Source organism: Melopsittacus undulatus, chromosome 3, assembly GCF_012275295.1.
Source record: "Melopsittacus undulatus isolate bMelUnd1 chromosome 3, bMelUnd1.mat.Z, whole genome shotgun sequence".
Taxonomy (NCBI): domain Eukaryota; kingdom Metazoa; phylum Chordata; class Aves; order Psittaciformes; family Psittaculidae; genus Melopsittacus; species Melopsittacus undulatus.
The window spans coordinates 106,373,023-106,488,288 of NC_047529.1; the positions used below are offsets into that span (position 1 = coordinate 106,373,023).

A 115,266-nucleotide genomic window follows, 5' to 3' on the forward strand; every position below is an offset into this window, starting at 1 on the left:
ATTATATGTTATATTGTATTTTGTTAGCATTTACTGAGAAAGGATAGCTGCTACGTTCCCTTCTGGAGAAACCCAGAACCTGAATTTTCCTTTGGTGTTTTTAGTTACAGTTTTTAGTTTACATTAGTTTACATTAGTTTACATTAGTTTACATTAAAAATCATTTAGAAGACAGGAGACAGTAGCAGGTAGTTCTTGCCAGTGCTGCAGGCAAACTGTGGCAATGCCCCTTGTGCTGGAAACCAACAGGCAGACCTGTGCCTGTGCAGTGAACCTGCATTTTAAAACTGAATTTGGAAGGCAGAAAATCCTCTCTAAAACCTGTCTGTGTTAACAGATAGAAGTAATTTCCTCCCATGTTAGATATTCTGGAGCAGGCAGATATTTAATTTACATCTGCTGTCTCCTGGTGACATAAAATATTGTTTGGTGACACAATCTCAATGAAGAAACTGAAGGTCAGGGAGCAATTAATCAGCTTCTCACTCATAATTTAATAGTAAGATATCCAGCCATGTTTAGGATACTCAGGCATCCAAAGATGAAGACAGCACTGTGCTGGATTTAGAAAGTGCCTGACAGAGCAACCATCTTGCTTTCACTTGCTTGGCAATGGCCAGAGGAGCCACTCTGTCCATTGATGACTTGTGTTGCGAAGGCTTAAATGAATGCAGAATACCACAGTGCACCCAGTCCAGTCAGCCTCAATTCACTGCAAAGACTGTAATACAAGTAAAGTCAGAGAGCTGGGTGGCGTTTCCAGGGTCCAGTTTTGCTCTAAAGGAGTATCATGCTAACCCCCACCTTTCCTTTGATGGCAGCACATGGCCTTTCTTCTGCTTCTGGGTATCAGGAGATGGGGACTCCCAAAGCATGGTCAGAGGGAGCTTGTTGCTGAAAGTGGTCCCAGTTTCCATCCATTTGGCTGCAAACTGAGCACAGTGCATATATCCCAAGCCTTCTGTCTGTACCAGCTCCTAGAGTCAAAATTTCAGGAAACAGAAGACAGCCAGACCAGAGAAAACTGACTGGAGAGGCATCATCAGTTTTAATGCTGCTTCTTGGCAAATTTTTCCTCACTTTTTCCATAAACCAGACAGACCATTATCATCCAAGTCAGTCTTCAGGAAGATGTATCTGTGACAGATCACACCAGCACCGTTAGCCTACTTGTACTGCTGGACTCTTCACAGCTGCCATGATGTCCGTTTTAATGCTGAGCTTCAGCACTTCTGTAGCTTCTCCTATGCTGCACACTGCTGCAAAGATACAGAATTGAACCTAGTAAGTTAATGCGGCAGTTCTCCTCCCAGTTGTTGCCCAGAATCCAATGGAAACCCAAGTGGTATGTGTACAAGCAGGCAGCTGACTTGCCAGTTGGACTAACCCTTATTTTTGCTGCAGTAAAAGCCAATTACACTGAGCTCCAGTAACATCTGTATCAGTGACAGACTGCAGACATTTAGAGTCTTCATCAGCAAACAGGCTAAGCAAAGCTAAATTGCTCTGCTAAACTTTTTAGTGAGTAATTAACCCTGAATTATCAACAACAGGCAGCAATGGTAATGGTTATGAAAGAAAATAACAACCGGTTGCACGGTTATTAACACGAGAGCACTGAACAAGGCAAACGAACAGCATGTGCTGCCATGGAATTAATAGCAGGGACAACAGTAGCAAGTGCAATCTCCCGCAGGGTGGTACAGTTCCAGGGGGGCTGAGATAGCTGCTGAAAGACACTTGCTTTGGCAAGAGCAGCATGTACTCAGCAGTAGATGGATGGAAGTCAGAAGTGGATGGTAACAAGGAGCGTTAAAAATGAATCTGGCCTAATTAGGCTGAAAAAAAAGAGATGTGGACCTGACAGCTTAGAAACTGCAACTGTTTGGTTTGAGCAGTTATCCCAGGGACAAGAGGCTCATACTGGAGTACCAGGAAGCGGGTGAAGCAGCCTGCTGTGCACCCTTGTGTTCCCTAACTGGACCAAGCCAGTGCCCATTTTCTGAAGCTGCAAGCTCACCCGTTTCAGGAATGAGGGTCTCTTTAAAAACTCTTACCTTGAAGCACCCTGAAATATTAGCTGATTCCTCAATATCTGTGTTTATATAGGAGCATCTGTGTGCAGCAGTGAATATGGACCAATGGAAGATCATGAGCTGCCAGGCTTGGGACCAGGGCATGTAGCAATGTGGGCTCCCCTCAGTGTCCCTCTCTAACCGTTTTCATGGACCATTTGACCGCAGAGTGAGGAACAACATGTCCCTTCTTGTCCTCTCCCCTGAGACCGTAAATGAGGAAGGCAAATAAGAGCAACCTCTTATGAGAGAGGGGACATGTCCTGCTGAGTGCAGCACTGCAATTAAGCAACTTGTTTCACTTCCCAGCATGACTGAGAGGGCAGGATGAAACTGGAACAATAGTATTAGTTACAATAAAAACGAGGAGAAACAGTAGAAGGATAAACAGAGGGGAAACAGAAGGAAAACACAGTAAACTGGAAAATGTGGATCCAAATCAAAACCAAGGCCCTTATTGCAAGCAGAACCAGTCTGACCATTGAAATGCAGAGGTGATGGGAAAGAGCTTTTCTTCCTTCCCTGCCTCTTGACTTCCTTTTGAGCCAGTTCTATTAAGGAAACAGCTACTCCTGTTCTTACTGGAGAACAATGGGGAACTTATCCATGTCCCCTGGACTTTACTAAAATGTCTTTTCTTCCTTCTCCAAGTTTCTGTTTAATGTATTTTATTATACCAGGAAAACCCAGTTTTTCTGGGTTACAAACCCTCACATAGCAGCTCCCCCTGCCCTGCAGCACAGTCCCTTTGCCTCAAGAATCCCAGTCAGCCTAATGTCCAGTTTCTGTGGTAGGGTCTATGTGAACTATGTGTCTGCTCTGACACCTGGACAGCAAATAATTTAATCTCAAGTGAATGCCCTCTGTTACTGTTAAATAACATATCTGTATGTTATTTATGTTATGTTTATCTTACCTGGAAAAGGTAGGGCTGCAAGAATGGGCTGTATGCTTCTATGTAGTGGTAGTGACAAGAGATATTTGTAATGCATGAAGGAAGATATATACATTATTTTGGAGAAGAAGGATTTGTCTGTCTATTCTGGCCCAGGAGAGCAATAGGCAAAGCAGGGTCTACCACCCCTCTGCCTTACTGCCTCCCCTCTGCTGTAGTGCAGTTCCTTTGGGAACTATGTTGAAGGGACTGGACTTGCCCTCGACAGTGGGAGATGCTCCTGGGTTTGGGGCAGATGTTTATTTGCTTTGTAGTTCTCCCTGCTCCCATGTCCTTTCTGGGAATCCATGGGAGACCAAGAGCAGGAGCCTGAGACATGCTTGTCTCATCTGTGGAACTCCTCCTCTGGCAGCTGATGTTGTAAGCTGTGCTTACAGCTTTTGAGGCACAGGAAACAAGTTTTGCATCAACAGGACAATGGGCTCTGTGCTCCAGCGCCTGAGCTGCTGTTTTCCCTTGAGCTCAATAGGTGTCTTCAGATAACTGCTGAGAGAGGATTTACTTCACCTAATGCACACAGAGTATTAGAAGGGCTGCATTGATTTCACTGCCTAAGACAGACACGAAGACCAGAAAATCCCAAATTTGGATTTGTCACACAACAGACTTCTGAAATTAATGTCACTTTAATGCAACAAGGTTTAATTCACAGGATTTTACTGGAGCTCAGCCCATGCAACACTGAAAGCTTCTACTGGTGGAACAGGCTGTATTTCTGGCTGTCATTTTGATGACTGCTGGCCAGTTTGCCCAGTACCATCAGTTTGGAATTAGTCTATATGGAAATAACCCATACAGACTAATCCCAATAGTGTGTCAGCCAAATTTAGTTCTCGGGTGTTGGGAATGGAACAAGAAGAAGGCCCAAAGCTCATGTAGTTCATCTCACTTCAATGTTTTCCTGGTTTATTGAAAATCTCTCATAACAAGAGCTTTTTGACACTCTCCCTGCTTGTCTCATGCTTGCCTCATGCCTGTGGCTAGAGTGTTTTTCCTAATATCTAACCTAATTCTCTCAAGCTGCAATTAAGCCTATTATTCTTGTCCTACTTCTATGGATAAACTTCTTCTTCTATGCAAGATATGCTTCTTAGAGCAAACTACATTTCTCTGTCCCTTTTGGTCTTCTGTTGTTCACACTGAACACTCCCTCTTAATCTGTCTTAAATAATCTCTGTCATAAGCTGTGAGGACAGGCTCTTTCAGGCTTCTAATAACTCTTTATTCTCTCTGCTTGGCTTCCATCCAGCTGCTTCACATCTCCCTTGAAGAGGAGAAGAATCTGCTCAACGTTAGACACAGCCGAGGCCTCACTAGGGCTGAGTGGAGCTGAAGAGTTGCTTCATGCATTTTGGAACTTACAGTTCCACGTAAACACCCTCGTACTGACATTTAGCATTTCCACATCAGCCAGGTCCTGTTGACTCATGCTCAGGTTGTGATTCACTCCCTGCAGTGCTGCTGTGAGGCCTTGAATCCCCATCCTTCCCAGCACTCTGCAGGTCAAGCCCTTGTTCATAAGTCAGTGTTGAAGGCTGACACATTGCTCATTTCTCCTCCTCCTTTTTCATTTGCAGAGATATTGGCAGGGTGAATCCAGCTCTTGTTTGTCTTTCCTGGAGTTCTCACTATTATGCACTCTTTCCTCCCTCTGCTGAAGGCACGTGGGTTGTCTTTGCTAACATTCTCCCTTCACGAATGAGGGTTTCCTGGGCTTGTTTTTTGATTCACATCTAGCTATCTCAAGTGGAAACAGCTTATGATCTGCATAAGACAAGCTCATCCTCCCATCTGGTTTCATTTGCAGGGCAAACACACTGACATGATCTTACCGGCTCTCTGGTCTCTCGAGGTGCTAAGAGCATCCGCCCTCCTCAAGGTCTGGCTGCCTTCAGGGTTTGTGCAATGTTGATCTGAGCTCCTAGGCCAGGGAGCTGTGGGGTTCTCGAGGCTGGGAGAACACTGAGGTTGATCTGAGGTGGCCAGGGAGCTGGGCAGGCTGTGGGGCATCAGCTTGTGGGTCCATACACAGGTGCGGATCTGAGGGGCAGGCAGACCACTCATGAGAATTCAAGTTCTCCCCTTCCCCCCCTAATCCAAGCATGCAAAACCCCCAAACTCAACCACACAAGTAATCCCCCCATAAAACCCTTTCAGAAAGCCTTATGCATCATGAGAAAAAATGCTAAGAATCTCTCTTTTGCCTTTGCAAGTTGTATTTAGTATGGTGCTATCAAAGGACTATCAAGCACTATTAATACATCAATGTTCTCTAGTGTATTTGCAGTTCTGCACTTTCTAAAATAAAAGTGGTCTAATAAGCCATAAATTTACATTTCTTAAGTTACCCTGTCTGGCTCCCTTAGCAAAACGACTGCAATACAATACACACAGCAGTATAAACCTGTAAAACTGCAGGGCTCCCAGTATTAATCAAAATCCTTCATAACAGAAATTAATAAATGGAAGTCTAGAAATTTAATAAGGAATGAAATTTCACAAGCTGTTAAAAACCCAGCCAAGACAGATTTCATAATATTTTATAGTGCATCTCAAATAAATTCAATACTTTTCAATGACATTGTGAAACAAAAATCACTTAACTGACTGTAGGCTTGAGATGTGCTTCAATTAAAGGTGGTATTACAGCACTCTTGTCTTGTTCTGAAACAAGTTCTGATTTTTGGTTAGCAGTGCAATAACCTCTGGAAAGCATGGAACCTGAAAAGGAATGGGTAGAAAATAAAGTACTAGTGCCCAATAGATATGGCTCTGGGATAAACCCAAAGTTATGATTGCAATTGAGACACTTCCAAAATGCAAATCTTATGTAAGCGAGAATGGAGGAAATGTGGAATATGTTTTATCTTTCAATACCAGTCACTACATTCTCACCAACGATACCATAGAATAACTGAGATTATTGTAATAATTGCTTCTCCATCACGCAGTTCTGGTCCCCATTTCCATCTTGCTGTCATATACAGTTGCTGACAGGATGCTAATAAAACACTTTCTTGAATGGGTGCAGCACATCCATCATGCTACTAGCCTGACTCATGAGTGGGGCCACTGGATGCTACCACTCTACCAATAAATAATAAAACAATCATGAAAACATAACAGAGCAACTTGCAGCAATCCTCTGTTTAGGGCAATAGAAATACTATTGGCTTACTCTGTACGTAAAATCAGAACACAGTCTCATCCTTTCGTTTGGATTGGCCCACATGATGACAATCCTTATCATTAACATACGGCGAGTACTTCCTTCAAACACTGCCAGTTTAACATATGTTTCCTTTGCGCAATACCCAAAATAAGTCAAGGAAATGTGCTTGGCTTTCAGAAAGTGTATGAAGCAGCCAGGAATTTTTCCTGGCTAATAATGAATAGCCTGTAACACCACAAAGGTCAACTGTTCACACAATGCTCTGACGTTGCATGCAGGGGAGAGAAAAGCCATGTGGCATCTACAGAAGCTGCACTACTGCTGCATCCATTTCATGTGCTCTGCTTAACCAAAAGCACTCTCTCCATTTCTAGCAGGGTAATAAACACAAAGCTGAAAAGGTGAGGAAGGAAAGAAAGGCCAACTACACACAGTCAGGTAAGTCAAAAGAACTGAAACTGAACTTTATTGTTTCTTTAAAAAGTATTCTACAATAATGGCTCAGAATACTACCACAATGTACAGGGACAAGGCAGTGCTCTGGGCTATGACTGTAGATTACTCTGGTATATATATGTATATTTTGTAAGAGCTTAAGAAAGGCTGAAGCAGGGCAGTTCAGCATTTCTTAAGCACGTATTTTAGTGAGTTTGACATTTTCTAGATCTCTCATATTATAGCAGGATTTATCAAATGCAATGTAGTCACAGAAGTCTTGCATAAATACAAATACCAATACTTTACCTTGAATATTGTATAGGTTATAAATTCTGCCTTGCCTTTAAAAAAATCTCCAGATCATTATGTGACCTTGGAGTCTTTCCTTTTCTTTCTCTGTAAGAGTTTTTAAATATATATATATATTTATATATATTTGCTATCATACATCAAAGTATATATGAATCCCATCTTCTCTGTTATATTTTCTGCAGACATGGTCTGAAACAAAATCACCAACAGCTAAATCAAAAGCTTCCTGGTCACGGTAGGAAAGCCAAAGAGGATCTTTCCTCTTTTTGTGTGTTTCAGTACTAGTATTTTTCTAAACGTGTAAGGATTCTTCATAAACTAGAGGTCCATAGATCATTTAAAGCAGTCTTTATAAGCAAATTTACATACTTTGACATGCTGAGGCAGTTAGTATCAAAACCCAATAGCATTTCTTACAGAACCATATGACTTTCTGCGATGCAGAGATATGTTTCATTTCTAAAAAGCCACAGTTCTTTTTCTACATCTGCTCACATCAAATCCCCAGGATTCATTCATAAAGCTGCGGCTGTTCCAAATGCTGATGCTCTTATCCCTGTTGTGGATTAAGATGTACACCTAACCTGGTGACATCATCCCGTGGAAGATTGATATGTAGGAAAAACCCCTCCCCAAATCCACAGATAGTCTTTTCTATCTCTAGATCCTCATGATTCACATCACCCAACAGTGCAATTTGATGAAGACCGGTGTCTGTGCAGGCTAAGGGTCTTCTTCCATCAAAGGAATCTCTAGGGAAAAAAAAGAAATAGCATTGATTGCTGACTGTAACTTGCCTTTATACTGTTGCAGGACATTCGTATTAGCAATGCTACAAATGGACATTGCAAAAGTCTGAACAAAACATATAGTGTCAATAATTCTAGACCCGCCCTAACACTTAGATGAAAATTAACCTTCTAAAACTATCTAGATTTAACAAAACAAACCAGGCCTACAAACAGCATTCAGAGCAGGCAAGGATTTTTACTGGCATCATTGTCATTTCTCCCCCCTCCTCCTAGTAGTCCTCTTCCCCTTGTCATATCAGTAAAAGTTAGCCCTGACCCTATGAAGAAGGACTTCCTCCACCCAGACCTTTACCCACACTGAATTTAAGACACTGGGCTTCAGTTTTTTGCCTAGTAACTGTGGGGAGCAGGATCAGAGCAACTCCTTCAAAATGTCTCCAAGGAAAGCAATCTAGTTTCCTTAGCACCCTGAGCAGCACACCATACAGCTCCATTGGAGCTCAGTGAACTGGCATCAGTGCATGCTCATGTTCAGTTTAATTGCAGACAATAGTAGATGGCAATCTCCCTTGTCATACATGGTCCTGTGGGTACCTTATGCTGTGACTCCTATGGCCATTGATCAACATGTACATGCCTCAGATGAACAGTTGCTGTACACATGGGCATGAGAAGTTTGTTAATAAAAAAGCTAATTTTGGCTGAATATGAAAACATGATTTGCTTTCCTTTTTAAGGAGAAAATGCTATTTTTTTGCTGTGAAAGCTAAGGCATGTGAGGAAGTTGTGAGCATAGGAGTTGAGGAGCAGATGAATAGACCAAAACAGGCAATATGATGGTTGCCTTTGTTGCTGTACACAGGTGCCTGCTGATATCCCTGTTGATAAGACTGCTGTTTTGGGGGTCTAGGACAGGAAGCTTCTGGTCTAGGATTCAAATCCTTGCACAACAGCTAGAAAGGATATCACATATATGAATCTATATGACCATGGAGTAGTATGGTTTAGAAACCATCTAAATTTAGATGTATATGAGAGAAAGTATGAGCAATGTATAAGAAAGTATGAGCAAGTCAGCTGGGTTTATTCCTGCTCTGACCATACAAATGAATGATGGCTCCTGTTTATGGACTCACCTACTCCACCTATGCAAGACTCACCATCTGCAATATCAATCCGTGGACTCGTGGATGCAGCCTCCCCAGCAGAGCCATGGGATACATCAGTTCTGTCTGAACCAGGAAGTGCTGCTGCTTGGCATGCCGGGGATGGGTACAAGCTTTGGAGCAGTTCAGAGGAGTCTGACCTGTTGTCACAGGTTTCAGATTCACTAGGCAGCGTGTCTGTAATCCTGGGGCCGGGGTAAGCAGGAGGGTTCTGGTCTTCTGTCTGCAAAACATGCCCCTGGTCTGCGGTAGCTGTGTATCCAGGTGCCAGAGCATTCAAGCCGCTGCTCACAGCTTCATCATAGGAAGGCAGCATGACAGGAACACCATCCACCACCACAAAGTCGGGATCACCCATGGAGCCCTCCTGGTTGCCTCTATGTCAAACACAGATGAGTTATCACAGAGAGCAGGAGCATGTCAGAAGCACCTCGGAACAACTGCTGAACTTAAGTAAACACAGCACTTTCTAATCATGCAAAATGAAGCTACAAGGTCGTTAACATTCACAGAAATGGTCGCTTCACAGGGCTGCAAAGCTCTGCTCGGGTTGCCAGTCAGGTGGAATCTGTTACAACTGGAGAAATGAAACCAGTAATGTGAAGAACAACTCCAAGAAGGGAAGGAAAAAGGGTGTTTGGAAGAGATAAGAAACACCGTTTGCTTTGCTGTGCACAGTAGGTGTCGTGGATGTAAGATCACAGATGTAGTTCACCAGTCAGAAGTGTCTGAACCCCTGGAAAGATGTGTGCTATAGCAACCCGTGTAAACAGACACTGACATGACTGCTACTGGATGACAGGGCTTTGGTGGCCAGATCTGTGGCCTCCTTCAGGTCTTACTTTAAAAGGATGAAGGCTTCCTTAACTAGTAATAAGCTGGTTTCTTTTTTAACAAAACATTTCTATTAATTGGGAAGGTCTGTTAAACCCTAAAGTATCTGTTCATAACTAGCCAGTTAAATCATGGGAGGAAATTGGTCCCAGGTCCCTTTGTGACATGAAAATGTCTGAAAAGGAGAGAACAGAAAACCATTTTGGTAAGCTAGAAAGTGCAGGCTATAAAGCTCTCTGTAGTGCAACCCACTACCCCAAAGAGCTTCATATATGGATATGCATATATATATGTATAGGTGTATGCTTATGTATATGTATATGCATATGTATACTACTCTCCATATAGTGTACATATGCACACATATATGTAAGCATTTACGCATTACTTATATAATCTGTATACTTTCATGTACACATGCTTATTTGGCATTAAGATGGTGAAGTCCTTTCTGCTGCATTGGCATGTAGGCATGTTTACTGACATTCCACTTTTTCTACCTCTCCTTTCTGCACATGGTAGAATAAAGACATGACAAAAAGCAAGCGCAGGAGACAGGTCACACAGTCGAAGTCCACAGCAAACTGAGCAGACTGAAAACTAGAAATGGGTCTAAACCCCAATAGAGTACTAGCTTTGCCTAAAACTCAGCATGCCTGCCTTTGGTTTTCCAGTTGTAAGGTGATAATACCCACCTACCTGTCTTATGAGGACTGCTGTGAGAATCAGTGACAAATGCTCATAGCTGCATGGTGTTTGATAGGAATAAAGGAAGATGTAGGAGATGTTTATGAATCATGATGAAAGTAATACTCATGAAGAGAAAGCAAACTTTTAATATAAATTTGTCCATAGAGAAAAAAGAAATTCTTTCTTAAAACTCACATTCCTAAGTCTACAGTAGTTAAAACATTAATTCCCCCAGCACCTGAAAATGAGTATTTAAAAATATTGTCAGCTATTTCTACTATGCAGAAGCAGCAATTCTCAACAGCAGAGCTGTAATTATTCCCAAAGTGAATCTGACAAACTCTGCCTTTTATCTCAGTTGCAGTGAGCACCACTGCAGGCTTTTTAGGGGTGCCTGTCCACACCAGTGGTTCAGAGGCTTCTGCTCAGAGCAGAAGCAGGAGGTATCTGCCAGGCTCATGAGCTGCTCCATCTCCTCAGCAAGGAGTGCTGAATGTGCAAACTGAATCAAGGCCCTCAATCTTCAAAAGGTAATAGAAAACAGTACAAACCGTGGAAGGAAATGGGTCTTAAATTTGGTCTGGAACATCCTGGCTAAAATAACCAGTAGCAGTACTAGTAAAACGCTGGTAGCAGTAAACGCCACTATTTTCCATGTAGTCAGGAGGGTCTCCTGTGTATTTGGCCAGGTTTGTTCTGTAACAAAAAGGCAATACAAAAGTGGTGCTTTGTTATTACCATTGTGATTTTTGTATTAATACTTCAATGATACTCAGAAGTGCCAGTTAGGCGAAGACATCTTTTAAACATCTGTTGTAAAAACACATGAACCCAGTGCCATATACCAAACCCAACCTTAACATTAAGCTGCCACAGGGGCTGGACCTTGTTTTTTCCCCGACTTTTTTTTATACATGCAGTCATGATTTTAACTTATTTACATATAAAAATATCCAGAAAATGTTAAAAAATACATTCGAAGAGCTAACAAATGAAATGATTTCGTATCACTCAGGATCATGGAAATGTACTGAATTTAATATCATCTTAAAATCAATGTCCATCACTTAACCATGGAACAGATGGAGTTCACCAGACCAACAGATTTGCTCTAAAAAAGAGGGACTGTAAGAGGACAGGAGCAATGCTATTGCTGCTTCCTTACCTGTTTTGACACAGTAGACTTGGTAGGAGGGGAACCACTCTCCATACTGGCAGGTGATGTACTTGTAGTCGTTGGTGAGGGTGTAACCAGGATCACAGTAAAACTCCACCACCGTCCCGTGGTTGTAGCGCTCACAAGGCCGCGGGTGGCAGATGTAGTCTCCATGACTCACCATTGGAGGTAGTGGACAAACTTGGGCAAATGAACAAAGAGAAAAGAAGAAAGACATTAATTCCAGCAACCCACCACTGTGTCAAAACGCACAGAGCACACACTTCAGGATCCCTTTCAGGCTCTCTGTAGTGTTGGGTTTGCCTGGGGTACCAGACCACCAGCGGATGGATGCACACACCTCCAACATGGCAACATGTGCCAGGAGGTCAGTTTTGTCTCTCAGTGAGCTCTGCTGTCACCAGCTTGTTTAAAGGCCTGAGAGATGGGATCTGGGAAGCTTCCTGTCCTCTGGGGGAAGGGGAGGGAGAAAGTAAGACAAAAGGGGACACATACACCTATAAGATGGCTATATGGGGATGGAGAGGGACAGTCAAAGCAAGAGAGAGAGAGAATTGCTTTCCTTATGAAACATATCAAATTCAGCTATAACATCCTATTTTTTGTTTCATTAATGTTATTAAAGTGTTCATATGCTCTCATTCCTAAATATTTGCTTTAAAAAACAAGTTTGCCATGAACTGTGCTGCATGAAATGCACAGCACCCAGTGTTCCTTAAGCACTTACAGTCTGTAATATTATTAAGCTTAAACTCTACTGGTGTTATTTGTGTTTTGCAATCTATGAATAGCCCGACTGATCTCAGAGGGGCTGCTGGTGGAGCGAGGTCTTAAATATAGCAGAGGCTGAGCCTGTGTTAATTAAGTACAGTGGTTTACATAAGGTTAAACAAATAAGAAAGAAATGCAATATAAACATGTGCAACTTTTACTGTAGGCCCTGAAACGAGAAGAAATGTCTCACATGGCTGGGCAGATGAACTCAACAGAGAACCGAGGGAGCACTCTCCAGAAAACAGCAGCAGAAAGGCAGCTCGCAAGCAGTATTTTTATGAGAGAGGAAACTTTTCCACTGAGTAAGTGTTCGCTGATTGCTATTTTCTTAAGTGCTTCTGCACAGACTTAAAAAAACCCCATGTGAAAGTGTAATGATGTCTCCAATGGCTACATACTGACCCAAAGGGGCGTGGAGTACTGGATGGCTTGTTTTACGTCCCTTCAGCGGCAGTAACTAACTGGCTCGGTGCCCATCTACAGGCTGTTCCCTCCACTTCATGCCTCCCTCACTCAGGCAGGACCTACTGCATCACTTTAAACAACGAAAATGCCATCTCTCAGAAGAAGAATCTTCCCAGAAATTACAATTCAGCTGCTTCTCTCTGTGCATCTTCTTCTATGAATAATGCATTTCATAAAAAAAATAAGATACACAAGATATTAAATGAATCTTCAAGAGAGGCTGATTACAATGTACAGCAGTGTCTGCTCCCCATCCCCTGGAGACATGGCTTTGTTTGCATTTTCACTGGAAAAGCTTAATAATAACTTGAAATCAGAGCAAGTAATTCACATAAAAATTCACAGCCTTAATCCTCTGCATACTTCCCAAAGTCTCTGGGCCCACAAGAAGGAAGAATGCTTTACTGGGAAGTCAACTCTAGATTGAAAACAACCTAGGCAAAGGTGTCAGACTGACATAGTAGGAAAGCACTTTTTGTCCATATCAGGGATCATTCTTCTATTAAAAAGAAAACAATCAGTGAAAGCAATGACTCTGGCCTGCCATAAGGAATCTTGATGTATTTATATTACCTACACTCACAGCATGATCACAAAGGAAGACAGCAATTTAAGCTTCTTTGCACCCGAGTTTTGCCAAGCTATGGCAGCCTGCAAGAGGTGTGTAGATGCCCAGTACCTTTCTAGCAATGAGCAAGTAAATCACACCTTATCACAAACAGCAACACTCAGAGAAACAGATTTTCCTCTTCAGCAATATAGCTGCTGCTTCATCCCAAACCTCTTAATGGCATTCAGAGCCAAGGCAGGCTGCTGAATAAAAGAAAGCCTCAAAGCTGGTGTCCCAGCAATGTGGATCAGCTCAGGAAGGACACATTTCCAGGCATATTAAAAACGATACTCTGTGGGAACAACCCAGATTTGGAGCTCTCAGTCTGCTTACAAATAGGCTTGTATTTTATAAAACTTGAAAACAAGAGCAGCACTCGGTATAGGGTATGTCCCCAGTGCAACCCCTTCTACTGCCATTCACTTGGGGTATCCCTCACTGCCTCCTCTGAAGGTCATGTTCATCCAGTTCAGGATGCTTCCACATTTCAGCCTGGAAATGTCTGCAAACATTTATTTCATGCACTGCTGAACATTAGTCATGAATTAGGAGTCAAGTTTTAAGCGGTTGTACCTGCCAACAGCTCTCGCATTAAACACTCAGCAGATGCAATGGAGCAGGTTTGAAAATCAAAATCAGGCTGTTTAGCTCAACTGAAACAGTGCTTCATTATTATGTCAGCTGGACTGTCAGAGTCAGGGGTTCTCACTCACCTGGGGTATCCCTCACCACCTTTTCTGAACTTTGTGCTCATCCAGTTTCAGGATCCCTCAACACTTGAATGGGCAAACAGACCCCCATGTGCCATCACTAATGCTCAGGTTCAGAGCCTCCTTACCAAATCAAGTCAAATAAGATACACCACAAACAACCAAAACTGAACTTCCTTTGAGCTCAGTCATACACCCAGTCTCTTTCTCAACTCACCCCATTCCCATGGTCATCCTAGACCAAGGTTCTTTAAAGTCAGTGGAAGGACAGCCATGAAGTGGCCTTAGTTTTGATCGCAGAAATGCAAGATTATGAGAATCTGGAGGGTCGCTGAACACTCCTGACTCCCAAAGACAGATTTTTGGTACAGAGCTACTTGACTTTCAGGGTCAGATCCCTTATTTATGCTAGATACCAGTGTATGAAACTGGTTGCACAGATTAAAGCAATGTGCCAGGTCAAATATGGAGGAAAACTCAGGTGGCAAACCTCAGCCCACTGAAGCTCTCCAACACAGTTAAAATTCTAGCATCCCCAGCAAATTGTATTTGGAAATTACAGGCCAGGGACTTCAGGCAATTGCATCAAACTCACAGAATGAAAATAGCCACAAACTATAAAAGTGTGTCCAACAAGTACATTTCCACTGTCAAAGCTGACAGCAGAATGAATGATAAATAATCATAGGAATGAGTGAACTGCACTTCAGGAAGCTCTTACAGCTTTAAAAAAAACCCATTACATGCTGTTCTTAAATATGACATCAAATCTCTACTACCTGTACCTTTCAGCATCTTCACTTTGTAAGGCCTGTGGGATTTTAATGCACTAATTACAACATTCAGCAGTATCTTCTGACAACCAATATTAAAAAACCATATGCACATGTCCTTAACTTTGGAGCTTGTCAGTGGGATGGGCAGAATTCAGGCAGTGTCTGCTGGTGGTTCTGCAGCACATGATCCTGGGTCTCCAGATCCATCTTTATAGAGCAATTGACCACAGACTGTAAGGGGACTTATAGAAATTTACAGCTCAGCATTCTCAGCTGAAAAGCTGAATTGTTCATCAAGAATCAAAAGCAAGTGTGTTTTATATGGCAAACAAATCCTTTCTGGGATGCTCAAGGCACCTGTTACTCAAGGAAGTTGATGGGAAGAATTCCTGATTTGATGGACTTCCCTGCCTGCTCTTAGGGAGCTGCTGGTGCTGAGAGCTCTCCTCTGAGATCAGCAATGGGCCTTGTGCTCTGACTCATTGTAATGAAAGATTAGCACTCTCTGAAAGGGCTTAAAACCTGAGGAATCAAGCCTTATGTTACACACACTGTCACTTACTGGCTTGGAGCACAGGCAGAAGCAGTTCTGCCTCACTCTGTGCCCCCTTTGTTGCAGCCTCCACAGTGCAACTGCTGCATCCCTTGGACCAGGGGCACATGAGGGTGATGCAGGCTGTGGCACTTGCTGTCCAGAATTACTGGAGGAATAAATGAGATTCACCCAGTAATTTTTCCTACCCACTACAGTCAAGAAGCTTTTTAAACTGCCCAGAGGATGCAGCAGTAATTTTGCACTGTTGACACTGGAACTGTAGGAGGGAGAGAAGATTTTTGGCATTAGCATATTCTCAATTAACATTGATGGCACAGAATAAAGATCTCCCATCACTTTTCTAATAGCTACTGGTAGAGAGATGAAGGAGCTACAGATATTTACAGTGCTCAAAACCTTCTTTATAGTCAATTAGTTCAACAGCTAGTTGGTTTAGTCTTTGGTCAAAGTAGGCAGGAGGTAAATTATTCAGGTTTTGCCCAGATCTTGTACATGAGCCAAAAAATTAAAGCAAAAATGACTTGAAATACAGGGTACTTGCTTATAAAAAAGCTTATTTTCCCCTTCTATTTTATTTTGCATAGTATGTTTTTGTTCTCTAGCTACTACTAGTCTGCCTTTCATGTAAGGCATTAGTTTCTCAGTTAGCTGGGTTAGCAGAAAAACCCACTGTGATGCCAGCCATTTTCTGCTTGACACAGGGATGAACAGGCTTAGCCACATTTGCACCTAATCAAAAGGAAGGGTTCTTCAAAGGCACTGTGAATGCCTGTTCATTAGGAAGGGTGAGAAAAGATTAAGATGAAACTACATGTTGAGAAAGACACAGATAAAAACCTGACAATGTTTTGTGCTGGGAAAATGCTGGTGTGTCTCACTAGATAGTAATTGGAGAGGTGGACACGCTGTCTTGTTTGCTCATGAAGTGGAAGAGAACAAGAGCATTTCCTGACTTGTTGTTCTTGTACATGCCTGGACACTAACACCAGAAATCTGTACGCCTGTCATCTGGCTACTGCATTCCAATCAACTTCAGCCACTATTCACTTCATGTGAGTTGAAGAAGAAATTAAGAGGTTTGTAGAAGGAAGGAAGTAGCAAACCCAGTTGCTTTAAAATAAGTCCTGCCAAAACATTTCAGTCTAGAACAGCTGCTTAATTTGAATGAGTTTCCAATGGCACTATCAGAAATGTAAGCAGAACAAGAAGCATTACTAGAGTAACTTCTCATTTATTGTGAACATCAGCTTAACAATATCCTAATGACACATTCCTATAAGAAATGTTGCTGGCATTTTGAAGGGAGACTTAGTGCATGTTATAGCTGTACTGGAACAAGTGAGAGAAACTTTGCATTTGTGTTTTGAAAGTGAAGACATGCTCTGAGGAACTTCTCTGATTACTCATTGGAAGTGAAGCTGCAAGATGCTCATGCTGAACTCTGAAGTTGACAGCAGATTTATTCTCTTGACAGCCTGCAGGAAGAATTATTAAAAATGTTGTATTTGTAGCCAATATTTTCCAAATTATTTTCAATCTTAACCTTTCTCAATTACTAAACCTTCACTATGTCACTTACACGTTTTCTTCTGAAAAGACACCGAACACTTTGGCAGCTTCTCCACCATTCAGCAAGTCAGCATTCAAGCAGCTAGGAATGTACCCCAGGTCTCATGGCTCCAAGCTGCTTGCTCTGCCCTTAGATAAACAGTCCTGGGTAATTCTGTACCAGCTACAACAGTGAGGTGAGCCTCTCAGTGTGCACACAGTGATAAAACTTTTAACTTTCTGCAAAGTGTGAAGTTAACTGAATAATCAAGTTTTTAACGAAAAGCTGCTTCTCTGGTCTAGCTTTGACAAACATCATTTTGGTGAACCATTGATACCAGCTGTATAAGCCTAAACAAACCAGTATAAAACTAGCTTTAACCCTGTTTTAATAATTGTTTAGCATTAGCTAATTCCCAGATGGTAACAGAAGGTGATTTACAATCACTTATCATACACAGAGCTTCCTTGTTACTGGAGTTACAAATTAGAGCCCGTTTTGCAGTTTCAGTCAACTGAGCAACTACAGGAGCATCATGCCAAATTCACACTCATCCTCAACAGTCCTGCCATTCCAGGCACAGCAACCTGTTAAACATTGATCTTAATGCCAAAGTCATTAGTTTCAAATGGCATTTCACAGCAGATATGGGGTAAAACACACCTCAAGTGATCTTTTGCTTATCAATTTTAAAAGTACAATTTTCATTTAAACTACAAAAAAAATAAATAGGATGCATCTGCAGCAATAAAGAGCTGGAAGTTATTTTAGCAGGAGGCCCATCTTTAAGGAAGTATTTATGCTCATTATTCGGAAGAAAGTGCTTAGACCACTGTGGTCTCACAGCAGATCATTTTAGCATTCTTCTTCACTTGCTTCTAGCTTCATTTCTTCCTTTTCTCATGAGCAGTTTACTTTCTGATCAGTAGTGGTCCTTTAAGGCTTCAAGAAGCAGATGCTGGGGACTGCACAGACACATAACAGGAAGCAGAAAGCTTCAGAATAATTCAAGGCTTGGGTATTTGACAAGTATCACAGGATAACCCCAGACCTGGAAAAGGTCAAAGTGCTTAGAAGTAGAATGGAGGAGGGAGAGAGAGCTGTGGGAAAGCTGGCTGGAAAACCAGACAGATAAAAACCTGACGGGGAGGTCTGAAGAAGCCAGTGCTCACTGTGAGCTGCATATATCGGTGGGTTTATGTCATTTTAGTCCCTCTTTCTTTAATAGCTTTTTCCTCTTTGTTTTTAAGGAATTATCCCTTGAACCTATGTGGTGTTCCTATCATCAGGGATTGACAGAGGGAAGAAATGCTGAAATAGACAAGCAGTATTCCAGGATTTAGCTGAAGGCTGAGGAAATCAAGCTATACCACCTAGGAGAAGAAAAAGCACGAGGTCCCATTCCCAATGGAGTGCTACCAAGAGAAAAAGAGGATGAGGAAAAACAGCAGGTGATCTTAGCACTGTAATACCACAGACCAGCTTACAAGACTGGGAAGATGTGGAAGAGTATCTGTTTCTGTTATTGAAGTTTAGTTATCAAGTGCCTGCCTATTGGTGAAACAGCCACCTTTTAAATAGTGGGGTTTATCCCTGGAAGAGAAAAAACCCTATGCAGTGAATAGAATTCCTCATGCATAAAGTCTGTAGTTACAGTTCCCTCCATTTATGGAAGATGTTTTGTGATTGCACTGTGAAGCCAAATTTAATGAGCACGTCCATAAAGCAGAGAGATATTTGATTTCAAGGTAGATGATGTAGTGTGCTTTTCCTTTCTGAGGAGTCCTGCAAGATAAAGGTGAAGGAGAATATTATAAAGCAGCCCTCAGGGACAGATTTTCTCTGCTTTCCCCCACCTAATCCTCAGCAAATTTAAAGCACTGTGGATAAAACACTACATGCATCTGGCATCTAATGTGGAACTTCAGGGCAGAAATTATGGCTCCATAAAAAAGTTGGGATGTCTGGCTGATTCTGGAAGTACTAAAGTATCTGAAAAGTACACAGGTGATAGAGCAGGTGTAAAACAGTGATTTAATGTGACAGTCCTGTGCATCAAGCAGAAACAGAAGACATAAAAGAAACAGATTACAAACTGTTCTATTGCTTTCCTGAAAAACTAAGAACAGTGGAGAAGGCATCTATTTCAATCACAGCCAAGATCAAAGATTTCTGCAATGTAAAAAGAAGAGCAGTCACTTAGAAATATGTTATTTATCTTCTGCAAACAATGTCTTCAGCTTGGAGTCTGTTCTTTAAATGTGGTCTGGTTTTCTTTCTGTTTCACTCTGTGGCACACCTGCTGGAGTTAAGAGATTGGATGATTAAGCAGCAGGACATCCACAGAAGAACATGATTTGTCTGCCTAGTATTTCATGTCACTGCACTCTTTTCCATGCCTCTTCAGCTGTGGGTAAAGATATACAGATAAACTTCAGCATTCTCCAACAGCACAAAAATCCAGATACTCAAGAGTCACTATGAGCAGCTCCTTTAAAGTGTTCAACTTCTGCACTCGTACAGGGTGGTTGGATGCATATCATTCGTGCACACCTGGGTGATGGAATTAACTGTCTACAGTGCAGAAACACATAAAATTATTTAATTACTTTTAAAAAAGAAAACTATCTTTTTAAACAGCTTCATCACGCTTGCTTTTTACAATTTAATCATCCCCGGGTTGAAACACTATTTCATCCTTTGGCTATCAGGCTAAAGGTGTCCTGGGTGTAAACGTGTTGCCCAAGTTAAGGTGCTTGCAAATGTAATTTGCTGATGCTGTTGGAGCATTTATTGCTGGATGTCATTCCCGGGTTGCAAGTATTGCTGTAGGCAGTGAGCATATTCTGAAACACCATTCTAGTCAGAGCTATTAAAAACATGGCTATCAATGAGTCTTATGTTAACATTAACTCAGTTAACTTGGATGACCTCTTTGGCAGACGAGCAATATTTAGTTTATTCTTTCTCCTGCCTGCGAGCTGAGTAGGTGTAAACACAGAACACAAACCTGGTATCTACCTCTCTTAATTTCTTAATACCAGAGTGTTTCATAACTTGCTTGTATTGTAGCCCTCTGCTCCCTCTATGGGACTTGTATCTTTTAGAAATGTGCTGCATCAACATTATCTTCCCTGAGGATACGCACCAGTCTGTCATGTTGGAATTTATCTAAAGCCTTCTCAATGTCAACAAAGAAACACAGAGAGAAATCTATTTGTACCAATGTACAATATCTCAGGCTGAGGATTGCTTTATTCTGACTCCTGAACATAAACTGATTACAGACTGACTTGAATCTTTTTCTCAGTGTATTGCTGTACGTTCCATTGGGAAGTGAAAATATTCTAAGGGCATAGTGGATTAGGCATACAGCTCAGTGTCAATCACTGTGTATGGATGGCATCAGCAATTGTAAGAATGAAGATGTTTTGAAGCTTTCCTTTGAAGGATCCTGCATGTAGTTGGTCAAAGTGTGAGCTACTTTGTTTTGAATCCTTAGGTGCCTATGGCATTCCACCTGTAATAGCACCCTCCTCCAGTGCTCTTTCACGCTCTTTACTTTCTGAAATGCCTTCAGTTTTCTTCTATTTTCCCCTCTTCTACTCCTTGATTCTCCCCTTCGAGGTCTGTTCCTCGTGATTTTGAATCTACCTACAAAAACTTGATATATTTTCTATTTTAAGTTCTTTCAGGCTTAACCTCAGCTTGAGAATCTGTTGATCCTAGCATGTAGAATCAAGTCTTGATATCGTAATATATCTGATTTCCTGCTTTTCTGTTAAGCTGCAATGATGCTGAAATCAGACATTCAAGGTAATAGGATCATGTCTGTTGTTTGTAAATTCAATCAACCTGTTTTCCCTTTTACTCTTACTTACAAAGCCAGGAATTCCCAATTGCACTGTCCATATAACTGCTTTATATTCTATCATTAGTACTTTAATCAAATTCTTCCAACGGTTCCTCTCTTTGCCTGCTTTCCCCCCAGTTCTGTATCAGAACTATTCCTTACATCTTCTTGGAACTCTTCCAAAGGACATGAAAGATAAAATACAGATTCCAGATGGCAAGGTGTGTAATCGTGTGCACATCACCTTCCCAACGTGCTAATGGACACTTTTTTGGCTTTTTAAGAATTCCTCCAAATTCTGTGCTAATGTCTTTATCCACCTTAAAGTATTGTGTCATATACATTTCCCAGTTCTATCTGGTTTATTTCACAGAGTTCTTTACCAGTATCCTTTCAAGTGTTTGCTCTTCCCCAATGGTTCTGGAAGCCATCTGATTTTACAACTGATGTTCATATATCCCATGTGGCAACCTTCATTTTAAGGGTTTCTCCACCCGTGTTTTGCATCTCTGATTTTATAGAAGGCAATCCCTCACTTAATCGATTTCTACAGATGGATGATTAACCCCAGATTGGTAATTCAAAAGTCATATAAATAGCTATGTATATAAAAATTTCCTTAGATTTTCATATATCCTTGAAGTGTTTGGCAAGTTTCAGTACAAACAAAAAGAAGTTTAGAAAACTTCTGCACAATTGTGGCATTCCACTAGAAAAAGGGATATTAAGAAAGTTAAAGATGTAAATTGAGGACGTGAAGGAGAAGAAAATTCAGCGTTAAGATGCTTCATCTTAACCTCAAAATGCCTGTAAAATTTTCTAGCACTGCTAAAACAACACCATTCCCTCTACTGTCATTCTCAGATATAGCTGAACCATTTCAGCTGAAGCTTCCCAAATGAATCAGCTTGAGGCAGGCACTCAAAAATCAATCTGAATGTTTTAAATCTGGCAAAGGTACAAGCATTTAAGAAGAGGATCTCATACCAGTAAATACTTGGCAATCTGAGCTGGAGGCATCCTTATTTGCCTGAGCTATAACAACTTCCCTGATCAGATGTAGAACAGCTGTTTCTGGGAAGACTCTGCCGTGCTGGCTGTGCTTCAGGTACCAGGTATCACAATTTTCACACACTAAAGCAACCATGATTTTAACTATCAGAAAAATCTTCTTCCCTATCAGCAATAGTCTCTTGCCAGAGTTGGTGGAAGCTCTGCACTTGGCAATAGTGAGAATAAGACTGGAGTGAGCGTTAGAAAGCATGCTGTACCATGGGAGCTGAGTGACCCCTGCTGTAACCATTTCTTTAAATGGAGCTACAAACCCTCTATTGAGAATTTGCACGGCCTGACAGAGGGAAAAAAGTCATGAGAGTGGCATATAGCATTTGTGTGGTTACACACACATTTACATTCTTTCTGTGAAGGCTCCAAGAAGAACATACATCAAAATAAGAAAGCTGTAAGCAGTGTTGTTTATAGCCAAATAAAAGCTCTGCAGTGGTTTACTATAGCTTCCTAACAATCATTTTGCTTTTAATCATCACTGTTAAAATACTGAGCAGGGAATGGCATTAGAATAAATTTCGAATTGATTGTGGAAATAAATAAATGGAATTAACTTGTTATTTGCAAATTTTCTCTGTGAAAAAGATACTGCTTGGAGAGATTACACCTTACGTGTAAAAGGAATGCTGAAAAATGAGCTTGACATTAGTATGCAAGGTACAGAATAAAGTAATATGCAGGGAGAGAGTTCTGTCCACTAATTAAGAGTAGTGGATTGTAAGAGATTCCTGGAGACTGGCACTCCTTGCATAAATCACTTGAACAAACACTTTCAGACAAGGGCTTCTCAAGCTGATTTACCCTATCTGGATATTATTTTGAAGTTCTCTGTGTACCAGTTGAAGCATCCCTACAACAGAGTTCACAAGGGGAGCTGTCAAGAGTGATGCTTTTAGTGATGTTGCTCTCTCTTCTGCTCCAACAGAAGCAAGGACAGCCCCAAAGCCGAGGAGAATCTGCTCTCACAAGCATTGTGCGCTGTTCTTGGGCCTCCTGGGGTTCATTCAACCTATGCTCAGGTGGGCACCAACACGAAATCACCATGGAAAGTTTTAACATTTAGGGAGAGCAATAATAATGCGATTAAAAGAGAGGCAGGATCAAAATCCAAACTCAGGAGGCCTTCCAGATACCCTTGACCCACTGGAGCACACTGATGCCCCCATCACAGATCATCATAGCTGAGTAGGGATGATAACTTCTGACATGTTACTTAAAGCGCTGAACTGTCAGGGCATCAATTCTCATCTCATGTTTTAAATTATCAAGAAGCCTCTCCATGACTTTATAAAGCAAGCAATAAAAATGACACAGGAGTTTTCTTGGGTATTTTGATAGGAGCTGGAATGCTCACCTGTGTTAGGTGACAGCAACACATAACTTCTGCTTCATATTTGACTGCTCTTATTTTCCTAACCTCAGAATTGTCATTTTTATCAAATCAGTTACACTGTTTGGATTATGCCTAACAAGACCCTTCTGTTTTTTTAGTATATTTTTGATATTTACTGTATTTTCCATGCAACATTTTCCAACAACAAACCAACCTTCCAAAAGTGGCTTACACAGAGCAGATTTGGGTTTAATCTTTAATGCTCTGCTAAGTAAACAAACAAACAGGAATCAAGTTATGTCATTCTAAAGCTGCAAAGGCATTTCTGAGTTCTGGAGCTTGCACTGTCAGTTAACAGCAAGGATCATTGTAGTATTTCTGTGCAGTGTATCACTTTGTTGATGCAGTTGACAAATTTTTGCACTTCCAGAATACTTAGCATTTAACTCAGTGACATAAGTATCACATATGAACTCCTGTAATTACTTTTAGCTGAATTCTACATATAGGTAGCTTCCTTACAGGCTTGAAATAGAGTAAAAATGTAATCCTTTTAGGGAAGTGAAATGCAGAGGGTGCATTTGGATTGTGATGGCTCCTGAGGATGTTTCATTAAAGATGCAGTATGAAGATGGAGGAAGGTAGTTCAAAAGGTTTTGACATTTTACGGAGCAATTCACTTGTTATCTTTGTTTTAAATGTATGGGATGCAAATATAAATGCACTGCAATACCCTCCATTCCAGCACTGCAGCTATAGTCACAGATTTTTCCTTTTAGCTTGGTACAGTTTACCTCTGTTTCATGCTGGATGGTTTTTATGTTCCTAATCAATAAATTAGGTCATTCATTTAGTTGAAAATCCTTCCTTAAGGTTAACTATGATGACAGATAGATAACAAATACTCAAGCGTTCAGCACTGTGTAGCACTAAATAATGTTTGCAGCTGACACAGCCCAAATTAAGAGTTCCTACAGAGTATTTTTTAGGTTATCATGGATAACTATCCATAAACTCTGACCATCTACACATGAATGTGAATTCCATAACTTCCTCATTATGTTTATTAGAAAAGCTGTAAAAAATTTGCTTTGTAAGGGCAAAGCACTAGTCATTAAGCTTTTCCTTTTGCACTTTGGACTCTAAGAGAGCAAACATTATGGTTAAGTAACACCACGAGCTAATGGTGCAGTGAGCTACACAGCAAAAACCAGATAGGCTCTGCGTGGCCAGCGTAGACATTGCATATAGTGCATCCATGGTTATAGCCTTGAGTTAAAATCATACAGAGCATGCTGAGTTTGCAAAACTGAAAGATGAACAAACAATAAAACATTTACCTTCCACATCAAGGCACCTAGGTGGGCTATCTGACCAGATAAGGTTATACATGCACTCAAGGAACTCTGCCCCTTCTAGTTTATATCCAGGAAAGCATTGATAATACACCACTGTTCCTACAGGGAAGGAGGACTCGAACTCAGTTATGTTAATGTAACTATGAGGAAGAACCAATGGCCTCAGGCAACCTGTAAATTAAGAAGAGGAAGGTATCCTTTATTATAAGGTGCTTATCTGTTATCTTTACACATCTTGGTTCTAATTCCTAAATTAAGGAGTGCAGTATTTATTTACCATTTTCCCTACTATGAATGGCATGTCTGCATGAGCTCCCTCAAATACATATACCTCCTTATCCTGATTCAAGCCCTTTTTGTTGTTCAGCCCACACACTTTGTTAGTGTGGGATTCACTCTCAGCAAATCCAGGAAAGGTTTACTGAAAATGACAGTATTTTGTTTCACAAACATTCACTGGTTTAGCAGATGGCAATTTCTTTTGGAGGTAGAATCTTTAGTAAATATAGGTTGTCATTTATATAAACCATGAGTTTTATTCCTCCTCTGAAAACTGACAGGCATGTAAACCATCTTTAATATTAAGACTGCTTCTGTCACAAAGTGCACACAACTGTAAGAGGTTCACAGACAGAATGAATGACTTTGAAATTCCAGTTTGAGAAGTTCTAAAGGGACATGACTCCCTCTGAGCAGTCCCATGATAAACACTGAAGGAGGTCTCGGATTAGGTTATCAAAAAGTTAAGGTACCTGTTATCATCAGAAACTGTAAATGTAGTCAGAGGCTATGTTCTGCTTCTGGGTTTACTGCTGAGGGATTTGTACCATGGATGGCGTTGAGCAGTAACAATTAAATGGTCATCAATTGTATTTGGTGCAAGAAAAAGCAGTGAATTTAATAGATGACATGACTTGATAACATGTCATTCACATTCAGAGTCTGGTTTGAGCTGGTATTTAGATACGAGTTTGTACTAGAGAAAAGAATAATTCCTCATGGCCTTAGAAATGACCCTCTTGGTAATACTTAATGCTGTTGATTTTTTAATTTGCAATAATGTGGAGGAAAGATGATTTACTAATCATCAGGAAATGAAAAATAGTATTATAAAGTTATGAGAGTAATAGGAGGTGCATTACGGCAGTCCATCAATGGGTCCCTTGCTGCTGCTAGGAATTTGTGAAGGATGTCCGTAGGATGCTTATAAATTTAAGCCTGAGGGGGAAACTAAAATCAGCCTCAGAACTTCTTGTCAGATACTGGCATCTAAAAGAGAAAGTCTTGACACCACTTCAAGTGGTTATTTGTTGCAATGGTCTTTTGAGAGAGGGACAAAAGCAAAAGAAAACAACAAAAAGAGCTTGAAAGCATTTTTACAGCACACTGGGCTACCAGAGCAATGGTTTGATAGCTGCTTTTACTAGCTGGTTACCTTCCTGCTCAAATAAAACTTCAAGCATCCTATATGCTACCTACTGCTGGTACCCCTGATCAAGAATGCCCCACACGTAACACACTGGCTCCTGCAAACTGAGCAGCCCACTGAGCAGGGCGATATAAGCAGCCTCCAGTGGGACAAAAAGAGCACAGACTGCCTGAGCAAGACCAAGCTCACTCTTCTCTGAACTGTATGAGGGGAAATTTTGTCCTGCTGGCTCAGAATCTTAATGCTTGTTGGGCTCCTTGTACTTGAATTTGTATGAGAGCCAAGTGTTTGTGAAAATCCCTGCGTCTCCAAACATCTCAAGCTGCTTGAAAACTTCATTTTGACTTTTTTTATTGCTAAGTAATCCTCATCATTTCAGATCAGTAATTATCATTATTACCTTGTGGCAAAAATAGTTTAAGGTTGGGTTCTTATACACTCCACAATCCTTTCCCACTGCTCCGGCAGGAAAAAAAGGTATCTAAGTGTCATGAGACTCCCCTGCCTGTTGTAATCAAAGGGCCATGGAAATGGAATTGACAGCCTACCTAGTGCATGTAGACAGGTGGCTTTGGTTTTATTAGTGCTTGACATAGCAAAAGGAAAATTCTGGAGGCAATTTTGGAACAGGTTTGTAGACTTTGGCAAAATATGGCAGGTGCTTTAATCTGAAATGCCTATTCTCTACCCTAATGGTAGTTACAGCACCTGGGTTTTGTGCACTTGACTTCTTAACTTTTATTAGCACTGCTGTATTTTGAAATCAGTTAATATCAAATATTGAGCAGCAGCAATTGATTGTGTTCCATAGAATAAATACAGCAACAGAAGAAAGCAATAAGCCAAAGGGATACTTCAGGTTCCTTTGCTTACCCAGTTAATACTGGCTGACACAAAATTTCCACCTGGATCTCTACATATTAACCTTTGGAGTATTCATCTCACCTAACTTCAAGACTTTTAATTTATCTTAATTTAGTGTGAGGCGTACCCACTTTCAAAAATGAGCTGTATATTTCATACTGCTAATAAGATACCCCAAAATTTGTGTCCACTTTATTACAGGTTTGTGAAAAATTCCCTTTTCTTGTCAGACCTATTCAATTACGTGTGCATCTAAAGCACTGTGGCCTAAGACAAGACTTTGGGGGACAGTTTGATGTGCCCCAGACCAAAGGTCCTAACTGTGGAGACCCATACAGTCTAATCTCCTGTAACTTCTGACTCTGGTGCCCATCAGTCTCAAAACTTTACAGCTGAACTGTCAAGTTCTGACTTTCATCTCTCACCGTGCCACCGTCACTCCTGAGAGGTGTCCCAGCTCCCCTTCCTGCCTGCCCTGACTCTGCAAATTAATGGGATGGTGTAATTAAGTGCCGACAGAAACTGTCACCTTTAGGAGATGATGGATGGGTTTGAGGACAGTTAATACTAACACAGTATTCTCCTTAGCACAGACAAAATTTCTCAGGGCTGTTGAACCCGAGTCAATGGTACTAAGGCATGTGTATTAGAAATGTAGAGGTAGTGGCAGCCCAAAGATATTGAATTTCCAGTCACTAAGGCTGGCTTACCCCCATCCATTTCTCGCAGTCTAAGTGAAGCTGTGATCCCAAGCTACCAATACTACTAGTTCCACAGCTAATGGCTTTTCTGGCCAAAATCATTCTTATGCACATCCTGAATTTTCAGTCAATACCTACGGGTTTAATGGACTGTGAACCTCATCATCAACTCTGCTGAAAAGTGATAGAAGAACAGGTTCCAGCTTTTCCCCTCTCCCCTGCCTGCTGCACAAGGTGAAGGAAGGTAAAAAGCAGTTAGAAGCTTAACTCTTCCCAGAAATTGGGCTAAAATGTCAATTGCTCATCAGATCATTTCTGACTGATTTGGCTCTGATTTTTCTTTAGCTTGAAAAGTATGTGTCAGATATTAGACTAGCAAACAAAAAGCAATATTTAAAGTAGCATTTTAAGTATGGGTGTGTTCAGAAAGTGACATCTTCTTTCCTGCAGTGAGCAGTGGGGAAGTACATAGCAGCAGCACTATTCAAACACTGTATCAGATCACTGACATCCTTACAACTATAGGAAATAACACTGGCAAACTATCACGAGCTATAAAAGAGGATGTGCTGGTGTACTAAACCTTGACAAATGGGCAGATTATCCCATGTTCCATCGTCTTGACATATTGAAACCATGTTGTCTAAGTCAGGGTAACGGATCTGGAATCCTTCATGACAGCTGATTATTAATTTATCGCCAGTCCTGTATGTCTTGTTATGAACCTCTGCATCTTCAACGTGTGGAACAAGGCAATCTGTGACTTCATGAAAGAAACAAAAATAGTAACTTGATTAAAAAAAACATGGGTAGCTATTCAATAATCAAGCTCTTAAGCAAAAGTTATCAGATCATGTAAATGCTCTGCTTAAACTGTTTGAAAAAGACACCCATTTCAGTAATGATGTCCTTTCCTTAATTAAGCATCAGTTACAAAGTCTATAGCACTGCAGAAGATGACTTGCTATGATAATAGCTCATTCCCCCAGGCTTTTTTTAAACAAACAACATTAAAAGCATTTAGGAAGACTGTTTTTAACTTGGTCCTTCCATTCCTCATGAAAGCCATAGTCACCATTACAGTGCATACTCTGACTATCCCAAAGACCCACGTGAAAGCAGACTCCTTGACAGCACTAAGGACAGGACGAAAGAGAAGATAAAATACAGATACGGCATGAGAAACACAGAAAAAGGGCAGCTGCAGCAGGGAGACAGATGAAAATTAGGTACATTTGCAAGGGTTTATCCAGCTCCATTCCACAGAGTTCATTATGGGAATGTCTTCACTTTAATCTCATTGCTTCTGCTTTAAATCAGATCATTTTATGTTCCTGAATTCATGTGCTTATAGGAGTGGGGTTTAAGGCCCTGAGCAGCATCTCAAGTGCTTGTAGAAGACTCTCAGCAAGGAAAATTACTGCAAACCTCTAGTGATATACAGGCATGGCTCAATTACCTCTCTGTGATAGATGTATCAGAAAGTCTCATACCTCACTGCATATACCAGTGCCAAAGACACTAAAATATAAACCCCAGAGGACTGAAAATTGAAAGGTGCTCTGGAAAGTGGAAGGAAAGGGAGAGGCAGGGTAAAAATTCCTCTGCTAATACTGAATAATCAAGAGACAAGCCAAGAGGATGTGAAGGAATAGCTCAGGTGCCTCAAAGTTCATCCTCCTCGTAAATGCAAAGTGAGATTAAACAGAACAGAGGAAAAGATTCAATATTGGGAAAATATAATCAAAATCATCTGCCTGCCAGCAGCCAATCCATGACAGGCATGGTGATAAAAGTTTCCAGGCATCAAAACCCATCAAGTATTTCAAACAAAAGCAAGACAGTAGAAATATTCTAAGCCTGTTTTATGCTGGGATTTTTTCCCACAAGATACAATTATCTTCAGTACTTATTTAAAAAGAAGAAGTTTCAGAAGTCCCTTGAGATTTGCATTAAAGAGAAAGTTTCTGCCATTTTCATGGGTAATTCTCACTGAATAGGAAAAGGCAACTCTAAATTTGTATTTAGCATTTATTTGTGAACAAGCACAAAGTAAAGCAATAGCAAGAGCTTACATGTTTGCTTAGAATCACAACTAGAAGCAAGGTAAACTGTCATTTAGCACAGCACACACAAAACAGCAAATGTGTTTCATGATGCATGTATTTATGTATTTAGGCAAACTAGGGGATCTATTATTCTGAGACTCCATCACTAGATTTTACTAATATGAAGTGGAAGAGTGCTGTTTTCCCAGTTAAACATATTTTTCTTTGCATCTTCCCATTAAAGGTCTGTTTTCTATAATACATTGCACTTAGCTAACTTGCAATATGCTGCCTGGACATATCATTACTTAAAAATTCTCCCATTTCTCTTGTTTCTTGGCTGCTGTTGCAGGTACCTCCTGCTGCCTTGAACAGGAAAGGCTGTCAGTCTTTCAGGCTGAGAAACTGCAGCAAGATGTTTGATTAGGATTTATTCATTTATAAATGCCCAAGCCTGAGAGGTTATAAAATGCACTGTGATGAGGGTGCAGAAACCACCTTCAATGACTGAACAGTTTTCTCTCTCTCTCTGTGGCAAGTTAATCAGCAGAGACAGCAGAGGATGCCCCATGCGAAATGCCTGGCACTAAGCTATGAATGGTGTCACAAAGAGACTGCCCTGGGCGCTCCCAAATGTAGGATGAGATAGATGGGGATCCTGCTCTGCAGCCACACAGGATAAGATCAGAGATGGATGCCAGAAGATAATGTCAATGAAGAGTTCACTCTCTTGGCGTAACAGCTTTCTGTTGCTATACAAATAAAAGAGGTGTGTGTATATACAGTGCAGTAAAACATGAGATTTCATTTTCAACGTGGGGGAAATTGATTCTGTAACAATGATCTATTATAGTGACTTCATCCCCATTATTCCAAGTAACAGCTGTAGATCAAATCATTTTAATCAGCCAGATGCTGGCAGAGAGCAGTGGTAAGTTTCTCACTATCATTCTTTGCCTGTAACATCCTGGCTGTCTTTGATAACAGACCTATTACAAGCCATCGCTAAACATGAGACCAATGGACCACAGTATTACAGCTCTTTTTCCTGACACCTTGAGAGCAAATGCCTTCTCACTGGCTGAATCTGTATTGTTTAGCACTTGTCAGGGATAAATTGCAGTAGCCACCTCTCCACAAACAGCTGGATTAACTGGCACAAATTCTGCTTGGAAAAGCTGAGACTAAGTGATTGAATTTCAAAAGGTCCTGTCCTAGAAAATAAACTGTTTTATTCTAAGTACTTTTCAGCAAATCCATGGAAGCTGCTAAACCATTTAAGGGAATACAAGGTCTTTAACAGCAATGAACAGCAACAGCTATGACTTGCACTCCTTTCCAGCAGTTTTATATGGCCTGCTTTGTATCTACTCTATGAATATTAGAACAGTTCAGCCAAAAGAGTGCCACAGTTAGGAACACATGCCTGAGCTTTGAAGAGGCACAAAGAAGTGTGGTGCAGGCCACACAGTCTGCCAGGTGCAAGGGCTCATCACCTTGATCTAACTTTCATGAATCATAATTTCAGAGTGGTTTGAACTGGAAAAGACCTTAAGGTCATCTAGCTCCAACCCCCTGCCATGAGCAGGGACACCTCACACTAAACCATATCACCCAATGGCTGGCATTGTGGCAAGCAGCAGGGCAACCCACAGGGTCTCTGTGCTGAAGGGCAGTGGCATTCCCAGGGTTGTCCTGATGTGCAGATTGTGTTGTATGAAGGACTCTCCTTTCTGCCTTGGGTGGCATCTTCTAGAGTCATAGGATAGTTAGGGTTGGAAAGGAATTTAAGATCATCTAGTTCCAACCCCTCTGCCATGGGCAGGGACACCTCACACTAAACCGTATCACCCAGGGCTTCATCCAACCTGGTCTTGAACACTGCCAGGGATGGAGCATTCATAATTTCCTTGGGCAACCCATTCCAGTGCCTCACCACCCTAACAGTAAAGAACTTCCTCCTTATATCCAATCTAAACTTCCCTGTTTAAGATTTAACCCATGGTCCCTTGTCCTATCACTACAGTCCCTAATGAAGAGTCCCACCCCAGCATCCTTGTAGGCCTCCTTCAGATACTGGAAGGCTGCTCTGAGGTCTCCATGCAGCCTTCTCTTCTCCAGGCTGAACTTTCTCAGCCTGTCTTCCTACGGGAGGTGCTTCAGACCTCTTATCATCCTTGTAGCCCTCTTCCCAAGTTGCTCCAACAGCTCCATGTCCTTTTTATGAAGATGTACATTGTACATTAGTTCTTGGCTTTAGCAGACCAAATGTGTCCCCCATCATAAGAATACTGGTCCAAAGAGTAAAACTGGTTAAAGACTATAGTTATAGTGCTTTAGTTTATGCATCATCATCTCTCAGAACTGTTTCTTCCAGCCCATGGAGAAGGAGAACCACCTTCCCTCCTCCCAAGAGCACCTTGACCATAAAGGTAACTCAAAAGGAAGGCATGACCTTGCTACTATGAAGATAGCCACATTATCCCCATGGGTGCCAGCTGGCTTAATAAGGCTTGTGTCTATTGCAGGTGAACTCCAAAAATTGTCCCGGGTCTAAGTGAATCCAGAAGTTCCCTGCAGGAACTGCTTGGGGAGTACTACTTGATATTGGCCAAAACCATGTCAGGACTGTAGCAGAGTGTACAACTGAAGAACAATGTCCTGGCCCCTGCTCTGCACTGTTTTGCTTAGTAGTCTGTAAACTCAAATGCAGAGGTGCCTTGTGTGCCTCACAGCAGAGTGATCTCTGAATTAGCCTTGACTACACCTAACGACAGCACTGACAGGCTGGAATGGAGAGGATGAGAGAACAGCATGAAGAATGGGTTGAATACGGGGACAGCTCATCAGGACCCGATGCTCTTAAAAGTACATATTTAGGATTGTTATTGCATCTTGGTTTTTACTAGTGTTAAATCCATAGTACTGTGTTAGCAGGGTATCTCCATGGATGGCAAACAGTACTTCAGTGCATATTGAATAATACTTTCTCTTTATTGTCTTTGCTTGTATTACAAGAGTGCACAGAGATCTGTGGCCATTGTGCTAAGCACAGGCTACAAACATTACGTAGTGCTTGTAACCAGGCTTAAGAAGCTGCAAACACTGAGCAAGACAGATAAGAGATGGAGAAATAAAGGTATTTCAGTCACCTCACAGATCCAGGGATAAAGGCAAAGAGAAATGAGTGCTAAATGTCATACAAGAAACCTGTAGCCACTACTCCACTATTCTCACTGCAGGTTTATCATCCATGTCAGTGGGAGAATGAGGCACTAAGGACATCTTGAAGGTGTTTGCCTGCAAGAGAAGGGCTCTTCGGTTGGTTGCCATCTCCCTGTAGACTGTAAATTTAGATTCAATCTCATAGGAAAGAGGTAGCATTTGTTCCAAGTAGGGCAACAGTCTCAGCAGCCACATTATCACAGTGGGAGAAGATTAGATTAAAGTGTGAACAACATGACATATTGCTCTTAAACAGTAAACACAAAATTCCTACCTCAGAGCTCTGGTGTTTATGTGCATAACTGTATTAGAATTGATGGAAGGTACTGTCACAACATGCTGTAGATCAACATGAGAACATAACTCTAAGCACACCAGTTTTTGACAGGGCATTTATTGGGCACCTGCTCACGCAACTTCATTCTCATACTGACACTTAAAGTCTCCTGTCTCTTAACAAGAAATGACAGACCTATAAAATCAAATTGATTGGATGGAGAGCTCCAGGCAAATGTATTAGTTTTAAAATCAATTACATTCTGAAACAGGTTGCTTTGGTAAATAGCATTCATTTGTGATTAGAGATTGTTCTAGTAAACGCATAACAGTTAAATGTACATAACATAGAGACATAAAACTATATGTAACCATACTTAGTTGGATTCAAATTCCTGAGACGAACTTATAGTCAACTCCAAAGTGTCGAGTATTTTTAGTGTTCAAGCTCAGCTGGTAATATCTGACATTCACATATACTGGGATGAGAGGCGTGTAGAGCATACCACAGCACATATGGCAGTCAGCCCCTGCCTTAAATGGGTAAATGCAATTTAAAGTTTATTTTGCCTTGTGATAGCTAATGATGGATGGTGAAACATGAACTTCTTCTCCAGTAGTTGCTCCAGGTTTCAACTTTCTTTTTATACATCATCACAGAATTTCTGCAATGAGGACTTTTATGTATGGCATTACCAGCTGAGAATTATAAACCCTTTTATAATTCTTCCTTAACTGTTCTCCAGATGCACCATGTTCCTACACTTTCCCCCTCCCTGTCATGCCTGATTCTGCTCCAGTATGTAAAAGGATCACTCTAAAAAGCACTTAAGCGAATGCTTAGGTCTCACGGGTTGCTATTGCTCCTTTGCTTAGTATTTCTTCTGAATCAGTGGCTGTATTGTGTGTTGGAAAGAAGAATAAATTCTGTCATCTATTGCTAAACCCTAGGATCGTTTTAGTATTACCTGAGGCATTATTATACCGTTAATCAGGAAAGTGCTTAAGCACTTCCTTCACTAAATCCCAAATCAGGATCCTACTTTTCAGCCCATATAATAAAAAGCATTTTTTGAGCACAGAACTTTAACAAGACTAATCACATAATTACAGTTATGCTCAAGCTTAAGTGCTTTGCTTGATCAGAGCATTGGCTACCAATCCTTTTTAAGTGCTCTGTGTTGTAAAGTAATGGTTATCTCTTAAGCAACTGTTGCCACATCATCCGTCACATTCTCATCTTCCAATTTCTTTCTGTCTTGAAAACACCTGGATCTGGTGTTGATCACACTGACATCAGTGGCAGTTTTGTTGTTGATAACATTGTGATCAGAAACTTCCTCTACAGATGTCCACTGGACTGGGGGTTCTGGGGACACTGGGAAGAGGTATGAGTACTTAATCAAACATGTTAATGCTTATTTCAACACCTGCAGTGGATGATACAGGTACTATTTCCAAGCTGCACATCAAAATTCCTAGAAGCAACTTGTAGTGGTTCAGAAAACAAATCTCCCAAGCGTTACAGCTTTTTTTGGTAGCTCAGATGCCCAGTTTAGTCATATGCTGCTGTCACTCTACATGTATTTTTTCTTAAATCACCATGTGATGAGAGACAAGGGCATTTATGAAAGGTGCTGTAACAGGAGAGGGCGTGATTTTCACACAAGCATTATTTTGAAAGACATCAGGTTATTTCTGTGAAGCTGACCTATGCCACCATCATGACCTGGCATTACTGGCTGCATTGCCTTTATGTTCTACACATCAGCTGTCGTCTCGGTGTGTACCATGAGACAGCTCACCACTGTGCCCCTCACAGCTCTGTAGCCTGTGGCCTCACACATGTCCAGGAGTCCACATTTTACTGAGACTTGAAAAGCCAACAGGGCAGCAACCTGAAGGACCATGGCCTACTTACCAGCTGCCTCTGGCTACTCTCTCCAATACACACCACTTTCACACAGATCACTGTTCAGGGTTGTTCCCTTCACGAGCATCACCTGAGAGTGGTTCATCTCCCATTGTGGCATGGCCCTTCATGCACCCCTGCCCTGGCACAGGAGTCTCATACCCACCCCCTGCTCAGCACAAACAAGTACCTGCAGTGTTGATACACACTGAGTGATGCATGATCCTAGGCAGTAAGTGTGCTTATGAGCCTCATAAGTCTTTGACTACTTTTTAATAAACTCCTTTTATTCATTGTTACATTATATCTCATTCTAAATGATGGAAGGCATCCTGAAATAGAATTCATCTTGCTCCACCTCGAAGACAAGGAGGCAATGGCTAATGACTTCAGTGGAGAAGTCATAACAGTAAAACATACACACTTGATTTAACTAACACTTTTCATGCCCATTGATTTAACAGCTCTGTTGACTGAAGTTGATCAACAGAAACAACAATTTATATCTTTAATATACTTACTAAAGTAAATCATTTGTGCTGCTTGGATGTATTTTGGCCAAAATTTACACTTATGATATTCAAATTAATCCTGATTCTGTATCTCAAGGCCAGGTTGGATGAAGCTTTGGGTGATATGGTTTAGTGTGAGGTGTCCCTGCCCATGGCAGGGGGGCTGGAACTGGGTGATCTTAAGGTCCTTTCCAGCATTAACTATTCTATGGTTCTATTCTGTAACTCCCAGAAGCAAGAAGCAATATAACATCCTAATTATTTAAAGCCATACACAGTTTCAACACTGCAGTATGATAAAAAGAAATTGGTTTATGCCATAATCATCTGAATTATCTCAAAGTAAACTTGTACTGTCCATGGGTTTTGATTTTCCTACTTGTATCATACACACATCATAAAATATAATTGTTGAAACCTCCTGATTAGCAGGAAGAGCAGCACTGGAAAGCCATTATATTTTCCTAGTAAAATATTGCAGAAAGGAGTGTTAAGTGTGCAACTTTAATAAATGGTTATAAATGGTTTACTTATACTGGAGGTTGTATCTTCTCTCTGCAGCAATTTGTAACTACTTAAGGGGAGAAATATATCACGGTTTTTCTTCAGATTTCTTTATGTCTCTTTGAAGACACGCATGCATACACATACACAGTCTTTCACAGTAAATATTTAACTGACACATGGGGATTATGGATGGGATGGATGGGAAACTGAAGTACGTATCAACTAAGACACAGTGAGATGGACCCCAGCCTTTTGTGTTTTGTGCTGAGACACACAGACATGGTACATGGACAAGTGAGGACTGATGCTGGGGAAGTGCTTTAAGAAGCTGACTTACCTTCTTGTAGGCACACAGGTTTATCACTTGGTTTCCAGCTCAGGGAGCCATTAAAGTGTCTCACACAAAGTTTTTTTGAAGTACCATTAAGCCTGTATCCTTCTTGGCAATGAAACCGGACTACCACGCTTTCAAAGAATACACCTGCGCTGGGTGTCTTGTATCCATGTTCAGGAGCTCCAGGGTCAGCACAAGCATGCAGGTCATCAAACCCTATGCAGACAAAGACACAATCAAACTGCGTACATTTACTCCTCATGCAGCCGTATTCACACTCTTTCTAGTTGTTTCCCTTTGACATTTAATCTTTGTAAGGGCCTCACATCTCCCATTAATGGCCACTAGCAACACTACTGTGGTACTGAGTACTCCAGACTCTGCAGAGGACTAACCTTTACAGCAGAAGCACTCAGGTAACAGAAATAGCCCATCTTGCCATGCAGCTACTGACAAAGCAAAGTCAACCAGACTTCTCTGTAGCTGACCTGGATAAAAACAAAGCACTTGACCCAAGCTGCCAGTGGGGATGGCATAGAAATGTATCTGTAATTACTCTTGGGGACTATGGGATTTTGGAGCAGTGGTCAGTCACTGGAAAGAATAATAATGTGTCAGGAATAGAGAGGAAGAGGAAATAAAGGAAAGGGCATGAAACCTAACTGCCACACAAAGACACAGTAACTAAAACAGAGCTGCTAGGCACAGGGAGATTTTGAGCTGGGAGGGAGCTTGACCATAGGGAAAAGGGACTGATGCTGGATGTGTGTGATCCCCATATCACGTTGGTTTGGTGGCCCTACCTAATTCTTAAAACATTGGTATGGGAGTGCTGTATTACTGCATTGATGGCAGAAGGGAGTTTGTAAAAACCTTCACTTCCACAAAATTAACTGTAAAATAACAAACAAAACCCTAACAGTTGCAATCATAAAACGTGATTGTTTATCACTTTATCAAACTCATTTCAATGTCATTTGCATAAACTGAAGCTTTCTTTTTTACTGCAAAGCAACAAGGGTTTAGTGCAGCACTGAACAAGTACTGCATGCTGAAAGAGCAAATAGCTTTGCAACAGGAGCAGCAGGGGGGCAATTAATGCCAGTGGGAGGGATGCCTGGAAGATTTGAAAATCATTGCACTGCAGCCTAAGAGTAGCATCAGAGAGCCTCAGCTACTTACTTACTGCATGATAGGGATGAAATGCTTCCATGGTACAGAGAGAAGGAGATTATTACAGTAGAAGACTTTTCAATACAAATCTGTTTCCTGAGTGTAAATCATTCCCTCCACTGAAGGGCTCAGTGTGATGCTGTGGTAGCCAGATAGAGAGCCCAATGGTGACCTGATGGTCAGAACCAAGCCTAAATACCTATGTGCCATGTGCACTGGAGACAGCCATCACCTATACCCAGCCTCTGCCCCTCTGCAGTGCTGTGATAACGAGGGTTATTCACTGAAAGAGGTTCACTTGTGTCCCTTCTCTTTGCTGAAACAGCAGAGAATCTGCTCTTATGCAGTTTTATCCCTCCATCCAATGAAGTTTATCACGAGAACTAAAGTTTATCACAAGACTTGGCTCCTGTCAGTGCAGTACCAAGTCAAACTAATCCCTTTGCTTCATGCCTGAGCATCAGCTGCATGGCTCAAGACTTTCAGTGCAAACTGCCAAAGACTCTCTATCATTTACTCACATAACACATGAACAAGGAGAAATACAGTCATTATGTTCATGGGATTACACACTGTAGGAAATACTTAATAATAGAGAATGGCTGTCCATTTTTACTGGAGATTAAAAAGAAGTTCCCTGTGCTTCAGGCAGAAAATCCACATCCTTCAATAAAGTCAGTGATGATCTTAATTGCTTTTCATTAAACAAGGGATAACATGACATTTAGCTCAATTTTGTTACTTTGGTAATCTCAGAATTTGCAGTCGGGCAAGGACTATAATAACCCACCTTGAAATCAGTGTCCTTTCTTACTAGCTGCATCAGGGAAAAATACACAACTGCCTACTGCTATGCCTTTGGAAAAACAGAAAGAAAAAAACTGCTTGGTAAAACAATAAGCCAAGCTCATTTCTCAGTTTTCACTAAGTCAAACATGCAAAGTTACTGATTTCGGGACCCAGCATAGAAGGCAAGGATGTTTTTTTTCCCCTGGTGCAGCCCAATTCTGTGACCTGATTGCCACTTTTCTGGTGGCCTTTCACAAGCAAAGATTGCCTTTCCTCCTAAGGATCATTTTGCAATAAGTTCATCTCCTAGGTTCTTTTTCTCTGAGCACACAAATCTATCTCCAAGGGGAATTTCCAAGAAGGAACTGGAACACAAATGGAAAAATCGAATTATGTACCCTCTAGTTTCTATAAAGCCAGTAGCCAGCTCTTATTCAGCTACTGAGTAAGAGATGACACATGGAATCAGCACAGGATCACTGCTTCCATGCAACATTTCCGTTGGTTGTTCCTGAAAGAAGGAAAACGCCTCAGGGAATGGCCAGTTAGGCAGATTACACATGTAATACAATAACTTTACATGTTAAGATCATAAAGGCAAAGAAAACAAAACCCCAACCCCATCTTCCGTCCATGGATATCAACAATAGGCCCAGGTTTTACTCCTGTTAAAATCAGTGGAAGTCACTTGTATGGCAAGCTTCTATTTTGAAGATAATATATGATCCATTCACAAAGCAGTGAAGCCAGTGCTGTGCCACCTCTCCCTGTGCTTTGGCTAAGGAGGCAGGGACACATGTGAGGGAGGTATAGTGAGGCTGGCTGCTGTGCTGAGGATCTCTCAATGGGCAGAGATGATTTTCACCATGGTTGCTCCTTTCTTGCACAAGCAGTGTGCTGAGTATATCAACAGCTTATTTAGCTGGGAACTTATTCCACCAGTCTTTTCTAATCTAAGTATAAAATTCCTGGTACTACATTCAAGAACAACAATGCTGAAACATCCCTGAGAATTGCCATCTTCCACTTCTCCCTAATGATACCAGACTGGGACCCCTTATATAATAACCTTTTTCACATAATCTCATCTAGTCAAGATCTACCTTACCAAAAATGAGTAAATACATGTCTTCGATGAAATACAGGTTGGCAAATTCCTTGGTAAATTCCCAAAACTTGGTAAGTTTGGGTTTTTTTCCATGATCATTCGTTTCTTTCCTTTTTCAAAGTTACGCCTTTAAAAGCAGCTACTCAAAGCTGTGATGCACATATCTCTAATGGCAGGACTAATTTCACATTACAGATGGGACAGCTTTGGACCCTTCAGAACCTGGTGAAACCAGCCAAAACAGTTTTCAGACACAGCTGCCAGGTAAGTCTTTGGAAAGAATCATAAAACTGATATAAATAGGAAAGCCAATCTTCTGGTTAGAGTAGAAAGGTGTTATCCTGCAGAAGGAGTCTATCAAATAAGATAAAAGATAACTACTATGGATTCTCTTGCTTTATAAACCCTTCAATGAGTCTTTGGGGAAAAGAATGAATTTTTACTTTGACTGTTCTTCTCATGGCTACAAAGAGAGAAGGGGGAATTGTGAACACCAGCTAGTAAAAACTGTGCGGCACACGCGTCAAATAAAGCAGTGAATTTTCATGTTAGCTATATAGTAAAAATTTTGTAAGGTCAGCAGCCATCACCATAACCAACACTGCATCACTAGCAACAACTTTATGGGATGCTATTGTATGGCTTTAAATCCCTAAAGACTGCACAATTACTGCCGGAGTTGACAATTTCCGTTTTCAAAACAGCTTATAAATTGCAGACTTTGTATCATGGCACCTTTAAGGGATGTTGTATAAAATACAGTGAACAATAATACCTTCTGATAAGGCTAATGAGTACATAAGGTCGTCATGACCAGTAAAACATGCAGTTGATACAGAAGATATTCTAGTTGTGGTATATACATATTTCTATGGTTGCAACAACAGGAGGTCATCAGAAAACAGCAGTGCTCTTAACCTGGACAAAACACAAGTTGATTATATGGGTCCCTATTTTACCTAAATTACTTGGAATAGTCATTCAGATAAAAATGACGTCAAATTAATCAGAAGACTGAAAAACAAGCAATGCCCTCTGTGGGGTGTAAAATGAACCATTGCAATCCATTTGAATGGACTGTATTCCTAGAACTCTGTGTTCTGTGTTCTCAAACATACAATGATTCATCTCATCCCTGAAGAAAAGCTTTAAATATTGGAAGCCTTGGGAAAATTACATATTTGTGCTGACAAGAAATGATGATAGCCGTAACTGAACTCCAGACGTGCCTGAAAAAAAGCAGAACCCCTCAGCTCTTCCTGTCATTCTCTATTTATCCTCACCTTTTTCTCAGTCTCCTCTCCTGTTGTCCTTGTTTCCTTCTTCTCTCACCCTCATATCTTACAGCTCCTTGTAAATTCATGGTGCTGGTGAGGTGATTTCTAATCTAGACTTGATGGACTTCTCTGCCTCTAAAACTGCTATATAGCATTTCACTGACACACTGCTGATGCATGTCAGCTCAGAAATGGCTGCATTCATTCTTGAACAGAGACATCACTCTCATTACAGTTTGTTACATACACACAGGTGAAGGAAAAGTGACACATAATGTGTAATAATATTAAGGATATAGAGTATTTTCAGGATTTGTCTTCAGTAGGATGGAGAATGAGCTTCCTGTACAGCAGCACCTGCATTTTGGGTTCATAAAATCAGCAAGTCCTTTCTATCTCAGCTGGAGGTAGGGAAGGCAGAGGTATTGCAGACTGTGGGAGGACCAGACTGCTTGCATACACATTTTAGGAGTCTGTAAACACTGCAGGAGCAGGTCATCTTAGGCCAGCTCTCAGTAAAAAGCCGTATTAAGACTAAAGCAGAAGGACCAAAAGTGCAAACATGCCGAAGGGCTTGCTTGTCTTGTATAAAGGAAAAGTCATTTTCATCCCTTAAAGAGTTTCTGTCCTGTTTCTGTGAAAGCCATGCAGACACAGCATTTTATGCCTTTGGCTGTTTATGCTCCCTTGCTGTTGATGACGTTAATTGAGCTATCCACATAGCCCTGTAACAAGAAAAGGAAGGATGTGCTACGATTACTATCTAGCCATGGAAGTGAAATGAAATTATAAACCTGTGATTTCATTAGTGAAATGCCTGCTAAAATTTAAACTCTCTTTAATCCCTAAAGGGTCACTAATGCTTAAGCTTCCTTGAGACTTCAGCAGCCTTGTAAACCCCTGCCCTGTTTAAGATGTGAATCACAACCTCCCTTACTATCCTTGCAAAGCATACTCCCAGCTCCCAGCACTGTTGGGTATCACTCCTCACTTGGCTGAGCCTTATCCAGGGCAGCCTAACAAGAAAGGAAGAAGTTCAAATTACTGTGTAGGTGAAACAGGAAAACAAATAAGACCTGCAGGGTGTGGATACTCTGCTTAAGCCACAAGGTGATCTATAAAATCAAGAACACCTATTAAGCTTCATTTTCCTCCCTATCACTCAGGAGAGTCATAGCTGAAAGCTAAGAAAATCAGTGTGCAATACAGTTCACCAGCACCAAAAAAATCCATGTGCAGCAAAAAGTTCACATGCAAGCCCTGCACAAAGGGCAACAGGCTCCAAGAGGCAACTGATTATTCAAAAGGCTGAGAGGTTGGTTGCCCCATTTTTCTTATCTTTCCATTTCATGCCCTCTTCTCCCCCAGCTCTGGCCTCCCATCTGTGTTCTTCATCCTCCTTCACCCCAATCTATGCCAAGGCAACTCACCACCTCATCTTGCACCCTCCTGTTAAGTCCTTCATGCTCCCAAGTCTTGCCCACCACCACACTCACCATGTCTCTTTCCCCTCTCCTCAACACGCACTTGGAAAGGAGCATTCACTCAGAGATGCTCCTAAGAGCAAGGGTGAGCTCAACCTTAAAATCCCTACTCAGGCATGACAAGTCCCTGGGCATTTCTGTATTAAATCAAGCTGACATCACCCCGAAAAGCCTCAGGATTGCTGCTCCCTCCCAAGCAGGCACAGGGGAGGGAACGTGAGGAGCCGTATGGAGGAAAAAGCACTCATGGAGGGCAAAAGGGGTCTTCCAGGAGCCATGCTGGAGCTGCTTCTGCCTGGGAACCTTACCAGGGAGGAAGGGGGAAAAGCCTCAGTATCAGCAAGGCAGACACGAGGGCCCTGCATAGATGACTGCAGATGTAATCACAGCATCTTTATTTCAGGGGTCATGCCTCTAATTTGTTACTCCAATTACTGTTCAGCACTCATGGATGACAGCACACTCCAGCTGGTGCTTGACCAGTGTTGTACAGCAGGGAACAAGCTGGATTTTCTACCCATGGAGGTGATCACCATTTTTACTTTTGAATGAGAACCTTGACAGAGGAGTCTTTTATTGCCTTGATATTAGGCTAATGCATGAGGCAAAACCACTTCAAATTGCTGAAAAGGGAACATGGTTTAGATCACAGTCAGCAGAGCACGTCGGTAAACTCACAGCAAACTAAAAACATGCATTTGCTTCTTCTCGAAAATGAGTTTCTTCTAATTAACATCTTAAACAGCACAGGCCTGTTCCTGTAATCATAACTTCTTGCAATTAATATAGCTATGTCATCTTTGTAAATAAGCCATTTCATTCATAATGCAAGAAGCACTTGTTGCTTCCAGCCTTTTGTAATCCAACAAGTCTGACTGCATAATTTATGAACCCTTATGAAATGTCATATGCTACTCTGGGATCCTCTGAACCTCCCATCCTTTAGATAAAGAACAAAAGGCAGAAAGTAGATCTGGTGGTTCTGCTGACAGAGCTCTGTTCTTCTATGTTTTTATTACAGAGACTTACCATGGGTATCCTGAGCTAGGCTTCAGGGCGAAAAAAAGCCAGTTCATCACACAAGAAATCCCACAACCTCCTCCCCAGTTTCTAAACATGTAAACTGGGTATTTAGTTTTCTAAGAAAGCCATTGAACATTATAACACCTGCATGCTGAGGCCTAGACTGAGGCCACTCCAATAAATGACTAAAAACCTGATGCAAGTGTTTGTTCAGCTTTTTGAAAATATAAGGTGAATATTTTCTTCATTTCCATTTATTGAGCTAGTTTGGTTTAATGACTGGTTCTATTCAAGCTGCAAACTCTACCAGCAGTTTAAAAAGCATAAAATGAAGTTTTCTTCTCTGTTCAATGAAAACGAAGCAGGTGAAAATGAATGACTTCTTCATTTCCCATTACAGATAATATTTCATGTTTCTAAGTGAACTTGAAATGTAAAATGTGCTTAAATAAGCTCACCTTTAAGCATATTTATTATATTTATGGTAATTTTAACTGCTTTAAAATGGTAGTTCCCTGCTCCTTATCTGAGCCCCGAGTATCTATGAATTTTAATTTTAGATAAACATGCTTTGAAACAGATGATGAGTTTTGGAAACAATCTAATTAAAAAATAATCAAATGACATCTTTTACAATGATAAAACCAAGGATGCAGTAAATACACATTAAGCTCTATATATGCTTCAATAAATGGGCACATGCCTAACACATCCTCTCATTCCTTGTGCTGGGAGGGAATAACGAAGGTGATATTTGCCAATATGTGCTAGTTGATTGGTGGCCCATAAGAATCATCATAAGGGATTAAATGTGTACAAATCCGAAATATGAGATATTAACATATCACTTATGCCAAGATTTCCTTTTACTGATTTAAATGAATAAGCGAGCTCATTACTTTGATTTAAACCATCCAACCCCACTTATGTTTTCCTCCTCAGATCTAACATTTTACGTACTATATATCTAAGGATTTCATTAGAGTTGCAATATTGTCGATGTGGGAATCCAGCCTTAGGTCACTAACCAGGATTAATAACAACATGGAAAGCTACTAATAAGAAAGTGCCAACTAAAATAAAACTATATTCCCATAATTTCAGGTATGTTATGGGCCTGCTGTGTTTTTAGAAAGCCGTATCCAAGTATTGTTGTTTATCTGTCCCACATTTTTAGCACTCTGAAAAAGAATTCATTACCATGAGTTAGTTTAAATATTTTTAGTCTAGACAGTCATCCCTTGGGAAATATAGAAAAAAACCCACATAAAAAATGAATCATGAGCTAGTTACTATAGTAATATTTCTTCTAGGCCAATAGCATACAATATTATTATTCATCATAACAAATCCAAAGTAATGAAATGTCACGTTGTTCAGCAGAGATCCTTGTTTCTGTAAGATGCAGGAATCAAATAGTCAGAGGCATGAGTTGGGGGGTTGATATTTATGCTTTAATCAACTACAGACTTCCCTAGACAATGCTGTATTTTTATTGCACACAACAGTATGATAATACAACAATTTCTGCTTTTCAGCTGTGCTAAGAAATTGATTTTATACTTCCCCAAGAATGGGCAGAGCTGGATACAAGGACAATCAGGATTAATGTATGAATATCATAATATTAAACTTTTAAATAAAGTGCACACTAGAGAAGCCTGAGACAAGGGATTTTAGAAACCAGTAGATACTTAAAGCAGAAGAGCAGATAGACACTATTTCCAGCTTTTGCACTTATCACAAATCCTCTGATGCTTCTGGATACTCTGACAGCTCTTATGCCCTACAGTGATTTATCTCTAAATGCACCTACCCATGAAGCCGTGACCTTTCCTCTTAGATGGGGACCTCATCGCTGCTACCCATTTTTTATTTGCCTTTCCCTCTGTGTATGTTTTCCTTGCTGGTACTTCTTTGGTTAGCCTTGCAAAGCTGAGACATTATTCACCCCCAGGTCTAGAAGATGTAAAGCAAGACAAGGTGGTTTTGCTGGTTCACCTGTTATTTTCCACATGAGGACTGCCACTGAACCTTTCACGTCTGCTTCAGATCATACCACAAAGCATTTCTACACAAATAAAGCTTTTAGAAAGAAAGCAGATTAATATCCACTGGAAAAAAAACCCACCCTGACTGATTTTGATCCTAATCTGGATGCAAGGAGAACTGATTTCCTTCTACATTGAAAAGTGATTTTATTCTCCTATGTTCTGCTAGTACTCTTTGCATCAAGCACAGGTTTTAGTCTGTTGTTTCCCTTCTGAAGAAAAATGAAACAAAGTTGGCTTGATATTTGCCAAGAATGAGACAAACCCTCAACACTACAAAAGGAAACAGGAATCCAGCTGGGCACTGACAATGAAGTGCTGTCATCACACCGAACGGCTTTTTACTTATATTTCTTATTTAAAATGCTCTGTCCTGTAAGTTAATCTATACTGAGAAGACCGGAAGATCAGTAGTAGCTTAAGATGATGCAGAAGCATATTTTTTCCTTTTAATTCATGATTGTGTTCCACTTCATTCCCCAACACAGGGTAAAACCTTCCCTGAAATTAGTTCTGTTTAAGCAGCTGGTCAGGACCAGGACTATAACAGCAAATACTCCAGTTGTGGGGCTGTCTTCCCTAAAAATCACTGTGGGCCCATTTTCCTGGTGCAGTCCTACCCAAGGACCTTCCCAAAGCTGGAAAGCAATGGCAGATTGCTCACAGCATCAGAACAAGCACCTGAAAGAGCAAAATCACAGAAGAGCTAGAGAGTGAGACTGAAACAATTTGTAATTACAACGTTGTGTCATTACAGAACCATTGTATTTAAACCCCCCAAAAAACCCCAGAAGAATGTCAATGACAAATTTCACTGGCATGCTCTCAATTTTTCTGGCATCCTCCAAAATCATCGATGTGTAAATTCCCTCTGGCCCAGAATTGCCCCTTTCAACACAATCTGCTTCCTCTCTAGCCTGTTTCCTATGAATTCTGCAGTTCTTCTATTAATCCAGATCCTCACATATACTTTCCCTGGCGGAGGCTGACAAAAGTCAATATAGATGGCATCTGCTGCATTTCCCTTCCCTGGGAAACCTGCTGTCGTCTCAGGAGATTAACAGGTTAGTCTGACACAGCCTTTCTTTAATACATCTATGCTTTATTTTATATCATACCTCCAAGACTTTTAATCTCCATACCTTAAAAAATCAGAAACCTTGTGAATTATTGAAGTGAGTCCCTGATTGCCCAGATCATGAGGATCCCTTTCCTTTTTTTCCTTCTTTATTCTGTGGGTAGTACAGACAGTATCTTAAAGCACTACTGGAAGTCACTCCCTTTCACTCATGGATATGGCAGTGCACTTATGCAGAAGAGGAGGGAGCTGGGGACAGAAGAGAAACCAAAGAAACCGTAGCATGAACAGCAGGAGTGACTTGGCAATGGTACAGAGATGAGATGTAGTGACACATAAAAATATGCTAGCCTGGAAGCTGACTGACAGCTGTTTGGATGGTGATACCACTAGAAGATAAGAGAGAGGGAAATGGGAACCCAAGAAGCATCTCAATGGGGTTCTCAGGAGGCTAAAATGGGGAGCTAGAGAGGGACAAGAGGGAAAAGAGGGGGAAGCCCTCAGTCACAGGCAGTAGAGTTGAGGATGGGCAGTGCCTGAAGCAAGAACAGGCCACTAGTTCCAGAAAGACTCCTGGCAGGACGGTTGTGGAGGCTGGCAATACACTGTGAGAGCCTTCCAAAGGTCAATGGTCCATCCTTTTGGACCAGAAGAACCTTATTTTTGTTTTGCTTTATTTTTCTTCTGCTGACACCTCTAAAAACTCGAGGCTTCATAATGTACTCTGCACTGACAACGCTGAAGCTGAGGCTGTCAGATGAAATCTAATACAGTTTATATAATATGTACACATCGTTACGAGGCAGTTGAAAGATTGAGAGTTATGGCATTCATGTGCACAGATAATAGGTAATGATGAGATACCTGATGCTCAAAATATTTTCATAAAAGCCAATCTGAAAATCACACATACTGGTTAAATTTAAAGACTATGGGCTTTTGTTCTTCAGGAGTTATTCACATCCTTACCTATCATGAAAATAGAATCTCATCATTTTGAAGGACTAGAGGAAGAATAAGCTGTTATTAAATTTTTATGGTACTGTAAGTTGATTAACTGGGAGCTAGGAAAGGTCTAGAACTAGCAAAGTGACGGTTCTTTGTTCCTATTGAAGAGACAAGAGTTTTAACCACACAAATAAGCAATTTATTTAAAACTTATTTTTCTTAGTAGATATTAATTTGAGGATTCCTGCAGCTTCTCTTTCCCCAGCATGTTAAATGGTTCTTTTCAGAGCAACAGCTGCAGCAAACCTAGCTAAAATAAAAAGCAGGCAGTACACAGATCCATACATATGCTTTGCAAGAAGCAGGCAGCATATCCAGATTTATACGTGTGCCAGTCCCTTAGGATGTCATAATTGTGTTTGTTCTTTTAATAACTTTAGGCTCCAGTGATCGGAATAAAAATTCTATGCTGAAACTAATGCTTCATCCTTAGTTCACCTCGCTACCCTGAATTATATAGTAAGGAGGCTTAAATAAATGCAGGAGCCTGGCTCCCTCCTTACACCATAGACTCCAGCCATGCACATAATGGGTTGCCTGATTTAATTCAGGGTCTTTCTTTTCAAATCTTACTTTGTTTTTACAAAATATTTGGCTCAGCCATTTCCATTTATAACTGCACAGATTTCCGAGCCTGCTTTCCAGTGTTTAGTGAATTGCAGTCTCCACTGATACAAGCGGCACATCAAGCTTTCTGACTTGAAAGAGCTGCTGGGTTATTTGGACAATTATGTTCTTTCTAATTATCGTATCTACACTTTACATCTACAGCCTCTTTCTTTAAATGTAGCCCAAAATGCTGAGTTACTTAAGCAGCTTATTAAGTAGGCATGGCCTTTCAGTAGCTATTGTGACTACAGCATGCCAGTACTAATCTTAGGATTATAAATGGTTTTATACTCCTAGAACCAGACTACAGATTACTCTATAATGAAGACAGGCATATATGTTACCAGTTCACATGAGGGGTACTGGGACAAACAGAAGTAGGTTATAAACAGCACAGGCTTAATGGCAGGGTACTTCATAGTACCCTGTCTAATATGCCTTACTAAATTAGGTTAAAAATGAGCTGACTACGCTGAAATATATTGCTATTTTCAGTTTCTGACCACCTGAGAAAGACTTCTTTTCTTCATAATCTGATACTGCCATGAACCTCATTTGAGACCAGAAATGAACTGGTTTAGGAAGGTCAGACAATTCTTGCAGGCCTGGCTGGACCAGGCAAGACTAAGAGCCTTGGTTTATTATCCATGAAACTCATGAGTATTCTTGGCCTCTGATAACTCACAACCAGTTTCAAAATAAAACTCTGAGCTTGACTGTTGTTGGTGCTGGTGGAAGAACATTGATATGGTCTCTGCACCAGTTTCCTGACCATTACACTATCCTGCCCCTTTGCTCTTCATCATTGCCAGTTTTACTGTTTTCCTAAGAATAACAACCTTTGCAACAACCCCAGTTCCCTTCACTGCTTTCCTTTCTTGTCTTTGAGAAGTTCAAGCCCCTCATCCTGTTCCTCCTTACTACACATCCTTACTCTTAGTTCTTTCTGTGCCCTACTCTTCTGCATTATCCCCAAGATATATGTTTGGCTGCTTTGTTTTTCTCAGGCTGGAATTTATCTTTTTATGACACCTTCCTATCCTCCCATTTTTCCCCGTTTGTGTCCATTTTCCCATTCCTTTTAAACACATTCTCAAAACCCTACTTATTCCATTTATTCTTCACCAGGCCCAGCTGCTTTCCACTTAAAAGGCCATTCACCTTGAGGCCTTGGAGTCCAGGCTATAAAATCCAAAGAGAAAAAAGCATCTTGCCACACTTGGTTGTCTTTTATGTAGTCTGTCCTAACTATGGCCTGAAATTTTTAATCTTTTAATTAACTTTTCATGTTTCTGGAAAAACCCACAGGTCCCTTCTGGAATTTCTTCACCTGCAATTAATTTTCTGTGAATATCTTAAAGTACCTGGAAACAGAGAGACTTCCATTGATCCGATGTGTCTTATTGTTAAGAAATACTTGTCCCCAGTATGAAAAGAAATATCCCTGCTCCTGATTTCTAACTCGAGCCATTTCATAGCCCACATGCTGCTCACGAAAGATGCATCAATCATCACACATCAGGTGGGAGTGATCTCCTCAAGTGTTGAGTTCCTGTGCTGAGATATTGCTATATGGTGTCAAGTGTATGGCTTGACCGACAGATCTTTCCCACTCACAAAACGTGCCTGTCCTCCCTGCATTTAGACCTACTGCTCTCATAAGATGCAGCATCTTCTGCCCTATCAGTATCATGTTGAAACTAGGAATGATAACTTTATATTGCTTTGATAAAGTTAAGTTTAAGGGAAAGGCTACAGGACATGTATATACAACAGTGTCAAGGGATAAATGCCAACCTGTCTTAACATGAGACAGGCAACTTCCCCTTTCGCCCTGCTATTACTCAGCCATTAAAAGGACCAATATCATTTATTACCCCTTGTCAGAGCAGTCTCCTGGAGGAGCAACCTGAATGTTTTGCTGTGCTAGGATTGGGCTTGACTCAGTAAACACAACTCTGTACCTCAAGAGCAACTCAGAAAGGAGCTGCAGGCAAAGACAGAGCCTACACACCACATGGACACATACACATTCAGGTACATGAGCATACTCTGGGCTTTAGCTACAATCAAAACAGAGGGTTAAAGGATTCTTCTTGGAACTTTGCCCTTCTTCCTGCCTAGCTAATTCATTTATATTGCAAGTTTAAACTTAACTGCTTCAGCTCAATTGAAGAGGGACTTCCTCATACAAAATGCCAACTAGGCAATGTTATCAATTGTGACTGATTCTCTGAGGGGAATACAAAAGCTCATTTCCTCTCCTGTGTCCAGCACTTCATAAAACAATCCACTCTATAGCTTACTGGATGCCTTACTAGATATAATGCCTTATAATGCAGCTATCTTAGTGAAAATAACTGTACATACGAATGCCCTTGCACATCTTAAAACTCAGCATGTTTTCTATGTCATAGATACAATCACGCATACAGCACACACTGTATAGGCCTAATTGGAAATGGAATGAAGATTGGAGTAAAATGACTGTAATCAATGGGAAAATGGAGCAACCTGCTACTTCTCAAAGCCCCAGTGTGCATTTCTGGCTTCCAGCACCTCAGTTTTCTCTTCAGTGGCAAGGGATGCTGTCTCAACTTTACCAGCTGTTCTATATGACATGCAGGAAGTACAAGAACAGATACTCCAAAGTGGGATGAATTCAGCATTTTAAAGAATTCATTTAATCAGCAATCAGGTAAACTTAATCTGATGCCAAAAAACACATCTGTCACACTTACTTTTGAAATACAGCATACCCAAACCAGGGAGGAAATTATGTTGTGATTTATAACTATAATGAAGAATTACATTATTTTGGTAAGTTACACATTGTGCAATATATTTTCTCTTTTGGGAATAAGCTTCTGAAGTATTTTAATCTGTTGTGGTTTAACCCCAGCTGGCAACTAAGTACAACTTGCTAACTCCCTGTCCCCCACTACCCCTATGGGATGAGGAGACCTGGAAAGAGGTAAGACTCATGGGTTGAAATAAGAAAAGTTTAGTAATCAAAATTAAAGTAAAATTATAATAATGATAATACTGATGATGATGGTAAGGGAGATAACAAAAAGAGAGAGAGGAATAATACCCAAGAAAACCAAGTGATGCATAACTGCTCACCACCCGCTGAGTGATACCCAGCCCAATGCAAGTAGTGATCAGTGGCTCCTGGCCTATTCCCCCCAGTCTCTATGCTGGGCATGACGTGCTGTGGTAGGGAATGTCCCTTTGGCTAGTTTGGGTCAGGTGTCCTGTCTCTGCTTCCTCCTGGCTTCTTGTGGCCCTCCTCACATGGCAGAGCATGAGAGACTGAAAAGTCCTTGATCAGGGTAAGGGCTGTTAAGCAAGAGCTAAAACATCAGTGTGTTATCAGCATTCGTCTCATAGTGAAGCCAAAACACAGCACTGCACTCTATCCCAGCTGAAACCAAGACAGTCACCTACTGTTACAGACTTCAGTGAAACTGTGAAATCCTCATGAGAATCAGGGCTGTGTATAAATCCAGTAATAACCCACAATCATCCCTCCCTTTTTGTTGTATTTACATTGTAGACACTAGACTTCTTCAAACATCCACCAGCCAGTGGAAATGTGCCAAATGTATAACCCAGTGGGCCATTTCAAGGGATTTTGCTGTAAATTATGACAGCTATGTGTGGGGGAAGCTTTCAGTACCAGAGAGTGGAAGGGGAAAGCCAGACTGTGAAGAGTGGGGAGTGCAGCTTTCAACCTGAAACCTCTCTAATATTTGTTCATGCCCTCCAGTAAACAGATGAACTGGACAGCATCATCTCTGTGTGTGGAAATGGGTACAACACTAATTAAAACCAGTCCTTGCTTTAGCAACTGGGAGAGATGTCAAACCTGTCTCCTAGGCTGGCAGAGGCTGCCTGGAGCCTTGTTTAAGCTGGTGTCTGTACAATCAAGCTTCTGTGCCTTACCCAGGTAGTGAGTGGCAGCTGAGCTGCGGCAGCAGGCTGTGCACGCTCGTCGACCACAAGATGAAATGCATTAGCTTTAAATTCCTGCATCCAGACTCTTTGCCAGATGGATTCCTAACAAACAGCAGAATTGAACTGCTGAATTATTTTACATATGCTTGGAAAGCCTGGGAAAAAAATAAACACAAAAGAAGTAACTAATGGGAACTGAGCGATGCTTTTTTGAGCACAACAGACTCCATCATTATTTCAAAAAAAAACACTGTACATTGCAATTCTAAATAGAAAAGGTCAAAAAAAGGTCAAAAGTCAAAATAGTTTCCCATGCTGAGATAACAGGTCTAATTTTTTAGATAATCAAAGAGAAAGGATGCATTTTCACTCAGTAAATCTCATGTCCTGTCCCTATCTGTGCATACTGCTCAATAGCAATGGTGTACAAATGTGTTAAATTGACTTATATTGTGCTGCAAATCCTTCAGCCATCCCTCCAAGAAATTGCCTTTTCCCTCTTCAGTATGAGTCTACACTGCTGCTCCTGTACAACAGCTGCATTATTACTACTATTATTATTGTTTCTTTTGATTTGGGCTTTCAATTTTACCAGGTACTGTTTTATTCATCTTTATAGTTAAAAAGCCAAAAGCTAAATGAAGTTAATGTATCCTCCAGAGGGAGCCTCTGACACCTTGCTAGAGAAGAAAAACTATTGAAACAGACACAGAAATTAATGGAAATAATTACAGTTGAGGAATTGAGTTCCAAGCAGCAGCAGCAGCTTTGGTGTAAACCCAAATGCTATTTCAGTGTAAGGCTTTGTGAAAAGATTTAATTTATGGCATAACTGGCCCCTTCCAAAATGGAAAGCGTGCAGAGGAAGGACAAGAACCAGACTGGGATGAGAACAACTTTGACTGACAGTTGCCTCACCTAAAAATGCAGCAACTCTCCAGTCTCAGTGAGTAGCTAGAAGCAATACCCATGACTCAAGAGAGCCTTCTGCAACCAGATATTAATGTATAAATACACAAAGGTAGTAGAATAGACATAAACTTTTAAATGGATTTTGCAAAAGAAAACATACAGCTTGTTCCTTACATACAAAGCTTGTGCATACACAGGTTCTATATGCATCACGGCTGCCTTGCCAGATGGATGAAAGCAGAGCTCTTTAGAGAAGACAACAGAGCTATCTCAGACCTCTCAACATCTTGCTCGACTCTCTCATGTTCCCTAGACAGCTGACCTGCAAAATGGTGTTAGGAATATGAAATATTAAAAATACACTACTACAGACTAGCATCTGTGTCTTCATAGGATGCTTTGAGTTGGAAGAGACCTTAAAGAGCACCCGGTTCCAACCCCCTGGCACGGGCAGGGACACCTGCCACTAGACCAGGTTGCTTTTATATCCTATTTCTTCATGGCTTTTTAGAAGAAATCTGCCTTAAAGCATCTATTGCTTAGAGGATGAAAAGGGATTATAGTATGTTTGTATCTCGTATCTCCAATAGTACTTGAAATATTCATCACTTGTTCTAGTCTCTGAACTACTTCTAAGTTGTTTATGCTGTTTTTGAGAAGATGCTTTCTATATAAGGACTTTGTATGTTGTTATGCTTAACTATCATTCTTCTAACCAAGAAATTTTGCCAGAGGGGCTTTACTTCATGAAGACAAGAACTTGTTTTAGTTTACTTGGGCTGGAACTGGGACATTTCCTTTTCTCTTCCTACTAGTGGAGGAAAATGTTGCCAAGCACATACCAGACTGATTACTAGATTATGTATGGTATTTACCATACTCACCCAAGATGCTTCTCTTGTATGCTAGGGGACTTCAGTTCTGGATTTTTCTTTTTTATAACTGAAGTAAATATCCTACTAGAACCCATACCAGTTACACCCCATATCCATTCTGGAATATCAAACTGGTGCAACCATATCACTGGTAATTTGAAGCTATTTTTCTCCATATATCCAAAAGAACTCTACACAGGCAACCCTGGTTAAAATAAATTATACTCTTGAGAAAGATCACAAATGTCTACAATGGCCTCAGATATAAGACATAAGAATAACTGTTGAGGAAGCTTAACTTCAGCATTTTGTAATGTGAGGGGTTTTGCAGTCCAGTGTCCTTCCAACCTCTTCTTGTATGCCTTTAACTTTTGCAGTCCAGTGTCCTTCCAACCTCTTCTTGTGTGCCTTTAACTTTAATTGAGTATGACTTTGAGAAGGCAACCTGATGCTTTATGTAGCTCTGTTCTGACCAGCACTGTCTGGGCAGAAGGGTAGTTCCTGCCTCAAACTCAAGCCCAGTTACTCCTTCCCTTAGGTTACAAAGATGAGAGCTACACGTCTCTCCTTCGACCCAATGCTCCAAATGTGTGGGGCAGGGTAACATGCCATATAGGAATACTGAGACGCTTTTGTAAGCACCTAAATGCTTTTTTGAGCATTTGCAAATTCTAATAATGAATTAATACCAAAAAAACAGTAACACGTGGGGCACAATTGGGTATTTTAAAAACCTTGTTCTAACATTCCCTGAAATCCAAAACTATGTAGCCAGAGATAAAACAAGAATGGAAAAATTCAGCTGAATGGTTATAAAGTCACAGGGCACTGAAAACAAGGACACCTACTGAAGCAGCTTTAGCTACAGGCATTACTACCAACTCCACCTTCCCCAAGACAGCACAGCTCCTCCTGACTACACAGCTGCTCATCACACCTAATATAATCACAGTTATATAACCAGCTCCAGCACAAAGCACTTGATATAAATGTTGATGTCATGGTGATTTTTAAAAACAACATTTCTATTAACATTCTGTCTCCAGCTTTCCCAGATGGCTGACTGCAGCCCATTTCCCAAGATGTTCCTGCTCCTCCCTGCAGAGCTTTCTCATGTATCTTAATAATAATTCATAACATTTCTATTGCACCTTTTACTTTGACTCCCACTGACATTCAGCTGTGACTTTCAGAGCAGCAGTAACAGTGCTGTAGCTGTGACTGCCTTCAGGATACACCAAGGCAACATTTGCAGGGAAAAGAAATACATTTTGTTAAACCAATTAAGATAATTATAAAAAATGGACCATCTTGCAGTCACGCAAAGCCTTCCTCACAAAGTCTGCTGTATTGTCTCTGCTGCAGTAATGAACTGGAAAATGTCCCTTTAACAGCATGCTGGCCAGAGGGTGCAATTGATTTGGAATATAACCTAACAAGGTTGCAGGAGTTAAAAGTTTGCAAAGATTTAATAGTTAGAACCAGAAGCAAAATCTAGAAATCAAACTGGAAACATGTTTTCCAAAGCACCTTTCCTCTCCCTCTAGTCATTAGTCTCTTCACTGACATCTCTTTCCTCTTTATATATATATATATACAGAACTGTGAGTAAATATTTAAGTTTTACGAAGAAAATTAGGAAACCAAGAAATACACATCAGAACAAAGCAAAGAATGGAGATCAATCTAATGCAAAAATCAATAAAGGAGAAAGTGAGATAAAACCACTTTGCAGATCTGTGCCTATCATTTTTTGCCTCAGGTTTCAGGAAGGAGTTCAGCAAGCAATCATGTGCTGACATAAATTATGTATCTACTATACTATACATCTAGTAGCAAGGCCAAAATACGGCGAGAGAACATGAGTGAATATAGTCTAAAAAGCATAAAAAGGATTTTCTTTTTGGCATGGATGTGAGGTGCTCAAAAGTAAAGTAACAGTACACTGAGGGGGACTGCAGATTTCTCCCATGGCCCAGCAGCACCTCTGCCGCCCCAAGTAGTTAACTTCTACAACCAAGCACAATTCAGCTTCCAAGATCTCATCCAAAACTGGCATCTTTGCAAACAGCCATGAGGAGACCGTATGTGACTGAGACACCTGAGCAACTGAAAAATTGTTTTACATTTGTAAGATCATTTAATATCTATTTAAATAACAGCAATCTTTTGTCACTGTTGAACCGAGCTCACTGAATCAGGACCTTAAAATACAACTGTTTCTTTATGCCTCTGTCCAGATTCGAGGTTTCAAGGCCACAGTGGCTTTTATGTAATCAACTGTGAGGTGCTGCCAACAGAGCAGTCAATTTATTGCTGTACAAAGAGCTATGTCTCTGCATATTCAGAATCAGAGATGGGAAGAAATGCCTCAAAATGCAATTATGTCTACAAAATCAGTCATTTTGCATGTTACTTCTTGAAATCATTCAATTAACTTGTGTACCATATATGCTTCTCACATCTAAGAGACCCTTGATTCTATCAGTGCAATGGAGGGAAAGTACATCTAGGAGTGATTGTTAAACAACACCTAACTGTAATACCCAGCATATTCCAATGAAAGCCAGTTCATATGACCTTCTGCATCTTTGCTTAACCAAGCTGGGAACACTCCTGCTAAGCCATCTGTTCCTATAATGAAAGCTGCAACACAAGGACATTGAAGAATATGAGCAGTTTGGTCCTACTTGCGCCAAGGCAGCATACGGTCATGTTGTGTGTTCATAAAGACACCAACGCAACAAGCTCTTCCTAATTTCAGCTAAGAATAGTACCCAGACTATGTTAAAAACAATGTCAGTCATACGAGCAGTAACAGTGATGATAACAGCAAAAACAGACCGTAACAGCACTGCCATACATAATGTCTTTATAGTTTGTTTTTTTTTAAGAGTTATTCTCTTTACTTACATTGCACTACAAACCTTTAACTCTATTGAAAGGATTGCTAAATTGGTTCATTTTGATCAAGTTCTGCATTCATTCTGGACTAAAGTTAGAAGAGATATGGAAGGACGGGGAGGAAAGGTAGATTTCTTTGGCCATAGTTTCAGGCTGGAATCATTCAGACTCGAACATGAGCAGAAGTGTCCACATGTCTGTGATATACATACAAATCTTGTTGGATACACTTAAAAATTAAAATAGTGTGTCTCAGATCTTCAGCTGCCTCTGCATGGTAGAAACACACCCTAGCCTTGCACCCAGCTTGCGGCAGGTCCACAGTGCTTTGGACATAACCTGTGCATCATACTCATTCCATAACTATGTATTGTCTGTATAAGAAAGTGTCTCGCACACTTCCTGTGTCCTTAGGCAGGACTGATAGACAGGGAGGCTCCCTCCAACATGGCATATCACAGAATAACTGTGGAGGTCGTAAAGGATCTTCTTATCTAGTTCAATGACTCAGCTCAAGCAGGGTCAGCTAGAGCAGGCTGCCCAGGACTGTATCTAGTCAGGTTTTGAATATCTCCACACTGAAAAGAGCCCGGCTCTGTCACCTTTGCCATCCCTCTTCAGGTTATTTTATACATCAGTAAGACCTCTCTGGAACCTTCTCTTCTCCAGCCTGAATAGCCTCAGCTCTTTCAGCCCCTCCTCCCATGAAACATGCCCCAAACTCTCTCTCTTTCTAATGCAGCCCAGGATGCTGTTGACCTTGGTTGCTGCAAAAGCACATTGCTGACTCAGGGTGAGCTTGTTCACCAAGACCCGGAGCTCCTTCTCTACAGAGCTGCTTTCCATCCAGTTGGCCCCAAGCTAACTAATAGGATTCAGAAGTAACTGAAAATGGACTCCATCTTAAAATGTTACCTACATAGCAACAGACTCAGATGTATATGGATAAATAGCAAAAAAAAGGAAATGGGGGGTACTTTGGGCTAGGCAAGGCAGTGCAATTTGTTACAGCTGACTATCAGGTGTTAATGAGTCAAACATGAGACTTAAAGTGGAGAGCTTAGTTTGCACTACCCTGATTTAAACCATTCCCCTCAGACTTTCACATAGGATCAGAACAGGCAGCTGGTCTTCTGCTCTGAAAACATCTCCCTGGTGTAATTTGGTAAGATTCAATTCTCTCCTGTATAACAAGAGAAGATAAATTTCCAGGGAACACCACAAGGTTTTCTGTCTCCTGTGAAATACAACTGAACCTCTGCTTTGTACATCCATCATCTTAAACACACAGATGAAACTTACTGAGCTATCTTGATTCCCAAGTCTGGCCAATGGAGAAATGAATCCTTGGAAAGGAAAATATTTTAATGGATTTGATACACTCGGAAGATTGTTTTCCATCAGAGGCAAGTGGTAGGTAGTTTGTTACAGTCTGGAGTGTATTCTGGATTCTTTACTTGATATCCACATGGCTTCTGTAATTGTAAATACTTCTTCTGTTAAGTCAGTTATGAAGTGAAGTCATGGCCAAAAGCATACTACATCTTTCTCATCTTCTGTCTCAACTACTGTATCACACAGCATGTGATGACAGAAAAGAAAGCCACAGCATTTATAACTAACAGAAAGAAGAACACACTCCCCATAACCCAGCATGCCACATGTGTTTCAGGACTCAAAAGCAAGCTGATCTTCCAAATCTTGACATGAGAAGGTTCTACCCTGGCTTGCAACTGCCCCTTTATGGCCACAGCAGCTGCAGTTTCTCCACAGACAAGACCTGCAACAGCAGCAGATGTGGATGACAATGAGTGTTAGCATTTCACCTCTTCTGCAGAGCTCTCGTGTATGGAATATGATTGCTATCACAAAACTTAATGTTACCAGAATGAAACAGAAGGCTCATATCTCAAACTAGGTTTTCCTATAGGAATTCTCTCAATGAGAACAAATGCATCAAGAAAAAATTTAGCCATATTGCACTCTTGCTTAATGCAGAAGGGGGAATATTCATGGTCAAAGATTGCCTTTTTGAAAGTATCGTGTTTCACAGAAAGCTCTAGTATTGGACATGTCTACAGATTAGACAGATGTACAAGAGCAAACTGAGGTTAAAAAGGTGAAGGCCAAAGTGTATGGTTCACATCTGCAGTTCTCAATGTAAAACACTACTGAAAACCAATCAGAATAATGCTTTTATTGGAAAATGAATATGGGATTGATTGCCAATGACCTCAGTGCATCTCAAAGATCTGTACCCAGTACAAGGATAGACTGGAAGCGACAAGTGATCAGTTCCTCCTTCCTGGAGATTTAGAAGACAGTGACATAGAAAGGTTGGTCTTCAAGAGTTCTGAGGATGTTTCTAAAGTAAAATATGCTTTATTTCAGGTATTTCACAATTTAAATATTTAAATCAATAACTCAATAACTCCAGACCCATTATATAAGGCAGAACTTTCGAAGAGTCAGAAATGGAACAGAAAGAAACCAGATGTGTGAATGGCTCTTTATAAAACCAGAATGTTGACTAAAATACATACAGGGCATTGAGGAAACTGAGGCAGGAGACCAGCTCCATTCATTTCTTCAGCCTACACAGACATATGCTCAAGGATGAAATACCATCTTCTACATGTTATATCTATTCTGTACCATTATCATTTGAAACAGTCAGATCTTTTGCCTAAGGAGCCTTCCCAGATGGCAATGCTAACTCAGATGCAAGATGACATAGGCACTGCCCTTGTAAGCAGGCACTCAGGTCTGTGAACAGTTCTGCAGATGAAGTAAGAGAATCCCAAGTGTGGCTGAAGAGAAGAATAGTCCTCTCATGGGCTTGGCTAATGGGATCAGATTGTAGCTATGGGATCAGACTGTAGCTTTGATGTGTATTTCCAGTTCTTAAAATGTATCCGTTTAGAAACCTTTTTGTCTCTGTTCACTCAACTTATAGCATATACAGCATTATCTATTGACAAATAACCTTTATACCATATAGGCATAGGAGAACAATCACTAGCAAACTGTCAGATTGAATATATTCCTGGTTGTAGCTGACTCATTACACAACTGAACTTTATATTTAAATACAGTCTGTACACAATGTGTGTCTCTTGGTATTTGCATTGAGGTTTTGAGCTATGTTAAGTGAAAAATGTTCTTCTGTACAAAACAAAGATGCTGAACGCAATAAAGTATTGTCAGTCTTAAAAACCATGCTATATTTTCTAAATGCTACATTGCATAAACAGACATTTAGAGTCTGATTAAAAACAGATTATTTATATAACAGTTCATAACACACCCTGTAGCAACAGTACCTTTTTCATGCAAATTTGTGCTGAATTGTCTCTTAAAATTTACTCCTTTTGTCTAATACTCTTCTGCAAAGGTAAAGGTTCAGAAAACAAAGCACTATTTAACTACGTAGTTAACATAAATTCCAACCAACATCAGTTTTGTAAACATGAAGGGCCACATTGGGCTGTATATAAATCCAGGGCTGCCAGAATATCCTGTCATTAATATCTCCTGCCTTTGAAAAACTCTGGGCAGATGGTCGCATTTTAAAGGGATTTCAGTACAGTGGCCAGAAATCATTCCCCACTAATGGTGCCATACTATTAAGGTGTCTTTGGTCAGGATCCAGTTTTGAAAGATGGTAGTAATTAGAGGTAGGCCTCTTCTGAAAATGAAGTCCTTTGATTAAACCAATGGTCTCCAGTGCTTTTTCTCATGTTAGTAACATCTGATCTTAAGATGCCACCTCGTGTGTCATGGCTCTTTTGCACAGGCAGAGACGTTACATTAAATGGGAAACAAAATGCTTAGAGAACAAACTCTGAAACCTAAGAGATATGCAAGCCATTGTTGTCCAAATAAGCTGCAGTTACAATATAGCCTTCAGAGAGACCAAGGGTCTTCCCTAGTAAGTTTTGTAAGCTACAAGATCTGGCAGGGCAGAAAAATCAGTTCAAGAAGGACAGGGAATTGCTTGAAAGAGTCCAGTGCAGAGCCACAGAGATGATGGAGTGGAACACCTCCCTTATGAGGAGAGGCTGAGGGAGCTGGGTCTCTTTAGCTTGGAGGAGAGGAGACTGAGGGGTGACCTCATCAGTGTTTACAAATATGTAAAGGGTGGGTGTCAGGATGATGGAGCTGGGCTTTTTTCAGTGATATCCAGTGATAGGACAAGGGGCAATGGGTGTAAACTGGAGCATAGGAGGTTCCACGTTAACATCAGGAAGAAATTCTTTACTGTAAGAGTGACAGAGCACTGGAGCAGGTTGCCCAGGGGGGTTGTGGAGTCTCCTACGTTGGAGATATTCAAGGCCTGCCTGGACAAGTTCCTGTGTGATGTACTCTAGGTTACCCTGCTCTTGCAGGGGGGTTGGACTAGGTGATCTTTGAGGTCCCTTCCAACCCTCGGGATGCTGTGATTCTGTGCTAACACCTACACAGCAAAAGTCTATTAAACGGAAATACCAATTGGCATTAAGAAAACTGAATACTGAACAAAATCTCGTATTTTAAAACGCTTTCAATGACTATACAGTATCTCTAGGAAAACTTGGAAACTGAATTCCTCTACCTAATTGTGACATCCTACCTCTGGTGCAATCCAAATCATAACTCCTGTAGTCTTCACTGAACCATGTAACATTCAGAAAATGCACAGAAGAGACTGCAGCAGAGGCCTTATGTGACAACTGTAAAACTTTCAGGGACAGGAGAACAATCTTGGCCTCGTCAGTGCTATCTTTTCCTTCAAAACTGCCAATAATTATTAGAAATTAGTGTCGAGTCACCTAGGGCTGTCAGACAGATTGGTATCCCATAAGAGTACAGGAAAAGGTGGCCTTGAGACGAAAGTGACTTCAGATTTGGAGCTAACAAGTGATGACCTATTGAAGGAAGAAGGATCGATAACCAAGTACAAATCCCTGTTGTACTCAGCAGTCTTGAATATGCAACCATTCAATCCTCATTTTTGAGGGTTGTTTTTTTTTATAAGTCAACTTTTCCAACCCCGGCTGCTATTTCTGGCTGCATAACTTTGCATTCTGTATTACACATGTATAAAGAACAGGATTACTGTGTACAAGGATATTTTTTCCTCAAGCAATTTGTAAAGGAGTGGGTGTTCACATATGTGTAAGGCATATGTGTGAGCATTCATCCATATTAACATTTTTGGTTAGTCAGTGGCTAAGTAATCAAAAGACAGGTTGAGACACAACAAGGAAATCTGTCCCATCTGCAAAATTAAATCAATCATGTGCTGTCAACAGAGATTAGCTCACAAAGACCTTGAGTCTTACAACATGTTATTGCCTTAAAGGCCATGCTGTTAAAGAAAATGCTATAAATTAATCCATTTCCCACCACAGTGTTACATACCTAATTCAAATGTTTAACAGAGAAACAAAAAAAACAACTGTCAAAAAAATGTTAGCATCCAGGTCTGTAACTCAATGACCACTGCTAAAACAAAGGTGGCTGGAGCCTTTCTGGAACCAGCCTTGCGTGTGTCAGGGGTACTATCTGCTTCTTTTCCTGCCAGCTCAGGTTTTTGTGTCCAAGCATTGTATTGCAGTTGACACCATTTCTTTTCCCTGACAAGCAGAGAATAGAAATCTTTTGAGTTTTGCTTCTCTGCCTGCTCAGGGGGTCTGAGAAAGCAGGGAGAACAGATGGGCAAAGTAGCATGTGCGAAAGTATCTCTGAACCCAGCAAGTCACTCAGCACAAGAGCTAGAAGGGATGCTTCAGCTGTCACGTTCTCTAACGTACCAAATAACATTTTTGGTGTGGTTTTGTGGTTGTGTTTGGTTTTTGTGTATTTCTTTTAACCGCAAGCATTTAATGTATTAAGCTTATAATATTATTAAGCTTAGAATATCTTTGAAAATTTTGACTTTGACAGCATTCTGTTAGCTCAAGAAAACAAAGGGCTCTGTCCACTGGGTCACAATTTATGACCTTCTGGAAAAGGGCTTGGATTATGGTGTGGTTCCAGAGCTGCCCAATTCCTCTAGTAGAAACCACTACAATTCGTGTTGTGAGGGTACAACCAAGCTCTGTTCCTACCATGGCACTTTATTTCCTGACTCTGAGTGGCTCCTCATGAAAAACGATTTACATCCTAGCAGCACTTAACACCCACGGACCCTGACAGATTTAGCAAGAGGTACAGTGATTCAGTACACAGAGGATGAATTAAAAATAGTGACGTTGTAGCTAAATTGCCACCACTCTATCTCTGAACACTGACAACCTCAAAGCAGCCACTTGTGATACTTGAAGACTCGGTGCACAACTGCAATTGTATGTGCACAAACAAAGGTCATGAAGCATTCCTGGACATGAATGCAACAAGGCCAGGAAAAAGACAAGCTGGCCAAAAGGCTGGTTGTGCAGATCCTTCCCAAAAAAAACAGTATTTCCTATTCTGTGCGTTAAAGCTTTACAAAGAAATGAGTCAAAAAAGACAAGGAGAGAGAGGCATAGAGTAAGCTCAGTGCTTCAGTGTGCCCCAAGATATCATATTATGGATACAGAAGAGCTCAAATACATAAAAAGACTGATTCTGCTTCCCCTATGTACAATCGGTACGTTTGTTCTGGGATAAAACAAACATCCATAATCAATACTGAAGGAATACTGGACTGTGCCTTATACACTGATCAAGAAATAATTCATCCCTGTGCTAAGCTTACCCTTGTAAGTCTGCTAAGGTCAGTGTCACTTTTGGTTTTCAGCTGCTGGAAGTGCTGGCTGAGTTAAAACTGCCTAGAGCAAGCTTTAAACTTACATACCTAACTTCTTTGACACAAAGTCTGCATCTTACTTTATCTGAGTTTGCAATCCCCTATAATGCAAGGCACATTCTTGCCCCATATTCCTTATTCCCTGCCCTTACTTCCCTTTTTTGGCTGAAATGAATCTTCCATATGTAGCAGAACAAGGCTTGATTACAGAGAACATATTAGTACCTCTCGGTTGACATTCACCATCATATGTTCTTCTTACGAAATAATCCAAATTAAATTTAAATACTGGTAAATTGGGTTATTTTTTGTTGGGGTTGAGGTTTTTTTGGTTGCTTGGTGGGTTTTTTTCTCAGGAAAAGGTTTCTGTATGTCTATCTCCCCACTGTGAGCAAAAAAAAATATGAGTAATCTTTTCTTCAACTTAACATGCAAGCAGTAACCTCCTTATGAAATATCCTGCATCACCACTATGAGCTGGGCTACAGTTTAAGACCTAAAAGCCATGCAATCTGAATGCAGGTTTTTGCTTTGGTTATACTCTTAGCAAGTATCCCAAAGGCAGTAGCCCCTCTCTGTCTGCCCTGTACCCTCAGAGTAGCTCAGGGCCTTTGTTTCAGTGAGAGTTTGTGGACTTTCAGTTTCCTTCAGTGCTTAAGCCAATTCTAAAGCAGTTCTTAACCTCTGAAGTCACTTAACTGCTTTTTTAACACGTAAGCATGTTTTTTTATTTCCAAATCTGACAGTATTACCACTCAACTTTACTTAGAAATTCAGTGTTAGAAACTGGAACAGCTTGGGTGCCACAGGGGATTTTAATGACCAGGTAACCCCATCAGGAATGCAGAGGCCATGCGACCTGCCAGGCTTTGCAGCACTCCGCAAGACTAGAAGCAAGAGCTTTCAGAAATCAGTGTAATTTTCCAAACTGAATCAGTTTGGATCAATTATCCCACAGGAAAATATGACTCTTCCTTTATTGTATCAGTACTACCAAATGTTTCACCTCTGAAAAATGTTCTTTAAACATAAAATAGTTAGTGTCCTAAAGGGCAAGGGGGAAAATATTTATGCTTTGACTAGCACAAACCTGATCCAAACACTTCTGTGTTGCTGTTTCAGTTAAATCAGTCACCTTTTCTCGGTTGGCTGTTTCAAGCAACAGTGCAAGTTGCGAAGCCTCTATCCTTACAAATATTAAACAAGGACCTGTGCTGTACAAGACGAGCATAGAGCCACTCTATCAAGAAGCGAGCCTATTATGAAAAGAAACTGAACAGATGCATGACATCTTGTAGAAGTCCGATTAAAAACAGAAACATGAAGGTTAAACCTCTCAGCAACATCAGGTTGTTCAACAAAAGACGAAGCTGGTATGGAAAGATGAACCTTTGCTCCACAGTCTCGCCTTCAGAGCTAAAAATAATAGTGAGTCATGCCAGTAGCAGTGTTGCTATTTAGCTTTACAAATTCAGGTCATTAGGCTTATATGTACAGAATCATTTCCATCATACCACAGATGATGAAATGATAGTAAGGACATGAGCACCAACCAGACCTAGGTTTCAAAACTCAATAGGATTGTTCAGGAATATATCAAATTAATACAGTCAAGTTCAATAAGAGAGTCAAGACTAAAATTAACATTACAAGTAGGAAGAGAAGGGAAGTTATACATAAACCTCCCAATAGTCCATCTCTCGATCCCTTTTATCCCCATGGAGTACATCCCTGTCTTTTCTTTTTCTTCCTGTCTTTTTCTGGCTATTTCAGGTCAATGCAAATGGCTGTAAAGCATTTGTGAAGAATTTTCTTGAAAACTAGCTGATCTAGACAGATAGAGCAGATGACCTGTAGAAGGCTGCACAGGAGCCAAATTACAAAAGAAACATATTAAACATTATCAAAGTGAATGGAGAATCTCCCAGAGAAAGCACCAGTCCACCTATTTTCTTCTATGTTAAGTACTTCTGAAAATAGGTCAGAGGGCTGTCAGGGCTCTGAGCAAGAATGAAGCAAGAATGAGCGGTCTTCACATGCTGAAAGGAGAGGCTGTATATGCAACCAGAAGAACTGGCATCATCTTGTGCTCTAGAAAGGTGAGATTTCCTTCATCCCTATATGTAAACTGAGGTGAGGCACTGCTTTAGAAATGATTCGTAAGACCAAATCTCTTCATCTCATAAAACCTCCACTCACCACTATCTCCTTCATTCCCAAGGTCACGTGTAGGAGATAAAACAGAGGATCCACATTTGCTCTTGTAGGAAATTTGGCAGTGCTGCTGGCAATCAGAGCCCCCACAGCCTTGGAGCAAGAAAGCAAATTCACAGCAGAAATGGAAAGCTGATGAATAGGAAAATCCCTACATCATATTTCCAAAGACATTTGGATCAGGGAAAAAATAGCAAATGGTATTTCCAAGCTAATAAATAGCAGCATTGTGTTAACATTCACAGTAAGCTGCCAGTCTCATTGGCTCCTGAAATGCTGCTGCAGCTCCTTGTATTGCCTTGGCTTTGTACTTCAGAGGAGATTTTTTGATAACAGAATTATTTCACTGAAAAGACAGAAAAAAAATCAGCATATGGAAAATAGGTTTTTCTAACAATATATGTATAGATGCATTATCAAAGGACTTTTTCCTCTCTATCAAAACAACCAAAGAATTAAACTAAGATTAAGTATGGCAAAAAGTGACCACAAACAGCAAATGGTAAGATGACTGAACAATTGCAACTGGGAGCTGTTACACTGCTTCCTTGGGGGAAAAAAAGCCCAACCAAACAATTTGGAATACTGATCAGATTTATAACTATTTCCTGTGAAAATCTGCATTTTTAAACCACAGCTTTAAAGAGGCCAGAAGGGCAAATGTAATGAATCACTTACCTGGGATAGTAATGCAAAATCCCTTTAGCTGACATAATCCTGAGCTACTTTAAATGAGTGCTCCCTTGCATTTTTTATATTCTAATAATGCTAGCATTCTAAAAAACTGTTTTAAATGCTGTTTTTTTCAGTCTGCTTTATCAAGTTATATCCCTGTAAAGTTGGCCTGGCTGAAATACTCGTGTTATGATCAAGTTAATTAGAATGGCATAGACCTCCTTGCTCTAAGTACAAGGTTTCTCAGACAGTCTGCTGGAAGAACCAAGAAAACTCTACCACACGCAGAACCCAGAGTTAAAAAATGCACCCATCAGCAACACCCAGGAAACACAGCTCCTTATTACATCAAGGCCACTGCAAAAAGGCATCTTTCATCTTGGTTTTGACAAAATTTCTCTCCCCACAGTGAATGCAATTTATCTGACGGATTTCTTTGAAATGAGGAACGAAGTCCTTCTCTGTAATGTTACTGCATATGAAATAAAAATGAAATGGAATCTAAATATACCCAACACTGTTCTGCTCTGCATCCCTCGCATGAATCCAATATCATTCTTGCACCCAAAGAGAAGCATTAAAGGCAACACTCATCCATTTTTCAGTGTGAAAAGCAACCTTGCAAATGTTAAGAGCAAGTGTAAGAACCTTGAAATGACTGTCAATGAGAGTAGTATATTTTTTGCAGTTTCATAGCTAGGGTTTTTTCTTAGTATCTTACTCTTATCCCACATACATGCACACCTCTATTTATCTCTTTATCTATCTCCATGTAAGATTAGTAAGGGCATGCTTAAGTGCATTAGCGCATGGGTGCATACAAAGACAGTTATGTCTTTTATCCCTCCTTTATAACCAGCTAGTCCATGTGCCATGTCCTGCAATTTCTTCCACAGCACCTCTTACAGCAGCTGTACAGTGATGTGTCCCATCATGACCCAATTTCAAAGAGATCATAAGTCAGATGGAGTTGGGCTTCATATACACACATTTTGCAATCATTTGTATATTTTGTTTGGTGAGGATTTTTACTGGGATATGCCCTTTGGACTATAATATCCTAGACTCTACAAACTAGACTAGTCTTGACAAAATCAACCCTAGACTGTACCTTTCTTGCACTAAGACAGACACAGTGGATAAGGGCAACAGTGAGAAATGACACACAGGCTATTGGCGGTGAATGGCTCTGCTAGATTTGCAAGATGGATTCTTCTGTCTGGACAACCATTTCTGAGTGCCATTCTTCAAAAAGAGAAAAGCTGCAACAACCACCCCACTCTCTGAGACGTGAATCATATACCAGAGAGAGAGGAAGAGTTTTAGAATGTGGGAGAGGTATCTGAATGCTGTCAAAGGACCAGACTGCAGCAGCATAATTTGCACAGGGGCACAAATAAAAGAGAGTTGCAATCATAATAAGGTGTGGAAATTAAGGATTTTGTGGCTTCTGATAATTCTACACCACTGAAGCTTCTAGACATAGAGCTTATTCATTCTGTTTCTTGCTTGCTGCTGTGACTGAAGGGCTTGTGAGGAGCAAAAAGAGAGGTGGAACACCTGATGACTGCAGCTGGGTTGTGCTGTCACAACCATGTCGTACACTCCAGCTCACCCATATAACTATATGTAGTATTAACCTGCAGTTACATCTAATGAAAAGAAAAGTTGCACCCTCCATATTTCCCTGTCCTCACAGAAGAACCTCAGGTCTCTGCAAAGAGAGCAAAAAAGGAATGCAAAAAGAGGGCAATGTGCTTGGACAAGTCAGCAATGGGAAGAACTGCCATGGAAGAACTGCCATAATTTCCCTCAATCTAAGGAAGGATAGCGCAGGAGTTGGGTTGCAGTCTCAGCAGTGTGGTGCTCCCCCAGAATGGCTGTCACTGTACTTTCTGGGGGTCATGATCCCCCTTCAGAGGAGAGAAGGGTGTTCTGCATTTTACAAGCTCAAGACAAATGCCTGTGTATTCACATTTTCACTCATGGCTCATGATAACGCCATTTTATCCTAATTCTGTCAAGATTATTGCAATGCTGGTAATTGCAATCAAGTTATTTTATAAGTCCAATTTACAGGAGACCAAATTATTTATTATTTATTTTCAGTTCTAAGTGGATCATTTGTGTTTTCTCTGAGTAATATGATGTGTACAAAATGTCCCTAAAAATGTCAACGAAGTGGAGAGACACAGAAAGAATGACTCTGTCTCATAAGTACCCGCAGCTTTCAGAATACAAATCATTATTACACAAACACAAGAATAGCATGGTAGGCTTGCACACAGTATTAGAAATAAATAAAAACCATACTGTATGCCATGAAGTTCTTACAGCTATAAGATTTACGCAGGCAAGTAGTCCTGTTGACTTCAAACCCCACACAATTGTAATCCTCCTCTTGATAATTCATCTCTTTACATTGTTCTATACCTCTCAAATTTCCATTTTAGTCTAAACAAGCAACTCCTCCCCACACACTCTCTTAATACTCCCCACCTCTCCCTGTGCCACTCCAGATTCCTGAACAATACAATCTTTCTGGATACCCACTATCAGCACCCATTTTACTGGAAATGGGAAAGCAGGCACTGGAGGTAACAGGTCTAAGTAGCTGCTTCTAAAATCCCAGTTAAAACTGTTTATTTGCGAACACAATGGAAGCTTTAAGCTAGTGACTGGCTTTTGTATGTTTCTAATCTATTACCATGGGGCTATTCAGTATATACAACTTCACTCAGTCTACAGAAGTAAAATACAAATTCACGTGAGTGCAATTTAGTGTGGCAATAACACACTGTTTACATCATGATCAAGTACAAAGAGCTGGGCTAATACCCCCAAGGAGAACAGATTGCCTAAATAAGCATCTTTCATAAGAGGGCTCTGAGAGTTATTCCCGATTGTTTCCAGTTGTGACTTTGGAAAATACTTGCAAACCCTTCCAAACAGCAAGGCAAAGCTGACCTTTTTTGTAGCTGCTGGTGAGATGACTGATCTCGTGTTAAATACAAACTTAGCTGTGACCTTAACTAAACCAGAAAGTGTCAGTTCCACCATGAAGACTCACGACAGCTCCTTCCATGTGGGTTCAACGTAGGAACATAGGGCAGTTACCGCTAAACCTGAGCTCCCAGACTATTAACTAATAGCTCGTTTTTCAGAGACACCATGCTAGGCTGGAGCAGTCAGGATGCTTCCCTCCTTGACCCAAGGAAATAGTAGGGAGCAGGAGTCAGGATGGCCAAAGACACAGCACTGGTGGATCTGCACTAACAGGCAGCACGGTGGATGAAGTAACACTTTGCAATCCCACACTAGGGATATAAATCCTCAGGGAGCCCCATGTTACAGCAAAGAAGATTCAAATTAGACTTCAGAAAAGCCTTTTTAGTGGTAAAGAGAGTGAAACACTGGGATAGATAAGGAGATTGTGGAGTTTATAACATAAAGTCTTGCATGACAACTGTTCTGGACAGGAGGAAGATTTGTGGGAGCTTATGAGACCTTTTCCAGTCCTATTTCTGTACTGCTTCTCTCAAGTCTATTGTCCCACCTCCAGAAAGATGGAAATGATTTTTTTTATTCCATACCTTTTTTATTGTATGCATTCTATGGTGCTAAAGAGAAAAGTGAGAACAGGACACCACATTTATAAGGCTTTCCCTCATGAGCATCTTCTCCTCCCTCCCAGCACATATGAGAGCTTCTCTCTTGAATTTGTATGGTGCTCTTCAGCCTCCTGCCAGATAAACAAACATATGTGCTGCTGTCTTCCTGCAGTACCAGAAAGAAGATCTGAAGGCTCTGCATTTTCAAAGACAACCTCTTCTTTCTAGTGTATACTCTAGGTCTCCAGAATGGGAGTCCAGTGATATAACGATCCCCCTGATTTATGTGTGTGCTGTATCACGCTTTTTCTTCAGCAGTGTACAAGAAAGTTTATCATTAGAACACTATCTCATTATATCCTTGATAACCCAGCTTCTACATAATCTAACCCTTGGTAACCTCACCTATTTCCTTCTTCAGTCTATTGTAAAGCCCCACCTCCTCTTTTCAGTTTACAAGCAAACTTCCCCCCCCCCCCCCCCAGATTCTATCAATTTTTATTAAGTGCAGAATTAGTCTTTACACAGAAACTCTGCTGCACCCTTAGCCTTAGTATGCTTCTCAGCCCTGAATTTTGCATTGCTTCACCACCTGCATTAAGCAAATGAAACAGCTAGGAACCAGTCACTATTCCTATTCATCCTTTTATGTCCTTTACATTACACCTTATATTTTTACAAGCAACCAGCTGTTGAACTCATTCTTTTACACCCACTGATGTCTGAACTGCAGTGGGCGCTATAAAGCAGTGGCACTCACACCACAGCCTGCACAGAGCTACCTGGTCATGCAATGCTCTTCTCCTCTCTAACTGCTCAAGTATGTCAGAATTAATTAAAAATCACAGTCAGTATTTTGCTAATGTTGCTAAGTTTCATGTAAACTGTGATCAGGAACCGCATGACTGAGCAAGGCAGAAATATCATTCCTATTGATATGTGCTTTGTACGATGAGAAACTGCATGATAGCATTTTGAGGGCTTGACCCTAACATAACATTTTCTTATCTTTTTTATTATTCAGAAGATGATGTTCCAATGTCTGGAAAAATGCTGTGTGCTGTCTCAGACATAAAGGAGTCAGGCAAATAAACCACACTGGAAAAAACTCCCTCTGTGATTTGCTTAAGAAGCAATTTATGTGAATAGGAAATCTGCTGCTCATTTAATTTTGAAGACAGTCACAGCCAAAAAAATCTTATTATAAAGGCCGTAGCATACAAATATGGATTAGGAATTTCCCTAAATTCTATTTACAGAAGAAAGTGCTGGACAAAGATGCAGAGGATCTCTTCCCTGTCTATGGCAACATCTATTTCTTACGTGAAATATGGCTTCAAGCCATTTAATCTTTCTTTCATCATTTCCCCATCTATGGAGGGACATAATAAAATTTATTTTCCTTTATAAAGTTCTTTAAACTCTATGGATGAGAAGGGCTTATGGAAAAAGTCACTTTTTATCACTATTGTTTCTATTAACACAAGCAAGAATATTTGTCACATTATGGGTTTAGTAAGATCTACTTATCAACAGTCAGCAGTGATGACAGCAGAGAAGTCCCATATACTACTTACTAAAGGTGGTCATACTGACAAAAACAAATACAGAATACTGTACAGAAATGCTGAATACAGAAATATTCCTGGTAAATTCTGGAACTTCCCTACAGAGCAAAAACTTTGTATAATCCCGTAATAACAAACCGAACCCAGGATGGACACAAACCAGTTTAAAAGTTGATACGAAGCTGGGGTCACCCATCACAAGCATGAAAACACATCCAACACATTTTCCCTGCAGGAGCTCAGTGAGCACAGATGGCACCAACAACTACTTCCAGTGCTTTTAGTGCATGGCAAAACAAACACCTCAATTTGGATAAATCCCATCAGCAGCCCAGCTGTTCAGGAAACGCTATCGGGAGCCCCCTCTGAAAAACAGGCAGCCAAACAGTCAACAGAAGCAACGGGGTAGGAGAGTCAGAAGCTAAGTGTGGACATGAAAAACTGCTGCTATAAACCGCTCCACAGTGAAACCTAGTAGATGTACATACAGTCTGTAATTGGTTTCAGAACACCTTCCTTGTGCCATGTCAAAGAAAGTAGCTGAGAAGACATGAAACTAAGTGAGAAGATGTTGGTGTCACAGTTAAATTGCTGAATTTGGTATGACGTGTGTACCTTCAGTCCACTTAATATGTTAGCAAAGCAAATTTTTACACTTATGGAATCAAATTGTACACACTATATCACTTACATCCCTCCAGCTCATTTTCTGGCTATGTTTTGTTCGCACTAAGTGTAGCCCAGTTTATTCACATCTTCACTGGCATATAGCAAATATGAATTCAGCCGCACTTTGTTGTCCTTTTCACACCTAAAACCTCATTGAAGCACAAGCACAAGTACAAGGTTTTCTACTTCAGTAATGTGTATTTTGTTTTTAAAATAATTACTCTCAGAGGTAGACAATATTTGGAAAAGAACTGAAATACATAAAGGAAAATGTAGAAAAAATCCTTCAGAATCTGTAAAAGTCAAGAGAGAGAACATCTTCCTAATTCTCGTAAGGATACTTAATTATTAATCCACACAAAAACAGCAACAAAAATCACAAATGTTAGAGGACCTTCTGCTTTGGTGAACTTGGTTAAAATCCCTGTTTCTCACTCCTGTAATATTTTCTCTGGGAGGTTCTCAAACTACTTCATAACATGTCCATGAAATGCATCGCTTGTCTACTTTACAGATGAGGAAATCAAGCAAAGCATAATTAATTCATTCTTCTAAAGTTGTAATCATCCCTAATACAGAGATCAAAGATACTCTGGGAGTAAGGGAGCAAAATTACTTTGGGTAATTCTGGGAGTAAGGGAGCAAAGCAGAGAAGTTAACTTCAGTCTCTGAATCCCATGGCAAATCAGGGATAAGCCTCCCACTTGCAAGGTACTAATTTGAGGTTAATCTATCAAAGATGCCCACCTCTCACAAGACTGCAGGCAGTGGATGTGCCACTAAGATAAATGAGCTGCCACCCTGTGATGCTGCTGGCCTTGCCACTTGTAATCAGAATGGCTACAAAATGGTGCGTAACTGCTAAGATAAGCCTGCAGAGAAAGGAACAGAGGTTGTATGAGGCAGACCTGGGATAGAGAATAAGATCCTGTCACAGTGGGAAAAAATCTGTTCCTTCAGAAATACTGAGCTTCTCCAAGGAGCTGGAGGTTAAAAGCAGTTCTGCAAAATAACTGATGATTTCATCAAATGTACAGAGAACTCAAGGCTGAAATGTCTATTTGGCTTGACAAGTAAAGCAGACGTACTGAGAGGGAGTGAGTAAAATACATTAACTAAAGACTTAGTCAGGAGGTATAAGAAAACATCCTGATTTTTCAGAAAACCTTCATAATCTCAGAAGTGCATGAAAGGCAGTTATGGGGAATCTTTGTCTGGCTTCTTGCACCAAAACCAACTGCAGGCTGACAAAAAGGAAACCTTTTGGTGCTCCTGCATCATCAGCACACACGAAAAATTGTACTACCCCAAAGAAACAAGTCCACCATCCTCAGAAACCCGATGGATATGTTTTTGGTAGCCACTATAGCCAAATGCATGAGATAGATATTATAACCAAGGCATAACAAGGACTTAAATCCAATGCAATAAAATCACAGAGCAGTAAAACATCATCTTTGGTCTCCTTTTTTCAACCCACCACTGTTCCACAGGGTATCACTAACATTGAATGTAATATTTGTTGGCTTTGCAACATGACAGATTTCTTTACTGTCATGCATGACACACAGTAATTCCTATCTTAAAAGCACCCACAGACATGCAGACGTGTTGTCTGCAGGACATGCAACCAGGGGATCCCAGCAAATAGACTGCAATGCCAAAAGAAAAGCAGTAAAATGGGATGGGAACAACTGGGCAGGCAGCAGCCCTGCAGGAACAAGCTCTGCAGGAGCCAGAATGGGAGCTACAGGGAATCAGAAGCCGAATAGAAACCAACAGCATCATATAATGACAGGAAACACACCTGGGATGTCTGAACAGGAGCAAGAGCTCTAAGACATGGACAGCTATCCTTCAGCTCTGCTCTGCACTGGTGAAGCTGCTGGGCAGTATATTCCGTAAGGACATGGCTCCATGGGAGCAAGCTCATGGTCTGAATGACCAGAAATCTAGAAAGTATGATGTAGACTTAGGAAAAGTTTGGAGGAACTGGAGCCATCCCATCTTTAGAGGAAATGGAGTCAGCATTTCTACAGCAGAAGACCAAAGAGAAGGAACAGAACACCAAAGACAGCCAGAAAACAGCAGCTCTGCTGAGCACCTGCTGTGAACAAGATGCAAAATAGCAGGTTTGTACAGCAGCAAGGATGTTTCAGGTTAGACCTTGAGGAAAACTTTTCCGTGTATAGGTTGATGAAGCACTGACAGAGGGTGCTTAAAGATGTGGAAACATTTAAAGGTGATTAAACAAACGCCTTGCAAGTAGACCACAACTACATGTGACCCTGCTTGAGGCCAGGAATCAAGATGAGGTGACAGTCCATAGCCCCGTCCAAGCCTACAGCAATGTGTGTTGCAGCTCTGAGCCTCTCCACAGAAACATGCAGAAGAACAGAGCTCACCCAACTGACCTAGGACAAAAAAGCACACCTGGGAGATGTCCAGATACAATGACAACATTCTGAGGCCACATAAGGAACCTCAAATCCAGAAGCTTACTGAACTGTTTTTCTTCTTTCCCCTTTAGGTTTCTCCAGTCCCCCACAACTTCAATACAGTTCTTAGAGCTACTATCTCCAAACTACATGTTTAACAGTAAACCCTGCACAGTGCCTTGAAACTCCAAAATAACTCGTCATCAGCTCCATTGCTGACTCTGGAGAGACCTTATCACTCTCTACAACTACATGACAGGAGGATGAAGCCAAACAGTGGCTGGTCTCTTCTCCCAAGAAACAAGTGATAGGACAAGAGGAAATGGCCTCAAGCTGTGCCAGGGGAGGTTTAGACTGGATATTAGGAAAAAATTCTTCACCAAAAGGGTTGTCAATCATAGGAACAGGCTTCCCAGGGCAGTGGTGGACTCACCATCCCTGGAGGTACTTTTGCAGTTGTGGCACTTAGGGACATGGCTTAGTGGTGAACTTGGTAGTGCTGGGTTAATGGTTGGACTCGATGACCTTAAAGGACTTTTCCAGCCTAAACAATTCTGTGTTTAGAAAACAAAGATGGTGAGATGAAAACCACAAGCTGAAGTATGAGAGATTTACTTTATCCTCAGTATCATCAGAGTTAAATACATCAGTGAGGCATGAGGTATATTGATAGCTGAAAGGTTTGTTCATTTGAGTTCACTTCTACAGCAAATTTTCTGCTAGATTCACTTTTGAGAAAGTCAGAATGTAATAAACAGAGTTACTCTCTATAGGGTTATTGACAAGAAAAAAAGAGCTATAAGTAGTATTGATTTGGGGTGAAATGGTAGAACGTGACAATCAATAGAGCTTAGTCATATATAAAACAGGAGTCACACAAGTCATGACAGGATTATTACAGGATCCAAATCCTGGTATCAGCTAAGGAAGGGAGCAAGCCACAAATGGGATCCAAAGCATAAGCTGTGGATTGCTTTATAGAAAAAAATTACCCTAAACTATTCATTTTCACTTTTTAATATGTGAGATAGTTTTTATTTCAGCGTTTTGTCACTGCTGTTTTTCAAAAGCTTTTGAAACAAATTCTTTCCACCTCTATAGTATTTTCATTAAATGTCATCAAAGCTCTTTTCAAATCTCAGAGAGAAGTATGATTATCCTTATTTAACAGATAATGAGAAGACAGAGAAAGAGATCGGGGCTACGTTTTCCAAAGCAGTCAGTAATGCCTGGATCTGTCTGCATACGCAAATCCATAAAACGAGAGCCCTACAGAAACCAAATTTGCAAAGGTCCTGAGAAACCACAACTTTGTTTGATGTCAATGACTGCTACAAGTTCTCAGACTCTGGGTCACAGGCTGGGGATCAAGAAGCTGAGCCTTCACAGCAAGCTGTATAAGCACAGTGAGCTTGCTCACAGATACAACAGAGCCTAAAATAGGAGGGTTCCTAATTTACAGTCCTCTGTTCTAATTACAAAGCTCGTTATTTTTGCCGCTTGATGACTCAGGGTGAAAAAAAACACCCCAATGACCCTATATTTTACTACATGAAAGATCTGTACATTTACTGGTATTTATATAGTGCCTAACTTCTGAGCACAACCACGGCTGGAAAATAATAGCAATAATAACTTCAGAACAGCAATGAATATTTTTCCCTGGTTATTTTACCCCTGCACAATCATTCAGTGCATTGCCTTTTCCTAGATTCTGGACCAAGAAAAAATGAAATAAGAATTCTTGAAAGATCCTAAAATGCCTTACAAATGCAATTGGACACAGAATTAGTTACGCTACCAAGGTGAAAGGCAGCAGTGTTGATAATGATCAACATCACACAAGAATTTATTGCAGGCTGTGATGAAAACCACTATATTCAAGGGAAGCATAAACCATATTTTGAAGAACCTCTTGCACTAATCAGCTAAATAAATGCTGACAATCAAACTGCGGGATATACACTGCCTCAGGGAGGAGGGGGCCTTGGAACAGTCTCACTTTTATGAATGGAGCCATAAGAAGGGGGTTAGAGAAGGACAGGAGCTCACACAACTCCAATTGCGAGGAAGGCACAGGACAGGCAGAATGGCATCACCACGTTGAAATGCAAGCTGGCCAGGAAACCAAGGGTAACGCAGTTGGGGGGGAAAGAAAAGCCATTGCTTTCTAAAGAGATACTGCAACAGTTTAAAAGCTTGTTTAGCTGGAATCACATTTGCAGTCACAGGGTTTCTATTGGAAAATGGCATTATTGTCTCCAGATGGGAAATTAGGACTGAATCACATCAGGAGGAGGATGGACAAGACGACCTTTTGAGGTTCTCTTCAGATGATTTTCTGTAAGTCTACGTTTCAGTGACAGAAAACACATCTGGATCAGAGCTGCTTGGGCTTAGGCATTCAAGTTAGAAATTTTTGGCATAAGTCTTTGGCATGAGAAGAAGCCCAGGCAATTTTTATATTGGACTCAGTCTGCCATTAGTGATGCGATTCAATCATAAAATGGCTTATTCCCCCAACACAGATATATAATATCATAGCAGAGTAGAAATGTGGAGCTGCTCTCATTATCACAGCTAAGTTCATTTTACAGCAAAGCAGTTTACTTTAAGACTTTTCCAGCAACCCAAGTCTAATTATGGAATCAATTTAAAGCAATTTTGTAATTAAAAGTACCTGCTGAAAATATCTCACAGGCTCAATAATTTAAAAAGATAGCATTAAAAAAAATGTAATTAAAACAAAAATGCCAAACGAGGTTGGGTCGGTCCTCCACGAGGAGAGTGCTGAAGGACGTAGCATTTTCAGACCCAAATCCCTCACTTCCCCAAATCTCTGCTCTCCCTAGCTGCGTGGGGATACGAGTCAGCTGAGAGATGGCCGTGTGGACCGCGGTGGGGAAAGCTCCTTTTTTTGGCCTTTTTCCCTTTAAATTCAAAGAAAATGGGCTGTTTCAAAATCATGCTGTACTTCCATAGAGCACTGCTCCCTAGCAGGGACCGGGGTGAGGCTCCCTCCTCCCGGGGGTCCCTACGAGGGATGGGGGGATCAGGACAGAGCAGCGCTTCGCTCTCCGCGGAGGGCACCGGGCTGGGGGAGGAAGTTTCCCGGCTCCCCCCTCCCCGGGGCTGTGAAGGCAGAGGAAGGGGAATAGCTCGTCCTGGGGCTCGGGGCCGCTCACTCACCGCCCGCCGCCGGCCCCGGGCCGATGCTCAGCGCCAGCTGCATCCAGAGCGCCGCGGCCAGCGCCCGCCGCCGCGATGCCGGGAGGGCACCGCCGCCACTCGCCTGCTTCCCATGACACATCTTCTGCCCGCCAAAGGCATCCGGTTAGCCGCCGCCTGCAACGAGAGAGCCGCTCCGCCTCGCCGGTGCCCGGGGCTCCGCGGGTCGACCCCGGACCGCCTCCCCCCCGCCCGGCCCCGCCGCTGCTACCTGCCGGGTCCCCCCTCCCAGCCAGCCCCGGAGGGCACCCCCGCGGCTGCTGCCGCCGCTGCCTCCAACGCTGCGGCTCGGGGCCGGGCGCGCACACACACACACACAACACACACATACACACATATACACACACACCGGTACAAGCAGCGCAGCTGAGCTCTACCTGCGGGGGGGGCAGCGCGGAGCCGCAGCGCGCACCTGCCCCGGCCGCCGGTCCTTGGCCGCGGGGAGCCCTGCGCTGCGGGACCGCCGGCGCCCAGCGGCAGCGCGGGCAGCCCCGCCGCCGCGCACACGCATGGCAGCCGCGGGCAGGGCTGCGGCGCCCCTCCGCGCATGGAACGGCACGGCAGGGAATGGGTGTCCCGCCGGGTGGGAAGCGGGGCGGGGGTAGGGCTCTCACTGTCCCGTTCCGAGGGGAGCCCGAGCACTTCCAAGGGCTGAGAAATGTGAAGTTCGTGCTCAAGCCCCTGGTAGTTTCTGTTTGTTTTCGCTTCAGAAATGGGGTTCGTGGTGGGAAGCACTGAGGGAGCATCTTTAAGATGCCCCTATGCTTCATCATGTGTTAGGTATGAGGTAAGGTTTTTCCGTGCAGATGCCGGTGCCGCATCAGTCACAGTTTGCAGAATGAGAAGGTGTATGACAGAACACTCGCCCATCAGCTGCCAGTGGGGAAAGGCTGTATGCCCAGGCCTGCCAGCTGAAGCAATTTGCTGTTAGGAAGCAGCACCCAGCTGGATTTAGACAATCTGTGAAATTCACTGCCACAAATCACTGAATTGGAGACACTGTGGCACAGCTGTGGTATAGCTCCATGTTTCTTGGTGCCATTCACAGTGCACTGGGTTAGGGCTATCACCCCTTCACCCACTGCACAGCTCAGGCCCGGCAGTAGCAGAGGGTGTCTTCTAGCTAAGGAGGCTGCAGAGATGACATTCGTGAAGCAGATTAAGGTGTGCAGCAGACTCCTGGGACATACTGGGGGGAAGAATACTGGGGGCAAGACAAGACCTGTTTGTGATAAAACATACCTGGGCTCCACGCAAACCTGTACCCAAACATACATGGGCTCCTACTAAGAGTATGTGGAAATAGCACATCCTGGTGCTTTGAAGTTAACAGTTGATACTGGTAATGGTATCTGTACAGCTGAAGCTGTACAAGTCTCAGCTACCTGATGAGCTAAAACTCTGAAGGCTATTCAAGAAGGATTTTACCTCGAATCAGTGCATCATGTGTCAGTTCAAAGAGCAATATAAGAAGTGTAGTTCTTCATCTCTTTACTCTCCCTTGGAGAAAATGGGCATCTCACAATGAAATGCAGGTTTTCCATTAAAAAGGAGAAGTACTTGGACAGTTTTCAGCTAAGATGGTGCTTTATCTCTGAGGTATCTTTGCTGCTCCTTTTAAACAGGAAAATTTGGAAACTACAGAACATTTCTGCCCAAGCATCGTTTCCTGACCAGGTGAGCTTTCACCCCCCCAGCCAGCACAGAGAGGGAGTTCAGATCAATAAGAGCTCTCTTAAACTGAGCAAACACAACACAAGCACAATTATATGATACAGATGATTCTTCTGAGGCAATAAGATGCTGGCTACTACAAGTGGCAGGACAGAGCAATAATGCAGCAATCCCTATTATCTGTAACAAGAGAATCTTTATTTTTACATTACAGGTTTGATAGCTTTAATTTTTGTAATCAAAATAGCAAAAGATAATGTCCCCAGTGAGCTAGTGCCATTTCTGTTTTGCACCAATTCAAATGCAAAGAGCTGGATTAAAAATCTGCCTTCAATATGGATGGGGGCATTACAGTCTTCATCCAAGGAGGAAGAGATGAGTGAGTTATCAGTGTTGATAGCTGCTATTTAGCCCCTCTTTCTGCCATTTCTTCTTACCCCCATGTGTTTGTGGCCATGCTTCTAACACCATTCAGCCTAAGGAAGGACCACCAAGTGCTCTGGGCAATTATCCACCACCCCAAGTGAGCAGGAATAACGTTGCTTCAGATAGCACCAGGAAATCAACATCCACTGGTGCTGGAGGAGTTTGGCAGGCATCCCTGTCAGCCCAGGAAAGACCAAAGTGAGTGAGGAGCAGCAAGAGGTGAAGCCTGAGGCAAGCCTGACCGCAGAGAGGCAGAGGGGAAGGAGGTGCTCCGCTTCCACTTGGACTTCATTTCTGGATGAGGTAGATTGCCTGAAGGGCTACAACAGCTCAGTGACCAAAACTGACATCTGTAATCAATTTTAGTGCATCCTCCTGAGCTGAAGTAGGGCCAGAGCTGTGATCAATGGGCTGGACTTAAAGCCCTGAGCTAGTATTACACAGCACAGACTGTAAAATACAGTAGGATTTGTCCCCCGATGATCACCCAGTGTTTCACAGTCACAGGTTTTGCCTCAAACCTGTAGTGACTCACCCAGAATTGCCTCCGCTGGGGATAACCCCTCACCATCACTGGCACAGATGGGCTGGAAACAAGTCAGACAAACGACCTGGTATCTATTTTTCTCTGTAAGCCATCACAGAGCTGCCTCCATCTCCATGCACTGCCATTGCAGCTCTCCTTAGCAGCCACCCCCCAGGACAAAGAAGGAAAACACCATCACTCATCTGTGCCCATCCAAAATGTTAAGTATTGATGCAATTAAGTGCTTGGTTTGTTTAGGGTTATTTACCCCATTGAGGTATTCCTTCTCCATATTTTACCCACTCAAAAACAAGGTCAGAAGGAATTGTCCTAGAGATGTGGCTGTTGGGTAAATAAGTTTAGTCCTTTAGCTAGATTCCAGCAAGGGTGAAAAGGCTGGAACTGTGGTTGGAACTGAGGGTAATAAGAGAATTTATCTGTGGCAGTAAAAAAGACACCAGTGCAGGTTAGTGGCAGTTGAATGGGTATAGGATGGTCAGTCCATGAGGAAAAGAACAGCTTAAGGCAGAAGTTTGCAATTAATTATTTTAACATATAAAATGGCAATCACTAGCATTGAGATTTGGCTGGCAGGACATCATTCCAGGCTGTAAGTACATATTGCAATACATCCTGGACACAAACCAGCTTCCTTTTTCGTTGGCCACAAGGAAGAACTGTTGCTTCCCAGCCCACACGTATCATGTTATTATACACAATTCTGCATGTAAAGTTAAGAAAAATGATTCAAGCATCATCCAACAAAATGCTAAAGGGAGTTCTGAAGGCCTTGTAAAGCACAAAACTGTTAAGGGCTAAGATTTAACAACGACCTTGTTGTGTCCTTATGGCAGATAATAGCCTAAGATATGTGGCATCTCTTGTAACATTAACAGGCTCAAAGTTTCAAGCATTTTCAAATAAACATGTGACTGCTGATTTTACCTATTTGTTAAACCCTATTATACATCAGATAAGACGTTCAGCCAGTGTATCTCTGTTTCTAAGTTAGAAATACTAATGAGCCGAGATTTCACAAAACTAAGGCATATATGGGTGAGCTGGGGAGGCGTACATTATTAAACCATGTGAGAATACACAGATTCAAAGAAAGATTTTATCTTCTTAGGTGTTAACATGGATCTCTTACTGTTAACATTCAGGAGTAAATGAGTTCCTTAATACTTTCTAACCTATTCTCAAGTGTGTTCCGGTCCCTACCTGGAGACCCTCCTCTTCGCCTTTGCTTGACTGTGCAAAAGGCTACCCCCTCCCACCTCTCTAGGTAGATTTGTATTAGATATCTTGATTTCATCACCTCATTTCGTCTCTGTCTAAAAAGGACAGCTTTCTCACATCTGCCTGAAGAAGGTGATCACAGTCCACTCAGTAATTGCAGGAAAGCAATTATTCTAAACAGAATACTTTACGGTGATTGCTTAGGAGAGAGGCTTGCCTCATAAGCGTGCTTTCAAGAACACATGTGCAATTAGGAGGATAATTATTTTGATAAATTCTGAACCACTAACAATTAGGATGGCTCAAGAAAAGCAGCCCTAAAATTGTTGAGCCCTGGTTCTGCAGATGCTAAGTGCTGAACTTTCAACTCCTGCCGGGTTCAAATGAGAGCTGACGGCATTCAGTTTCTCACAAAGTCAGGATGTAAGAGGAGGCTTTCCCTTCCCTAAACATTATCACTCCTTCTGAGTGGGAAGGGGATGAGGGGCAGCCTGAAGAAAATGACAGGAACATGAACAGACAATTCTTCTCCTTCACTCAGCCATTAGCACTGACAGCCATAAGATCACAACTGGGACCAATACACAAACACTACTAACCAGCCAGCAGTGTGGTTTTACCAATTAGTGCTAATTACATTTCATTAGAAAGAAAACTGGCAGCATAGGGAAGGTGGAGCTTGAACTACTTTTTTGTTTCCTACTGGCCTACATAACTAATGAAAAGTTTTAGTTAACAGAAAAGCATGCTTCATTTTTATTTACAGCAACATATGTTAGAGGAGATTATAGAATACAGGCTATCTGGCTAATGGGAGAACTGGGCTGCATGTACTGGGAGGTCCGTTCTTCAGCTGAACACATGGTGGGTTTTGCACTTTTCTGATTATAGCCAAATTGTACTTGCCACTAATTCTGTGACTACATTCCTATGAGACAGTAATTTCCAGCAGAAGAATGTGAAACGAAACTATTCCAGGACCTGAAGCAATTCAAATAGGTTATGAGTGGCTTCCCTTTTCATTCCCCTGTGCAAGAAGAGTCTAGCAAATACAAAATGCAAATGCAGTGTTTGATTTGCAACAATATCCTAAGTGTGAATGGTATTCATCACCCTTCACTGTAAACTCATGATTAATTTTTCTATGCCCACAGCACACTTGACACAATTAACTGTATGATGATACCTGAAGTTCTGCATGAGAGGAGCCAGTGTCTCATCTACTGCTCATTCATTACTCAACGAAGGCTGGTCTCTGTAAAGGAAGGTGCTCAGCCCCATCCATTTTCCAACTGGGAACATTCCCAAATCATACCTTCTAGCCCGTTTCACCAGTGTGGGAGAAACAGCCAAGAGCAGAATGAAGAGGCACACATCTGACTGCCACTGCACCTTTGGGGTAGGCAGCACAGCCCATTGCACAGGGAAACTCTCAAGACTCAAATTCCTTCCTACTGCTACCTGAGCTTACACCTACAAGCATATCCCTTGAACTCAGCTTCCCCAAAGGGAAGTGTGCCTGCAGTCAAACCACAACCTCCAGACCCCAGCTCAGCTGCAGTTTAACTCAAAGGCACTTCACCATTCCTTAGCAAAATCTCCTATGGGTTTGGGGGTTTGTTTCAGGGAGTGGGCTCAGCCTTGGCAGCAGGGATCTTGTGCTTGCCTAGGGAGTAGTGTACCTCCATGTGATGGATTGACAGGAGCATGAAAGCTAGCATGGTGCTTCCAATAAGAAAGATATCTTCCAAACCTGAAAGGATGTGCCTTCCCTTGTGCAAACTGACTACCTGAGCTTTCCACTCAGGTACAGAATAAATCTGCTTCCACAGGCCATGGATTCAGGCCCTTGCATCTCATGTCTCTGCAGGGTTTGTGTGGACACAGTGTGTTTGCCTAGAAGCATTTAATTAACCATGTAGGGAAGTAAAAAAATGTGCACTACCTTTTTCCTTGCATAAAGAGCAGTTTTATATATTCCTTCAGGACACAAGGAAAGAAGAAAGAATTGGAGTAGAGTCCCCATGAGAAAGGAGAATGAAATAGCTGAAGGAAATGCGTTCATGCATATTCTTTGAAAGGCTATGGCATGAATAGAGCTGCTGTTTGAGAATCCTTCCAGTGCAAATACCTGTACCTTTAGAATCCTGGAAGCAGAGTAACAGAAAAAGGTAAAATGTCACAGCCTTACAGACCTAAATAATGGCTTTCTAAGTTGTTGAGATTTTTTTATATTGGGTCCTAACCAAATGCAAAACCTTGACTTCATAACACATGGTCAAATTCGGGAAGAACTGATTTACATGCATCTTACATATTCCATATCTACATGTTTTTATGTTTCTTGATCAATACAGCATTAACTTCATTTTGTAGCAAAGCCATGCAAAAGAATAGTTACGTCATTCTTACACTATAATGTTTGTAACTTGCTTTGTTCTGATGTACATACTGAAAACCACAAAATCTAGCTGCAAAACTGTAATAAAAATGCGTAATGTAAAGCAACAACCATATACTGCAAATTAGTGCAACCAGAAGAAAGGGATCAGATAGAAAAACTTACTAGACAGCAGTTGGCATTAGCAGCCTTTGAAGAGGAAGAGGCTTGGATCTGAGCTTTTATCATCTATAATTTCCATGTTTATTTCTTACTTTTTTTTTCCATGGAGCCACAAAAATAACTCGATTCAGCTATAGCCATCTTACCACCGAGTTGTGTCAATTGTACCAGCTGCTTATATGGTTGTCAGTACAAGCAACAGTTCACGTTTGTTCATGCTTCTCCTTGCATGTGATCCTTTTTTTCCTCCTTGGTGCTGCATTTCTGTAGCTGAATATCTGTTGGCTCTTATCAGGTGTGATGATAACAAATCTAAAGCTGTCTAGAAAAACCATGATCACCATTACTTCATGCTGTTATCACCCTGAAATTCAGAGCAACAACAGGAGTAGCTTGAATTGAAGTCCAAACTAGATTAGGTTAGGTTAGCTATTCTCCTTTTGCAAAAACAAAAACCTCAAACAAACAAAATACTTCTCTCCTCTCTGTAGTCCATGGAGGGGAAACTGTGTGTTGAGAGCCACTGGGTAACTGGAGAGGGTTGGGGAAGTGAGAAGGGGAATGAGAAAAAAAGGGCATGGTTGGAATTGGGGTGAGTTCCCCTGTGACAATCTGGCAGCAAAACAGAGAGAGAAAGCCCTCTATAGCGTGAAGAAGGAGAGGGCAGCATTCTGCTAACACTTTGCATGTGGCATCAGCACGGACTGGAAAAGCCTCTGAAATTCTGTACCTTCCTCTCTTCTTCATATTGCTGCCTTCTCCAAACAAGGGCTACAGCACCCTCCAGGGACAACTGTTCCCCAGAGCAAGGGCTGAAACCCTACTTGGTTACACAGAGGAAGGAGATCTTGTCTTTTTCCTGAGTAAGCTGACTTTCAGATTTTTGGATGCCCATGGGGGTCACATAATTCTTCATGCTTCCTAATGAAAAATTAATCCATCTAGGTCTAGTCTTCCTCAACAGGTTAAATTGCCATAAAATTAATGATTCCATTTTATTAAGTCTAGTGCCGTTTAAAAGCTTCGCCCTTCTTTGTAATTAGGTGTTAAGGTTATATTATTTATATGAGGTGGTTGTTTTCTTTACAGTGTAGAACACAAACTGACACATAAACGGATTTTTCTGGTAGCGGAATGTCAACACATTTGTGGTGCATAAAGCATCAGGTATCATATACAGGGATGGGACTGTGTATGGTAATGATGGCAGAAGCTTTGGATGACACGCTTTCAAAATGTAATACTAATTATATATGATCAGACCTTCTGTGTGTCCCTGATCATTCAATTTCTCTTGTTCGCTTCAGTATATTCTGAATGGTGAAGTGTGTTAGTGTTTGGTTAGATACAAGTTTCTGGAAAGGCATCCAGTTGTCTTATGGCAGTTTGTTCAACCAGTTATTTCCCGTGGGAAAGTAAGATCCTCAGCTATCCAACTTGAATCTGCCAACTTGAGATTCCAAACAACGATTTCTCAGAGCCTTTTTCAGCTGGACTTTAGAGTCCCTTCATAACTGCAGTTTTTCCCCTGCAAATAAATCAATAGCATATCAATAGCTGCCTGAGGTGGTGTTCCATGAGATCTGGACCTGCTCAAGCTACTGCACCCACTGTGCAGGGGTGAAGAAGCTTGCCCTGCGGTGGAAAAGGCTTGGGAGAAAGGGCAGGGAGAAATGGACAGTCCTCCTTTGGAAGGTGTTTCCTTCTCTGGAGCAACAAACTTCAGGCTTGCTTTCTACTGAGAACCTCGTAGCAGGACCTCACTGTCCTGCAGAGCAGTAGCTCCCTACAAAGATCCTAATGAAAAGCCCGAACTGCCTTGTGCCCAGCCAGAAGGAGCTGAAACAATTCATTGTCATGTGGTTTTGTCCCCTCTCCGTTCCCCACACTTCACAAATTCTCATCTATAATTTATTGCTATATGTTCCCCTTTTTCTCATTGATTGTACATTACAGCTTATTCCTAATTGCTGCTTTGATTTTTTTTCATGGAGTGTGGGTGGCCTTTCAGGCAACACTGTCATCTTTCTTGGCACTGGAATCACAGCTTTTTTGGCTATTTAATGAGCTCTTCTTGAAAGAGCTCTCAGTTCTCCATCACATTTGCTCTTTCTGGTTATTTTTTTTTTTCTCACTATCAGTCTCACCTTTTTTGTCATCTTTGGGAAACTTGTCCTTCTGAAACATACAAAAATGTGTAAGAATCTGTTCTCATTTATTCCCAGTTTGAACAGTAGCAAGCAGTGAATAATGGTTCCTGGTTGACCACTTAGCTTTACCTGTCACAGAAAAGTCCAGAGTTGGTTTGGTGTAGGATGGATGTTCTAGGTTAGGAAGTGACACTTGTAGCTTTTAGAAATAATACCTTCAAAATAGTTTTAAAGGTTATTGTAATTCTTTATATACGCAAAAAAGCTTGTGAGAAAAGAGGAATTGCATATGTGAAATTTTATGGCAACCGATTTGAATCCAGGAATTATTGCTCAGTCCATCATGGTCATGTCAGAAATTATTTTGCTAACATTTGAGACTGTTTGGGTAGCAGCTTGTATTTCAGCTGATGATTTATTTATGAATCTGAAGAAAAATGTTATTTATGACTGCAAATATGGGATAAATTGTAAAATTCTACCTAAACCCAAAATTGAATCACAAAACTTCAGCCTCTGTTTTATTCACAAGCTTCCTTCCTAATATATTATTTAGCAAACATAACATTATCTCATTAGATGTGGTCTTTGCCCCAAAGAGTTTGCAGTCTCATTCAGGCACAAAAGATTTTTTAGCAGAGGAAAGCATAATGAAGTAATTAGTTCTGAAATAAACAGACATCATTTCAGATTAGAGAGGATGCGCTTTAATTAAGGCATCATCCAGTAATCTTCCTGTGCAAGGCACACATCCTGCACCAGCAATGGTAAAAGATGCTGTGCAAAGGACTTCACTGAAAGCAGAAACCAGTCATCTTAGATTATGACTGTGAAAGAATTTTACCTATGCTTAGGTCATAGGTCCATCAACAAAGCACAGAGGATAATAAAAAGCCATACGTTATGTTTAAGCCTTCTTCCAGTATACTGAGCTCCCTTTCCTGCAGTTTGATTTTGCTGGAAACTGAAACCATTCAGGTGCACAGTCCTCAGGTAGCATGAGAATTATTCCTCCACAGTTCAGTACAATTTACCACGTCTCATAATGCCTGAACAGAGGCAGTCCATGAATGCAAATGGGAAGAATAATTTCATTAAATTATTTCTAGAACTGCATAATTTTAGTAATTAAAACCTTTACTTATACGGATTCAAGAATGAGCAGAATATTATACTAATGCACTGCACTTATTAAGTTTTTAAGGCTGACTAGTAAATTTGTGGGGGATGTGAGCCACAGTTAAATAGCTTTGAGGGGAAAAAAGGTTGAACAGCATTTTGATTAGTACAAATAGATTTATGGGAATTGTCTCCCCAAATTCAGTTTGGTGGGAACAGATGGGCTCTTTCACATACCTGATTCTGTGGCTATTTTGCTGTGCTTCAGATGTTTCTGAGGCACAGGTGTTTCTAGGCAACATTTACTGAATTCCCCGAGGAAAAACATCAGCACAGGAAGAGCAAAGCTAAAAGCTGCCTGACCCAGGAGCTGCACTGAGTTAACTTGTTGTCTAGTCCTTTAGCTATTCAAGGACAAAGAAATATGCCTATTAATCATTTCTCTGGGCTTTGGGTCAAGGTTTTAGGTTATGATCTGCAAAAACAGTGAGAAACCTAAACTGAGCAAAACCTGAGAGATATGGAAAGGAGCACTGAAAAGTTGCTCATCAAATACTGATAATTATTCAGCATCTCCATAAGCATGTAAAGGACATGGAAAACAAATGCAACAAAGTACATGCATTACATGAAAATCCTGATATTATATTCTTTTTTATCCTGCCAAAAATCCTGAATATCCCACAAAAATTACATATAAAGGAGCAGTGCTCTCTACAGATTTAATCACAGTGTCTGGTCCCAGATTAGCTTAACGGAAAAAGAGAGAAGTCATCCCACCTTCCATAATTCATTAGAAATGTAAGTTAGATGCTACAATTGATGCAGAAGAGTACATGACACTTTTTTCATTGCCTCTCCTCTATTTCTCTGCCAGAAAGCTCTTATATCTCAGCTTCTTACAAGATTGTTAAATTACTAGTCAGAAGAACAAACCTTTCAAAAGATTTAGAGGTTTTACCTTCTGGATTATACACCATGGTGATTTAATGCTAACATGCTGCAGTGCTGACTAGGGCAATTTCATTCATGAGAATGTATGAGCCACGCCGAATATATCCCAAATGATTATTATAATTATCTCACAAGTTGTTCTGTGAGCAGGGCGACCGATGTTGCATCTGTGTCCCTTACCCTAGGTGTCCCATCTCTCTGCCTCCTTCAGCAGCCCTGACTGTGGCTAGATCAGACGTCCCTGCTCTTGCTGCTGGTGCCACACAAAACCTGCAACAGGTTCTACACGTAAATCCAGCATGCACAAAAGAAGAAACAACTGGTTAATTGTCCTGGTATGTTTTCTTTCTCTGATGCCTTCAGAAGTCAGTTTATTCTTACTGCTATCCAAAGGCAGGTTTGCCACACAGCTTTAGGTACCTGCTGGAAACCAAGGTCAGGGGTCCTTTGTAATTCATGGGGATTTGCCTTTGACCTCAGTAGTTAAAGGATCGTTATTGAAATCTCTAGGCTCTGTTTGCTCCTGTTTGTACTCCACAGGTTGTGTAGCTTGATTATGCTTCCTATGACTGATCACATACCAGCATTACAAACCAAAAAGGCCCATCTGAGAATACATAGCTTGCAGTTTCACTATATTTGCACTCTGCTGTGACTATGAGGTAACAAATAGTAAAGAAAAAAGGCACAGCCACGAAAAAGGGAGTACACTGGGGTGAAATTCTCCTTTCCCTCTCTGGAACCACTCTCTGGAGCTATGCATCTGAAGTAAGTGGATTTACACCCAAGCAGATTAGAGCAGATTTAGTTCCTATACTGTCACTCATATCTGCTTCTTATCTCGTCATTGTCATGTTTGTGCTATACTGTTTAAAACCGTTGAGGAATGATACCCCCACTTAACACCGCCCGCAGACCTGGAATTTCAAGTGTACAACAGTGAGGTTTTAGCTGCTGAATCTGGCATCTACTTTGGTCCTTCAAGAAAACAATATGTTCATACCCTTAGCATTTTCCTAAGCAGCATCCATAGTGCTGCTCACTCACATTCATGCTGATTTCACTTAACTCTGGTCAAGCAACGTCTCAAATGGCTTTAAAGAAGGAGAAACACAAAGTTGCTTCTGATCTTCTTATAGCAGAGCAAACCAGGAACCTCCCCGTGAGTGATTAGAGTTACTCCAATGCAAAACAACCATTAAGCCACCTCCTAATATGGGAAACAGTAGCTAATTACACACTACTAATGGGAAAGAGGTTACTTCTAGCAATTGTAGAAAATAGGGCTGGAAAGAACCCCAGTAGGTCCTCTGGGTCATTGAGATGTGATGCTGTGATTTCTCACAGAAGCTCATGCCATTCATGGTGGGAGTCGAAACCAGATTATTCCCACCATCTTTACTGCTGCTCTCTATGTAGTAACTGAAGACTGTTATGATGCCTTATTTCAGTCTCCTCCAGAGTAACATCCCCACATCCCCAGTTCCTTCTGTATTTTCTTATATGTCTTATTTTTTTTCCCTAGATCTTTGAACATTGCCTTCTTCTAAGCTCTCACCAGTCAGTTTAGATTTGTTTGAACTATTCTGGGAGAAGATGGACACAGAAACTTAAAAGTAAAATGCCAGTGTACCCTACTAGGTGTGCCTGCCTTTGTAGGAAGTATGGACCAAGGCATGTGTCTGGAAGACAACATCATAGGCAATAAACTGCTTTCTTTACAGCCTCTGCAGTATCTCTATCATCTCTGGCTCTTAAATCACATATCCACCTCTGATAATCATTCTGCAGTCATCATAAGCTCTTATTTCTTGGTTTTCAGGTGCAATTTTGGTCAATAATTCTAAAATAGAAGAGTTCTTGCACTCTGAGAAGCTAAACTGGTTGAAGTCCTGAGAATGCGTCTCTCCTGGATGAATTCACTAGGTATGTAGACTGGCTCTGCTCTCCACTGGAAAGTTTGCTGCTAACTTGGCTTATCAGAGACTGCAATAATTAATTCCTTGCTACTTTCCTGTGACAATGGATTAACTTATTTAAGGATCTGAGGGAAGACTCTGGCTGTGAAGAGAAAAGCAGCACTGCAGTGGGTATTGCCACTGCATGCACCAAAGAAGTCAGAGAGTCTGCTGCCTGCTTAGAGAATCCATGAGTGGGCATTCCCAAGTAAAGTGCACTTAAAACCCAAGGCTTCAAGTCATGCTCCATTGCCTAGAATTACAGATTGGAAAACTAAAGGTTGTGTATAGTCACCAGTAAAATAAAAGTCTCTATGCATAACAGAAGAAATACTGACCACTGTACAGTACTTGTAGGGGAAACAGTCTGCAATCCTATTGAAACTGCAGGAGGAAATCCATTAAGAACAAATCATGTTATAGTGTTTATGCTTATGTCTTTCATAAATGTCTTGCTCTCTATAAAACTTGACTCTGATGAGAAGGAAAGCTGTGGGAGGAATGATTATGTACTTATTTTCATAGAAATAATCCACCAGTTTCTGAGGAAAACAACACAGAAACGTGTTTGAAAGACACCAGCTCTGACATCCGCTTGCTATACTCATATTCTTCTACAAATACCCAACTCTTGAGATAAAGCTGAAAGTGTTTTGATCTCTTAGGAAAATGAACAAACTCAATTGTGGAATGGCAAGTTTGCTACCGAAAATTCGACAAGCTGCAGAACAGCATTCTTTTGTGGCAATATTTGGGGTTATGTCTTGTTTGGGGTGTAATCACTGAAGATTCTGATCAATCACAGCAAAGTGAATATGTCATCCTCTACAAAGCAGTCTGGCACGCATGCATTGTGAGAGAGAAGCTGTCTGATTCTCTCTCTTCACTCACTCCGACAGTCTAAAACACATAATAGCAGAGAACACAACCTAAGCCCCCAAACCAAACAAAACATGTGTGTAGTTATGCACTTAACTGAAATAAGGATTTGCTTAACAAGCTGTTACGTCCAGCAGCACTAAAAAGCCTAAATCAGTAAGCAGATAAAACAGAAATTGTAACTGACATCCAGGTACAAAAGAATGTCATTATGCATGTGCAGTTTACTAACACTTATTCAAATAACTTCTGAAAAGATTGCCCCACATTCTACTGTGGATCCCAGCAAAAAGAGTAAAAAAGCTACACTATACATATCTCAACAACCTCATCTAGTTGGGCTTGAGGAGAATAAGGTATTTTCTGCATAACTTGGACAAAATATCCAGAATTTAAAACCCTGCAGGGCCATTAGGCATTTTGGAAAATTTTAACTTTTTTTTCTGGCTTTAATATTTTTTTCTACAGTAAATAACGAAGATCTTCTCTTCCCTAGTGCTGAGATGTTGGTCTTCATTATCTCCTAGGTAATGGCCTGCAGATCTGCCGGACTTGGAGGTAAGTCTCCAGCTTCTTATGATGCCTATAATTTTTCCCACTGCTATAAGGATAACTCAGTGTGTGCATGAATCATAGAATCACGGTATCATGGAATTATAGAATCATAGAATGGTTTGTGTTGAAAGGAATCTTAAAGCTCATCCAGTTCCAACCCCCTGCCAGGGGCGGGGACACCTCACACTAGACCAGGTTGCTCCAAGCCCCTGTGTCCAACCTGGCCTTGAACACTGCCAGGGGTGGGGCAGCCACAGGTTCTCTGGGCACCCTGTGCCAGCGCCTCAGCACCCTCACAGGGAAAAATTTCCTAATATCTAGTCTAAATCTACCTTCTTTCATTTTAAAGCCATTCCCCCTTGTCCTGTCACTACATGACCTTGTAAGAAGTCCTTCATGAGAGCACAGTAGAGAGGGAGAATCACCTCTCTCGACCTGCTGGTCAATGCTCCTTTTGATGCAGCCCAACACATGGCTGGTTTCTGGCCTGCAATTACATACTCATGGCTCACATAGAGCTTCTTGTCAATCAACACCCCTAAGTCCTTCTCCCCAGGGCTGCTCTTAATCCATTTTGTGCCCAGTCTGCATTTGTGCTTGGGATTGCCCTGACACAGGTGCATAACCTTACACTGGCCTTGTTGAACATGAGGCTGGCACTGGCTCATGTCTCAAGACTGTCAGGATCCCTCTGGGTCCCATCCCTTCCCTCCAGCAATATGGTGAAATGAATTTGGTTTTGTAACAGGAACAATGTTATAACCATTGCAATAGAAAGATTACTGGATGAGCTTGCATGCTATTAATTCCTTTTCATCATGGAAAAGCTTTGTGTGTCAATTGATAATGTATTTTACTTTGCCTTTATATAATGAGCTTGAGTTTTCATTAGTTGAATCCCTAAACACCAGGGGAACTCAGTTCAGCTGAACTGGTGATGCTGAGTCATAACAATTCAAAAGTTGAGCCATCAGATATCTAATTATCCTCTGGTCCTCACCATAAATCAAGTCCCTCTGGGCAAAGGTTGGTGGGTATAACTAAATAATGGTTGAAATCTTACGTATTCAGATCCTTCTAGCTAGTTACTGCTTAGGGATCAAGTAATAGTCCCAAACTCCAGTTTTCAAATTGCCTTCTGCAACTGCAAGTAACTAGATGTAATCTGAACAGGTATCTTTTTTTACATCATGGTATTGTGCAAATTACATCTGCTTTATCCAAGAAATTGGCAGCCAAGAAGAATCATGTACTGAAAACTGTCATATTAGTATGGCTGCATCTTCAAGGGCAGCATAGCTAACACACAAGGCAAATTACATCAGTGGAGCAGCTCACTGTAAACTAAATACTTCAGAGTCCCCAGTATCTCCTTGTGGGTGTTGAATAGGTGTAATAGGCTCATTTGCAGGAATCTTCTCTCCTCTCTCTTTGACATTTATCACCAGATCTGGCATGCGACCCAGTACTTACAGCAAGACTGATGTACTCTCAATGGCTTCCTTGTGGTCTGGACACTCCTATTAGCAAAACCGTAAGAACCACTGACCTTGAGAAACTTCAGACTCTCTAGTTGACATGTCTGGAAAATGTGGAGTAAAAGACAGAGTCTGGGAATAGAATCAAGAAAAGCACCCTCTGAACTACTCTATTATGTTGGCATACTCAAGAAGACACGTAGCTGTTTCTAAATGTGGGCTTCTTGGGTCACATCACTCAGCACAGCAGTGTGGATGCTTCCTCTGTCACACAAAGAGCAGAGTACAGCACCAGCAACTATGGAGAGTGCCCTCTCCATGGCAGAGATCTGTACAGTACATCTTTGCAGTCCTTACTTAGGCAGGAGGGAACCCACTCTACTCATTCTCCAAGCTAGCATAGAGATATGGTGTTATCTCTCAGCAGAATTTAATAATACAGACCTATTTCATTAACCCAGTCTTCCAGACAGGTCTGAATACCAGACAGTTATCTCATATCCACCCACACAAGAATAAGTACACATCCTCTGGCCATATCAAACAGGAGGAAAATGTCAACTCCCTCAGAACAAGAACCTTGAACCAACGTGCTTATTTACCACAGAAACAAATGGAAGTTTCCTGGGCATCTGGGGATTCACTAGGAGTCTGACTCAAGAAGTAGCCAAGAGCCGCTCATCACCTAAACATGTAATGACAAGGGATCATGACAAAATGACATAAACATCTTTAGGAGAGGAGTTGGAGATGTTGCTTACTAACTTGGGCTGAAAAGTGACTGTGTGCTCAAATCCATATGGCATATGGAAACAATAGAGTATTAGGAAGATCATCATTTAAACCTAATAGCTACATAAAGCTTCATGCAGAAGAGTAAACTTTGTGACTGAAATATAAAATGACACAAAAACAAGAAAACAAAGCATAAGACTAAAACTTTCAGTTAGCTATCCCCTCAGATTCCTTTCTGTTTAATTACGTGATTAACATCTCATGAGTGTCCTGGGACAAATAAGCTAGATGAAAGATTTGGAGACTCTGATCAATCTACATTGGAGGACCATCCAAGCATCCTGGTGTGGTCTGCGGAAGGTTTGAGAAGGTGTCAGGGTCCTTGAAGGAAAAGCAGGTAAACAACATTTGAAATGTGAAATAGGTCACTGAAATCTTATTTAAAAAGGTCCCAACTCAGAAAAAGTTATTTTCCAGCATTCCATCTGTTTTCTAGGTAAAATGTACAATGTCAGACATAGTACATACATATCTATGCCTCACTTCTAAAGGTCAGTGACCATTAATTAATATTTCACTGTACACCCATCTTTTGAGGGATGCCTTCTCATCTTGCCATCTGGAAGGTTAATAGCAGACAGATTTGCAGGCCATGCTGCAACACTCAGATCCAAAGAGGAATTTTAGACTCTTCTGATTGCAGCAGCTGCTTAGATCTGCATTTTGGGATGGTTTGCAGAGAAATGGCCCCTTCTGAAAGTTTGCATTCAGTTGTCAAGTCTTTAACAGGAACTGATTTCAATGCTGGAGTTGCTAATATTGACAATTCTAACTCTGGGCCTGTAAATAATAACTAGTAAATAAACTAAGTTAACCATTCTTTGCATCCAAACCACTGCTTAAAAGGTGCAGATGAGTGCATATAACCCAGGAATGCCAACCATGCTTGGAAAATGATGTTGCACTCTGCACGCATGTACATAACCCATGTAGAGCTGTAGTCTTTGCCACACAAACATCATCAGTTGCTGAAGGGCAAAGACACTTCATCATGCTGAGCTGTCCCATGTGCATGGAGTCCTGCTAACATGTTGTAGCCCATATAATAGGAAAACAGCCTCCATCTGTAGGCAGTATGCCCTGGAGAGAAAAAAACTTGCAGCTACAGAAAAGGTTATTTGGTACAATATTCTGGCACTGCTTAACATTTTGATCTACTTCTGTTTGGGAAGACATCTCTTGGTGGAGGATGTCTCACCCTATCAGGCGTGGACAGCAGCTACTGCCCAGGGTCAGGACGTCTTTAGGTGATCAGCTGCACTGGGAATAATTTGAAGAGATGAGAGTTAATTAGTTCAGGATAAACCAAGAAGGGATCTGATTAGCCAGAGTAAAAGCCTCTTCCAGAACACAGTTAATGGCTTTACAAAGCTAAGAAAAGACAACATCTGACAGCTTTTCCAACATGTGAGCTCCGAGCCCTAAAAAAACTACTTCTTCTTGCCCTCCCCCAAATAATTTAGTCCTGGATGAGGGCAGACATTGGAGAGGTCTTGCTTTCTCTTTTAATAAAGGACTTGTAAGATACCTAGCTACCCATGGGCAGGCTTTAATGCGGAGAAAAGCTGATCACCATGAAGCAAAATTTTTTGAACAACCACTGTTAGAAGCAAACTGATCTTCCTTACAAAGTCAGGTTGTCCCTTCTTCAAGTGGAGCTTGCTCTCAGGCAATCTGGCCACCCTAGGGACAGCATCACATCAGCTTCCCACTAGCTGGTCCTCTCTTCTCCAACAAGAAAGCATCCTGTATATAACTAAGAACCCAATGATTTCCTTCCCTTGGGTTGAGCATTAAAATATCTAAAAACTATGTTTGTGTTTTTAACCCATAGCTGAAACATTAAGGCATTTCTGGACATTCAAACACAATCAATAGCTTGCATAACATTTATGTATAAACAAAAGGATGCATCCACAGCTAAGAATGTGAGAAAGAAGTTGACCATCTGTGGGCTCCTGTGTGCCTGCCTCTGTGGCTGCTAACGCGCAATTCCAGCTGGACCTGTCAGCTCCTTTCTTGTAAGCATGCTGTCAATGCAAATTGACAGGAATCCCCAGGATTTGAGCCTCAGAATGTATTCCCTTATGCAACGCTAATTGTTCACAACAGGACAGATATCGCAGGAGAGGATGTTTGACTAATTGCATATCAAATTGCACCCTAGCCAAAAAGCAGCCACAGAAGAGGCAGTATGTAATTTCAGATAGGGTGAAAAGGGATCATGTGAATGCAAGAACTCAGCCACTTAGATTCTGCTTAAATTCTCTCTGTAAATATTCAGCAGGATTTGCGAGGCCATAAGCCGATGCTCTGTGTGAGTGTGAATTGCATCCGTAACATGTATGGAACTGTGCCTTGTATAATTCATGAGAATAGCCACACGGGGTCATACCAAAGGTTCGTTTAGCTCAGCATCCTGTCTCTGAGTCTGAACAATGAAAGATATGTAGGAAAAAAGCATGAAAAATGGGATAAGCATATGATGCACCTTCCCCTGCCGTACCCTCTATCTACTGACAGCCACCACTTCAGGGGTTTCTGCAGCTTAATGGCCTATGAGAGACCTTTCTACTTTGATTCTGTCTAATTGCTTCTTCAGCCTATTCAGACTTGTGGTATCCAAAATATCCTGTGGCAAGGAGGTGCACAATTTAATTATGTATTGTGTGCAGACCTTCTTCCTTTCATTTATTGTGATTAATTTCATGTGCTGCCTGCTAATTCCTGTGTTATAGGAAAGAGCGAACAATCTTTCCTGACTAATTTGTGCAATTTTCACTTCCTCCCATCGATTGCTGTGTATTATTTGGAGAAAATTAAACCTTGGACAGACTCATCTCAAATATTAAGGTGATAAGAGAGCACATCTATTTTTTAATTTCCAGTCATATCTTTATAGTGGGCCTGTTCTGAATTCCAGGTACAAGAAGTAGTCTCCCTGTAGTGTTCAGGCTTTGAATACAAATTACAGCATAAACCCACCTCCAGCATTATTATCCATTGGGCTACTGGGATTTAGAAACTCTTTGTATTTTGGCTGGTTACTATGGCCATTCTCAAAGTCTGTTCTTTCAGTGTATTGTATCAGATCTGTAAGTATAAGGCTATGTTCTGGGTTGACTTCAAAGGTACAGCATTCCAATGAAAATCTCTCCATGTTCATACACAGAGGTTTCAGCAGACCCCCAGATGGGAAGACCAAAAACCTTGGATCTAACAGGAAAAAAATTCAACACAAACCTGTCCCCTCTTTCTCCTTGTCTTCGTATATAAGATTCTGCAAAATGCTGCTGTGAAGGTCTCCCGTCTGCAACTGCTCCACCCATCATTGGCTTCTCCATCTTATGCAAGGTCTCACGTATATCTAGTCTCATTTTATCCCGTGTACCCATCTCCTAACAATGCACCTGATGCATCCTCCTGATTGCTTGCAACACTCATTTTTTTCTTTCTCAAGGGAAAGCCACGTTTGTATATCTATTCTTCACCTGCATGCCAGAGACTTTCTCCCTTGTTTCTTGTTTTCTAAGCCCCTAATACAAAATGAACAATGGCTGTGAAATGACAGAAAATCAGAGCACCTGTATTTTGTATTCACTCAGCACTAACTTGAGCAGCTGTGCAAAAGCACAAGCCTGAAGTTTTGAGGTCCCCAGCTATCGGCACCCTCACTGCTGTTTCTATTATATGCATTTTTCCCCACGCCATGTCTGATTTCCTGAGGGCAGGAAAGCAGTGATGTTTACAGCCATTCATTTCTTATTGCAAGCATCTGGGAAAATTAACAAGGAAGTGCAACCTGAAAACCTTCACTGCAAGCGTGGAGTACTGCCGTTCTTGACAAGGGGAAAGAACCTAGTGCAGCTCCCAAGAGCATGGCTTTTCAAAGCTCCTTTTTAAAATGACATCTCTGTAGAAAACAGAGCACATACTCGAGACATTCCGTGCAAACTGAACGAAATCCTGCTGCAGCTCTCTGAAATCACTAGGGGTACATCATTTGAGGGGAGTATTTCTACTGCCAAGCACAGAAGTTTACTTTATAGCTTTGCTGTGAGTGAGGCGGTCTGAAAAAGTCTCTGTCAGTCAGTGTGCAAGGAGGATGGCTGCAGGAGATAGCAAACTGCAGGTGACAGTGGCTGCATAAGGACTTTTAGCCCTTCCTGGCCACCCTGCTCAGCCTACTTCTTGCCCTTGCTCTGGCCTTATGGCGCTGACAATAGGAGATGCTCCCACTTCATCAAGACATGGTCCTGGGCAACTTGCAGACATTGGACTACATGACCTCCACAGGCCCCTTTCAACCTCCACCCTCCTGTGTAACTGTGTGCTTTGCCTGGACTCCTAAAGAACCTCAACTCTGTCCTGATACCTGCTGGAAAGGATGCTGGGACAAGGGACAACCCCAGCTCCTCCTTGTGGGCTCTTCACAAAAAAACAGCTCCTCAACCCAGAATATGCAGGCACAGTCAGAAGAGAGAAAAGGTCTTTTTATTCTGGACATCAACTATTCGGAGGGAAGGGAAAGGAAAGGAACAGGAGTCACAGTGGTTCAGCCAGTGAAAATTAATCCATTTCCTCTATTTTTGATCCCCTTACATGTTCACTTTCTTCCTCCTCTTCTTTTCCCTTTCCTCTCGCTAGGCCTGTTTTCTCTTTTAGTTTCTTCCATTTTCACTGTCCCAGGGAGAGCATGCAAACCCTCCCATCCCATCATGGTATCAGATAGCAAAGGTGATGCTCCACGGGAGTCAGTTCTGATTTTAACCAAAGTGAGCTCATTTTACCTTCTGTCATCTGAAAGGCTCAGTTCTTCTGGGTGCCCACAGAACTCTGTGGCATTTTTGGGGGTGCTTGGAGGCAAAGCTGGAGGTGACTACAACAGAAATGGTATCCTCCATGCAGAATGCTGCCATGGGCTGACCAAAGAGCATTCGGCTGTAGCCAGAGCCCATCTGCCGTGGTATCTGAGCAGCAGACAGGCTCCACTACAGAGCATAGGGCCAGGGCAGCCCTCTCCTCCTCCTGCTGCTAGAGAGAAGTCCAAGCTGAGGGTCACAGCATCTCCCTGTTTCAGCTCTTCCCCTGATGCAGAAAGCGTGTGGGATTACATGAGACAGGGCACAAGTTGGAGCAGCTCCTAACACTATTTCAGTTGCAGTTCAGAGTGTTCAGGCCTCCTCTGGACTCAAAAATCAGCATGATATAAGTGTTGAGAGTGTGTTGATTTGCTTAACTTCAGGGGCTTTGGTAAAAGCATGTTATCTTGAAAATCCTTCCCCAGCCTTGAAGTAAAAGTAGTCTTTATTACATTGCAGGCTTAGCCAACCGTGCAATGCCTCTGCAGATGTGTCTCTTAACTAAGGCAATACACAGAGGTGAAATAAGTGTAAAGTAACCTTGCCTAAAGGCAGGCAGTCTTATTAAAAAGAAATCTGAAAGCAAACACTTTCTTTTGCCAATACTTCCTTGTCATGGGACAGCATATGTGTCTCTATTACATCCCTGTAAGACAGAGCTTTCATACTTGGTCTACACAATAAAGATAGCAATTTAATTCTGATTCTAATTACCATTTTCCCTCCCATATAAGCAGTGTTTGCTCCCATCAAAAGGGCAGTTACACTGCCTGTTCACAGATTCATTCCGAGGAGACATTGAAACCTATTTCCTTCAATTAGAGACTCAAGTCAATAATCCACTCCTGTTACCATCAACCTTGAATTCAGATCAAACTTTCTGAGAACATCAAAGAGCAGTTGCCAATTAAAGAATTAGGCTCAGTTATCTTAAATAGATGCAAATTTTACTGGGAAAACTATAAAGTTAACTGTTGTTTCAAGAGATCTCTTATACTATACAAGTAGCTGTTACAGATGCAGGCTGAGAGTTTTCCAACTGCCCTCTCTGCTACCTGCTCATTACTCCAACTCTCCTGCCTGCAGCTTGTCAGTGCCATTTGTACCACTGGGATATCAAACTAAAGGGGCTACTTGACCAACCCGCAGACTCTGGGCTTATCAAAATGGTCAAGGGAGGTGCTTTGAAGCATGGTTACTTGTAGGAGAGCTGAGCTGCAAGCTCCAGGCTTGCATTTGGATTGCAGTCCTTTTTGCCCTGAGATAAACTGGCATAGCTGAAGTGACTGCAACAACAACCTCAATGGGAGGCATGAGCAGCTGCGGGATGGCATCGTGCAGTGCTAAATGAGAAGGGAAAAATTCTGTGGCTTTCCCTGCCCAGTGAATCTTATTCATCAGGATTTCAGGAGGTCAGGGAGGTGCAGATAATAAGCGGCACAGAGAGACACTCAGCATCAGCTGGTGTGCAGGCACACACAGCTTTATCTGTAAAATTAACATATGCAGTCCTGACAGAGTAATTCAAGATAAGCAAGGAGTCAACCAGAGCTGGTCTTATTAGGATGAAATATAATTAATTTAAAATTACTTATTTAGTGAAATTGTGATGATCAGTGTTGTGTTCTCGCTCCAGATGACAGAGTTATTAGCTTCAGGCTGCCTGAGGGTGTGAAGTAGGAACAAACTGTAGTTAAATAGCAAGTGTGTACATGCCACATGTAATACATTAATACCCCCTCCCTGTTTTCTCCCCATCATGCCCCCTGGCCATACCTCCTTGGTCTTTTACCAGTCTGACTTCTGACATATATTAAAAACCTACTGATAATCAAAGGACAGTACAGTCATTTACTACTGGTGGTGAACAGTATTAAGCAGAACTTGATTTCAGCTGTTGAGACACAGTGTGAAGTACTGACACTTTCTTCAAACACCTCCTGATTTTTTTTCTCCCAGCTTCTCAGATTTCATTAAAATTATCCATCTGAACTTTATCTCGTGGTGCTCAAGTCCCAAGCACAAAATGTTTATCACACAAGGGGAAAAAAAAAAGCCCAAACCAACCCAAAATAAAAACAGACTGAAAGTTGAATATAAGGACATGAAATGTCAGCCTTTGGGGACTACAAAGGCATAGAAAGGCATTCAAATCAGCAATAGAAAAGATCCTGTTCATTCTTCGAAGCGTAACCATTTTTCATATTGACATGCAACTGCTTATAAAAAACAATACTAGAATCCTAAGGTTTAGTCTCCTTGCTACTCCCTCAACCTGAATTTCTGCGTTTCTAGTGGCTTGTCCATCTTCATGCACCATAGGATGATGTGTCCTTCTAAGAAGGACCTTGACTGACACATCTCTTATTCTCTGGCTCCCTGCCATAGGGTGCAGAGCTAAAGGACCGAGCCAGGGGACCAGTGCTGCCCACACAGCAATGAGAGGACACTCAAGCTCTCTTCTTGTTCCTTTCACCCAGCCAAGAACCAGGGCTCACCCAAAGCCTGTGCCTGGGCACAGGATTGCATTGAAGTAGTTGGGATGTGAGTTGGGAATGGGTTCAAGCTTGGGATCAGTCCTGTGCCAACAGTTTGATTCTGCACTGAAGCATCTCTGTAAGAGAATTCCAGTGTGTAAGCACAGGTGGACGTCACTGGCAGCACAGCTGTGTTGAATACAAAGTTAGGGGCATCCCTTTCTAGCTGTAAATAAAGGATAGGGCTACCTGGAGAATCAGGGGCAATGTTTTATTCTAATTTACTTTTTAGGTATTGATTCCTCTGGCATTTTACCTATTTATTTTTCTGGGAAAAGAAAAGATATGAAAATTATTCAAATTATTCAAATTTGGTTATTACAAGGTTTATGTTATTATTTTAAATGGCACCTACTAATTTTAGTGTGTTTCAATCGAGGGGTTTTTTTTTATAAATCCCAACATTCTTTACATGTTCTCAGAAATTAACTCCAATTTAAAAGTCAGTGTCAACAGGATCAATGCCTAGTAGCTTTTTCAATCTGTCCATGTCTCTTTAGAGACAAGAAATACTTCATTCAGGACAGAAATGGAGATCATACATTCCACATGTAAAAAAAACACAGTAGAAATAATTAGGATTTCAAGAACCAAAAAGAGACCATTTCAGCAAGGATAAATCAGACTGAGTCACTCTGAAGTCTCTCTGGGAAAGAACACACATGCAACACCTCTTCATCATGCACACATTTGGCTCATGATTAACAAGTTTCTTAAAGTGGTTTCTCAGCAGAGGCCTTTTAAAAATGAGGTGGACATTTCTGTAAGTCTCTTTCACAGATTCTCCTCTGATACAGCTTGCTCTGGACTCCAAAGCATCCTGTATCCCCAGTGCCACTGTGCACCACCCTGCCAAGAGCACCTGGCACACAGAGCCTGAGGGGAGCTGAAGTTCTTCTCTGCTTGTGAGCCTGTGGAAAGAAAACTTCCAGAAAAGCTCTGCTTTTCTGTCCAGTCCGTGCCAAAAGGAGCTGGCATGTTATCATTTCAATAGTCCTGCCATGCACAAGTACTGACTGCATCTCTGCAGTTAAACAGTTCCAGCTTTGAAACTGCTTTTGAAAACAAGTGATGTTAACTCCTTCATCTGAGTATGAGCTAGTGATACCCCCTTGACTCCTCTCCATGTAGTGAGTCATGAAATGAATCATATTTATCATTTTTGGAGTGTCGTGGTTTAAACCCAGCTGGCAACTAAGTACCAGCTGCTCACTCACTCCCGGGTGATGTGGAGGAGAATTGAAAGAATGCAAAACCCATAGGTTGAGATCAGAACAGTTTAATAACTAAAATAAATTACAATACAATAGTGATATTAAAAATAATAATAATAATAATTATAAGGGAAATAACAAGAGGAGAGAATATAAAACTAAAAAGGGGAAAGGAAAAAGACAATAAAGAGTAGTGATGCACAATACAGCTGCTCGGCATCTGCTGACCAATATCCAGCCTGACCTGAGCAGTGATTGGTCCTTTCTGGGTAACTCCCCCCAGCTTCTATCTGGCCATGACATGCTGTGAATGGAATATCCCTTTGGCTAGTTCAAGTCAGGTGTCCTGCCTCTGCTCTCTCCTGGCAGAGAATGAGACTGAAAAGTCCTTAATCAGGATAAGTGTTACTGAGCAACAACTAAACCATTGGTGTGTTATCAGCATTGTTCTTCAAATGAAGCCAAAACACAGCAACTGCATCAGCTACTAGGAAGAAAATCCCAGCTGAAACCGGGACACAGAGCCATCCATGGGCACTGGCATATGTGAGTATGTTCAACAAGGATGTTTTGAGGGTTAAAGCACCATATTAATCTGAACTGGAAAGAATGAACTGTTTTGTTAGCTGATCTGACCTATACTTGTATTAGAGTCAAACTTGTGACTTCAATGATAACTCACGTTTTATTGCCTTTTATTCCTGTTAACTCCTATAAACCCTGAAAAGTGTGCTCCAGATTTTATTTCCCTTCTATATCACCAGGGGAATCTTGTAGTGAGTTCCCAAACATGTATACTTTGCAAATTCACTTAAAGCAAAGATGCCACTCAGGATCCAGACTGAAAAAAGTATCAGGCCTATTTTGCTGGGTGGAACACATATTCATCATGATGGTCTGGGATATTTGCCCAGGTTGATGGATGTCACTGAGAAAGTTAACAATTATTTTGCTTGGAAACGAAGTATATAATTCTGTATGGATGTCATGGGTGACAGATGACACAGGGCTCTGCCAGCCTGCAGGCAGAGGAACTTCTCATTTTTAAAAGATGGGCATGGTTTTGCATTTCCAGTATAGCAGATCTCACATAGAAAGAGATCCCAATATGATGATTGAGTCATGGTGCTAGTGCAGAAATGCAGGCTGAGCAGCAGTTTATGTTTGGTTCATGTAGATGGAAGAGACAACCTATTGAAGTAAATAGTACATATTTACTATTTAATATTTACTATTTCCATAGTAAATATGGAGATCCCAAGAGAGATGAAATTACTTTCTCAAAATCACACAAGTCATTTGTGACACAATTGAGTCCAACACAGATCTCCCAAGTCCCAATCTAATAGCAACTGCATAACCATCATTTGCTTCCACAGCCTGCCATTCCTCCATTTATACTCTTAAAAGGCACGATGATGGGGAAGCCACTGGCAGTGCAGTCTGAAAAGCATTGCAGAGGGCAAGTGGTAAGACACATCCTGAGACTCAGGCAGCCCTTGCTGCTGTTCAGTGCTGGTTCTAATCAGCCTGGTGCTGAAAGGCAATTTTGGGATTTCATTGTTTGTGCAGTGCTCATGGATGCAGCACTGGTACATGTCTTATCCAATTTGAAAGGAGATTTGTCTCTCAGAACTTGGTCACTGGAATGGACAACATGCAAAAACTCAGGCTAAAGCTGTGTTGCTGTGACTGTGTTGAAAGGGCTAGATGAAAAGGAAGCATTACAGCTTATGTATCATCTTCACTAAGAAGCGTGTTTGCAGACAGAAATATTTGTCCCTTTGGGTATCCAGATGCTTCCACTTTAGGGACTGATCTCTATCAGGACAGCTATTGAAAATTCTAGTGGGTTTTCATTCAATCCCACAGGTAATTTTCTAGAGCTGTTAGAAAACAGCAATTCTGAAGGGATGTTTTCAGGTGATCCGGGGACTATAGTCACCATTATTATCTGGCAATCAGATCCAGGGGTGTCCCCATGCTGCACTTCCTGAGGGAGTCCTAGGAACCCAGAGAGGTTCTTCACAATTGGCACAGATCACAATAATGTGAAGTATTTTTAATTCAGGTCTTAGTGCCCTCAAGCCCACACATTGTAAGTTATTTTTATAGAAAAAGACAATTAGACTTAAATAGGTTGTCCTGTGTTTCAAAGTAATTGTTACTGGTCAAACACATTTCAGCCAATTCAATAAGTGGCCAGAATTATGTTTTGCACATACCTTTCACAGTCTCCATTGACTTATAAATCTATAAATAAAGAATCAACAGAACTTACCACTCAGCTGCCTTGATTTAGGACACAGTTAAAGCAGCAAAGGAAGGAGGAAGAAAAGTGAAACCTTTCTGAGAGAGCATTAAGTTCCTTCTACTCTGTGACATGTCAACTCCTTCTCCAGTCAGCGAAGCAGAAGCTGACATTAGGCTCCTGGCAATGCAGAGGGGTGAAGTACAAAGCACTAGAAGTAATTGCACAGCAAACGAGTACAAACCTATTTGATATAACGTGAAGCAAACACTGGCCCATCCACTCGACCATCCCGTCTCGAGGTGTCCAAGATCAGGTATTTCAGAGCATCCACACAGATGAAGAGATATTTTAAACTTCACAGCAGGTTTGCTCTCAATCTCTAACTTTAGAGGTCATGATTTTCCAAAAGATGTGTTAGCAACAGTTACTAAAACACTGATCACCCTTTTTATCCATGCAGATATCTAATCCCTTTTCTCATCTTGATAAATACTGTAGACCAACAATATCCACTGACAGTGAGCTCACATTTTACTTAGCATTTTGTGATGTATACTTCCTTTGATCAGGTTTAAATGTATTACTTTGATATTACACTGGACGTGTTCTTCTCAGGGAGTGAAGCAGATGGTTTTTTGGAAGAGCTCCAGGTAAACCCTTTGGCTAAGCGATTTTACAAAATTTAGAAACAAACAAGAAGAGATTAAAATTGACCTACCATTATTATGAAGTTTTTGGTCATTTTCAGCAAAATATGGGGATTGGGAAAAAATGATCCAGATCCCAGCTACTTCCCACTAGTGGTGGAAACCTGGAGGTATCAACACTGTGTTAAAGCACATCTATGCCATTGAAAAATGTGAAATACATCTCAGGTATTTAACCTCAGTCACCTGTGTAGCCGAGTGAAACAATACTGCACTACTGCCTGTCAGATGTATTCGGCAGCATTGGCATGTGTCTTCTTTTGAAACTAGACTCCTCACACGGGGGTTTTGGTTTGATCTTTTTACTGCTTGACCTGAATTACTCTTGCATGGCTTTATTACATACCCACCTGCATCACTGTGCCAGTTATAGTGATGGGATAAATGGAGGTATCTGGGGGTATGGATTCCTCATTTCTGTCAGCATCATGTGAAAACAGCTAATTTGAGGGCTGATTGCACTCCTTGTTTCAGCAGTATGCCATCTGTTGGTAAGGACTTAGTTACTTCCCAAATTAGATAGCACTCAAGAACACATAGTCTAGCTCCTGGGTATTGTAGAACTGATCAGATTGTGGATGTGCATTGCAGTTGGCTTCCTCTGGCTGTTGTATATAGGAGCTCTTAACAAACTCTTACATCAAGCAGTAAGTGTCTCCACAGTAGTCCCATTGATTTCAATGGCACTACTCAGTAACTCAGTGTGAATAAGGGTATCCATCTGGTCCTTGGAGATGTAGCTGCATCAGTTGAAGGATCTGTCAAGCATTCCCCAAGCAGTCTGTGCTCGTAGACATAAGGGCTAGCACAAAATGAGGCTGGGGAGTATGCTGATAGAGCGACAGCCAGAATAATCTGAGCAATAGATAAAGACCCTGTTACAATCCAAGAGTAGTTCCCCAGTGTAATTAGGAAGTGCACTGTTATGCAATTAAGAAAATTAATTAGATGTAAACGTTTAGGGAGTGCAGGTTGAAGATGTGTTGCAGCACAGTCTCGTCTAGCTCTGTGGTACTTTTAAGATCTGATGGTGGTATAATTAGTTTTGCAGAGTCTGAATGAGTTGTATTCCCAGACTTCTCTACTGACCACACCAGTGGCATGGAGCATCATCTACTACATACACCAGAATACTTCAGCCTACCAAAATCAAGATCAAAACATGTTGTTCACTTTTTGCTCAGTGCAGTGAACCTCTCTGGTCCACCCAGGTTCATTCATCTACTAGCTAAGTTTTGATTTAGCTGTCTCCATCCGTCCATGAAATCATCCTAGGTTTAGGGATGGAAATATTTCCTCCCCAAGTATTCTCAAGCCAATTATCACTATGTTGCCAGCTACTTGTAAATTAAATGAAGGAAATCTGGCCAACAGTATTTTACATCACTTTTATTCCAGGAAGCTTAAACTGGAAATGTTCGTTCAGAGTAAACCAAAGTTGAAACAAACAAAATCATATTCCTGGTATCTGAGGAAATTTCATCTGTTCTATGTGTAGGAATTCAGAGAAGCAATATCCTGATTTGACAAATACCATGATTTTTCAAAACATGCTCATGTATATGCCATTCCCTAAATGCACCTTGCCTTAGGACATCACCATTACATAGCTCCATTATGCCACAGAATGGTCACAGGCACTCAAGTACTGAAGAGAGATATCCTTTAAACCAGAATAACATAGGCAGTCCTGGGGACAGAGCTGGATTCTTATGAGGACAGGCAAAAGTAACTGTCATTGCCAGGTCACCAGGACCTCTTGGGATGTAGGAATCATAGACCTTTGTCAGTAAGTCATCTGTGTTGAGCTCCCACCCATGAGCAGCACTTTTGGGGGTCAGCCCTCAGGCTACATTGCTCCATAGAGATCTTCCCTGTGGAGTCCTGTGTCTCACCCAGGACTTCTGTATTCTGGGCATGTAAATATTTGAATTTATTTTGTATAGTGGCATAATTTCTGGAGGAAGAATGAAGAGGCAGCTCCCCTCCAATGTCATCCCTGGGCTAGATGGTAGAGCCTCTCTGGGGGACAAGATGCAGGCTGGCATCATTTAACAAGAAGCAGGGGCTCGAAGCAGAGCTTCGCACATCCACCCTAGTTAAGTGCTTTAACCACTACATCACCATGTATGGAAGGAGAGTGAAGTGGCAAGAAACAGCTTCACCATAGACATTTTTCAGATGAAAGCAGTGCTAGCGCTGTCCTTCAAAAAGAACTGGATCCTCCTGAGATGCTTCAGGCATCCTCCTGAGATGCTTCAGGCATCCTCCTGTGATGCTTCAGGCATCCTCAGAGATGCATCTTGGACTGCATCTCTCAGAGGAACTTGGAACCTGGATAGCCTTGAGTCTGAGCTGGATGTCAAAACCTTAAAACTGTCAAAACTTAACTCTTTGTGCACATTTAGAGAAACAACTTCCAGGACCTCAGGAACTCCAGTACAAAACCTGGAGCACCTCTGAGTAGAGGTGTGTCCTCAGGCAGGAAGCAAGTGAACACAGGCAAGTCTGAGCAGTGCAGCTTTGGAGTCAGGGACTATATGCATGTGGGGGCAATTTAAGTGAATCATCCAGGTATAAGTCACTAGCAAAGAGAACTAGCAAAGAGAACTAGCAAGAGAACCTCAAGCTCCTAATTCAGAAGGCTGCACTTAATCTTCCTACTAACTTCACAGAACACACAGGACATCCCTGCTGTGACCCACATAATTTTTAAAGCAATTATTTTTTCTTGCTACTCATTTAGGGTAGCACCATACAATGCAAGGCATGAACTGTGAAATTGATTTTATTTCCTCTCTCCATAAAGCTTGTTCATTGTTAGTGCTCTAGTCAGCCTGGACACTCAAATTTGGTTAGATTATTCCTCATACAAGCTTTCATGCCCCAGACCAGCACGTCTCAGATTCAGACATTATTAGCATGTATAAAAGCAAACACACGCACAAAGAATCCCAGTGCAAAACTGAGAGGAGATCAAATTAAATTAACATGTAGAAGGCTGGAATCAACCTTGTTTTTATTAAGCTCACAATTGCTGCTTCAGATAGCTCCTTCTCCCAGAATTTTGGCTAAAGCTGCTGTACAAACTAGAGGTCAGGTCAGTACTTTGTAATTTTCTTATTTTTCCTTTCATCTCCTTTCTTCTATCTAATGAATTCCATGCTGATTCTTTCTGAAACTGAAAATATTTTCCTAGTTTACTGCATACACAGTTACCATCTCCCAGGTGAGGCTTCCCCAGCAGAAGATAAGGGGCTATAGGGGTGCTGGGGATGGACTATTCATTAGGGACTGTAGTGATAGGACAAGGGGTAACGGGTTAAAACTTAAACAGGGTGTCCCGGGTTCAGCAGTAGCAGTCATTTTTTCTCCTTCTTAGTAGCTGGTGCAGTGCTGTGGTTTTGATTTTCTGCCTGGGAACAGCACTGATAACACCAATGTTTTTAGTTGCTGCTCAAATGTTTAGACTGGCCAAGGACTTTCTGAGTCTCATGCTCTGCCAGGGAGGAGGGGAAGCTGGGAGGAAGCAGAGACAGGACACCTGACCCAAACTAGCCAAAGAGATATTCCATACCATAGCATGTCATTCCCAGGATGTAACTGAGAGTTACCCAGAAGGGCTAGTTCAGTACTGGGTGGGGGTGAGTTATTGGTCGGTGGGTGGTGAGGTGTTTTGTTTTCTTCCCTTGTTATTTTCTTTATCATTATTATTATTTGTGGTAGCAGTAGTGGTTTGTGTTATACCTCAGTTACTAAACTGTTCTCATCTCAACCTGTGGGAGTTGCATTCTATTGATTCTCCTCCCCATCCCTCCAGGAGCCAAGGGGAGGGCAAGAAAGTGGGGGGAGTGAGAGTGTGACTGCGTGATTTATGGCTGACAGGGTTTAAACCATGACACAGGGGAAGTTTAGACTGGATATAGGGAAGAAGTTCTTTACCGTGAGTGTTGTGAGGCACTGGAATGGGTTGCCCAGGGAAGTTGTGAATGCTCCATCCCTGGTGGTGTTCAAGGCCAGGTTGGATGAAGCCTTGGGTGATACGGTTTAGTGTGAGGTGTCCCTGCCCATGGCAGAGGGGTTGGAACTAGATGATCTTAAGGTCCTTTCCAACCCTAACTATTCTATGACTCTAGAAGATGCCACCCAAGGCAGAAGGGAGAGTCCTTCATACAACACAATCTGCACATCAGGACAACCCTGGGAATGCCACTGCCCTTCAGCACAGAGACCCTGTGGGTTGCCCTGCTGCTTGCCACAATGCCAGCCATTAACCAGTCAGTAATTAACCCTGTGTTGGACAAGCACCGCATTTCCTGAGCTCCAACTCCATGCAAATTGATGAGCAAACATGATGAGCTTTTAGCATGTAGCAAAACACAATTTGCCATAAACTGCGTTGGTCACAAAGTCCCTTTAAACTCTCAAGAGATCATACCTGCTTCATCACGTGTGCTGGGTAAATATACACAGCAGTCTAAGAGTGTGATTATGGCTTGGGAAAACGTAAACAGTTTTACAGACAAATACAGTTTTAAGCTAGCAAGCTTAGTGACTGTGCTGGGTATCTTACTGATATCAATTACCAAATAAATCTCTTTAAATAAAAGGAAAGATTTTCTTTCCAGATCAAGCCTACACTCATTACACTAAAGATAGATGACATTAAAGTCCGGGTATTCAGAGAGATGTGCCTAAAAACTGGCCTAGGAGTGCTGGTTAAATAGGCACTTAAGGTGTGCAGAGAAAATAAGACAAAGGAATGAAAAAACTCTGGAAATCCCAAATCCTGTGCTATTTGTGGCTAAGCTGTGGCAAAAGGATTCCATTCATTATTAAAGAGCACTGGTGATTTTATAATTAAAGCAATGTCGCACTGCCCTGGTCTACTCTTTTTCCTTTAAAAGCTTCAGCGGACAAAGAAGTAGCCTGACTTCCTTCAGAGGTGTGAAAAAGAATAAGAGCTGTGGGTACCCAGTAATGAATTGGTTTCTTTGCTTTTGAAACAAAAGCTGCAGCTCCAGCTGGGAGATCTGCACTGTCCCTGGCAGTGTTCAAGGCCAGGTTGGATGGGGCTTTGAGCAACCTGCTCTAGTGAAAGGTGTCCTTACCCATGGCAGGGGGTTGGAATGAGATGAGGTTTAAGGTCCCCTCAACCCAAACCCTTCTATTATTCTATAATTCTTTTGTGTCTAAATACAGGCCCTCAATGGCACAGAGGTTGGTTGCTTATTTTGTCCTCACAGTCTGTGATGCCACTGCCAGCACAATGTCATTTGTTGTGGTGTCCCCATGGAGCTACAAGGCTGCATAAAGACACAGATAAAACACCCACTTAGATTAAAATGTATTTAATGTACTCATGTGTTTATAATGCACTGAAAACACTTCTTTGGAAAGACTTCTGCTGCTTTCTACATGGATAGCCCAGCAGTTTTCTTGGGGACTCTGTGCCCCACAAACCTGTGTTGTGAGAGCTGCTTCGAAGTGGTACATGACATCAGCACTGCACCTAGGTGATGTTCCCCTTGTAGCTATTCCTGCTGCTCCATCTCAGCAATTGATAGTGACGTACCAGGTCTGTAGCACCTGTACAGACCCTGTTACCTGGGTTTGGTTTGTGTCTTGGCTAGCAGAAAGTGAACAACTGAGAAGGATAATGGAAATTCCCCTTCAAAATTAGTTTCAGTGGCTTTTTTACATATAACAGAGGAACGCTAAAACATTTTACCATGTCAGCTGACAAGAAGCATACAGCACAGATAAAAATGTGACCATCTGTGCAGTTAAGAGAATAAAGAGGACAAGAGAGAGAATATCAAGAAGGATGTGGAAATTTAAGGGAGGCTGAAATGCTTTAAGATACCGGAAGAAGTCCTGCACTGTTACCTGCTGTATAAGACTTAGGTCAAGCTACTCCATTTAAACTAACCTAGGCAAACTTAAACTGGTGAGGCATCTACTGAGGAGCAGATCAGAGAGCTTGAACTTAAAGAAGACATCACTGGTCTGGGGAGGAAGAGGGTTGAATTAATAAGAGATGAGTTAGAAAAGGTACATTAATCACCCCTTGAGTCAACAATATAGTTTTTAGCATTTAGAGGTGAGTAAATGGACAAAACCAGCAATATTTTAAAGAGTTTTCCAAACAAGAGAAGAGGATTTGTTTTTCTAAGTCAGACCTGTGTATTATGAAGAGAGTGCACATGCTTTCATTCTTGATAGCAGCAGGAGTCAAAGAACTTGTTTTCCCCTGTTCCTGACATTGTTCAAATCCTGCATGGATGAAAAGCTGATTCATTCATCTTCTGCCTGGCTGTTATCCCAGCATTTGTTCAGATGCTTCTTTAGTCCATCTCCCAAATCCATTCCTACCGATTATTTTCCACTTCACGCCCTTTCCCTTCCAACACAACCCTCCCCAAGAACCACACCAGTCCTCTCATCTGCACCGGCAGATGATGCTGAGCTGACAGGGGCCTACACTTCAGGTGGGAGCTGCATCAAAGATCTCAAAGACAGAGGAAGGAGCTAATGAGGGGCCAACAGTAACAAGTGAAGTAATTTGCTCTATTAAAGAAAGAGAGGATTTTATGCTCTATGTGCCAGTTATACAGAAAGAGACAGACACCATGGCAACAAGCTTGTCAGGCAGTAGCAGGGCACTACTTTAAGATTAACTATCGCTGGGGACATCATTAGTGGTGGAGAAACTTCAAAAGCTTTGGAATTTGGGTTCCTTTCGCACCCAGAATCTCACAAGGTTTTATGGACTTTCTTTGAATCTCCAATCTATAAGCTTAAGCTGGGATAACAACAACAGCAGGCTGGAATTTTCAATGCTTCCTGAATAACATGAAAAGGAAAAACATGCTCACAGTATCTCAGTTCTTCCAGGCCTGCCAGGTTGTCTGAACTGTATGGAAATGAAGGACTAAAACATAACGTGGAGTCAGGTGAAACGGGACTTTCTGAAGTGAAGAACAAAAAGGAGTTTGAAAAGGACTGCTCCTTCTGTGCTTACTTGTAAGCCATGGATCTGATCATTAGCCTGTAGTGATGGAAAGGAGAGATGCCTCTGTAAATCTCCCATTCTGGGAGGATGAGCAGGTGACAGATAATTGCGTGTATGAGGTTGATTCTTTTTCTCTTACTAGCTCGTAGGCAGAATTCCAAATCCCCATGGTTGTCTTGCACCTCCTGCGGACATTTACTCTAGTGCAAAACTGGTGTCAGATGCTCATGTGTCAGGGTTTATACCCACAGAAAGTTCCTCTATAGGCAACCACAAGACAATTAGTGTACTAGAGATCTGAAACTCTCAACACGGTCTAATGTGAATTACATCTTACAGGAGCAAGGGACAGAGTTCAAGATCTCAGTTCATGAGGCTGCAGCACAAATGAAGACATTTCTATGGGAAACTGGAGAGAGAAAGGGAAGATCTGAAGAGCCATTGCAGAGTTTCCATGGGGATCTCTTTTGCCCCGCTTTTCTAAATAAAGTGCTGAGAATGCCATGCAGCACAGCTTTCATAGTGACAGGGAACATATCATAAATTCATGAACCTTTGTGACTTGCCTGCATTATAATTCCCCCTAACTGAGATACTCAAATCTAACAGGAGCTGTGGTGTTTCACTGCTCCAAAACTGAAGCATGGCCAGCATGCAGGGTGTAGGAATACAGAGTCTAAATGCCAAGCCCTGGCTCAGCCTATCATGCCCCAGTGCTTCCACAGGAGCTGCTACAGGCATTTTAACCAAAAGGCATTTCAGCCCCATCAGGACTAACTGTGAGAACTGAGATGCACAGACATTTACTCAGCTTGCAGCACAAGGAAGGAAAATAAGGTGGATCTTAATCATCTTTTGCAGATGCATCATGTGAGAAGAAGTGCATTCAGTCCCATGGAAAGGCTTATTTTTGAGCAGTTGTTCTCTGAGACCTGATAGCCAAGTGCTGTGTTCAAAGAACAAATGAAAGAGGAGGTGGCTTCTCTGGAGTTGCCTGCTTCCCAAAGATAAAGGAAGATGGAGTGCAGCACTCTGCCCATCCTGTACAGGAGGGTGAAAGTCACTGCAATAACTATAGGAATTATTGTGGTGGGGCACCTTGCTTGACATAAAGGGAGAAGAACTGGGAGCGTGCAATGGATTTCTGCTTACATTTGAGCCTTCCCAGTCCTGTGAAGAAAGGCCTCTCTGTGATCATAATTGGAATGAACTCATGAATAGCGCATGTGAGCAGAAAGCAAATCTGAAGCTGCAAGCAGTCAGCTCACCCTGCTGCATGGTTAGCAGGGAGGCATGTTGCATACTCAAGATACAGCGCAGGGAAGGACATGTTCATCTTACTGAACAGGCAGAGCACTCACTAGAAAATAACCAAGGTTTGGAAACTTCTCCTTGCCCCATGTAGCTCTGTCTTCCAGGCAGGTGGATGTATGTAGATGTCTGTGGTTGGTCAGCAGGCAAATAGCTACCATGAGAAACTGGTGGCAACATAAGACAGCTGCAGGCATGTCATGACTAGTGATACATGCACAGGGACAGCAGGGGAAAGCCTATGATTCCCCCACTAGCTGTTTTTATATTGCAACCTGAACTAAGTATTTATTACTAGAAGACCTCCAAATGGGAGTAGCAAATACTGTCCATTAGAGAGGCAGAGCCACACACCAAAGCAGGTCATACACCCCTTTTAGTCACAGAGCTGTAGCCAGCACCAAGAAGAAATGCTGGGAGAGATCAAGCAGAGGCTTGCGGTTTGTCATGAGGCTTTTTGCGTGCAGAGATGGGAATCAACCAACAGCTTTGTTGCTGCTTAAAGAAAGAGCTTAGGAGCAAGCAACCACAGAGAAAGGCCCCTCTCAAACACAGCACTAAAGAGAGAGAGGGATGAAGCATGGGCTCCACATCTGCCTTGGGGACACAGATCTTTGCCTGCACTCCTGCTCCCAGGAGAAATGTCAAACCCGTGTTGTCCTGTGAGATCATTACTGCAAGTTACAGAACTATTTTCTGGTTGCTAGAGGACTGCTGGATTGTTTTGCCTGCATTGCTATGCTGTTACTCTGTAATTCTGCAAAATTACGTGCAGAGGGATTTTTAAGGGTCAAAGGTTTTACATGATCTTAGGAAGGCATAGCACTGTTAGCCAGTGACTGTTAGCTTCAGTTGCTTCTTTAAATCACGATCCACATTAGCATGTCCCTCACAGCCTTAAGCTCTAAGACACCACCCCCCCCCATACTCATTTTATGTTTCTCCCCTCACACTTTCATTCATGAGCTTCTGAGCTCCAGTCACTCACCTCCTAAAACTCCCAAGCCTATCTCTGGGTGCTGAAATCCACATACGGACAAGAATTCATAGGAGAAGACCACAGCTGAAATAATGGCAGCAACTTGTCTATGGCCTTCCATCCTTTCTCCTTTCCCTGGAAGACTGAGCCAAGACATGCAGAGGAGTTCCATCATGTTTGCCTGATTCCCCATCCATCCTCGGGGCTGTGTCTA

The 115,266-nt window shown here is 41.5% G+C and overlaps 1 protein-coding gene across 1 annotated transcript; it reads right to left on the reverse strand.

Moving 5' to 3' along the window:
* Positions 1-7,042: 7,042 nt before the first annotated feature.
* SUSD4 (sushi domain containing 4) lies at positions 7,043-77,939 on the reverse strand. Its single transcript, XM_034060779.1, has 8 exons — positions 77,819-77,939; positions 36,435-36,647; positions 28,201-28,380; positions 24,606-24,794; positions 11,560-11,751; positions 10,946-11,090; positions 8,865-9,247; positions 7,043-7,704 (listed from the first exon to the last, which is right to left on the reverse strand). Exons 1-8 carry the CDS (start codon positions 77,937-77,939, stop codon positions 7,676-7,678), a joined length of 1,452 nt encoding a protein of 483 aa, XP_033916670.1. The 3' UTR covers positions 7,043-7,675.
* Positions 77,940-115,266: the final 37,327 nt, after the last annotated feature.

What these genes read in the sequence shown, in the direction of transcription:
- SUSD4 (XM_034060779.1), bottom strand. Translation starts at nt 77,939, where the DNA reads ATGTGTCATGGGAAGCAGGCGAGTGGCGGCGGTGCCCTCCCGGCATCG. An exon ending in CCCGGGGCCGGCGGCGGGCG is followed by an intron (nt 36,648 to 77,818) that starts GTGAGTGAGCGG and finishes TTGTCTGCATAG; the next exon opens with GGTTTGATGACCTGCATGCT. An exon ending in AAGACCCATTTCCTTCCACG is followed by an intron (nt 9,248 to 10,945) that starts GTTTGTACTGTT and finishes TGTTTGACATAG; the next exon opens with AGGCAACCAGGAGGGCTCCA.